At 36.9% G+C, this 144,179-nt stretch overlaps 2 protein-coding genes across 3 annotated transcripts; both read left to right on the top strand.

Moving 5' to 3' along the window:
* The first annotated feature begins 80,949 nt into the window (after window positions 1-80,949).
* rpl38 (ribosomal protein L38) lies at window positions 80,950-84,681 on the top strand. The gene is made up of 5 exons (XM_032574963.1): window positions 80,950-80,998; window positions 81,194-81,220; window positions 81,749-81,809; window positions 82,727-82,849; window positions 84,610-84,681. The coding sequence occupies exons 2-5, from the start codon at window positions 81,218-81,220 to the stop codon at window positions 84,633-84,635; spliced, it is 213 nt and encodes a 70-aa protein (XP_032430854.1). The 5' UTR covers window positions 80,950-80,998; window positions 81,194-81,217; the 3' UTR covers window positions 84,636-84,681.
* Window positions 84,682-86,259: 1,578 nt separating this feature from the next.
* ttyh2 (tweety family member 2) lies at window positions 86,260-142,698 on the top strand. 2 transcript variants are annotated; one of them, XM_032574966.1, is made up of 15 exons: window positions 86,260-86,764; window positions 107,265-107,437; window positions 113,541-113,652; window positions 120,234-120,454; window positions 124,633-124,728; window positions 131,391-131,463; window positions 133,294-133,363; window positions 133,463-133,518; window positions 136,881-136,973; window positions 137,070-137,162; window positions 137,569-137,711; window positions 137,902-138,087; window positions 138,183-138,261; window positions 139,321-139,347; window positions 140,828-142,698. In XM_032574966.1, the coding sequence occupies exons 1-15, from the start codon at window positions 86,636-86,638 to the stop codon at window positions 140,906-140,908; spliced, it is 1,632 nt and encodes a 543-aa protein (XP_032430857.1). In that variant the 5' UTR covers window positions 86,260-86,635; the 3' UTR covers window positions 140,909-142,698. The 2 variants fall into 2 exon arrangements, with proteins under 2 accessions (XP_032430857.1, XP_032430858.1); XM_032574967.1 differs by lacking the exon at window positions 139,321-139,347 and having other exon boundaries at window positions 86,261-86,764.
* Window positions 142,699-144,179: the final 1,481 nt, after the last annotated feature.

Raw genomic sequence — 144,179 nt, 5'->3', positions numbered from 1 at the left:
CTGGCTACAAGACAAAACAATGTTCTTTAGTGTTTGTTTGTGGCTGCATAGTAGTCTATACTCACCCTTTTGTAAGTACACAATTAAAATCCAAAATAAGAAAAATCAAGTCCCTTTAACAAAACCTTGCTTCATCTCAAATGTTTGTGGGTTGCAAGTTTTCTTTGATCACTTAGTGCTTTTAGGTGATCGCCTCCTGGCTGTAATCATGAAGTAACATGTCTAGGGTTTGGTGTTTAATGTTGCTTTTAAACTTTACAGACTACACGTCAGCTGGCAGAGATTTTAGACACAGTATACAAACTGACCAGACGCTACAACATCTAAGTATTTATTATGGAAACAAAGGGCATTTTCTCTTTTATTCATATTTTGGTAATTTGATGGCATTTGGTTTTTCATCCATACCATGCATTTCTCCAATTAATGGTTAACAAAACATTTATCCTGGCCACCACAATGATGCCCTGACTAAGCAGAGTTTACACACAATTTCAAGCCCTGTCATCAAGGCAAGGCATATGCAAATTGACTGGATGAAGTAGTAAGAATTAAATCTTCCACATAATTCATCCAAACTATGTAAATGAACTATAGTTCATCCACATAGAAGTCATGCATCTAGATTCTGTCATTTTATCTGCAGAAAGGCCTCTGCCTGCTCTTCTCCACACCAGGCCTGGATCAAATTATTTTGATGAAGCTTTGTGCAAATTTTTGTGTGATTGAATTTTTTTTGCCATGTTTTTTTTTTTTTTTTTTTGCAAAATGGACTTGGACAGCAATGTTGATATTTTGCTTAAACTAGTCTGCTTCCACCATCTGTTTTTTGTATCCACAGGAGTCATTAATTTTTTTTTAGGAATGTTCATCTGACATGGTGAGAAGGGGTGCGAGAAATAGTGCACTTTTGTATGGTTTTTCTCTTAGTAATTACAAAAACAAATGACTGAAAACTCCTGGATGGAAATCCAGGATCTGCAGAAAGGCGTGGGTTTATCTCTGTGACTGTTTCGTAAAAGCAAAACACAGAACGCAGGCAGAGACTGAACGTTCTGTACCCATGGGACCTGATTGCATTGGATGTTTGGCCTTGAATGTATGTGGGAGTCACTAAGGACTGCCTTGCTGAAATCAAGTCTCATTGTCATCGTTGCGTGACAAAAATCGCGTTGTTTTGTTTTTAGCCTCTTAGCGTCCACTCCTACTTGCCGAACATTTTGCCTCCCTTCTGCATGCAAAACTACTCAGCCATTGGTCAGAATTTTTGTGGAAATGTTTTTTTTAGTGGAGAAGCCCACAGACAACAATGTTATCTGTCATCCATTTGTCACATCGGTTGGACCACAACACTGAACTCCCCCTGCGATGCAGCAGGCGGACATCTCACCGACAAGCTGGGAAAAAATTTGATTTTCCAGCTTGTCAATCATTATTTCCTCCTCTGAACTTGTGAACTCATAATAGTTGTTCCTCTCTGCTATGATCACTGTGTTTACTACACTCTTGTAAACCACACATATGTATTCCAAAACACTGTGGTGTGGACTGCAGGGGGTTCCTGACACACTTTGCCAGGAAAGAACCATTCCTGGCAAAGTGTATCTTGTGGACCTTACAGGCTGTGCCTGAAAACACCAACATGCAAAATTAAAATTAATTGAAAATACTTACAGAAATTACTTAGGTAGCACTGAATAAGATATTTGTAACAATTGATAAACATATTTATTCATTTTGGAGTTATTACTACATACAGTATGCGACTTCACTGGAATGCACCACGGAGTAAAAACTGACATAAAAATCTGTTTATGGTACAGGTAGTCAAGAAATTAGTCTTCACAAAAACCTTCACTCAACTCAACACATTATGTCAGTGACTGATGGCCTTTATACATTTTAAATGATGTTATGTGAGGCTAGGGGTCATGGTTCCAGTGAAGAAGAATTTTGAACTGACTGTACTGAATGCTGGGGTGTCGTTGGCGTGTGTGTGTGTTTTAGCACATTTCTGGAGTCAGAATAAGTCAGATATTCAGGCTTACTTTTTATACTTGAATCTATGAAAATGAAAAATGTTTACATCTAAAAGAAAGTTGTGTCACACATGTTTAAGAAGCCAGAACCTTCAAGACATTCAAACTTAGTTATTATTATTGTTACTTATGTTGTATATTGTGTTGGCCTTGGCTTTGGAAAGCTTTGAAATACTTTTAATTACATGACCAACAGCGTTTTGAGCAGATTTATTTTCTCCTTTGGTTTCTAGCCTAATTATAGTTTGGAGAAACAGCTTCTTTCTCTCTCACTGGAATTAGCAGCAGACACAGATGGGAGACGTGAGCCGGAGCGCCTGTTACACTGAGACTGTAGGAATTTCTGAACTGTACTCTCGTCAATCCACCTGGCAAGTGTCAGCGGACTGAACAACAAGATGGATGGGCTTCGGCTTCTGTGCTGAACAAACACTGATTTTCTCTCCAGATCTGGCTTGGTGTACACATCCTGAACACTTTGCTCCATCTGCTGGGATCTCATATTCTCAGGACACATTGCGAGAGGCAGAGTGGACCAAAGAGGAATCTGCTTCTACATTAGCATAGGTGGGTACACAGCTCGTTATGTCAAATAAGACATGCAGCTCTTACTCAGAGCCCATTTTATATTTGTAGACCGCTACATTCAATGCTAGAGTTTCACTTTCCTAATCTGATTTTTGTCCCCAAGTCCAAGACACGACTGACCGGAACGCTGCTCTGCTGTACTGAAACTACTGAGTCACAACAGCACAATATTTATAAAATGTACTAGTTCTCTCAGAAAGAAGGATGAAGAAAACATGGAAAGGTTACACTCCAAAAATTAAAGATTAGTAAATAGAAAGAGGGCAGGCACACCAGAGGAGGCCAAATAAAAAGAGCCTTTGACAAACAGGGTGGGGGGGGGGGAAACATCCAAATCCAATGAAATCTTTAAACATTGCGAGAAAAGGAAATTAAAGTGACAAAAGAAGAAAGAAAGAAGGACAAACAAATCACAGCAGAAGGCAATCAACTGATTGAGCGCAGACAGGAAAACAAAATGCTGGCAGGAACAACAAAATGAAAACCAAAGGAACAAATGTTTTTTTGTTTTTTTTTCAATAAAATAAGTAGTGATAACCAAAAAAAAAAAAAAAACAATTTCTCCTGAATGAGATTACATTCTTCTGGGTTATTCTGAATTCTGAACTGACAAACAAGAAACTCATAGCAGTAGGCAAAACACTCTGATAAAATGATAAATGTTATAAAAAACAGTTTCAAATGCTGTTTTGAGACCCCACTTTTAATTTATTTCTTTGTGTTTTGAGACAGGTTGAAGGCTAGACCTAAAAATGGACATCTAGAAATTATGACATTGGTTTAACTGTGCATTGTTTTTCTTAAAATCTTACACCTTCTTTCAATTCGTAGGGTTTTTTTTTTGCATCCTTTCAACACATTTAAAAGCAATCTGGAACTTGGCAGGTTGTGAAGTCATTAAAATCTAACAGCGAGCATGAAGTTCGATCCAAAGCAGATTCCATTTTACCTAAAATCTGCAGATGTCATAACACAATGCTAAGTAGGAAGGACAGTAACAAGGTTAGAAAAGCAATTACCACTGACTAAATAGCCTCCCTCACATACGAAGTGAAATAATGACCTAGTACACAACAACTACAAACATAAAAACTATTTAATAATTCCAGTTGGGGGGGCTGCACACCAGCTGTGAAGCAAAATCTCCCTCCCCCCAAAAAGCATGAGATCCTGGCAAATGTAACTAATAAGTTATTTTTGCTTAAGACAGTCTTATGAGCTATATAATTATGAAGTGTATTTATGACTTTGTTTTGGTTGCATTTAATAAATAAAAACAGTGTAGAATCTGTTGCACTAATTTGTAGAAGCTCATGAGTAAAAGATCATTTTTATTAATATGTTGTGAAATTGAAAGAAGTTACACTTTCTTTTTCCAATGACTCTACATACCTGCCCAGTTATGATCGTGTGACATTTTGCAAATTTTTATGAGAACAAAAGCAATTGACCTCGATTGGTCAATTCATCTTTCGCTAACAAAAAGAGCAACATTTCTTTTTATTTTTTTTTACTGCTGTGCAAATACTTTAATTAAAACAATATGCCTCAGTGTATTCATTTACAAAACCTAATTTATTTTTTATGCTCTGACGGCTGTGTGAAAATTAATTCATGCCCTCTTACAAACAAATATTTTGCCATGTCAGTGTCATAAAACACAAACGCTTTTATTTCCGACTTCAATGAACAAGCCGCTGGACTGTGTTATCCTCTTTTTTGGACTATTTTCTCAGCTTTAACTCGATCGATTAACATTGTTTCAGAGTCGGACCGAGCTGGTAATGATGTATGTTTATGTATTGGTTTTAGGCAACACAGGCTGCTCTTGGTACAAATTTTAGGTCCCTGTCCAAGCTCTGCTGAGGTTTTTCCTCCCACTCTTTGCCCTCTACAGAGAGGGTCCAACCTGTCATTGCCTATCCGGAAAACTCTGCCATAATTGCACAAATCAGAACCTGCTGTTTCTGGCAAGTTAACAGTGAAACACTTGGCGTATCACGTCATTCTGTCAGTCCACATCTCAGCCTGTCCCATTTCACTCCAGCTTCCCACTCCTTACTCTCCCCTCCCTTCCTGTGTCATTATCCCTGCCTCTGCTATAATACTGCAGGGTCTATAGCGCTCCTTTAATATCCAAGTATAGTTTTGGAGGCGGATGGGGTGGCGGGGATAGTCACAAAGCTGTACAGAAAAAAAAAAAAAGAATTCATTATTTAGACCCCTCTGCTGCCTGCTTCCAGCTTACCAGCTTGCTCATTCCATTTCTGAGGCTTTGGAGCAGAGACCCCGTCTGTCCTGCACATCCACTGTGACCCCATTACACTGCCACAAATATAAAACCCTCTGATGAGAGCCGCTTCTCTTGCTCTCCCATTCCAAACAGAGAGGAAAAAAAAAATAAAACTCGTGTTGCAATTTACCACACACCCACACAATGATTCATACACATACAGAACAAAGCCACCTGGTTACCTATCTATTCTTTGTGTGAGACCTCATTGCTCATGTTGCTGTGTGTGTCCCCCACACACACCTCTGTTGGAAAACTCTACACTCAAGTGGAGACAGAAAGAGGTAGGAAGTGCATAGAATGAGATCTTTACTCCATATGGATATGTTTACAGTTCATGCAGATTACACTCTTAGGTCACCAAACTGCGTATAAAACCAAAGTAAAGGACAAAGTTAGATTGGTGATATGTCATGTATTTTCCACAAAGACTGGAAGCTCAACATGTGGGGACAGCAGCCCACAGTTTTATCTTCTCTACTGACAGCAGGAGCTAAATCGATAAAGAACTCTACCTAGGACAGCCCTTTTCTCTATTTTCTCATCCGAAACGAACAAACAAAAATGACAAAAACCTGAAAGAAAAAAAAAACATCTCAGTACAGTGCATACATTCCCAGTATTGTTTTGCACCCATTAACAAGCTTATTGTTAATATATTGTTAAAATATTCAACTTTTGGTTGAACATTTTAATACTTGTGTCAGATTGTGTCAGTTCTTTAAAACTGTGTGGCTTCCTGACAGAGACTCAACTTAATCCACACATTTTGAAAAGGGTTTAGATCAGCACCATTACAAAAGTCTAAAAGTTTTCTTCTTTATTCATTACAAAAACCGGCTTTTATGCATCTCTGGCATTATCATGCTGTTGAAATATTCAACTATACCCCAATTTCACTTGTTTAGCAGTTTTGCTTTGCCAATTTTTGTCATGTCTTATATTTTGTGAAGTGAAAGCCGTGAAATAAAACCTCAGCATAATCATGTCACTGCCATGCTTTAGCTGTGTTTTTAGGTTTAAAAGCTTTTTGGAAACATTTGGAATGTTAACGTTTACCTACAGATCTAATCGATAATATGAGTGATATAGTTTTCTGATTTTTTTTTTTTATCTGATGGTGAAACGTCAAGCAGTTATGCAAGTTAATACCAGATTGCTTAATTGCTGTTGAATTTGAGTATATAGCAGCTTGTGTTTACTTTGTGGACTATTTTTTGGCAATGAGTCCAAAAAAAGAAATAAAGAAATGTCCTGAAACAGGCACAATGCCCTGATGAACTCAGGCTGTGGGAGCTGGAATTTGATAAATGAGCAAGCTGGCGTTCTGGATAGGGTTCAGTGAAGCAAAGCCAGCACAGGTAAGATTTTCTTAGCCCTTAACTCGAATTTTTTTTTTACACTCCTTTATACCTTGTTTGAAAGAAGGATTTTTGGGGAATTACACCGCTAAAAGATGCCTCTTGGACAGTCATTTGAGAAGAGCTTTACTGCCCTGTGTCCCAGGGGCATAAACATGCTATTCAGCCGGTGTCCGTTCTTTTTCCACTGGTTTGCTGTGTGATCTGCTTCAGTTTTGTTAGTTAGGCCCACAAATAAGATGGTGTCCGTGACTGCAATGAAGAAGAGGGAATAGGTGATAAATGTACTCAAGTTGTTTTGGAGCCTACACAGTAAAGGGTGTTGGGTCTTCACCAAGAAATGTACACAGCTAGTGCTCAAATCTGATATTTGCAAAGTGGAAATATTAAGAGCTTTCAGAACTTTTGTAAGGTTGTTATGGTGTCTTACTGACCCCAGAAGCGAGAGCATTTTCAGAAAATTCAGTGTGGGTGCTCTGAAGATATAAAAGAGTCACTTGTATTTCAGAAAACCAGATGAGTTTATTTATAAAACATATGTCAAACTAACATGAGATTATCCCTTATTCCCATGATAAAGATTCTAGTTTAGCAGTTAAAAAATATATATATATATATATAAATATATATATATACGCAGTATATATGTAGCACCCTTTTCCATTCTATTCGAGAAAACTAAAATGGAGGGTGCTTGGGTTCGACATCAGTCCGGTACCCCAATCGGTCTGCGGCACCAGTGACCTACCTTACGACAAATACGACCCAGAGAAATGTCGAAATTTTAGGTAAAATGATTCAGCCTAACTTTACTAAACTAAAATGACAGAAAACCTATTACTTGGTCACCACCGTAGCTTGTAGTTGAAAGACTACAAACATAAACCTCTATACATAAGGCAGGATAAATAAAATATTAACGGCCACCCTTTTTGTTTTTCCACAGCACCAGGACAGAACAAGAAATGTCCAATTATATCAATATACAGTTCTAAACAAAATATAACCCAGTCAGTTTGTTACTCACGACCTCCAGGAAAGTGTGAAAACGTTGCAGGCCTGTTAGAGAAACAATGAGTCGAAATTCACTTGCAAAACATTGAGAGCGTTGCAATTCACTTGCAAAACATTGAGAACGTTGCAATTCACTTGCAAAACATTGAGAACGTTGCAGTTCACTCATCCTCTCCTCGACTTCCGGTGAACGTAGCTGAACAAGTGGTGGTGAAGCGGCTAGCTCACGTAGCTTAGCTCAAAACTCATCAGGACTACTTGTGTCCACCTCCTCTGGTTCCGTCCCTCTCGCGGCGACCAAGCTCTTCTAACGTCTCCTGAATTTCGTCCTCTTCCGTACTTTTGTCCAGTTTTTCTCTCCCTTGAGTGTGTTTTCTTCACTTCTTGTCCGCTCGTCTCACCCCGTTCTCTACCATCACGGTTCTCCTGTCCTTCTTCCTCCCGCCCCCTCTTCTCTCAACCAATCACGAGTCACGCACCGGACGGACTGTCTCAGTGACCAATCAAATGGTAAAGCCAAATAAAATACACAGTGCATCTTACATCACACTAATACTTCTTTCAATTGCAATATTTACATAAAATAATACCCTTAGTTGATTTACAAATAATACAGTTTTAATTACTAAGTAAGCAAAGTACTTAATAGCTACCTTTACCCTTTAAATTATTGAAATATTAAAGTAAAGGAAAATACTGCTGTATTTCTTCCAGAGACAAGAATATGAAATCCATAGTTATCACCAATGTTATGCATTAGTAAATAAACGTTCACTTTTAATATATTTGGGTCTTGTCTTGAACTATGTAAGATTTCTATTAACCTCAACATATGTCATTACAGTAACCCCAGTTTACCACAGGACTACATATATATATATAAATAAACAATGTTGTATTTAAAACTTTGTTCCTGCTCATAGGCTCCACAGTCAAAGGCTAATTTGCAGAACCAGTCCCTAATTAGTGTTTTAGAAGCTAACATTTAAAATTAATAATTAATAATACAAACAAACACCCAATACTAACAGTACAAGAGTTCAATACAATCTGTAGTAGAGTACATGTGTTGAATCTTATTGTTGATGTTCTTGTTGACTTCCTGTTGTGGGCGGAGATTTACACAGGTGGGTGCAATCTGCTAATAAAAGGCCACAGGTTGCTCTGGTGAGCATTGCACTCAGGCCAAACGAAACTGAAGGCTATGTTGTTTTTCCTTCGTCACGACCCGGCATTTTCAGCCCTTTAAAGATGGCAGCGTCAACAACATGTGCTGCTTATTTCATATGCAAGGATCACTTGATAGCATCTGAACACTATCTTTAAATCCTTTGACCTTTGACCAGGACCTGCTGGTTGCGCCATGTTTAAGATAAAAAAAAATAAAGATGAAAGAGCATTTTAACTCAACCCCAAACTCTGGAACACTTTCCTACTCACTTTGAGAATTGAATACTGTTTTACAGATGTTTCCTTCTGTACACCTTGATATAATTTTTACTTACTCACATACTTAAAAGTAATCTTGGCCTTATCAGCTATCTTGGTCCCTTCGATGAGTTGCTTTAATCAGTTTTTTTTTTCTTTGTTTTTGTGTTATGTTATAAATGATCAAGAAATCTTTGAAGTCAGAAGAAGATCAGAAGAAGTTAAAAGCAAGGAAACTCGACCATGCAGTTAGCGTTACTGATGACAATAAAAAAAAAACCTTCCAAAAAATTATCAAAAAAATTGAAGAATTAAAATCATACGCCACAGTTTTGTTCCAGGTGCCACTAAGAAAATTAAAATACCCATTGTAGCAAACTTAATTTCTAAGTGAAAATTAAGTCTTCTGTAATAGTATATCACTGCCAAATGAGCATGAATGATTTTAAAGCAAGTGAAATGCAATATGTTTATGTGTTGTAAGACACTGTTGGGTTTAGTTGTGCCTTTCAGTCACCACAGACATTTCTAGTGTCATGCAAGCCACCCAGGAAGTTGAACATCCCCCATTCTGGACTTTTAGATACATAAGAGCTCACTAGTGGTTGGCGAGGAGAGACTTTTCCTGCATTTTGATGCCAACACCTTTGATCTCTCCTCATTTGGTGTGTTCCAACCAGTGCAGATGGTATGTGTAAAACCAAACGACACTGTTTGCTTCCCGTGGCTTAATCTGTTGAGCTGTCAAAATGAAGGAGTGCAGAGAAAATTGAAGCCACACATATAATCACATCAGCGCATCTTACTGTTGCCACACACACACCCCTACACGCGCACACACACATTTAGAAACTACTCTTGTACAAGCATGTTGGTAAGCAGGCACTGAGGAATGGCAAGAGGAAGTAGTCCATATTTCTGCTCCCTTAGTCATTTCTAAGTTGTGCAGCAGGAATACTAAGAAGGACATTAGCAAGAAACATGCACTACGTTGGTTTTAACAAAGCAACCATAAAGCATTATGGTAGAATAAAACTTTAAAACTAGAAAATTTCGGAAGAAATTTAGCCGGGGCCTGCCAAGGCGCGCCCGTCGGGCATGGGCCCGGCGTCGTCACGCTACAAATCGGCGTCGACGCTAAAGAACGCCGCAACGTAATCAGTGGCACGCGGAGAATCGCAAGAACGTTAAGTAAGGCGGACGTGCACCATTCAGTATTATAAAGTAAGTATATCAGCTAAAATCAGCAGAAACGCTAATGTTAGCGTCATTGCTTTCATCAGTATGTGGGAAATCACTAGGATATTTTCTGTAATTGATTTACTCCATTCAGTATACTAAACATTGCTAAAAAGTAAAATAAATAGCTAATAGCTTATTGAAGCTAAAATGCTAACGCTAATGAACCTTGCATTGAACTGTTTAGTAACAGTTCAATGCTCATAAACTGCAGGAAGGCAGTTCATTAGCATTTACCTAATGATTGTCACAAATATAAATTTTCAATAACGCACACACACAACATATCACAGTTTAAAAATATATATTGACCTTATGTTAAAGATTTCTACAAACTTTTTACAGGTAAAGTTTACAATGAACCAAAATTACAACATTTAAAGAATACCATAAATTTAAGAATCTAATGTCTCTGCAATAAAAAGAAATTGCTATCTTTTTTATTTTTAAACAACACCTCATATTGTTAAATAACTGATTTTATGTATTCAAGTTTTAAATATTACATTTGAGTTTGCATGGATGTAAAATTACTGCTCAGTTTAAAAATTACAGTATTTTTAAACTGAGCAGTTTAAAAATATGCTCAGTATTTTTAAACTGCTCAGCTAAACTTCGCTCTTTAGCTTGTTAGCTTGTCGATGTTTCAGTTTTATTCGCTGGGAAAATTATTCTTTGTCTGCTTTGAAGATAAGCAGACAAATAATAAAAAACAAGTTTTGATATTAACTCTCAACTTCATTCACAAAACTTTTTCGTTATTTATTACACAACGAACATGCATTTCACATAAGAACAAAACAATGAGGTGACGTTGCCTGTCCTTGAACACAACGCTGATCCCTCTTCACCCTGTCACCAACTCACACACATCCTCATTGTGTTGTGTTCTGTAAATAAACAAAACACAAGCAAAATCAATAAACTATATGCATATTCCAGTATACTGAGTTTTGGTTTTACATTCATTCTATTTAAATGTAGTTTGTTCGTGCTTACCAATGTTTTCTGGCCGGATGTCAGGCACCGTTTTCCCCTGGTCAGTTCGTCGATGTCTGGTTTGAGTTCTATTCTGTGGCAATCCGCAAAACGGCGTGTAGGTTTTCGTCAGTAATGCGCGATCTGTGCTTGGTCTTGTTTAAAGTCATTATTGAAAACATCTGTTCGCACAGATAGGTGCTTCCAAACGTGGACAAAACACGAGCTGCATGGAGTCGAAGCTGTGGCATCAAATCAGGGGGCAGGAGACGGTAAAAGTCCTCGATTGAAACATCACGGGACTTCGCTCTTTAGCTTGTTAGCTTGTCGATGTTTCAGTTTTATTCGCTGGGAAAATTAATAATCAGCTTGAGGTGACTCTGCTGCACTCTAGTGGCGAGAAGCCGTAATGTTGGTTGGTAAGAATCGGAAGGCATTATGGGATATGTAGTTTGTAGTCAATTCGTGCTCAAAACCTATTTTAAGTCAATCAATGGGGCTGTAAAACGGTGGTAGGGGGGAGAGGGCCACATAAAATGACGTAGCGGGCCACATGTGGCCCGCGGGCCTTGAGTTTGACACATGTGCAATAGAGGATCTATCTGCTGCTCATGCAAAACAGTCTATTTTAATCCCATGTGTAATAGTCATTGGGTTAAATCAGTTATATAATGCTGAAAACGCAAGTAGTTGATGTAAAAATATTCAAGGCTTTTATTTTGAAATTTTCAGTATGCTTCATTTCAAAGGGCCAAACTAATACCATGTGTAACAGTGCTTTGGATGAAAAAGTCAAATAAAGCCAAAAAGAGCAATTACATGATGTAAAAATATTCAAGGCTTTTATTGTGAAATTTTTGTTAAGCTTCATTTTAAAGTTCAAAACTAATCCCATGTGTAACAGTTACTGAGTTAAATCAGTTATATACAGCCCATAGCAGCAATTAGTTCTAAAGGCCAGTTCAGTCCTGATCTGTTTCAACTGAGGATAGATAGAACTACAGCGATGCGTATTTGTAGTCCTAATCAGCAGCCAATAGCCTCTTGAGATCCGTTGCTATGTTAAATAAGTTTCACACCAAGGTGTGAAGTGTTAGTGAAAGAGCCTGAGAGCCTCAGAAAATCCTGTCGCATGACTTTGCTCTGAAGCACCGTGACAGAAAACCGTACGGTCTAGATAAATTTCGAAAACATTTTACCGGAGCAGACAGGCGTATCAATGTCAGGACCGATTTTGATACAAATCGTGCGATATTTGTGGCCGTGATGGCGATTTCAAAATTATTTTGGGCTCAAAAAACCTCTTCATTTCTCACTCTAGCCGAGATGGGCTGTCACTCTAATTTTAGAAAAAATGAGAAACTTTGGGTCGCTTAGAGGCAAATTGTGGACAAACCATAACTGGTATCGACGAGCCGTCTTCACTTTCGAAGAGATCACAGACGTATCTACAAAATGAAATTTGAATGGCATTTCTAGGTGAATGTGTGACGACACAGAAAATCCTCAAAAATAGGGTATTTCTAGGATTTTTCCCATTGACTTATAATGGGGTTTTTTTCGTAGTTTTTTGCGAATTATGTCGCCATGTTAAGCCCAAATCCCACCAAAAATAATAGCTCCAATGGCGTGAATTTTCTGCACGTTTTGATACCTCATTTGTAGGTGTGCACCCAGCGGTATGAGCCGCATTAACGGTTACGGAAGAAAAATAAAGAACTATAATAACTAGAAAATTTCGGAAGAAATTTAGCCGGGGCCTGCCAAGGCGCGCCCGTTGGGCTTGGGCCCGGCGTCGTCACGCCACAAATTGGCGTCGACGCTAAAGAACGCCGCAACGTAATCAGTGGCACGCGGAGAACCGCAAGAACGTTAAGCGAGGCGGACGTGCACCATTCAGTATGATTTAAAATGTTGTCAAGGCTTTTATTTTGGAAGTTTTGTTAAACTTCATTTCAAAGGGCCAAACTAATCCCATGCGTAACAGTCATTGGGTTAAAATAGTTATATAATGCTCAAAACACAAGTAGCTGATGTAAAAATATTCAAGGCTTTTATTTTGAAATGTTTGTTAAGCTTCATTTCAAAGCGCCAAACTAATCCCATGTGTAACAGTGCTTTGGATGAAAAAGTCAAATAAAGCCAAAAAGAGCATTACATGATGTAAAAATATTCAAGGCTTTTATTTTGAAATTTTCAGTATGCTTCATTTCAAAGGGACAAACTAATACCATGTGTAACAGTGCTTTAGATGAAAAAGTCAAATAAAGCCAAAAAGAGCAATTACGTCATGTAAAAATATTCAAGGCTTTTATTTTGAAATTTTCAGTATGCTTCATTTCAAAGTTCCGAACTAATACCACGTGTAACAGTGCTTTGGATGAAAAAGTCAAATAAAGCCAAAAAGAGCAATTACTTCATGTAAAAAATATTCAAGGCTTTTATTTTGAAATTTTCAGTATGCTTCATTTCAAAGGGCCAAACTAATACCATGTGTAACAGTGCTTTGGATGAAAAAGTCAAATAAAGCCAAAAAGAGCAATTACATGATGTAAAAATATTCAAGGCTTTTATTTTGAAATTATTATTATGCTCCATTTTAAAGTTCCGAACTAATCCCATGTGTAACAGTGCGTTGGATGAAAAAGTCATACAAAGCCAAAAACAGCAATTACATGATGTAAAAAATATTCAAGGCTTTTATTTTGAAATTATTATTATGCTCCATTTTAAAGTTCCAAACTAATCCCATGTGTAACAGTGCTTTGGATGAAAAAGTCACATACGGCCAAAAAAAGCAATTACATGATGTAAAAATATTCAAGGCTTTTATTTTGAAATTTTCAGTATGCTTCATTTCAGAGGGCCAAACTAATCCCATGTGTAACAGTGCTTTGGATGGAAAAGTCAAATAAAGCCAAAAAGAGCAATTACGTCATGTAAAAATATTCAGGGCTTTTATTTTGAAATTTTCAATATGCTTAATTTTAAAGTTCCAAACTAATCCCATGTGTAACAGTTACTGAGTTAAATCAGTTATATACAGCCCATAGCAGCAATTAGTTCTAAAGGCCAGTTCAGTCCTGATCTGTTTCAACTGAGGATAGATAGAACTACAGCGATGCGTATTTGTAGTCCAAACCAGCAGCCAATAGCCTCTTGAGATCCGTTGCTATGGCAAATAATGGTCTCAGCAGGGTGTGAGCTCTGAGCTCTGAGCTGTCAAACACACAATTGTGTGTTTGAGCAAACACGTTTTACTGACAAAAAGCATTGGAAACAAATCCTTCCTGTTCGGGAACCGTAATACATATTCGAAAAGCGTTTGGAGCGTATGACAGGTCAATGTGTCTTCTGCGATAGTCCCGAGATTCATATCTGTACCTCACTCAGAACATTTACAGCGATGAGAGAAAGAAATGTTGTGCCCAGATCTGAACCGAGATCGGCTCTCACTCTAATTTGAGCAAAAATGAGAAACTTTGGGTCGCTTAGAGGCAAATTGTGGACAAACCGTAACTGGTATCGACGAGCCGTCTTCACTTTCGAAGAGATCACAGACGTATCTACAAAATGAAATTTGAATGGCATTTCTAGGTGAATTTGTGACGACACAGAAAATCCTCAAAAATAGGGTATTTCTAGGATTTTTCCCATTGACTTATAATGGGTTTTTTTTCGTAGTTTTTTGCGAATTATGTCGCCACGTTAAGCCCAAATCTCACCAAAAATAATAGCTCCAATGGCGTGAATTTTCTGCACGTTTTGATACCTCATTTGTAGGTGTGCACCCAGCGGTATGAGCCGCATTAACGGTTACGGAAGAAAAATAAAGAATACTAGAAAATTTCGGAAGAAATTTAGACGGGGCCTGCCAAGGCGCGCCCGTGGGTCTGGGCCCGGCGTTGTCACGCTACAAATCGGCGTCGACGCTAAAGAACGCCGTGACGTAATCAGTGGCACGCGGAGAATCGCAAGAACGTTAAGTAAGGCGGACGTGCACCATTCAGTATTATAAAGTAAGTATATCAGCTAAAATCAGCAGAAACGCTAATGTTAGCGTCATTGCTTTCATCAGTATGTGGGAAATCACTAGGATATTTTCTATAATTGATTTACTCCATTCAGTATACTAAACATTGCTAAAAAGTAAAAGAAATAGCTAATAGCTTATTGAAGCTAAAATGCTAACGCTAATGAACCTTGCATTGAACTGTTTAGTAACAGTTCAATGCTCATAAACTGCAGGAAGGCAGTTCATTAGCATTTACCTAATGATTGTCACAAATATAAATTTTCAATAACGCACACACAACATATTACAGTTTAAAAATATATATTGACCTTATGTTAAAGATTTCTACAAACTTTTTACAGGTAAAGTTTACAATGAACCAAAATTACAACATTTAAAGAATACCATAAATTTAAGAATCTAATGTCTCTGCAATAAAAAGAAATTGCTATCTTTTTTATTTTTAAACAACACCTCATATTGTTAAATAACTGATTTTATGTATTCAAGTTTTAAATATTACATTTGAGTTTGCATGGATGTAAAATTACTGCTCAGTTTAAAAATTACAGTATTTTTAAACTGAGCAGTTTAAAAATATGCTCAGTATTTTTAAACTGCTCAGCTAAACTTCGCTCTTTAGCTCGTTAGCTTGTCGATGTTTCAGTTTTATTCGCTGGGAAAATTATTCTTTGTCTGCTTTGAAGATAAGCAGACAAATAATAAAAAACAAGTTTTGATATTAACTCTCAACTTCATTCACAAAACTTTTTTGTTATTTATTACACAACGAACATGCATTTCACATAAGAACAAAACAATGAGGTGACGTTGCCTGTCCTTGAACACAACGCTGATCCCTCTTCACCCTGTCACCAACTCACACACATCCTCATTGTGTTGTGTTCTGTAAATAAACAAAACACAAGCAAAATCAATAAACTATATGCATATTCCAGTATATTGAGTTTTGGTTTTACATTCATTCTATTTAAATGTAGTTTGTTTGTGCTTACCAATGTTTTCTGGCCGGATGTCTGGCACCGTTTTCCCCTGGTCAGTTCGTCGATGTCTGGTTTTAGTTCTATTCTGTGGCAATCCGCAAAACGGCGTTTAGGTTTTCGTCAGTAATGCGCGATCTGTGCTTGGTCTTGTTTAAAGTCATTATTGAAAACATCTGTTCGCACAGATAGGTGCTTCCAAACATGGACAAAACACGAGCTGCATGGAGTCGAAGCTGTGGCATCAAATCAGGGGGCAGTAGACGGTAAAAGTCCTCGATTGAAACATCACGGGACTTCGCTCTTTAGCTTGTTAGCTTGTCGATGTTTCAGTTTTATTCGCTGGGAAAATTAATAATCAGCTTGAGGTGACTCTGCTGCACTCTAGTGGCGAGAAGCCGTAATGTTGGTTGGTAAGAATCGGAAGGCATTATGGGATATGTAGTTTGTAGTCAATTCGTGCTCAAAACCTATTTTAAGTCAATCAATGGGGCTGTAAAACGGTGGTAGGGGGGAGAGGGCCACATAAAATGACGTAGCCGGCCACATGTGGCCCGCGGGCCTTGAGTTTGACACATGTGCAATAGAGGATCTATCTGCTGCTCATGCAAAACAGTCTATTTTAATCCCATGTGTAATAGTCATTGGGTTAAATCACTTATATAATGCTGAAAACGCAAGTAGTTGATGTAAAAATATTCAAGGCTTTTATTTTGAAATTTTCAGTATGCTTCATTTCAAAGGGCCAAACTAATACCATGTGTAACAGTGCTTTGGATGAAAAAGTCAAATAAAGCCAAAAAGAGCAATTACATGATGTAAAAATATTCAAGGCTTTTATTTTGAAATTTTTGTTAAGCTTCATTTCAAAGGGCCAAACTAATACCATGTGTAACAGTGCTTTGGATGAAAAAGTCAAATAAAGCCAAAAACAGCAATTACCTGATGTAAAAATATTCAAGGCTTTTATTTTGAAATTTTCATCAAGCTTAATTTTAAATTGCCACACTAATCCCATGTGTAACAATTGCTGGGTTAAATCAGTTATATAAAGCTCAAAAGAGCAATTTTCTGACGTAAAAATATTCAAGGCTTTTATTTTGAAATTTTTGTTAAGCTTCATTTCAAAGGGCCAAACTAATCCCATGTGTAACAGTGCTTTGGATGAAAAAGTCAAATAAAGCCAAAAAGAGCAATTACATGATGTAAAAATATTCAAGGCTTTTATTGTGAAATTTTTGTTAAGCTTCATTTTAAAGTTCAAAACTAATCCCATGTGTAACAGTTACTAAGTTAAATCAGTTATATACAGCCCATAGCAGCACGTAGTTCTAAAGGCCAGTTCTCAGTCCTGATCTGTTTCAACTGAGGATAGATAGAACTACAATGATGCGTATTTGTAGTCCAAATCAGCAGCCAATAGCCTCTTGAGATCCGTTGCTATGTTAAATAAGTTTCACACCAAGGTGTGAAGTGTCAGTGAGACAGCCTGAGAGCCTCAGAAAATCCTGTCGCATGACTTTGCTCTGAAGCACCGTGACAGAAAACCGTACGGTCTAGATAAATTTCGAAAACATTTTACCGGAGCAGACAGGCGTATCAATGTCAGGACCGATTTTGATACAAATCGTGCGATATTTGTGGGCATGATGGCGATTTCAAAAATGATTTGGGTGGAAAAAGTTGTCTTGATCTCTCACTCTAAGCAGTGAGAGAAGCACTCTAACTTTAGGAAAAATGAGAAACTTTGGGTCGCTTAGAGGCAAATTGTGGACAAACAGTAACTGGTATCGACGAGCCGTCTTCACTTTCGAAGAGATCACAGACGTATCTACAAAATGAAATTTGAATGGCATTTCTAGGTGAATTTGTGACGACACAGAAAATCCTCAAAAATAGGGTATTTCTAGGATTTTTCCCATTGACTTATAATGGGTTTTTTTTCGCAGTTTTTTGCGAATTATGTCGCCACGTTAAGCCCAAATCCCACCAAAAATAATAGCTCCAATGGCGTGAATTTTCTGCACGTTTTGATACCTCATTTGTAGGTGTGCACCCAGCGGTATGAGCCGCATTAACGGTTACGGAAGAAAAATAAAGAATAAAGAGACACCTTGTTGGGTGTAGAGTAATAGGTTCCTGCCATTGCTTTGCATGGCAGGCCCCAATTAAAGAGACGCTTCTCTCCGACAATAGTAATAGGTTCCTGCCATTGCTTTGCATGGCAGGCCCCAATAAAGAGACGCTTGTTGGGTGTAGAGTAATAGGTTCCTGCCATTGCTTTGCATGGCAGGCCCCAACAATACACAATTCATACCAGAAAGACAGGTGTACTTGCTTGTTAAAGTAAGCAAACAAACAAAAAAAACTATACTACAATAATGCTAAGTTAGTAACTTACAGCTTCTTCTATGAATTGCCAAAGAGCTGAATCAACAGTCGTAGTTGTTTTGATGAGTGTTTTTTCCCCTTTGTTTAGTTTTGTCAATGTTTTTTTTTCTGAAAATCACTCAACTAACTTGATTCACAGATGGATCCTTACACAGACTGGATAGTCTAACGCACTGTTGTGTCATGTTTTGTTTTGTTTTCTTTCTTTTTTTTCAGCTTTTAAAGCTAGTGCACATTATTGCATTTTTCCAAGGCAGAAATGTATCAAGTTTTGTTACAGAAAATACTAGAAAAAGGAAACCACATACAGCAGAGCACACCGGCTGTCATTCATGTTCTTTGATTTAATTTGACAACACTCAAAAAATGTATTAAAAAAGTAATGGAAATAAAACAAAAGTACAAAAGCCTACAACACAAACAAAGAGACTTTGACAGAACTGTGAAATCTGGAGTTAAATTATACTGCTACAGGGTCTCACAAAAACTATTCCCACTTCTTGAACTTTTCACAACTGGGAGTAGTTTGCAGAAGACAGAGTGCAATTCAAATTTATATTTGTAATTTTATTTTTACAGTTCACTTCTTGAGGAGGATCTTTGGTTAGCTTTCCTTCTCTTACTTTGATTTCTATTATTATACCTTTTCTTCTACGATTTCTGATTTTCCCTCACAGTCGGTCCTGGTGTGGTCCAAACCGCCTGCATCCGGTCAGTCGCTATCATCCCCATGATAAAAACTTCAGATTTTTCTTTGTTCGCTGCTGTTTCTAACATGCCTATCTTAAGCACCTATTTGATTTTGTGGAGTTTTGACACCTGGTTTTAACTTGCTTGGAACACAGTGCACTCATTTTAAATTTTTGAGCAGAAGTTTATTCATTTGCATGTAGATCGCCTCTAGACATCAAACCTGCACTTAACGTCATACGTATCACACATTCCCTTCCCCTTAACAAAATTGTTCTTATTCTCTGCAGTAATCGCTACTTTTGCCCTGATATCAATACAAGATGCCGAGAATTTGCACCCACATGTTCCTGAACTTGTATCCTGTGTGGAGGTGTTTAAATACAATCTTTAAGCCAGCAGCAGTTTGTGGATGGAGCCAAACAAATACAGATTTTTGCCTGTGGATTGTAAACACAAACTATCAACTTAATAAGAGCACTTTCTGCTTACAGTTATACAATTTTATTAAGAACTTTTTTTTTAAATGGCAGAAAAACTGATCAAGTTGCTGTACAATAAAACCAAATGTGAGAAAATTGCAGTCAAATACATACACAAGTATAAGCTAATAAGAAAAGGGATATTGAAAGCCATGACTTTTTGGTTCGGTCGTCCCAGTTACATGATCTAAAAACACTCACACACTCTCTGGTTTCAACAGGTGGACTGGATTGATGTGAAAGGATGAAATGATTCATTAAAGTTTGACCTGAAAGAGGTGGCAGAGATAGATTCAGCTTGCACTTTAAAACGCCTTTCAGAAGACACTTTGACTTGTATTATGTAAAGACATATGGAAAGGGTTTTTAAGCTTACCCGCTGAAGTCCTTCAAGAGAGGTACTCAGCCTACTCTTGAGTCCAAGGCTCATATTAACACTGCTGAGTTGTACACAACGCCCCCTTTGGAGCCACTAGGTCAATTGTGCGTTGTCTGAGCACAGCAGGCACACACCTCTGCAGGGTGTCCACTGTTTGATTGGAGTGTTGGGAACAAATTGAGGATCCATAAAAAGGTTCTGTATTTCTGAAAGGGGCCATATAAAGGAATAAAGAAGACAACCCATCAGAGATAGAAAACAAACACAAGCGTACGACTTCTTAGTGTGATCTAAATGCAACTGTAAGTCTGAGCATAGCTCAAAACAAAACAAGAAAGAAATATTTGAACTTCTTCTCACTGTCAGCTGTTGTTCACAGTAGGCTTCTTTACAGGAATGGATTTCAGGACACCTTCATCTTCATTAGCTGTGATTTTATGCAGAAGGTAAACTCTGTAAATAAACAGGCTAATTTCAGGATCATTTTACATTCAGAACTCATCCTGCATTTCTGCAGTGTTTGTGTGTTTAGAATAGACCATTCCTTATGTCCCTAGGAGAAAAAAATTGGACAATGAATATAGGTATGAAAAGATAGTTTAAAAAAGATGTATATACTAGAAAGAATTATGTTATTTTCGTCTAAGTATAATTAAGAAACCAGCAGTTCACAAAAAAAAAATGTAATCAGCTTCTTGTTCCTTTAAAGACTTTCAGAGCTCAAACTGGAGGTCATGAAAGAGCAGTGAACAATTTGAATATCAGTAAATTAAACTGGCATTTCGGAAGATGGTAATAATCCCAACCTGAGTGAGGTTTGGAAGGTTTAATGTGCAAGCAGCAAAGCACCTTAATTACAAGACCCCAGTGCATCAAATCAGTCTCCCCACAAAATGCCAAGTAAGTCTGGTAATTTGTAATAAATCTGGTGGGTTAGATTTGCTGGGTTCTGCTGAACTTTAGTCGTTTTTTTCTTTTTCTTTTTTTTGATAGATTCTCTTTTTACTTTTTACCAATGTATAACACATTATTCTTCCTGTTTTTGTTTTGTTCCATTTGTGTATTCATTCTTATTTTTCCACATTTTAAACACAAATGAGGTTGGTGTAACTACCAACCACTTTATTAGGTAAACCTGTGTAATTGCTTGTAAATGCTAAAATAGTTGAAAAGGGAAGGGGAAAGAAGAAATTGACTTCATGCTAAGCATCAGAATGGGGAAGTTACATTTCCACTGGCGCCAGCAGCACAGCTCAATTCTACAAAGTTTGAGTGGCATTCCTTTACAATTTAGCAACAGCTCTAGTCCAAGGGATCTTAGTGACCAAAAATTAGCGTATGATAAAACAACAATGCGGACCTGGAGACTATGTTGAACAGTCTGCTTAGTCCGTGTCACTTTGCCTGATAATGAAGAGAAATGAAGAGAGACAGAAAAAGTCGTGGGTGGAGCTATTTCAGTTAATTTTGCAGAATAAATGTCACATATGTGAGCAATGCTTTGAAGTACTTTATTTTAGACCCATTTAAAATGGCAAAAAAAAAAAAAAAGATTTAACTGAGGTGTTGAAACTCTGCCAAACTTGCTTGTCCCTGCTAAAAAAAAAGAAAACATCCCCACAGAATTATGCTGTCACCATGTGTTATTGTGAGACTGATGGTACTGTGCAGTGTTAGTTTTCCTGCACATATATACCCTCTCTTTCTCATGCTTGCCTTGTACCTTATGTGACTTGTGGAAAAATACAAACAGGATTTATGTGACACTTTTTAAAGTTATATCTCATACAATCCCATGATTGCATTTTTTTTGCAACAGCAATTTTTTAGGGGTTATGATTCCATAAAATGTGAAAAAGTTAAGCCTATATTAATACTTTTACAAGTGACTGTATAGGGAAGAATGTTTACCTTTCCTCAGTTGAGTGACAGCACACAATGATTTCATGTTTACAGAATCTGCCTCACTCTGGCTGTACATCCAGTGGGACACCCCATGTGAGCCGTATTGCTTTCATTATGACTTAGTAGCAGGAAAAGATTTAATAAATTAAATCTAAACTCTCAGGATCTTCGCTGAATTTATCTTACGGAAGCGTTCCCTGTTGATTGGATCAATTAAGCAAACATACAGTATATTGCCAGAAAATCAAAGCTAGAACGCAAAATAAAATCTTTCAGGGAGGCAGTATATGCCACCTCAACAGCTCCTCTGTTAGACCTTAGAGACATGAATAAAAATTGTCATAAAATCAAATTGCTGGTTAATGAGTTTTGTATTTCAAAACTCGCTGCTATAAAGTGGATTTATTGTATTATTTTATTCATGCTGCAGTAACATCTCTCAGGGAGACCTACACCTTCTTGTATTATTTAGTTTTCCTTAAACACACACCCACACGCACACACACACACACACACACAGAAAACTGCAGGTACATTTCTGAAGTTATTTTACTTCTCAAATCTCCTAACCCAGCATGTGGCAGTTAGTTCATGCAGGTATGAAACAGCTCTTTTTTCAGGGCTAATAGCTGGTGTTTGTAAGCTTTGGTGCAACTGAAATCCCTTTTGAAGAGTGAGTCATTATCATACTGTGTGCCTGTATGTACACAGTAATAAAGTCTTTCAGCCTTCCAGCATTTTCAGTCCAACTTCTTGTTTTCACCTTTTCCAACCAGTGCTCGACCTTTTCCCAAATCTGAGTAATGATCAGAGTTATGATCTCATGTGCATCGATGAACTGATAACTTAGCTGCAAGAACAATGGGCAGCTAACAATGTAGTCATATTCATTGCAGTTGGATTTGGTTCTTGGCCAGCAGTTATTCACCTTCTTTCTATTACAGGCCCCATGTTGATTCCCAGGTACTCTTAAAACCAAGTAATCCCTAGATCCATCATTGCTTTAACATTCATCCAAGATTGGGTTTCAGCAGAGGGGGTTACAAGTGAGTCTTAGTCAAATATCTCTTTCCAGTCACACTCGTAGGCTTCACATGGGGATTCCCACAATGACCTGGAGAAAAAGGTGTTCCCTCCAATGGGTTCTAAGTCTGCTATAGGGTCTCTTTTCATTGCCTGGAAAACCAGGAGAGTCCTTAAGGAGGGCTGACATAATATCAAATGTCAGCCCTCATAGGACATCGCTCTGCATGTTTTATATGTCCCCTGATTTAACACATTTGCAAGAAATGAATGGTTTACTAGAAGGCCTTCAATTAGCCTCTAAAACTTGTAGTACATGTTCTTCTTGGAGTTGCATAGCCCCATCTCAGCTGATTGGTTTAATTTGGAGAAGTAGCAGCTCTACTCTAGACTCCATAGTTGAAGAAGCTCATTTTCTCATCTCTTTAGGAGAGCCCAAGCAATATATACAGGAAGCTTACTGATGCTCCTTGAATCCAGGATCATGTTCTTTTCTTCATGATCTATAGAGCACACCCATGTTTAAATTGAGAAAGAAACTTGAACTTTTTGATTACAGTTCAAGTTCAAGTATTAGTACCTGATCAGATAAAAAGACAACAATAAAGTAGTGTTTAATTCAGGGTGTTGCTTTGAAAATTAATCCTAAGACCAGGGCCGGCCCAAGGCATAACCAAACTAAGAATCCCAGGTTATTTTATATATATATATAATATTATATTAATAATTTTCTTTTTCTTTTTTTATTAATAATTTCTGTCATTATAATATCAAAAGCACACAATTTCACTATGAACTGATTTGCTTTTACAATAATATATATTTGATAATGTGTGTAGAAATCATTATTTTATGGATAAAAAGAATAAAAATAAATTGCTCTTGGGGACCCCTGGTGACCGCGGCAGGTACTGCATGCTTCGCCGGTAAAAAGGAAGAATAGAAAAAAAGCCAAGATAAAGGTTTGTTTTAATGTGCTTTGGTAATGTAATGCAATGTAAAAGATTTGTACAGCTGCTAGCTTGATAGCGACCTGGAATGGTCCAGTTCAACAGCCAAACATTTATGCTAGGGTCTTTGTGTTTGTGTGAAAATTAGCTTAAACTTTAAATGAGTTGATTTTCATGGTTGGCTCTGTATATTTCTGAGGTATTTTTGGCTTCAAAACGCCGTGTTTGACAACATTTGATAACAATAATTAAAACTTCTCAATGTTTCACATTGTGTAGCAAAATGTTTTTACATCAGGCTACATAGCTGCTACATCGATGAGCTACTCTGTGTTGTAGTTGGTGCTAAGGAAAATGCTTATTTTAGTGCTAAAAATACAGTTAGTCTTGCGACATGTGTAAAGGGATGGCCAACGCTCTTGTTTGGAACAGTTTTCTGTTGAGCATGGGGAAGCAGGGCCTTTTTTCCTCCCCCGCTGACACACAGAGCAATAAAATTTACAGTCCGAAAGGGGTCAGAGACTTCTTGGCGCCTCTCGGCCCGTGTCGGACGGAGATGGGCTCGAAGTGGTCCGCCTTTTCTTAGATAAAAACCAGACATCGGAGCTGTAATGAGGGGAGTTTCCGGGGTTCTTTGGGGGGCCGAACAAGGTCTCTAATTGGTCAAAGAACGGAACGCCTTCTTTGCATATATTAAATAGGGAAACGCCTCTTTGATTTAAAATGCCAGGACAGCAAACAGAGAGAGAGTTTTTTTTACCATCTTTTTCTCTCCACGTTGGGCGCCTTTGTCTGTCTGTTGTGTTTCGTGTTGTCTGTTTCCCCTTGTCTGTATAAAATGTATATCTCTGTACCTCTGCAGCTCTGTTAACGGATTCATGCGGTGCTTTGTATGAATTAAACTCTGTGATCTGTGACGTCATTGTGCCTCGCCGTCGTCTTGCAGCCGTGACGACATCCGATCGGGACCCGGGCTAACAGGAGGGAAAGAGAGCCATGCTTTTTCCAAAATTTAAGCTAACCTAATAACTTTCCTCTTTAACATTGGGGATATGCTGTTTGCTTCTGAGCACAATCATTTTGTGGCTAAAACAAACATTATTTTTACATCAACTTCTAAGTTATGTGAAAAGTCTGTTAAAATCATTTGAAGGCTCAGAATCAGTCCAGTACCAGTACCGGTCCACATTCTCAGGGGAGAAAAACTCACCTTGTGTAAATTCAATTTTAGATATTGGAGTAACGCTTAAGAGAAATTTATTTAATCAAAGAATGTCATGAATATGTGTGTAGGGCTGCACCGATTGCAGTTTTCTGGCCAATCCCTGGTTACCGATCTTTAAAAAGTCTGACCTGCCAATTTTGATTTTGGCTGATATGAATTTTTTTGTCTGAAATGTTGCTAAATATAGAAAGAAAGTTGCTGAGTTGTCAACAGTGGAGTGGATATTGTTAACTGTTGTTAAGGAAAAATGATTATTTTAGTACTTAATACAGTTAATCTTACGCATGTGTAAAAAGGGTATGTTTGATACTCTTGTTTTGAACTGGACAGACAGGGGTTAGAATGCAGATCACTAAATGGGGCCTCTTGCGGCCCGGCCAGAACACAGAACCATAAATTAGCACTCCTGCAGGCAGTTGGGGGGAGACCTGCTTGAGGCCAGCATCTGCGATGGTGTGAAACTAATGCAAAATAGAAGATTGAAACCCCTTAACATTTAATTTCTAAGTATTAATACCATGTTTTAAAAATAGAAGATTGAAACCCCTTAACATTTAATTTCTAAGTATTAATACCATGTTTTTAAATGTTAAGGGGTTTCAATCTTCTATTTTGCATTAGTTTCACACCATCGCAGATGCTGGCCTCAAGCAGGTCTCCCCCCAACTGCCTGCAGGAGTGCTAATTTATGGTTCTGTGTTCTGGCCGGGCCGCAAGAGGCCCCATTTAGTGATCTGCATTCTAACCCCTGTCTGTCCAGTTCAAAACAAGAGTATCAAACATACCCTTTTTACACATGTGTAAGATTAACTGTATTAAGTACTAAAATAATCATTTTTCCTTAACACTGTAAACGTGCAGACCTGATCTGGTGGGCCGGTCTGTCAGTCAAACCTCTCACTGTAGAGCAGAAGAGGACAGAGACTGATTTTTAAACCTTTGCTGACGAAGATACGATTAGGGGATAAGATGGGCTTCACATGTAAGTATCAGCAGATCACGATCCCCCAAAATAAAGGAAATCGGCACCCAGAAATCAACTGGTCGATAAATCAGTTGGCCAATAAATGTATCTTATTATACATGTACTGTATATAATGTAAACAGCACTGCCAGAGATGCAATAAATTTGTAGCAGGTGTGTGACTGATCTAATGATCGGACTGCTGATTGCAGCCAGTCCACATTGTTAGCAGAACTAGAGGGCCCCAAAACCAAATTTTTCTTAGGGCCCCATGGAGGTTTAGGCCGGCCCTGCCTAAGGCCTGATAGACGAAGACATTTTTCCTTGTGTTTGTTAGTTTCTTCTGCATACAAAGCATCTCTCCCTTTGTCTACATCACTTTCGCTCCTCTGTCATACTGGATCCACAGCCATTGTTCCATTTTTCTCATCTCCTTAAGAGTTGACCAGGCTCCACAGGTAGAAGGCCCACCTTAATGAGCAGCCATGTCGTCTCTCTGAAAAGGTGAAGGCTGATTTAATGAGCCCTTACCATCTCTTCCACCCATAAAAAAAAGTCTCATGCTGACACATTTTTACATGAATACATATCGGTCTCCAGACTGTATGCAAGAGCTCTTTTATTCAGAACAGAATTCTGTTGAAAACACTTGTTTGATCAATACCACTCCAATTACTTTACTTTAAGGTTCTTGAATTTTGATTTCAAGAAAAGCTGTGGATTGGTGCATTGTATTCTGTACAGTGGTTCCTATTTTCCAGTTTGAACATTGTGAAATGCAACCTGTTCGGCCATTTTTTGTAGTTCGATAGCAGTTAATACTAATGTCACTGAGTGCATTTGGATTATGTGTTCCTGAAAACAAAAACAGCAAAAACAATGCGAAGCTGCTCTTGTAATAATACTATTCAAAACACAGCATGGTTATGTCGTCAAGTAGCTGAAAGTGAGCACAATACTAGCGTAAGCAAAAGTCATGATGCTACTACTATCAAAAAAATATTTTAAAAAATATATATTTCATTGTAGTTTTGAAATGGCTGAAAAGAACCAAAACGTGTTTGTTTTTTTTCGTTTTTTAATTGCTGTGTTTCTATTAAGCAAATGTATTTTTTGTAATTTCAATTTGCGCAATTTTATGGTCAATAAAATCATAGCTAGTTACATATGAGCAGAGCTAAACTGGCTGGACTGAGCAGGAGAGGAACACATGGCAAAGGCCTTCTGGAAGAGTATGTAGTAATATTATGTTAATGTTCATAAATCTATGAGTTCCATAATGTACCACAAAACAAATGTAATAATGTATGTTTTAAATGTTAAATTTCAGTCTTATCTGACCAGAATACCTTATGTCAAACTGCAGCTGAGACTTTTGATGGGTTTCTGGAAATGGTTTCTTTCTACCACTTTTCTTTAAAGTCCAAATTTGTGGTGTGTACAGTATTCATGATATTTTTCCTGTTAACAGATCCCTCACCGGACCCATGGTTCTCAGTAGCAACTCTGAGGTTAGCATGGGATTTTTGGCTGCATCTCTGATTACAGTTCAAATTGTCTGACCTGTCAGGTAACTGATTGTCTAAATAGGTTTGCAGTTGTGTGGTGTGTCAATGTAGCCTGCCCTGGATTTTATCCACAAAACAATGCATTAAACCATTATAAGAAATAAACAAAACCTTACAAGAAGAGAAATATCACTGTAATAGATAACAATCTTAGATGATAGAGTTAATTATGACAAATAATTACAAAAGAAGTTAGACATTTATTTATTTTGTTGTATCTTCAATCGCTTGCTTCATGTTAATTTCCCAGACGGCAGCTTTTAAATCAGATAATGCAGGCAGCCAGAAGCCAATCCTATTACAGAAAAATATAGAGATTACTCACAGGCAAACACAAATTGAGGCAATTACCATTGCAAGAAGCTCACAGAAGGTCACTTAAACTGTTGTTGAAAGATTGGTCTGTGCAGAGAGTAGCCTTGTTAATTACCTGCAGCATTACATGTTTTGGTTGTATTCATTTTTGAGTGCAAAGAATAAAGGTTTCACGTTGCCTCTAAATATACACAGGATGACACAGAACAGCTGGTTTGCTTGTTGTAATTTTGACAAGTTTGTTATTGTATCTCTTTGTCCTCTGCTTGCATTTCCTAAACCCACGAAGCAAAGAGAAGACAGCATGTGAGTTATGCATGGTCTTAACCCTAAAAGAAACAACTTTTAAGAAAAAAATGTCTTCAGAATTAATTCTATGCTATAAGAGGAAATTGGATCTGGTTTATTTTTCAAAACGAAAACATTATCCGTCACGCTCTACTCGTTATTCCAACTCTTGACTTGCCATCAGGTGGGCAGTGCTGTGTGTCTGAGCGAGATGATTTTATACTCAACCGTGACAAAGTTTTAACTAGCTTTACTGCTGCAACCAATAGGGAAATTCAACTGCTTAGGCACCGTTCAACCGAAGGAGGCCAGCACTGCGATGGTTTCAGGTAAAATATTGCAGAACTAAACAAATTTGCATAAAAATTACCAAATTTTCACAGAAACATAAAGATAGAACCCTAGATAACATATTTAGACAGATTATCAGCATAAAAAAAGTTGATTTGAGGGTTAGTTACACTTTAACCAGTAACTATCAGCATCAGCATCTCATCTGTGTTCCTTCACCCTCTATGTGTATCTGTACATGAAAATAGTAACTCAGACTGGACAATGAAATTATCATAGACCACCAGAATTCAGTACCTGCTCCAACATGACCCATCAAGCTTTTACTGCATTAAGAAGAATTCTGAGGAGTTGAAAGCAGGGGTCTTCAAAGTCCTTGAGATCTACTGTCCTTCAGGTTTTAGATGCATCCCTGCTCCAACACTGCTGAATAAAATATTGAATTATACCGTAGGCATGCCATCAAGTTTGGCAAAGACGTGATAACGAGCCATTGATTGGATTCAGGTGTATAAGACCAGAGTTGCATCTATAGAACATTAGACCTTGAGAATTAGTGTTGAAGGCGGTTTAAAGCTTGGAGTTTGAAGTTGGCTCAAAACTCTAAATGGAGACACATTGTATGCTAAGAAATTTACAGGCATGTCCAATTAAATTTATTATGTATTTTATTATTGTAGTTTAAGTGACACACTGAAGGTGGTGTGTCGGAAAAGGAACTTCTTAAAAGAGAGAGGCCCAATTTTTAGACTTCAAATTCTTTGTTAAATACAGCATTTTTATAACAACTGAAAGTAACAAGGTTACTTGTTTGTTCTATAAAATGATGTAGTGTTTGGAAAATACATACCACCTCTTTAAAATATTACTGAGAAGTTAATTTATTTCAGAAATTTGTTTCACCTTGTATACATTAAGAACCCAGAATGACATTTTCAAGCCTTTATTTCTAATAATTATGACAATTTTCTTCTTACAGCTAATGAAAACACAGCATGTAAGATTAGAATATCACACCAAAAAAAAAAAACAAGTTACAGTAATGCATAAATATAGGCTTAATGAAAAATCTGTTATTTGGTTTAAGGTTGTTACTTTCAAAATGTACTTTTCAGCTGACAAACAAGCTTCATCGGAGCAGATATTCCAATTTCTGCCTGTATATCTGCAAACAGTACTTCATAAAAATAGATTTTTATAATGATTTTGTTCTACAGCATCACTTCTTGTTTTGTTGCCCTCAATGTCTTCATTCCACTAGCTCCTCATCCCCATTTATTATTTATTTTTAATCAATCTTGAGCTCCTACATCAATTCAAATCTTCAACAGAAAGGTTTCATAAATAGGAAAGTTATAGAAAACATAAGAGTAAACCAGGTGACATGAAATTGTTACATTAGTTGAGACCATGACAATGCCAAACAGAAAAATCCTTTTATATGTCTTAATACCCGTTTAATCCCAAATGTTCCCCTGCAAAATAATCCTTGGACCTCCCTGACACATATTTATGAATTATTAAATTTTATGTTTGTTATGTTAGTGAAAATGTAGGTTTTATACTCTGCAGCAATTGTTGCTGGTGGGAAACTGCACAGTCTGAATTACACAAATATGGCCTATTTATACATAGAATTTTTCGTATTTTTTATGACATGCATAACCTATTATAACAAAGAATGGTTACAAGAGTTTTCAGAAATATTTCAGACACATAAAGATTCAATGACACATCCTGCAGATGTCATTGTCTCAATGTGCCAAGCGGCCTTTGACCTCATTTAGTCATTTCATCAATGAGGCAAAGTCAGGTGAAAATGTTAGTATGAACAAATATGCATCTGGGAGGAAACTCTCCCTGTTCCAGGCACTACACCTTGGTCCTTTCCTAAACTAGTTTAAGGCATGGCGTCATCTTGTAGTTGTCATTCAGTGCATAGCCCACACTTTGTGGAAAGGATCGCCTTTTGGTGGGGACGAAGGGTGAGGGGTTCAACTGTGAGAATGACAGTGATGTAGGAGACATCATTTTGAGGTTCCTTCAGGTCTAAAAGATCTAAAACATCTTATAGTTTAAGCAGCGTGGGAACAGCAGGACATATAGAATAAACAGCAAAGCTATGGACACATAGCATAGTGCTGTCTATGTATTATGCTAGCGGCAACCATTGTTGCCATGTTTGCATTCACTCTCTTTATGATCAACAGATGAATGAAGGGATTCAATTTTCTTCATATATAAGTAGAAGACAATTGAAAGAGCATGTGTTCAAAATATTTTATTTATATTTGTTTATTAATGTATTTTACTGACTTCCTCTTGTACAGGTTTGGGACAGACATTTACCTCCAGTGTTACAGGCGGGAGGTAAAGAGGTCTGGTCATGATAGATGAAATTGGTACTCTTTAGAGTAGACACACTATTATTTTATTTTAAAACTTCAATTAGCTGCCAAAAGTCAAAACAATTCTTTTAGAGCTTCCAGAAGTTAGAAAAAATGTCTGGCAGCAATTGTTGCCGGTGGGATTTGGCATGTTGCAATTATTTTTCATGGTACAGTGAAAACTATAGAGCCATTAGAGGCAAATGTGAGGATGTCTGAATTTAAGCCTGTGGTTAATCTTGTTGCCACAGTGGGCTGTAATGTGAGAAGAAGATGTAGGTGGAAGTATGTCAATGAGAGCAAAGCCAGTGTCATATATAATTCCAAATAAGGGTAAAACTCAACCATATAGTCCCCAGTTTTCCACATTTCCCGAGGCTATAACTCCACAGAGAGGTAAAATTAGGGGAATAGCTTCGACTAAGGGGCAGAGTAGCAGCTCCACCTCAAATGGCCCAGCAGAAACTCAATTACCACACATGTGCACCCCTGCAACCAGCCTCAGCAATCCCAAGAGGCACTAAGGCAGAGGGCCAAAAAAAGAGAAACACAAAAAAGGGAAGCTTTATCTTAGTCTGCTCAAGTGGCAGAACACCTAAGGGTGTGAGTCAGAGCAGAGGGACCGAGGACTGCAAATGAGGTCTGTCACATCAGCATTTGCAGGTTTTCATAGCTCTAACATGTCCGAAATCCGGGGAGAACGGAGGATATGCAAGCCTGATTTGAAAGGGAGATCCAGAATAAGCCTGGAAACATGAACCCAGCAGGGCACTGAAGAGCTACAATATTCCCTCAACATCCAGGCTTGAAAATAGAAAGTGGAGTACTCCATCAAATAAGAACACTGTTTTGTTTTACTGAAAGACCTGACCTTTCTTCTTACTACAAAGGGAATCTACAGGCACTGTTAAGAATCTGCGATATTAATTAAAAAAATAAAATATTCCCTTGTTAAATGAATATAAACCCCTTACACCAAGGGAGACATCTTCTATTAAATCACAATTGCTTTCCAGCATCTTTTGAATTCAAATGAATGAAGAAGCACTAATTGGGTTTCCTTTTCATGAAGTGGCATTTGTGTCAATATTCCTTTAGTAATACAGTCAACAAGTGTTTGGGCACAGTGCGCCCCAATGCCTCCTATGAAAGTTGTAGCATTCTGGAGGCGGCCATGGCATTGTTTAATTACCTCTTCTCTTTCTGCACCATTGATTTATATTGTGAACCCTTTAATTATACAATTCATCACCTTTCAAACATGAAAAACGGTGTAAATGAATGCTAATTAAACCTTATCAAAAGGGTTTTCTGTAACGGTTCAGTAACTCTCGCAAATGGCTGCGTGAACAGCATGTACGTATGTTGCTGCGGTGTACTCTTTTTCCCTCTTTCATGCATTGCAATCAATTCTACTGAATCCTGATGGAGGCTATGTGTCTTTGGCAGCAGGTGTTGGTAAATTAATTTATGGCCTCTGTCTTTTGTTCTTCTTGGGTGTCATAATGAGGGGAACCCAAAGAGGAGAGCTCCCCTAGTTCAGTGCTGGGGTAAAACAAGGATTTATGGCTGCAACAAAGGCTTTATTTTGGTCCATTTTTTTTCATTACTTCATGGGGGATCATAGGATGAAGAACATCAACCAAAAGAAATCTTCTCTACTTTTGTCATTAGTTTTTTTATGCCATTCTATCAACCATTTCCAAAATAAGCAATGAACTCAAACTCCATTCGACATATCGCCATACACATACTCAAAATCCATGCAGATTAGGTTTTACTTCTTAAATTTTTTTAAATTTAAACCAAAACTGGTATAAAAAAATTCCGTTACACTGCTCTTAAACTATTGTATTAAGAGACAAAAAAACATTTTTTATGTGACTGTGTGAAACCACTTGTTGCTGCACAATGTTCATCTGCTAAATAACAAAATGTCACTACATTCTTTTTGTACTGAAAAGAAAAAATACATCAGTTTGAAAAAAAAAAATAAAAAACCTCTATTCTCAGAAACCCACACTATTTTTAAGAACAGGACAATATTCAAATATGTACAGTATGTATGCTCAACATTTTTACAAGCTAACACTATAGATGTGGTACTCCACAAAGAGAAGAATGGCAAAAAAAATTGAATTGGTAAATTCATATTTTGACCTGAATGTCAACTATCGACATAGAAAACTTTGCATCATTGCCCATCGTTTTTGTCTGGAGAGCAGAAGATGAACTACTCTGTCCAATTCACCTTCTTTTCATGGCTTCAAACCTTAATCAGCTTGTTAGGAGTATGGCTTATTCATAGTCATCATTTGGAAAGGCCAGGTGATGCAAATTTCAAGGCTTTATTAATATTCTGACTCCTAAAACCTTGTCCCATCAATCAGCAACCAACGGCCACCTCTATGCAGCTTGGTGGCAAGGTGAAAATTCAAATGAGATATTCCCAACAAGCAGAAAGAAGCATTGCCAAGGTAGGAAATCATTTTCAGGAAGATTTAACTTTTCATAGTTCAGAATGAAACTTTAGAGGGAGATTTCAGCTTAGGGAAGCTGTGGGGAATTTAGAAAAAATAAAAATTTTTTGCAACCATTATGCGCATTAATTTTTATGCTTTTTTACATGTTCTGGGGAATGTTCACATCAACAAAAGACAACCCATCTGGCATTGAAAGTTTCTATCTTAGAAGTCATCAGTATTTTTCAACTTAAATAGTTGCAACACACTTAAAAAAAATAATTAAAATTGTTTGTACATGACTCATTGCCTACAGAAGCGGCCTAAGACTCCCCTTTCGACAGTCACTGTACTGCAAATTGAAGATGCAAACCTGACTCAGACAGCTGAATGTCTGCGGAGTCATAGGAATGAGTCATGTATTCTCATAGCCACATCCCCAATCAAAGAGCTGAAACAGTTTGTTAGCTACTTTTAGCAGGATGACTAGTCAAGTTGCAGAAGTCACCTGCTCAGAAAAAAATTAATTGACAATATAACGTAGGAAAATTAAACGGTGACAGGGAACAAACAAGAGCCAAAGACTAAAAGTTCATCTTATTTTGCCAATATTTTCTTTAACATGAGACTGTAGCTTGTGTGTGTGCACGTGAGAGACGACGCTTCTCTCAGTTTTGACATTGAGATACAGAGGTCAGCAGTTCATCCGAGAGCATGTCCCCTATGAAATGGCCATTTTCATATTCATTCTTTCTCAGGTGGTTGAAAATTGATTCTATAATGTCTTTGCTGTGACTGAATACACTATTTAGTGTAGGTGAGAGGTCTGAGCTCAGTGTACAGAGAATGGCAATCAAGTTGCAGAGCCATTCCACAAGGGCATTTACATTCACACCCTTGGATACTGCGCTATTATTTTAAAGTCATTAGCAAAAGAAGGACAAGAGCAGTCAATTGTGCCTTTGCTTAACCTTGCCCAGTGAATAATTCCATGAAATTAGCTGCATTGTTTTGTTGCACAGCTTGTTTCCAACGGCAAATCATCAGTGAGTTCATTTGAGCAACTGGCAAAATATTTGGTGCTGACGGAGAACCGGGGGCTTTTTAAATGTCACCTTCTCAATATTCCGGGGATGCCGAGGCTTTTTAAATGGCACTGCATTAATGATCTCAGATTAAATGCTCAGTATCAAATAGAGACAGCTCCAATTACAGTTTGTTCAGTTTGACTGTGGTGTGGCCTTCAGCCTCCCTCCATGACAAGCAGCTCATAAGAGTCACGATGGGGTGGCATGCGTTGACTGCTGCGAAAGTTTCCCAAGATAATATTCGCCATTTCCAACGAGCTCCTTGCTGGCACAAAAGACTTCTTTTGTGCTTTTCTGCTCTTGATCCAACATCAGTGACCAAATTGAAATCCTCTCCTCTGCAGTGACCTGCAAATATCTGGGGACATGAGATAGGAGTGCTCACTGCCTCAAACAATGCCACAGAGTTCAGCTGTGATTCATGCTGAAAACGGATTAATTTCTCCACAAATTAACTGCTAATTCTTCTCTTATCTTTGCCCCAGACTCTCATTGAGTGAGCTGCTTTGTCTCCTCTGTGCTCTGATTTTTTCTGACTTTGCTGGGCATGGCTACAGGCGGTGACTGGTGCTATCCTTCGATGGTTTTTCCCATGAGTCTGCTCCACAGAGCTCTAAAACATCTCCCCTCTGTCCTGATTTCCCCCTCTGAAAGACTTTTGCTGGCTAAATTGCCCCCTTTGGCTGCCTGAGTGTTTAACAACACCATCTAATTCAATTAGATACAGGAGGTTTATCCCTGTTATTCCCAAAATACTGGTACGGTAAATCTAAATAAGGAAATCTTCAGACAATAACAAAGCAATTTAAAACAAAATGTAAAAAAATGTAGGAGACTGACCTTTCTTGTGGTTAGTCAACAGCAACCCTGATTATCAAAATATTTCACCAAGGGTGGGGGTAAACATTCAATATAGACTAAGCAACCAGAGATTAAGAAGAAACTGGACTTCAAGGATACAAAAGTGTTAATATGTCATGGTTAACAGGGTTGCTACATGCTAAACTGAGGTCCAAATGTACCCGCTCCTTTTGATAAGGGCTTTTGGCAAATTGTAAACAAGTATTTAATGGTTTTCTTTCATGTGTTTGTTCTTCCATAAAGGTCAAATACGTTATGTTGATACATTCTCCCACCTCAGCAACACATTTCTGTAGTTTTTACAGAGTTAACAAACTACCTTAAGGTTTGTAGTTATATAATTTGTCTGGCAGTTTCCTCCATAATGTGCTATGACATGTAAGACCAACTTGATGAATTTCCTCATTTGCAGAAGTGATAGGTGGCAAATCTTTTATCTCAAAACTTTGTTTTTCAGAACTTTTCAGTGTCTGTCAGTCCTCACAGACAGTAAGTTATGTCATCAAATACAAATTACATCATAATTACAAAAATGATTATGCAAGGAGTTTTGAAGCTGAAAGAACAAGTTCTTTTTACTGAGCTAAGTCAAATATACTGAATCCTACAGAGGAGCTGTACATTTCTACCAAGGTGATGTCGTTAAGAATTTGCCCAGATAAATTTTCCACCTTCAACTTTACAGTACCTATACGGTGATGTACTGCTGTGTCTGCTATTTAGCAAACTTTTGAAAGGACACCTAAAAAGGACATGAATTCATTCAAATGTGGCTTATCATTTATTCATCAAACGTGTGCAGGGAATTCAAAGGGTTTTCTTTTCTTCAGAACGTTTTAAACAGAAAGGTATATCTCTGTTGAACCAATCAGTCTTTATCTAGCTACTGCACCTCATTTTAGATTAATAAGCTAACAAGCGAGTGCGCATACAGAGTCTTATTTATGTTTGTATTCTTGAACCATTCATACACACGTTCACCCACACACGGGCAAAATGTTAGCAGATTCAAGTCCAAGCGTCAGCCACGAGCATCAGTATCCGCTCACACACTTTGATCTGAGCTGAGAGTAAATGGGTTCATTATGTGCAGCAGGTCTTGAGGTTTCAAAGCACACTGACCAAATTCTTGAGAAAAATCTCTGCCTGTCTCACATGATGATCCCTTCGGGATTCCGATGTCTCTATAAATACTAAGGCAAGACATGGGTGAAATCTTCTTTGAAGTTAAAAGTGACTCATGGTGAGATTGACAGCGACATTTGGCTTCACTTGGCAGTTTCTCACCCTTTCATACCTTTATTAATAAGCCAAACTTATTATTCGCTCAAACTCCCTTAATATTGAGATAATGTGTCACATCAAGTTTTTTCAGGAGTCATTTTTCTTAATCATTATGATAGCCCGTCTTGAAAGGGGTGGCAGGGTGCACAGAGAGCGAGGGTCGGCGAGGCAGAAGCCAGGGACAGCTGTAGAACTCTATAAATGAGTATGCTAATGCTGACTGACATTTCCTTAAATGGTAATGGAGAAAAAACTTGCTCCTTGGTCCAAAAATAGAGGATAGGTGTAAAGTAGAAGTGCAAATCCATATGGGGACAAATTGTAAAAACAAAATTCTGTACAGAAATTTTGCCAAAGGTTCATAAATATTCAATTGGCTTGCTAGAAAATTACATTGGTAAGCTAAAGTATTGAGTATTATCTGTGATGGCCGTTACATATGCAATAAGTCACTTTTTCAGCATGAGGGCAACTCATGTAGACCATTGTTGACGTTACAGTGATATGTGATGTGACATGCATGACCGATTTGATTCTTTTGAACGGCTTTTAACTATGGGACTCAAGTCAGTGTGAGTCATTACTTAACTATTGTTCAGGGCTTCCAACCTCCAGTGTCAAGCAGACCTACATCACAGCACCTTAATGCTCATTAAATTATTGCTTCTCGCTTTTCAATTTGCGTTTTTTATTAATCAAGTGCAATTTAACTTTTAATGATTACATCACAATAATTTCATTGATTTTAAGTTAATTCAAATAGCCGGCCAAACTTGTGACAATGTATTCAATGGCTTTTGAGTAAATTTGAACATGGGGCATCATTCTTTCACATTCTAAGCTTCTGTTAAGCTATGATCTTACAGAGAATGGAGGTAAATCAGTAAATCATATTGTGTAACTGACACCATCAATACCTTTCGGATGTATTTTATTCAGTTTGTGTGAGGAGGCAATTAGCTTCAGTAAGACTGACCTTCAGTGATTGAATTTTTGCAGATGTATTTTCTTTGAGCAGAATTGCTTTGGTTGGAGAAAAACGGTTGTGTATTCTATCTACTCTCGTGTAAGCTGTTGGAAATGGGCAGAGAGCATTTAGACGTTTTGATGGGTGCAAACAACTTTCCTATACACTTTTTTTTATAAAGCGCTTTAAATCACCAACAGGATGCTTAACCAACAAATACATTTTCTTTACAAGTGCGGCACCATAAAAGGAGAAATAAACAAGTAACGTAAAGGACTTCTCACAAAGAAAATTGTCACAATCAAGAAATAATCAAACACAAATTTTGGTAATCCTCACTGACCTAAAAGAAGAAAAGTTTAGTTTGACATAAAGTTAAACAATAATAACAAAAGTTAAATATGTATTTTTATGCATTTATGTTCCATTTACAGTATGGGTGGAGTTTATGGTAATTAGTTACCATAAACTACACACACACTTAAATGTCACCATTGTTTTTAAATGGGGACATTTAAAAACAAACATACTAACTACTAACATAGTTAGTATGTTTGTTCAAACAGATTTATCAACCCCGAATGCTGGTGCCATAAAAATATAATTATATGTTGATGAGACATGCAAAATGTTGACTAATATTACACATTAACTGTAAACACAAAGTTGGACCTTTTTGTCCTCTAGGGAACTGAAGAAAGCATTTTTTGTCCTCCATCACCCCTTATGATTAAAAAGCTTCTCATATATTGTTTCATTTGTCTGATAAAATGCTGTGCATATTCCACATAAGGCAAGATATTAATCCACATGTCATGTTTTTAGATTAGGGTCTGCGTTTGGCAAGTGAAACAAGAAACGGAGAAAGTGTGAGACCTGCAGGAAAAGATTAAATCTTCCATGGTCACATATCTCGGAACACTCACATCCACACATAAATTCACAAAGATGCCGTCTTGCATATAGGAATATATCCTCTATGGCCATTATTTGCTACATAAAATACAGATGTTGGGTCATTTATTGCTCAGATGCATGTTAAAGCAATCTATAGCTCTCAAAGGCAAAAAGTTAATGGACAATTCATTGTAGTTAATGTATATTTTATGTACTGAGTGGAATTATTCATTTTACCTTTTACATTGCCTTTTCTTAAAATCTTTGAAAATATGTATGTCATATGTTCAGCAACACTCGCTTTCTTTTACATGTGGAGGTTTCCAAAGAAGACTATTTTAAATGTGAACATAATCTGAAGCCAACAGTTTCAGCAGCTTAACATCAGATCCCCTCAGTTCACTGACAGTAAAGAGGCTAAGTGAGATCTAAAAGGGAAGCAATGTCATCCTGTTGCTCTTTACCTACAAGAAAGACTGTAAAACAGAGCAGACTTCACACCTGATTAAACAAGACAAGAGGAGTTAATTCCCTGATGTGACGGAAAGCTGCAGCCCTGCAGGGTTTGCTTCCTTCTGGTGTATCTTTGCTCTGATAATGTAAGCAAGCAAGCTGTGGAGAAGGTCATTAAATAATTTTGCTTTCAGTAGCAAGGAAAAAGTTATGTTTCACGATAAAAGTTTTAACCTAGCTTCAGTGTTGTTTTTATTTTATTATTATTTTTAACATAATGCCTTTCAGCAGTGTGGTCAACCTGTTATAAGGATTCTTATTTAATAATGTTTTACTTCAATTTATTCTTTTTAAATGGGCAAAAATAAATGAAGGAAATTAAATACGTATAACAAAACTCTGCACAGTGGATTGTTAGTGGTGAAAAAGAAGCTGAAACATTTAGGAGCAACATCAATTTAGCCATGAAGTGATTCACCTTAAATTTAAAGAGCAGGGACAGTGCATGCGTGGAAAAGGAATAAAATCTTCCTAATATTCATGTGTGGGTAAAGGAAAGTGTCTCAACAATTTTGGCCATACAGTGCATTGTGTCAGCTCCAGGATGTTTCCAAATGATTCATTATTTTTGAGAGTTCTGACCCTGAGCCATGAGTGTCAGCTTTATTGTGGAAAAGGACATGGTATCAGTAGTTTCACCATCTTATCGCATTAGATGATGCAGGTGAACGTGCTGACCATGCAGAGTGCTGGACACCACAGAACATGTTTTTCTACACAATGATTTCTTTCCTGGTGCTATGCTATGTGAGGATATCCTGGAGGCTGTCATCAGAAGGAGTCATAAGCATAACTGAATCTCTTTTTTTTTTACTGAATTATCTAAGACAGATACAAAGAGGATGAAAAGTGTCAACAGATTTTTGTGAGTGTCACAGATGATTTTAAAATAATGTTATAAAACCCTGTAAGCACTTTCCATGTTCTGTTTAGTGGCAGACACACACTTGCCTTCAAACTGCAAAACACTCCAGCACGTCTTTCCTCGGGCCACTCAGTACACTACCATGGAGCCCAACGCCTACCGTTTGTTTATGCAACAGGCCTGAGGGTGTAGCATTTATTTATTGAAATGGAGAGCAAGGATTGTCTACTTCAGATGCAGCGTTTTGGTTGAACCAAGAGAAGAAGCAATATTTTATTGCTTCTGACAACCATCAGATTTAATTCGCAATACCAACAGGCCTTTTCTAAATGACCTGAAGTGCAGCCATCTATTTAGGCGGGGTTGTGATCAGGTTGTAGCTCTTGCACAAAGCTAATTGGGCCAGTCCTGCTTTAAGAAAAATGCTGGAATAAAGAGAAACATTTTTCTTTAGTCTGATTTAACTGTGAGCCCTCTGACATCTTAATATTCAATATTCTGTCTGATGTTCATCCAGTGTAGAGAAGCCATAACTGGGGATAAAGTATAAGAGTTTTGGGTTTCATAAGGAATCAATACAGTGTATCAAGACACCATACATGGGATCTTGCTGATGATTCAAGATAAGTGGATGTTTGCTTGAGAAGATTAAATTACAGAAATAAACACAGGTCTGCTGTTCACTGCCCACTCTATTGGGTTATATATTGAACCCATGGCTCCTTCAATTCAACAGAATACAAATATCAGAGGGGTCAAAGTGAAAATGAAAAATATGAGACAGATCTGTTTGCAAATGATGTAATATGTTTTCTTCGCCAACAAAATCAACTTCTCTCAACTCTGATGGAATTATTTTCAAACACGAGTATAAGGCATAGACATAAAATAAAACATTTTGGCAAGAGATTACATCACAGTTGAGTTATTTGGTGGTTACATTCCAAAAAATATTATTTTTGATTTAATCTGTTGATTTTTTTTTTTTTTCCACAGGTGATTGTCTGAGGTAGTAAGCTAACAGTCTGCAATCAGGGTGCACTGCAATTTGGGAATGCAAAAGAGCAAAGAGGAATTTTCAAGAAACATGTTTTTCCACCTTTGCTTAAATCTGTATATTTGATGGAGCGGAGGTAGGAGGAGATGTGTGAAGCAGAGCGGACTGGGCCAGCAGATGGGTTTTAAGGGAGAGACAAATGGGGATGAGGAATGGGCCGTCGAGCACTGGGCTCAGCTAATGGATCATACAGCTTTCCCTGGAGTGGTCTGCTCGCCTTTTACTGACCGCTGCTGCACCGTAATTACCTGCAGTAAGAGGATAGGGATGAAAAAGAAAGTAGATATTAGTTGCAGCAAAAGCTCCTTCAATTGTTTTGTATAAAAGACCTACAGGGTTGAACCCAGAAAGACAGGATAAAGTATATCAACTATAGAGAGAGAACTTGAAGTTATTGGCTGCAGTAGTTCCGTCCCCTCTAGGAAGGTGTCACAGCTAATCAGGATCACATTTATAGCTTCTATGAGGATAAAAAACAAACAGAAAAAACTAAACAAAAAACTGAAATTACTTTAAAACACTGGACATAGATAAGGATCATTTACATGTGGAGAGTCCTTGGATTTAAATGCTGTTTTCATAGAGTCTCCCACCTATTATCTTCTGCTTGAACAAAATAAAAACCATTTCAAGCAGACAACTCACATATAAAAGTTTGATCTTCTCCAATGTTCATTATAAAACCTCCACACAATTGACACAGTTTAGCTTTTTAGTTCTTCAACCTATACATACTGTATATTTTTTCAATTCTACATGTTTACTAGTTTTTATTTGTAGACTTGAACTGCCCACATAAATTCAGCCCACATGCATGCAGAAGTCATTTTAATGCCAATTCGTCAGTCTGTTGCTGCACTTTGATTGATTACATTTATGTCAGAAAAGGTAGATTCAGACAGACATGTCTGAACTGTCCAGCTCTACCAAACCCCAGAAAATGGGAATGCGGCTGGGACTTTAGCTGGGCATCATTTTGGAGGTTCATGACCTCCATTACCACAGTATCAACACAGAAAAGTTCTGACAACTCACTGTCCACAACCAGGAAGGGATTACCCAGAAATGTCACGCAGGGTTCCAGTTTCTTAAAAGTCCCATGATCAGTTTGACATCTCCTCTCCTAACTAACTGGCTTTCCACCATCTTTCCAACTACAGGAAAGTGCTGAAAATCCTGGTTGTTAATTTTTTTCATACTCATCTCCCAGGACAGCTAGATTCAACAGCTGCTCAGCATAACTCTGCTCTGTAACGTAGTTTCCATGAAAATCCTAATGTCACCGAGCAGAGAGAGAAACCTTTGCATTTTTCCTTCCATCTTACTTCAGTGAGAAAGGGGAAATAACCATACTCTGGAGAATATTCTTAAAGGAAAAACTTGAAGCTCCAGTATTTCTTTGCTATTGCATGAATGGCGTTGATGATATTAGCTTTATGACAGGATGAAATTCCACAACCAGGTCCGCAGTGAGCAATAAATCCCAGTGATGTCCTTTCATAGCTGATAACATTTTCCTATTCAAAAATTACCCCTCAACAGCTTCGTAGCTATAAACTCCCTTAGTGGCTGATTTCAGTAGAGGAAAGGTAAATAACAATTCTGCCACTCTTGCCATCAGCGATGGCTTTTTTTGTTTCACCTGAATGTGAACTTTAATATTCCTCAGCTGATGGGCTAGTCTTTTTTTAAAATCTTTTTTGCTTGGTGAACATAAAATGTTGTTTTTGGATTGCAGATCTGCAATCTCCAAATAATTACATAAAACATTAATTTTAAATATAACAGCCACTCAAAAGTTTCTTGGTATCACGTAAGATCTGTTCCTTCAAGTAAGAATTTCCACCACCACACAATTAAATTGCAAATCAGTTTTAATGTATGGGGTTTATCAATAAATTTTTTATAAATTACGATGAAAAGAGAAATGCCTGATGGGTAAGCTCATTATATAAAGAGAATCATGCATCAATCTAATGGTGCCAGTTTTTCAAATAGCAATCAAAATGTCAAAAGGAAGTCCAATTTACATTTTTTTTTTTTGTATAAGCAGACTTTTCATTGTACAATTAAACAACAGAGAATTGAATAACATGAAGGCAGTGGCAACGGAAATACTGGAGCAGATGCGAGTGGTGTGGGTGAGTGCCAAGCTGATCACACTGTCGTTCTGGGGCACAAGCTCAAGACCAGTAGTGATGAATAGCCTGACCACATTTTTCTAAGTGTGGCCGGAAAGTTAGAGCAGCATTTGTTGTTCGACGCAGCAAAGTGCGGAGCAGAGAAATAGATAACACGCACCTGACCACAGTGGAGCAAGTAATCAAGAAACATGAATCAGCTTAATATTTTGACATTTGAACGCCTAGGCATGGTGTTTTGTGTGTGTCCAGTGTCGGTGTTGACCCCAGTTAGCCCTTTGTGTTCTGGTATCGTTTGATTTACAAATCAAGCACTGGTAGTGAGGTCATCCCTTATATCAGAGGTCTTCAAATCCAGGCCACCAGGGCCTTTGTCTTGCAGCTTTTAGATGTGTTTCTGCTTTAATACACCTGAGTCAAATAATGAGGTCATTAGCAGGACTCTGGAGAACTTGGCTGCAAACCGAGCAGGTGATTCAGCCATTTGACAAAACTATGCACTTAGCAAAAAACACTTGGCGAAACAAGGCAGCTAAACTAGGAGTGCAGCTGATTTTTAAAGTTGCTTAATCAAGAAACTCCTTTTTAAAGAATAATATCTATAACATGAACTTGAGTTTGCCAGCGAGTTTAATGAAATGGCCAACTTGGAGTGACAAGTGAGGACTGTTCCTGGGTAATTAGCATGAGGAAAATAAATCTACATAATTTTCTGTTGAGGCGGAAAATGCCACTAATTTTCGTTAATTTATAAAAGAGACAGATATTTATTTCACTCGCTGACCCTCATGCGTCCACGCCATCTGTGCTGTGTAACCAGTAAACAAGGGGTTTGATCTGCGACGTGCCATAAAAGGGGACAAAATTTATATTAGCCATATTTCTGCTCTTGCTGAATTTTTCTGTCACGGTTACAGTTCAAGTTTGAATGTTGCATTTTTCAGCATTAGTAAAGTAATTAGCTAATTAGACAACGCTGGGTCTGGGGCTGATTCAGAGTCAGTGGTAAAGTATGCTGCACAACTTAGTTTCGAAGTGAACTCATTTGACAAAGCTAGGATGCCGTTCACTTCTAAACACATGTTTTGTTTGTCACAATATAATTAGCAATAAATTGCATGTGCTTGAGAGACTCCTGTTTAGGAGACAGCAGTTGTGAACAGAACAGCACCAGCCTAATTTAAATATATATTTTGCACAAATAAAAAGAAGGAAGACAGATTTAGATGTCAAATAGACATTTCATGCAAGCGTAGTGTTTAGAGAAAAATAATTAAGTTGCAGATATATGCTAAAAACTCAACCTCTGAAGGAAAGAGAAAACTAGTATTTAAAAACAAGTGGGCATGTGCACAAGGCCATTGTGACTGTACTGTACTTGCAGAACTAATGAACTGCTCTACCCAGCAAATGTAATGTTGTGTACTTCAGGTGATTTCCTGCTGTGTCCTTGGCTGTGCTTTATTCACATTCCTACAGTTTCCTCTGGTCTCTCTTCCCATGTGCATTCTTGTTGTAGGTCCCCTGCTTGAACCCTTGCGTTCAAGCAGGGGACCTCGGTTGTGTTTGTGTGCGTGCGTCTCTGTAGGAAAAAGAAAAGTCAGTTGCCATCTCTGCAACAAATTGATTTGCACAAGCAAAAGGCGTACATTGGTTAAGTCTATCGTTTATAAACCCCAACTCTGCTCTCTTTCCTTTGTGAAAGATTGTTCAATTCAGCTACTTTGTAGAAATGCCATCTAACCTTAGTTAAATCTGTCCTTGTGTTTTTGACCTCCAGAGTAATTCCTTGTCTCCCTGAGCTTCTGGTTTAATGCTTTCCTGAGTCTGCAACCTCTCCGACTTGCCCAGATTCAACCTTTTGTTCCTGCTCAGCTCTGGCTCCCATTCTCACCTCCCCTATACTCTTGTGCAAACTGCTCTCCAACTTGCAACATAGCTCCACTCACTGTTGACTTACACATGCAATCCTCTCAGACAGCCACAGCCAGCCTGCTAAATGGTCTCCAGCCACTCTCATTACCTGCTAGCCACAATTAGTAGAAGCCAAGGTAACCCCTGTAGCAACAATCACTTTTTAGTTTGCAAAACTGCAATAAGAAAACTATTCCTGTTTCAGTAAGCTCAAGAAAGCTCCTGGTTTTTAAAAGCAACATCATTGCTTACTGTACATTACAGCTAATTAATGGATGCATAGCTTGACAAAATTGAACAGTTTGGTCCAAATTTCTGTTATATATGTCTGTGTGAATCGCTATATGAATGTTTCATATTGATTAGAACATGATTTGTTGTTTCTTGGAATTTTTTGGCTTAACTTTTTACTTAATTTTTTTTGTTTTCAAATCACATTGAATTCATGATTTAAGAATAATTACTTTTTCACATGGATCTTGCTGATTTAGTTTTTTTCCCCTCTTGTTAACTGAAAAAAACAGCTTTTTTATTTGCTATTTTAGTCTGAAATTTAATTTTGACTGATAATCTAAACCATGTGCATGTGACAAACAGGTAAAAACTGAAAAAAAAAATATTGTGAGGGTTTAAATACCTTTTCATAGCATTAAATAATTGAGGGTAATGCTGTAACACTATTCTGTTTAACATACATACATAAGAGCTAAGGGTGGTTGCTGGTGTGGTTGAAACAATTTATCTGCTCACAGCATTATCAGAGCATGCATGATCAGCTTTTTGAGTTTGGATTTCTTTTATTTTTTGCTCCTCTGTAAGCAGCAGTTTCAATTGTTAATAGTACAGTAAGGTGATATCAGTTTGCTGAACCTTAAGGTTTCCTAATACTGACAAGCAAAAGCAATTCAATTTCTCCTTTAGTATATGGGAACAATTTGACCTTGTGGGCACCATTATGTCTAAAAGGAAGAAAATTGGATCCTGAATGATGATTTGCTATTTTCCTTTTTTGTACGAATAGCTGTGAACTGTAGGTCATCCATTCTGTCAAAAAAAGGTCAAAGAGATGATGCTTTGACCCAGCCACCTTTTTTGCTTTTTATGACCTCTTGACTGTACACTGTTTTTCTTCAGGGCATGGAGTTGATCCTTAACTCTTGTTCTAAAATATCCAACAATCTCATACTCTCTGAAAGTGGGAATCATTCTATTTTTTTATTTTTTTCCCCACAAGTAAATTATAAATACAACTGTCTCTTATTATGTTAATTGATGACTTTCTTTTTCAATAAGTACAACTAAAAAGAAAAGAAAAGCACAAATAAGTATGAAAAATCTAATCATTACAACTTCCCTTCTATCACTTTCTTCCTGCTATTAATGAGGTTAAAATGGCTTCTTGGTAGTCATTGAGGAAGAAGAATGGCTTAAGGTTAGTGCAATTAAACAGCTGTCTCATTGGATTATTGTGAGGGTTGCCTGGTCACAGTTAATGGCAGCATGTCCATTTGCACTGCCTGATTTTTCCCAGTTCTCCCCACGCAGGGTCAAAGTTGGCTGAGTGTCCAGGGTTGCAGCACGGAGGGCAGAAAGAGAAGAGCAAGAGATGGAGAGCTGTGAGACAAAAGTAAGAAAGCCTCTTGAATCCACTCATTTTCACTCTAAATAACAAGATCATCTTTAGTAGCAATTTGTCAAATCTTAAATTTATTTTTCATCACCTTGTGTCACATTTTGAGTTCAGAGATATGTTGTCTTATCCTCGGTTAAGGACCCAAATCTTGCCTGCAAATCCAGCAGATTCTTGACAAAAGACTAAAATGCTGCTCAGCCAAAGATAAACACAGGAGCTTCGACGCAGGAAACACAGATGTGAAATTGGGATGAAGTTCCTCCCAAGAAACAGGAAAAGAGCTAACATGATATCTGCTAAACAGGCAAGCTGTTCACAGATGCGCTCACTCACAAAAATTACAACGAATCAAACTGAAAACTAAATCCATGAAAGACTGTAGCAAAAGCATGGACTCAGAATTCATGATTACCTTTACAAAACCAGTCTCAGAAAACATAGCCTCTGGCAATTTTCATTCTGTTCATGGTTGAAATGAGAAAATTCACCCAAACTAGGTGCTGCACTTAGTTCATTCTTACGAAGAAAATAGAAGCCGGAAGATGAAACGTCTCTGATTGTATTGTGGGAGCAGAGTAACCTTAGAGAACTAACATATGCACGGAAAGAAAAAGAACAATCAGAGGCGTAAGAAACTGTCAGCAGCATGTATATATATTTGCATACTTTTTAAAACAAGAACCAAACGTTTTTAGCGCCATTTGATCTTAAATCAGACTAGACCTTTCTTCTTTTGTCTATTTGTATTTGCTAAATACTCAAAAAAAATTTCAGAACTTTCTTTAAAACTGTGTAGCACAGGAGTGCTGTGCAGTTTTTTGTTGTTGTTTTTTTTTGCAGGAGGGACTTCTGCACTTTAAAAAAAAAGACTGCTTGTTACTACCTAAACATTTACTATTTTTTGTTTTTGTTTATATTTAAACAAACAATGCACTATTTTTTAATTCCATCTAAGAGAAAATTGCATACCACAACAAACTGAACACCAGTTTAATGTTGCTTAAAAAAAGTAAGCAACATTGTTTTAAAATTGATTAAGGGCACATTAATAAGAGTAATATATGACCAAAATAAAACTGATTTCATGGTGGTGTCTATAGGTGTGAATTCTCATGCAGTGTTATTGGTATTTCAAAGACCAAATCTATCCTACTTCATTCTCTCTGTAGTGTAGTTGAAGGACTAAGGCTCTACACATACAGTATAGTAAGTATTTTTTCTCTATATTTTTTTTAGCTTAACAAATGTCAATCTTTTTGGATTTTCTATAAAAAACAAATAATATCTAATATTTTCCCATTAGTGGTAAAAGATGGCGATTCATATCTGATTTCACTAGTCACGTATTTTTGCTCAAATATATATTTACGTTGGTTTGCTGAGGTTCTCATATGGAATGCATGTGGTCCTTTCCTAAGAGAATAAGTGAAAGCTTCAACAAAGCTTGGCAGCGTAAATTATTAAGTTCTTTCTCTCCGCTTGGTAACATAGTCCAACATAACAGACATAAACTTCTTGATGATTAATTTTCCCATTTTGATGGAAAGCCTGCATGATGAAACGCTGATAAATTTTTCATGGGTTTTTCTGTGTTTTCTCTGACTTTTGATGTCTTCAGAGGCTCATTATTGGCTCTGAATTTGTTCTTAACTCACATTCCATTTCCACAGACTCGCTGAATTTTTTACAAGGGCGCCAGATTTTCAGGTTGAACCAATATCTGTAAATCCAGCGAGTATGCATCACCCCGTATCTCTGGTTTAGTAAGTTGAACCAGACAAAGAATGGCATGTGCTGCAGCAGTGTTGACATACCCATTGTAGTGCAGTAAAAATAAGCATTTTGGTAATGATAAAAAAACATCGAATGATGGGTTTATTCTATTCAAAAATGCCAGTTAGAGAGCTATAATTATTTTAGTGAAAGATTAAAATACCCAAATTGAAATGTACATATATATATATTATATATGAGTATATTTTCTTCACAAATAGTGCTGTAGTAAATATTAATAATGGTTTGTAGACGTAAATCACATCTCTCTCACATTCCAAAAACCCATAATTCTAACATGCTCTATGAGAATGGTTATTTTTTTCAAGTGTCTGTCAGAAGTTCTCTCTACTCTGTGTGTTTACACTCTTAAAGCTCAGGCAGAAAGCCATCAAGCCAGAGACGACTCACGTTCAAGGACTGGAAAGGCCACTGCAGGAGTGGTGCTGTGGTCAGACTATGCCCCCATTAGACATGAGCTCTTACACCTCTCTGTTTACTTCTTGAGTTTAGTATCTAACAAGCCATGAAATTATATTTCCACTGTGTGAAAAGAGGTCTCCCTCTTCAGTGCTTCGCCCAAAGATAGCAACCCGATACGGAGTCAAACTGTCATTTTAATTAGTGTCTACTACTTCTTAGTAGAATGTCTACCTTGATCCCCTCGCTAGTGAGCTTAAGAAGAGATGGGAGTGGAAACAACTTACAAAAAGAGAAAGGAGAAAGACTGGCAAATAATTGGGGGCAGAACTATATAGTGTTGTAAAAAGTTTGGATCCCTTTAAACACTTTCAGATCGAATGCATTTCAATATAAGTCAAAGATAACATGAGAAAATACAAAATGCTAATTCTCTCATATTAGCATTTTGTAATGGATTGAGAAGATCCTGAGTTAAATTCAGGTCTGGAGATTTTCGTTAAGGAGTTTGCCTTTTTCGCCGTGGATTCATATATTCTCTCCATGTGGTCCAGCTTGCTCCCATCCAAAACATGACTGGTAGATTAATTAGTCATTGTAAACTGCCCTTGGGTATAAGTATTGTTTCTCCTGTGTGTCACTGTGTAGCCCTGTGTGAGACTGTACAGAGGTTACTCTGCCTCTCCACAAGCGACAGCTGGAGATGGGCACCAGGCCCCCTGTGTTGGTAACATTCCAGCTCTACATGATGTGCACTGACAGTAAGACGTCAACTCAGTATCATCAGAGATAAAGTTCAGTTTGTTTTTTTAAAGAGAAATGTCAGCCAGAATCTGAATTTCTAATGAGAAAGAAGCACGAACATAGAGCTGACAGAATGTCGTGGAGGCAGTGAGGAGAAATATGTTGGTAAAATTAAAACGCTTTTTTAAAAGCTAATTCTGCCAGGGGTACAAACAATTTGACTATAAATGAAACAACCCAGTAAAATCAAATTTTACCAAAATATGCATCTTCATTAAATATTGATTCTCAATCTTCAAGTTCTTGTTTTTCCAACATCCATTTACAGTGGGGATTTTTTTCACTACTACTGTGCTGCAATAAATGCAGTAAAAATGAAACCAATAAATGTCACAAGAAGAAATACCTCCACCTGTTTTGCTGTTTCAAATGTTGAACTATATTATTCAGATACATACCAGTGACAGAATAAAGTACGTTTTATTTTCAGATTTTCAGATTACAATTTTCTTTTTTACTGCACTTGTCAAACACAGCACTTTCTTGTAAGCCGTGCATGTCTTTTCAAAGATACTGTTTTTTGCACCAAGACAAATATTTACAATGGTAGGCTAAGAAGAACAGTGCAATTTCATTGCTCAGAACAACAATGTCAACAAAAATATGTGTTCTGGAAGATGAAAACAAAAATGCCTATGCAAGAGAGCAAAGTACATATTCTGTATATTGCTCTAGGCAGAGATGAAAATGGGAGCAGCCTGCGCAGGAGCCTCATTTCTGAAACGATTCTAACAAGATGTGTTCAGAAAGTGCGAAGCGGGTTAGCGCTTGAACTGAAAGTCAAAGAAAAGCTCAATACCCACCCTAATGAGCACAGTCAGTAGCCTCATATGAGTTCTGTTTCAGATTTTCTTTTCACCAAACTGTATGTTCTAATAGATATATGGAAATGTTATTTATTCAGTGAAGCTGTCATGTAGTCATTACATATCTATCATATTGAAATTATTATTTTTTTTCTCATCCAACATTTGAGTACAAGTAACTTCTCCCTTCTTCCTGCTGCTAGTGCCACTTTTTATCTAAAAAAAACCTTTGTTCTTTTTTTATCCTCAGCCTTGCTTACTTAAGAACTACTAAACAAGTTTTTGCTACAGTGGTTCTCGCTAACCAGTTATTAAGAAAGGATTCTTAGCAACACCAATGTTAATGATTTATTTTGCCTTTGCTTCCAAGAGGAAAATAATGTATGACACACTATACATTAGCAAATGTAAAGAAGCACAATGACACAATAAATGCTTCCAGCATACAGATTTTTATATACATAATTTTTTCCCACAGTCAAATACTAATATCGCAAGCTTTAAATAATTCGGTGATACCCAGATGATGACTCGATCAAGGAAAATTTAAATAAATCAGTCAAAGTGTCAGGAAGGGAAGGATGGACCTCCACGTATTTAGTTAATTCTTGGGGAAAAAAATCCTAGACGTTTAAAGGTGCCATCTTTCCTGAATCTGTTTAAAACATATATTAAACTACAATGTGAAATCTGCATATCAGTCTCAGAACAAAATCAAAAGATCTTGTGAAGATGCTTGGCTGAAGCTGGTAAAAACATTGGTTATAAAGGGCCAAGGCTAGAGCAGGAACCCATTACCTCAAATACAACATAAAATCCGCGGTTACAAATTTCAAATGCACTCAATGACAAACTTCAACCTTAATACTTAGAGGCATCTCCTGTATTACTGGCAAGCTGAATACATGCTCTGTGGTCTGATGAAACTAACATTGAAGTCTTAACAATGTGACCGTTGTTGCATTTGGAGGAGAGCTTGCAAAGCCTGAAAACTCCATCCTAAAGCAAAGCTAAAAAAAAAAAAAGTTGCAAGCCAGGCAACTTATAAACATAACTTAGTTAAACCAATTTTCTCAGAATGAAAGAACCAAAAATTCCAGCTTGTGTAAGGTTATCCAAAAGTGTTTGGCTTAAATCATACAATATATACAGGAATTCTATGAATTCCTGTTCATCTAGAAATGAACAGGAAACATCTGTTCATTTCTAGATGATTTATATATACAGTGGTTGTTCATTGACATATTTCTAAGTGAGGGTCTATGTCATTTCTGCACGTTTTCTTTTGTTGTGCTGCGCCTTCTTCTGGCTTCAAGTTTCAGTAGAGAAACAACAGTACTCATGTGTTAGATGTCTGGGCTGTTAAAAGAAACTAGCAAAAGAAAAATCTGATCTCTGCTAATAATGTTTTCGGGTATTTGTGTGAAATATTCATTGATTGGTTTCACAGTCATACAGACGTGTTATGTCCATTTCCTTATGTGTGCAATCTGTTTCCGACCCAAGTTGCCTTTGCTATTCAGAACAAGGTGCAGGGACCTGTGCTGCTTAAATATTTTCGTCGACATCCTTCAAACTGCCAGATGCTAATGGAATGCACATACTGTAATATTCAACACCTGTGTTTCAACTCCCCTGGTGGGTCTCACATTCTTCTTTCATATTCAAGTTTTGGGAAAATGGCAATATTCACCTCTGAAGATTAGAGAAGGTCATTTTGAGTTGAGGTGAAATAAGATGGAATAAAAATAAGGAGAGGCACCTCTTAAAAATTCACACTGTGTTTATGCCCAACGTGATTTTGCCCTATCACAATGGAAGACAAGACAATGCACAGGCGATATGATCTGTTGAGTTTATTTTCACTGCCTCGAACCTATCCAATCTCCTGCATGCCCTCAGTCACGACCTTCTCATAACTTGGACCAGAACTTTTCACCCTTCTTGGGTTTTTTTTTTCATTTAACATTTGCATAATATTATATCTTGTGTGAATGTAACCACCAAATTTTCACTGTGGTACAAAATGCAACTGAATTCAAGTCATACAGTAAGTTTCAGCTTTGTGATCTTGTCACTTTGCAAAGCAATCAAGGCGGGGCAATTAGAGACGCTCCAAACATGTGCTCCAAAGACAAATTAAATGCTTACTGAGAAATTCCGTAATTTTCAGAAAAGCATCAGCTATACATTTCCTCATATTTTTTTAAGCAAAGATCTTCGTTTTAGTCAGGCCAAGTTGCGTCTTAGCATATGTATTTCGGCAATTAATTGAAAGTGTAGCCAAGTGAAACTTCAGCCACCATTAGAACTGCAGTTTAGAACTGCCTGGGAATAATTACCATCCTGAAATATCCCAGCTGCTTTTATGTTGTCTGTCTGCTGAAACTGCAATCAAAAACCTTTCCTTGAGTGTTTGACTGAACATGGTTGTAAATTTGGGAGTCAGACAAATTGAGACTTTGTGTTCCATCATTTAAGCTCTTAAATATATGTGGAATAACTGTGCCTCAGTGAGACCAAACAGAAAATACTTGTTCAGGAAAGAAAAATCAAATATTAGCCAAGGGGTTTTAAGATAATTTATATATGTGGATTACATGGTATTATCATATTTGCAGCAACTAAAGACAGTTGCTTTTTGCCCCAGGATAAATTTTGTAGCTGACATTTTGCTTAGAGGATAAATTATAATATTTCTAAAGTCTGAGCTGTGAATAAGTTTTGACTTTTACATAATTTCTACTTGTGGTTGGGCCAAGGTGTAACAAGGATTTAAAAAGTTACAGTTCAAAATGTATAAAACGTTCACTCATACCACTCCAAGAGCTGAAAGTCTTTGTAAAAGATGCCAAAGTGCTCTAGAGACTGGAAACGGTGCTACCCCTTCCACATTCATTGTTTGGTACTGCTGGTCAGCTGCCTATAAGAAGGCTTCTACACTTATCTGTCTTCTGCTTCACTTAAACATTTGCTAACATCTATTTCTGTGGCAAGGTAAAAAAAAAAAAAGCAATGCAAAATAGGTTTCTGTAATGTAAAAATTATTTGTGAACATTAAGTCAATGCAAACTTGCAACACAAAAATTGAAGCAGTAAAGACTATGTCTCAAAATATGTCTCCAGGACCATTCATTTTTCATTTTCCACTTTCCACTTTGAACTGTATAGCAGTTATTGTAGTGTAAGCACTTCAGCAGAACTGTTTCTCCTGTCAGCCCCATTTTAACCTCCCGGTGTTGTTCCTTATGCAAATTACTGGTCATTATCACATTTTCAGTTCAGTTTTCATGCCCAGTGTTATGTACTGAGTGCACACTTGGTGTAAAACAGAGACCTGCTTCTAATTAACAGTTCTGCAGAAAAAGCTCCTGACTAGAGCTTCTTTCACTCCTGTTAGTGAGACATTTTTTTGTTTCAGTCAGCTGTCTGTCCAAACTAATCAGAATTTCATATTTTCCATTTACTTTCAATTATTACAGGAGAAAATGAAATTGATATTCAGACCCAATTTTTCTCATGATGATTTTCAGGGCACAGTTTACATTTAAGTACAATATTAAAATACACTAATTAAATACATTTTAAATGGATTACACAGCTGCCTGTGTCCCTGGGCAAAGTCTGTCTTTTTACCGATGAATCACATATGTTAGAAGGTTTTACTGCATTTGTCATCAAAGGTCCCAATTAAACACTGGCAACTCTTTTTGGATTTAATGTTTGAAGTAAAGGAGACACACAACATCTGTGTATATGGTTATTGCTCTTTTCAGACATGTCGCCCGGCATTTAATCTTTATAAATTAATGAATTAAAAAATTTTTTTCAAGTTTTGAAACATCATTATCAACACGTTCTTGCTGAAATATTCGTTCTGATGGAAAGATTTCAGAATATAAGCGCACAAACCACTGAGTTCGCTCATGCTGAGCCCCAGTTCACTCCTGAAAATTTTATAAAATGGGTCCATATAGAATCCGAATTGAACCATGGAGGAAGTTGGCCTGGTCATGTTATTTATTTTTTTACTACACATGGATGTACTCTGTGTGCATCATTTATCTGAAGAACACCTCAAACCAGAATAACGTTTGGTACTATGGCAAGCTGACAGAGGCAATGTGAGGCTCTGGGCAAAGTTCTGCCAAGAAACCTTGGGTCATGCCATCCATGTCTAAGCTAGTGTGACACCTATTCCAATTACCAAGCATCGTAACTATGTAATTCTTTTCATGGAAACCATATTAAACCTTTTCATGGAAACCGTATTCCCTGGTGGTTGTGGGCTCTTTCAGAAGGACAATACATTCTGCCACAATGCCAAAGTGGTCCAGGAAAGGTCTTAGGAGCAGAACAAAGAGGTTAAGGTGTTGAGGTGGATTGAGGTCCTCATACTGAAATTAGTTGCTCAAATGTGGGATGAGGTGAAAAAAGAAGTTTGATCCACAGAAACTAAAATGTGCAACTTACAGGACTTACCAGAGTAGCTCCTAATATCTTGGCATCAGATTCCACAGCACACCTTTACAGGTCTAGTAGAACCAACATGTCATTAAGGGGGCGGTCAAAATATTAATTGTTAGATGTGTATAAAATAACACAAATTACCTCTTAATTAAGATCTTTAACTTCTAATTAAATACATTTGATTTCAAATGTGTTGATCTGTCTCTCTTTAAAATACTGTTCAATTCTGTGGAGAAAGAAAAAACACCTTCAGTTGATGTTTCCCCTCCTCCCCCCAAATATTTCCAGTTATTCCCCAAATGCCTGCTTTCTAAAAACCCTTACACTGGTTGATCATTTCTGGGCTATTCAGTTTATGGTTTTTGTGATACCTGCACCACATGTAAGGGAGGGAGTTGAGCTTTAACTTGAACCTATATACTTTCAAAAAATATATACCTTTTCAAATGAAAAAGATAGAACAATTCTTTAAGCGAGTTTTAATGCTTTATTGGTTTCCACACATAGAGATGGTCAGTACTAATTGCTTGATAAATGCAAATTAGTTCAGACAAAGATACTGAAGCAAAGGGTCAATGAAGCTTAAGTAAATGTGTGAACTCTCACTGAGTTCCTAAACTACAGATCATGAATCATTAAGTTTTCATTTTCTATAGAAAACTTTTAACTGCCAACTATTTAGAGCTGCAATTAGCAAGTTGGGCAGGGTGCAGTTCATTGGGCTTAATGGACAGATTTAAGAAGCTCCAAAAATCAGGGAAAAAAAAAAATTGTTAGAATTTCATTTTTCAACATATGGCCTTGCATATTGATGGTTTTTACAAGAGATTTAACAAATTAAGCTTGGATCTGATTGCAGTTTCAATATTTTAGGGAGGAAAACAATATTTTAAAAAAACAGGTTTAATTCAAAGTAAAACTGTGAAAAAAAAGTACTAAGTGTGATGAATATTTCCATCCTTAATTTGGCAATAAAATAATATAACATAAACCAGCTCTTGGTTGAAGCTGTGTTCAGTGTCTTGCACTTTGTGTGTGCTTCCTGCTATCAGAAGGATCACATTGAGATTATTTTTGACATGTTTCTTATTGCAGTAGTAATCCACGCCTTCCTGTTATTTCCAAGCTGACTTCAAGACTAAAGCAGAGCTAATTGAGGATGAAAACAATACGCCAAGTACGGAGTTCAAGCAAAAAAAAAATTTACAATTAAAATTCAACTCTATCCACATTATAAGATATAAACATTTGACCACTCTTTCTTTTGTAATTTGGCTTCTTTGCAGGTAAATTAAAAGAGTTGATTCCTTACCCTGACACAGTTTGCTCTTATCTACGTATATCCAAGGTTAATTTTCAAGAAACAATACAGATTTTTCCACAAAACATCAAGTTGCATTTTTACTGCAGTTCCTTTTTCCCTTTCTATTTTTCTCCTTTTTAATAATATTGGAGTATTGGTTGACATCTTGTCTTCCTGCCCCTAATAAAATAAAACAGCAATATTAAATAAGGATAGTCCATTTCTGTGTACCAGAGCAAACTAACAAAATAAACAGGAGTTCAATTTATTGTTTCTCCCTTTTTATATGTAACGTGAAAATATGCAGAAAAAACAGCATACCATAGCTGTTAACTGTGTTCAAAGAGCTTGAGAAGTGTTAACATGTTCCTCGAATATGAAGTGTTCTTGTTGGAGATGGGGATTGGAATAAATTTGGTTTTTAGAAAAATTTAAGGACATGAGCTGAAACTGTTGCCATTGTGATCCGCTCTCTGAACAAAAATGACTAATTTTGGGCCATAAGAGATAGCACCAGAGTGATTCCCTCCAGACTCTAAGGCTTTATTAAACATCACACTGCAGGATTTCTCTAAGGGATGCATGACCGAAGACAAGCCCTTACTTTCATCTTCCACTTAAATGAGAATAGGCCAGATAACCGTTGAGCCCCTCCAGGTCTCATCAGAGATATGAAGTCCTAGTTCTTGTTGTAATCTCCTAACATAAAGCTTCATGCCTCACTGCCTCAGGATCAAGGACCACTTTAATAAGTCAATATGTACACTTTTAAACATCGTGAACAAGTTGAATGTTATTCTTGTGGAAAATTTTGTGTCAAAGAGGACATAACTTTTGAAGGAGGATTGTGAACTTCATCCTCTGAGCTGTGTTTCATCGTAGTCTGTTTGAAGTGCTGCTGCTGAAGGAGACAGGTTAATTGTGGGAAATAACCTCTTTCCATGCAGAAGGCTGGTGGAGGACTTTTACAAGATTTTAAAGCTGTGCTAAGTGGTGAAAAGAGTGATGTACGGAACATTTTTTGCACAAAACAAGCTCAGATGAGTTTATTCTTACTGAAGTGGTGGTATTAACTTCTGTGGAGATCTTTTGTTCAACAAAGCTGTTTTTTACATGAAGAACTTGAACTCATCCCTGGCATCATTAAGCATCTCTCGTCTGCAATCAATCAACCAAAGCTGTAACTGGAAATTATTTTTACAAGAAACCTTAGCGTCATTATGTGGAAAACAATTGTAACAATTTTCCCAAAGAACTGTTTTACACCTTTACACCGATTTGAATCTTGTATTATTATTTTTATTATTTTGAAATAAAACATACCCAGTAAGGGTTATAATATCTTTATACTATACAAATTGTAGTTTTGTACAGCAAGTGTTTGTTCGGAGTACACTTACCTTTTTACATCTTTATTATATTATGCCTGCTAAATCAAATGATACTTTCCAATTACACTTAATACCTTTGGATTTTACTGTCTGGCTTGTTTCACGTTCACACAAAAAACAATTGTATAAAGATTAAATTAATAATGGAGTTAAGAAGCTTTGTGAGTCAATAACTGGTCCTAACACCTTCATCAAGAATAACTGCACTCCATCGTCCGACTTAAAGAGATAAATAAACTGCTGGTTGATAAGAGGCTCAGCTGTTTAAGCATAAGGCCTTGCGTTTCTTTTTAAAACTCAATAAGCCTCTTTTATCAGTGTATCAAAGATGCATTAACACTGAATCCCTTTTAATCTAATCTGGATTGCTTTTTGAAACGTTGACATCCAGCTTCGAACAATGCAGAATCACTCACACTATTAGACACTTGTCTGTAACTATAGAATCAAATTGAAAATAAAACATTAATTCTAATTCTTAGTACTATTGTTACGCCCCCCAAGGTCTAGGGGTTCAGGGGCGGTAACATAAAAATGTGTCCAGAGAAAAAGTGGAATGAAAAAATGATTTATTACAAAAAGAAGGTTTTCACAGAACCAAAACACAATACAACTTAACCCAATTAAACAAAAGTAAAGGACCAACAAATGCAGAAATCACTGAGTGCAAATTAAATAAGATGTTCAAACATCTAAAGTAACTCAGTCTAAAGTAACTCAAAACAACCAAAAAGAAAGGACAAAAGGGAGCACCAAAACCTCCCAAACACAAGCCTCTAGCTTGTTCAAGATTTATCTAAAGCAGATTCACCACTTAGCAAAAGAAGCAAGAACAAAATTGTTCAAACTGTCCAAAAACAGTCACCAAACACAGAAGGTGGGGGTCAGCTTTACACAACCTCTTCCTGCTAGCTGCTCCCCTGGAGGAATGAATTCAGATGTCTTTTATATGGTGCAGGTGGGCCTCATCAACATCTGATTGGCATTGCTGATCCAATGGGGTGGCTGCTCTCCTGCAGCCTCTAGAGCAGGGGTGGGCAACTCCAGGCCTCGAGGGCCGGTCTCCTGCAACTTTTAGATGCATCTCTACTTCAACACACCTGAGTCACATAATGAGGTCATTAGCAGGACTCTGGAAAACCTGACTGCACTTGGGAGGTGATTCAGCTGTTGAATTCAAGTGTTTTGAACCAGGGAGACATTTAATAGTTGCAGGACACCGGCCCTCGAGGACCAGGATTGCCCACCCCTGCTCTAGAGCCTGCACAGCCTCAAGAGGCCAGGGGCCGTAACAACTATGAATGGACCATTATTCTACAGTTGATTTATCGTAACAACAATTAACTCTACAAGTTTACAAAGCCCAAAAATTAAAAGTATTGTTGGAATTGTTATTGCTGTTTTTATAAGGCAATTTTCAAACAATATTTTAAAAAATATGTGATTAAATGTTGTTGTGTGCTACATTATGGTAAAATTACACAACTTAATGTAATACCCATGGGTCCTGACATAGCCCATTAAATAATTGGTAAGCTGTTCTTTGATTGCAGTAACATGCAGTTCCATGCAAACTAATGCCAAAAAAAGTTTTGAGTTTGCAATAATTACTACAGAATAATATAACAAATAGCAATAGAAAATACGTTTATTTTTTAAATCCATTTCACCCATTCCTACTCACTCCAAAGTAGAAGAAACTTCCATTTGGAATTGGTTGAATAAGTTAAGCTCCTTTAAGTTAACACTTTCTGCTGAAAAACCAAGGCTGCTTTTGAAAACAAATTGATACGTTTTCCCTCAATTGAAAAAATAAAAACTAAAGAGTTCCATAATTTGGGTGATCATTTTTAAATATTTCAACCTTTTGGACGCCTGTCTTAGAAAGAGGAGTGTGTGCTCTATAAATAACAGATCTTCTACATTGCTGGGATGTGCATATTGCTTTGTTGTGATCCTTGCATCATGAATTAATCTTCTGACAACAGAACTGTAAGAAAAGTCTAATGCCAATGGTCATCAGTGGACTTTCCAACAGAATGCAATCACAGCGATAACAGAAATGGTAAAGAAAAAAACAGTGTGAACAATCTGAAATCCTGTCAGAAAGAGATCATTTAAAGCTACGGATCACTTGAAGAAAAGCCATAATATAGTCAGTGTTGTGCACTATTATTTTAATAATTACTGAATTTATCTCATTTATTTGTTCAACTTAAATTAAGTGTTCAAATAAATCTATAAAAATGTAAAAATTCTTACAGGTTTTGTGCATAAGTGTACATAATATGAAAGTGGGAAAAGCAGTAAAGGTTTTGATCAGGTAATTAAAAGCAGAACAAACTTCTAGAGCTGCTGTAGAAAACTAACCATGACTCCAGCGTTTCATCATGATGTAGGTTGTCTTAAGACCACAGTGCCGAACCTGTGAGAATCCCTCGATGTGTTTTGCTGTACCCACAGACATCTCAAAGTTCCAATTGGATTAGGTTCACTGAACTATTGGAATTGAAAAGGCCGGAATTGAGCAGCAATAAAAAGGGTTGTATTTCTCAGAAGGCATCATCCAGGCCCACTGGAGACAGAGAGTGCTGCCGGCATGCGGAAGAGATCAGAGCGCAAGGGGGATCCTTCCCTGCGTCTCCATTGTCGTTCAGGTAAGGCAGATCAAACAGAGCAATCCCCACAGAGCTCCCTGGAAAGTGCTTACCGGGAGGCAATCGTAGGCAGGCCCAAAAGAGAAGCATGGCATATGGCCTTTTGAAGATAGTGATTTGAGATTAGAGCATATCCCAAATCAGAAGGCATTGAGAGGCGTTGAACGGTGAATGTGTTGGTAAGGGACAGACTGACAGATAGCAGAAATGCACAAAATCCTCACGCAGCAGTTTCAAAGTAAACAGAATAAAGGTGAATAGATGTGATTAGATATGAATCTTCAGCATCATTGGGGGCATGAAGCACAGACGTGCTAAAGGAGTTTGATAAAGCCGATCCTTGTGTTTACTGTGAAATTAAATTAGATTTAAATTTGTGACACATATTTTTACCAACTTTGAGCAGACATTCCTCCACCCAATCTGCCCCAAGTAAAATGCAATTAAACGTTTGTTTAAATTACATTAATTCATTTCGAATTTTCCACAGTGGCGCCTGTGCTCTTAGCGTATTACAGAGGAGTGTTTCTGACAGCTGCCGCCTACATTAGGGAATCCTGAAAACGTTGGTGAAACAGAAAAAAGACGTTGCTGTATGCTGGTGGGCCTAATTTAAAGACACTTCACTTGACCCAGACTCATTACCACTTGCTCTTCTTTTTAAATCATGTCTGGGCGATATTTTGTCTGATAAGATGGCAATTTAAATAAGAGGCTTACCAGGCCTACGGTCCCTCGTGGGCTTTAGATTGAGTAGGAAGCAAGGGATGTATCTCACAGCAGAATGCTTGATTAAATAAGTGGGAAGCATTTGTAAAAGTGAGATAATGACTACGTTTTTTTGTCTTGTAGATCATTTTCCCTAAAGAACCATTTGCAGGAATGGAGAAACTATAAAAAAAACATGCTTGAGATTTGTTTCATTTTCCATTCTGATGAGCGTGGAACAGAAAAGAGTACCCGTGTTGGTGTATGGCTATGCGAGTTTAATTTGTGGTTTTCACAAAGCCCAAAATTAAGATGACAGCAGTGACAAGGCTTGATGGCGAACCAATCTATCCCACCGATGGCACCCATCAGCTTTACAACCGGGATCCTTCTCTGTGTGACACGTGTGTGCGCATGTGAATGAGTCGGTGCATCCGTGTGTATGATGCGACTTGTCATACGTGTGGCTGTTGACATGATCATGGAGACTCAGCGTCAAATCAGACAGTTGATTGCATGCTGGAGTGAACACCTGAATTCACTCTTGTTAACAGCCAAGGTGAGTCGTTGCACACGTATGTCAGAATGACGGCCTGAAAAATACCAGCAGTGAAGAAACAGGGTTTAAAATCTGAGCATGATGAGTTAGTCAAATAGAAAGATTAAAGGATTTTCTGAAATCCAAAAGTTTTCATGTAGTTTATTACATTAATGCTGTCCCCTTCTTCTGAGCATTGTTGATTTCTCTGCTATTTTTTTATTACTACATATTGCTACATATAATCTCCAATAGTGCACAAAGCTTTTAGCAGTGACCAAATGTCTTCCAGAATTTCCTTTTGACAATTGATTGTTTTTAGAGTGATCAAATGCATAAAAAAAAATTCTTTTAGAAAGTTATTTTGGCTTAAAATGTTTAGGTTTTGATAAAAGCACATGTTCACAGTATTTGTGAGCTGGTCTTTCAAAATTATTTGCTAAGTTAATGTGTCTCACTATGTTCATAGGAGAAATTAAGTGCACGCCATTTTCTGTAGCATCACCTTTAATACCAATAATCCTCACTAAACATTTCTGTGTGACTTCATCTCTCTCCTCCACAACAATATGAAAACTGTAGCCCACTTTTCTCTTCTACTTTATTGCTTTCATAATTTTACTTGCTCTACAGCTCTGCCCTCCTATCAGTGGCTTCAAAATGGACTCTATAATACATTACTATACAGAGAAGTCTGTACTCGACTCAATTACTGAAGTTCAGGTGCTGTGGATCCAATCCAAGTCCAAATCGTCATCCTTCCGCAACCATGCTTTTGATAACTAGTATTTGTGCTGACAGGATGTTTTTGATTTTTTTTTTACCAGAGCATGATGGTGGACATAATATGGCCAATATTTTTGCTTTGGTTTCATCTATTAAATGCATTAAGTTCAAATTAGAATGTATTCAAATTGAACCTTTTTTGTTGGATTGCTCTAGTTATATGTTTGGCACATAAATTGGATCTGTTTGTTCTGTAAAATGTGTTTAGAAGACAGTTCTTGTGAATTGGTGCTGTGTAATTAAACTAAATTGAATTGTTGTAGTTCATTCAGATGAAACCTAAGTAATACTGACATATTGTTTTTGGAGCGAAAGAACTTTCTTCTTTAACATTTTCACACAAGTCATGTTTATTAAATCTATCTTATTGCCCTGTCATGAACTTTAACCTTTGACCAGGCACCGGATGAAGCTCTTGAATTATTTGTAGTTTCTCTGAAAACTTCATGCTCTGACCTTAGGGTGAATTTTCTGGAACATCCATGGCAAGCAACTATTTTAAATGTTTTCCTACATTTTTAATATTTATTTCTCTTTACATAATGATGGCACTTCCAATTGTTGAAAAATTGCCCTATTGTCCTTGAAAGACTGATGAGGAGCAAACTCCTCATCAGTCGCTGCTTCTCTAAAGCCACTGAGGGCGCCTTTTCTTTTTAGCATTTTATGATTTACATCAGCAAATGTCCAAAGGTCTTTTTTTTTCATGGAGGTCTTCACATCAACCAGTTGCTGGGTGATACTTTCTCTTTTAAATCAGACCCAAATTTGATATAACTTTCAGCAACATTAAGACAACTAATTGCACTGCAGCCAAAATGTGACCCTTATATGAAATCTCACGCTTTAATGGTTTGGTGGTAATGCTGTGTTGAATGTCTATGTTTCATCTTCAACTTTCTCCAGAGAAACCAAGGAATTAAAGTTAAACAGCAAATTTTCCTCTTTAATGAGATGTAGAAGAACTGGCAAGCGCGATTTATGTCTAATTACATTTTTAGTAGTAAAAGTAAAAGGTTATATATATATATATATATATATATATGCACAGATACTATTTACATATGTGCATATTTGTGATTTTCCTTAATGAAATTACTGATTCAATACATGGCAATTGTGTGTTTGTTCTTTGCTTTTATGTTTTTATGCATATTAATTGTTATGTTTTCAGTGATTGTGTTTATTTTTGTGCTACATTAATGTACCTAAATTGCCATTCAAGTGAATTTATTGATTTGAGTTCAATTGAATTAAACTGAATTGAATTGAATCAAACTGAACTGAATTAAAACTATGGCTTAGCTAATGCAGTCAAATGTCAGGACAGCGGGACATTGTGCCCTCCAGACCAGACTTGTGAAACACTGGTTGAAGTGTCAGTTTTAGTTATATACTCTAAAAGTCATAAGAAGTTCATTGAAATTTTCGTAGTATGTTGCTGTAGAACACAAGTGTTCTAACTTTCCCTGCATCATATTCGACACGGCCCAACAAGGTAAGAGGCAACAGTTGCATATTGCACTGTGAGGTCCTCACAGCTGATCTGACTATCAAGTAATTTATGTTCAGAGCAGTTCAGTGACATACGCGTGGCAAAAATACATTATAGAAATCATTAAGGAACTTCATTTGTCACAGTTTCTCCAGCTAAAAAGCTCCGACAGCTCACAAAAGACACTCACTGTTTGGGAAAAAGAGGTATTTGTAGGAGAAAAAAAAGTTCATTTTTGAAAATATATTTTGACAGTGACAAAGGTATGGCCATGCAGCACAAGATTAGAGGAAGACTTTTTACTTTTTCAGCTGAACCACATCGCTGTGTTTATCTTTGTTGTGCATTGTACATTCTTGTAGATGTTTTGTTTGCTTTTCTTGATGACATGAGTAAGAATAAATGATCACAACATAAATTATCATGGAAGTGGTGTATGCACATCATAAAAATAGAATCTGAGGTTACAGTACGTGACCAACTCCTTTTATTTTAGGGGGAAAACCATTTAAACAAAATCATATCCAGGGTAATATATCAAGATTGTTGTCTGAAATTTAGAAGTGCAACTTCTGTTATTAAGGTCACCTCAACAGCTGATAAAACAAATGAAATCAAGGAGTTGTCACATGGAAGACGGTTTTCTGGTTAGATAAGACAAAGCTAAAAGTTCTTATGTAGATGTTTCTCATAAATTTGTCAATAAAAGCTTGTCTTAGCAGCAAGCCATTTAGTTCTAAACAGAACATTGATTATTACTGCAATGCAAAGTTTGAATCCATGAGGCAAAGCATTGCCATGCAATGTTCAAAGTCCATGGGTACTTTTAACACCATTGTAAAAGTAATTCAAAACAGAGAAACCAATTAAAGAAAAGACTTTGTCGGTTGTTCAACCAGCAGTGTTTTTAGTTAAAGAAAGAAACTGCTAAAAAATCATTTGATCTTTGCAGGCTAACTTCACAGTCCTTTGTTGAATCTGGTGGACAAATCAGCTGGTGAGGTCCTATCATCAAATACAAAGAGGCAATCTTCTTCAAAATAATGGAGTATGGAATGAATGATGGGAGCCAATAAGCCATGAAAGGAAATAGATTTACATCATGATTATAATTTAAAATGGAAGCTGAGTTTGTGGTCAATGTAGAGTACAAATATACATTAGAAAATCAGACTCTGTGTGCAGCTCAGCGAGCACTCCTCAATATCACCAAAATAATGGGATCCCAGAGTTTGGTAATAGTTTTTGCACAGTGAGAATTCTTTTGTTTTCTTCTTCTTCTTCTTCAAAAATATGCTTATAAAAGAATGGTCATTTGCCCTCTTGGAAATTCTCCACCAGCTGGTTTTCTCCATCATATTTGTTTAACGCCACAGTCGTAGACGCTGACAGATGACATATGACTTAATTAGTGATTTTTAATCCTTTAAATTTCCTGTCAAAAAAATTAAGCACTTGTAAGGATCCCATTATTTGATGAGAAAATGCCAGGAGAAATGAAAACCTATCTTTCCAAATGATAGTGATTGAGTTCATAGTCAGGAGATTGTGGAAGAGCATTCTCACGTGGGCAATTTGTTATAATATCTTCATCTGATAACAGTCATTTTTTAATCGTTTTTCCCCTACAGTCTCTCCTGGTTCCAAACTGGGTGTTGAATGAGAATCTTGTGAATTTCCTGAGAGAGTCGTTCCACTAATGGCTTTTTAATCACCCTGAAAATCACTAGATTCACCGTAGCGCCCACTCTCCTTTTACTTGTAATGCACTACGTTATTGTTTCTTTGTCAACAGGTTGACGAATTCAATGTTTTCACCACTTCAAAAGTTTATTTACTTCATACTTATGTCACACTTTATGACACAACAACAAAATGACATTGGCATAAAATATAAAATGTTGGAGGAGCCAAAAATCATGATGCTAGTTAAAAATACCATCATTTTGTTACATTTTATGATTAAAATGAACAACAAAAGAAGCATGAAAAATAAACTGTGAGCTGAAGGCAGTCAAGAATCTTAGTGAAAGTCTCCAAAAAGTAATAAAGTCTAATTTGGAATCCCAAATACTCAATGAGTATCCAGCACATGAGCTTTCAGGTGATAGGACAAAACAAAATAGTGCATAACTACAAAGTTCAAAGAAAATCATATATCGGCATCCTTACTCTGACACCCTTAAGTAAAATACAGTGCCACCAAATGTCTTCAGATGTCACCTGATTAATAAACACACTTTATGTGTGTTTAATCCCAGTACTAATAGAGCTGTTTCATAGGTTTAAAAAGGAACTAGATGTCAAGTTTGCTGATGGCAACACAGTGATTGGATGCATTTCAAAGGGTGACAAGTTAAATCTTTCTCAAGATTTAACTTGAAGGAAAGGTTGTGAATGCTATTGAAATGAACTGTTCAACTATCATTGCGGGTTTTTGCAAAGAAATTAAACAACTCACTTTGTCTGGGTGACCTTAACGTATTTCATATTACATTGTTAATGGGTAGAGGCAAACAAAATGTGGTTGACAATACAAATAACCTCTAACATGTTACACAATTTCTCCTGCACCTAGCACATTTTTTAATTCTGTTGACTTTTACAGAGAACCTTTGCTAAATACCCTGGGAATGAGGATGAAAGTAAGCATAGCAAGATTCCAAGAAGACTTTTTAAACTCGACTTCAACACAATATGAAGACTGTGGCCTTAAGTTTGGCTTATGAAGGACAATCTGGAATTAGTTCAGGAAGTGAATTTTTATGGAGTAAGCGATGTTACACAGGTCTACCAGCTTTATGGCCCAGTGTTTGTCCTGTAAGATCATCCATAATTCATCCAGCAGGCTTGCACTTCCCCCAGTGCCTTTAAAGAGTAAGTTCGGCTCAAAGGGTGTGGGTGAATGGCATAAACAGTTTAATAGCATCTGTCCAACCTTTTTTGGTTACTTTTGCACTATGATAAGTTGTTGTTCTATTTGTGCTACACAACTACTCTGGGGAAAGGGGCTTCCAGACATCCCACTGCAGTCAGTGGAAAAGCCATGTACAACCTTGCTGCTTCCATAGGATATAAGAAGGACAACAGTTGCCAATTACTGCTACATTAATGCAAATAATTAATCGATAAACAGCAGCTTACAGTTTCCTGATCTAAATTGTGCTCTGTGCGCTATCACAATGGAAATTTAGAACAAGAAAAGCAATTACTTTCATGAAGTAATTATTACTAGGATTTTACGGCCAGCTCAACCCAAAAATTAAGTCCATCATTTAGCAGTGAGAAAGAATATTCTCCAGTGGAAGCAACCTCTCACACCAAACATCAACAACAGTGGCAGATGGGTGATGGTTTGGGATTGTTGTGCAGGAGATTCCCATATAAATGCGTTTTTGTTAAGATCTTTTTAAATACTATTGTGCATTTGCTTTTAATTGTCTGCATAAACTAATGTAAATGTATCTTTTTATCTTTTTTTACTATGCTTTGATCTAAAGTTGTCTTGTTATGCTATTAAGGCTTTCTTTGTTAAGAACGTTGATTGTTCTCTGTAAAATGGGCTACATTATAAATGTACTGAAGTTTGTAGGATCTGGGCATCTTATAGCTATTTAGTTTACCTTAAACTCTTATGTAAATCAATATATTCTGCAGTCAAATATAAGCCTAGCTGAGATTGGCCCATGCACACAATAAAGAAAAATAAAACATATTCTCAATACACAATTTAGCAGTGGAAGTGACTTGTGATCCTGACACCAGGCTGAGTTTAAAAGCATGGCCACTAAGTCGATCAAATTAAAGTGCAGAAATGAAACAAACCACATTATTGCAATGCAATAAATGCAATCAAAAACAACCATTAATCATCATGAATGATGTATGTGAGAATGTGGCTATTCTTATTTATTAGTTTTTGTGGGGTTTTTTTACCAGTTATTTGTTATTTCTTACATTGTGTGTGAATTGTGAGACAGTTATTTTTTGTTTTTAAGCATATGCACTGACTGATGGCACTTTTTAAATTTCGTTGTTCTTGTGACAATGACAATAAAGATTTATCTTATCTTATCTCTTATCTTATTTGTCAATGTATTGTTTTTATCTACTTGTATCTTTATGATGGTAAAGCATAAATATGTATATGTTTTCCAAGGGTATTGACATTGATCTTAAACAAACTATGTCAAGATACCCAGTGGGGTTCTTAACTTCAGGGGCCACTAATATAAAAAGCCTCTTCAACTTATTGCTATTAAGACAGTTAGTTTTCAAATGACTAAGAGCATTCATGGAAGCTTTTTTCCCTATAAAACTGGATAACATAATAACATTAAGACCCAAACATCTGAAATTGTGCTACCCGGAAAGAACCCACATATGCACAGGGAGAACATCCAAACTCCATGCAAAAAGACGCCGGGCCGGGATTCAAACCCGGGACTTTCAGGCTACTAAATGTGCCACTGTCCAGCCCAACCTAAAGTCTATCTATATGTAAAGAATGTCAAATAAAAATAAAAAGTATTGCACAAAAAGAAAAGTTGGCAGAAGGGCCTTGGTGGAATATGCTGTATAAATAAGTTTGATTAACATGTGAGAAAACGATTTGTTCAATTCCTTCTAAATTCATAACCACTGTGTAGCGCTGAATGGGTATCAGCGAATCATTAACTGGCTTCTTTGCCACCGACTGACAAATGATGTCCAATCAGGGTCTCACGCCTGGACTAATCACAGGCACAGGCTGCAGCTTCAACCATCAATTCAAATTTATCCATATGAGCCAGAGTGGCAGAATGTAATGCTCATGTTCATGTTTAAGGACAGTCTTGTTAGAATATTTAAGTTCTTGCTGAAAAGAAATATCTTCCTTTGATGGATAAAACAATTTCTCAGCATCACTGTCGTAATAAATGAGATTTTCTGTGAACTTAAACATCAAGAAGACATTAGTAATTATTTTTCTTTTTGGAACTAAAGCATTTAAAATTAAAAGCAATATTTGAGGCTGCTTTTTCCTATCAGATTCCATGAAACATGTTGGTATGAAGTGACCTAATTTTCCCTCAGAGACCCTTAATATTTCTTTTCATTAATATTCTTTTTGATCTCAACCCGAGCAGCTATTTTTACACAGCTCCACTCCTCCCCGGGACAAAATTTTTGTTATCACTGTTTTGCACTTTAAAAAAGGTCCTGCAAAAGGTTTTAATGTGTCCATGACCTTCGGGGAATTCATTGACTAAAATTTACCTATAGGTTTTAAATTTGTAATCTCCAGGTGCACAAAACTGGATTTCAGAGCACAGTTTTTAAGGAACTGAATACAATTTTTTTTCTTCAGTGGTGGTCAGCTGAAAAGATGACAATTTGTTTAAGAAAATGCTATATTAAAATCTTTAGTTTGCTCATTGAGGTGATTTATTCAGTTAACTTCATTATTCGTGTATCGGGATTGACTTGTTTGTGGAACTACACAATAGAGGGATGAATTGAATCATTGAATTTTTGTCCTCTGATCTTATTATTGTTCACTGACTGTTGCACTAATCTGCTTTTGTAGAGCTCACTCAATGACCCCCCACAATATTTCCATCACGTTTGGATTTTGAATGGCCAGTTAAAACAGCTTGATTCATTTCTTTTTTGGCTATTGTGCTGTTGATTAGCTGCTGTGATTGGCATCATTGTTTGGACCTCGCTTCAGTTGTTGGAAAGATGGCCTCGTATTTGACTGTAGAATGCTTTGGCGTAGACAGATCCTGTCTTCAGTTTTTGTTACAGCACTTTCATTCAATGACTTCCAAGTAAATGGTAATTTACCAGAATTTGAAGAAATAGGCAACACACTTTTAACCATTGCTCTATTTTACCTCACAAAATTCCTCGGCAAAGCATCTCACATTACAATTTTACTTTATGTTCTGATCCCTCCCAGTTTCCAAAAATCAGAAGTAAATGGAAAACAGAGATGGTAACTCAGTTAGATGAAAAGACGTTCAATTTTTTTTTTCCTATGTGCATGCCTCAGCATGATATAATATTATAAACATTATTCCAAACATGGAATCTCACAAATCACCATTCAATGCATCATAAGGAAATGGAAACAGTATTGTTTCCATTTTCAAAACTATCAAGAAATCAGTCCCCTCTACATTGGCAGGCCAGACAAGGAGAGCAAGAAGAAGAATGCCAGGTGGTAACTCTGGAGGAGTTGCAGGGGATCACAGGTCAGATGGGCAAAATTCTTCACAGAACAATTAATTGCCATTCACTTTACCAATCTGGGATTTTGAAAGAGTGGAAAAAAGAAGATTGTTGAATGAAAGCCATAAAAAAGTATTGCACTTTACCACAAGCCATAGACAGCAGAGGAAACATATGCTCTAATTAGGCTCCTCATTTTGTTATTATCTATGTTTGGAGATGTGCAGTACTGGTTACATTTAGTTGAGTAACGTTTTTGGGGAAAACATTTTGTAAGACTAGTTTTACTGCACTGTACATTTTACTGTTATTTTAGTAATATAGGAACTATTGCTACTGTTACTTGAGTAGATTGGTTTTGCATTTAAAGAAATAGACTTCAGAGACTGGAAACATTGGATTTAGTTTTTTGCAACCGTTTTATTTTATTTTTCACAAACATTTTATTCAAAGTTTATGTCATTATTTTTTTCACATAACATGGGTATTTTATTTGAAAGCTAAATGTTTGCTTATGTATTTATATTAAATTAAAAGCCCATTTACTGTCCCCCTTCTGCCCCCAAAGTAAACCATTGCCCCCCAGTTAAATTATACTGGAGTGAGTCTGAGGCAAAATACCCTTTTGAAATATTTATTACATGAAATTTGAACATTGTAATGTGATGAAATGTAAACATTTTCAACAGTGGTATTTCAGTTAGAGTTTAATAACTAATAGGATTTTTTACTGAAGTGCTTAGTAGGAGAGATTAATTAAATCAACATGGTGACTGTTTCATGCAGTGTAACAAGGTGACCTTTTGCGGCTGGGTTTTACAGAGGATGAACAGTTGAGGCAGAATCAGGTGGGACAGCAGTTTATTTTTCTCACAGCATCAATAATCATTTCACAGGTCAAACTTCAGCCTTAAATAGTCCCAGCTGTGACAGACCAAACCACCTTTAATTCACAGGGGACACAGAAAAGACAGGTGAGTCACTTCATATTAGCACTCCACACTTAACAGATTATGCACAAACATTTGCTCAGTTTTACCCACCAGCAGCTCATTGCTCTGAGTAACAATTATCCTCCCTTCACAGGCAACAACCACCTCACTTCTCAATGAGGAGCAGCTGTGCAGAGCCCAGAACAAAAGGCTACATGCTAATCACTAAAATACTCAATAAATACAAATAAATCTTCTTGTGTGCAAATTGTTATTTATGTGCAAATCTATGCTTAAAGTGCAGAGCTAAATAAAGTGCTTGTTAATAAAGTGCAAAAAGTGCTTTTAAAAGTGCTATACAGTGATTTAAGTAAAAATAGTCCCAGTAATGAAGATCTCTTCATAACATGCAGGGAGAGCACATCAAAATATTATAAGATGTAAATATATCTGAGGGTTTTTTCTAATAAATTATCTCTGGTGCAGATGACATTATTAACACATGGTGTTTGCACCTTATCTGGATTGGTGGAGAAAATTATGTCATTTCTTACACCAATCCAGGTGTATTCTTACACAATAGGTGCTATGTATTTACCGTTTAATACATATACAAGAAACAAGAAAAAAGGAATGGTGATTTCTTTGTGCTTTATAATAAGGCTGGTTATAAATGCAAGAAATATGCACATGTGAAGGTGTCAGAAATTACTGTAGTGGTATATTTTTAGACTCCCTTTTTCAGATGTTTCACAGTCAGTGCAGCACAGTTGCAGAAAAGATAAATAGACCCATTTTCAGATTATGAATATCTCAACTCACTATATCAATATAACGGTGGAGAGATTCAATGAATATTCAGATATGCAACAGGAGTAGGTGGAAAGTGAGAGATTTCAAAATACCATCTTATAGCAGTAGAAATGCAACAGTAATAGAGGCACAAAAGGTACCGTGCTGCTGAAGTGATTTTGGCATTTGAACATAGATTTTGAGCCCCATCTTCCCAAAGTGCCCTCTAGCTATTTTATAGTTTAATCGGGGTGTTTGAAGATGGCCTTATCTCATTCTGTAATAACTCCCATTGCCCTCAGAATTCATATTAATATTTTTTTGGGTACAGATCATCATCTAATTACCAGTAGCAAAGAACAGCTGGAAGGTACATCCATTAGAAGAGCTAATGAGCCAATGGTAATAAAAGCAGTGAGTAAGATATAGACATCATGCAGACATGGGATATTCCTTATTAGCATAATAGAATCGGTCCTATTTGACTGTCTGTCCCCCCAACTCTCTATTCCCTGAAAAAAAGAAAGAAAACCATGGAACAATTAAAAAATGAAACAATTCTACAATGTATTGTTTTAAATGTATATGTACATTTGAAACAAAAGCCTAATGTGCATATACTAATGTAAATGTACATTAGGCTTCCCCCTCTTTATAGACAAACTACTTTTTCATTTAGCAAGTTGCAGAGAAACCATATACATTCCAGCCATCTACTGTCTGAACAGCTTGAGAATAAATGAACTCCTTAAAACCTTCTTCTTAGTCCTGAGTGGTTTTTCTTATTATGACAACATAATCACAGTTCTATTGTCACAGCTCATGACAATAGAATATTTTATTTATCATTTAGTGGTTGCCAAGGACGTTTTAGTTGGATATTCCTCTTCATTAAACTCCTACAGGAAAGAATCAGCACATTGTCCTAAAGTCTGCTGAAAAATATAACTACTTGAGATGTATTAGGTGGAATAGCTTTTGATCAGTTTTGATTTTTACTGCTGCAGACCAGGCCCAGCGGCATTGGGGGGCACTGCAGAGTCAAATATGCCTGCCCTGGATGGGAAGTTATTGTTTTGGGGGAGTGTTTTTTTTTTTTTACTTCAGAGTGGCCACCTTTTATTTTTTCTTTCTCCATTTTTCAGTCATATAATTCAACCTATCACTGAGCGATGGCAACATGCTAGCCAACTGCAGGTAAAGAGGAGTGGGTCAGGTCACTGATTCATAAAGACCTAGTTCTTTTAAGTACAAACTTTTTTCCTTATCCCTTTGAGACTGACAAACAAGGGAAGAAAAGCCCTTTATCACACAATAAAAATGTTTTCTTTTAACTATTTGACTGAATCAATAACGATGGTATTAAAATGCAGCGTTAAACCTGTGTAAACACTTGCAATGATGACACTAATCCACTAAACAGATCTTACTGAAATTAATTCAACTGTTCTAACTTTGTGGAAATGATCCAAATGTTTCTGAATCCCCACAATAAGATTAAAGTTATGAGTTAACAATAGCTTCAATGTGGTGACATTTACATTTAGATTAAAGTTATGTACTATAATTAGATATACCAGCTATAATCCCCTTATCCATTTAATTATTCAGGCTTACTCGAAGCTTATTTAACATTTGACAGTTATTAAATCAAATAAACTTTTGATCTTGAATAGCTCCTGATTGTGAACTTCTGTTCAGAATGGAAGGTTTACAGTATATCCACTTAAAATGGATGAGTTAGAGAACAATTTTATTTTTAAAAATTTACTTTTTTGGCTATTGATATCTTTGGTGTCCAATCACTTCACCTGAAATATCTGAGAGATAAAGGACAACTTTTTAATGACAAATTATGTCTTGTTTTTCTCTTTTAGACTGTAGTTTTGATTTAAGAGTAGCTAGTGATGAGTTTGTAACGAAGCAGTGCGTAACTGAAGAATCAGACAGAAACCAACAAAAAACAACATCTCTGCAAGTTTTTTTTTTCAAATAAGCATTTTCATCTCTCCCTAAAGACAGAACCTAAACCATAATAAATATTAAAAACAATGTATTTGTAGGTTGAGAAGCACAGTTGAGTATATGGGCTACACCCATGAAAAACTTGCCAAATACTTTCTACCAAAGCCAAACATTTTATTCGCTACTCACTCTTATTTGGAGATGGTGATGGACGAGTGGCCAAAATGTACTAAATTTGTATTAATCCAACAAACAGGGGCCTCTTCAACAAGCCTTTGCCACACATCTGCCAATGTGGTTGTGTTGGTTCAGTCTGGCAGGAACAGCATTCTCCAGCTGATCAAACAATTGTTTAGGCTATGTTCACACTGCAGCCTGAAGTGACCCAATTCTGTTTTATGCCTTAATACTACCTTTACCTGATCTTTTTATGACAGTCTGAACAACACAAATCAGATTTTCTTTTTATGCAACCCAGGTCACTTGGATATCCGATATCTGATCTTTTCAAATGTGACCTGAATTTGATCGACTCGGTCGCTTTTATCTGACCTGAATGTTATTGATACATTCAGGTATCAATGCTTTCTTATACGGGCAAGCGGGAAGAAAAACAACAACCATGGCGGACTATAATGAGAATTAAGCTGATAAACTGCTGGCTGCGGTCTGCCAGCAACTTCAAAATCGTAAGATATGCTCCACCATTAGCTTTCACATTTATGGCAGTTGGCAAAACACTGAGCACCCTCTCTCTGTGTGCCGTTATTGTGCCCTAAACATCTAAAGCTAAAATTGAAGAGCATAGATGACCAACACAGAATTGGTGACTGCTTGACACTTTATTCTTATCTTATAGTTTTTTTCCTCATCATTTACTTGGGTGTTTTTTTCCCCAAAACAAAAATTTGTTTCTCCAAGCTAATACGTTACTTAATTTCTGTCTAAGGCAGGTGAAACACTGACATCCAAAGAAAAGCTGAACAATTGTTTTAGGGTGCAAATGTAAGATCAGTCTCCAATTAGGTGCAATTATGGTCTTAATGACTCTACCTGTGGGTTGAATTTGTATGAAGAGATGAGACATGCACATGGCGCTGAACAAACAGAGGCCAGGAAATAATAACTGGCTTATCAGGACCTGCTGCTCGCCAAGGCTTACACTGTGTGTGCTGAGTAGTTCAGGCAAGAGCAATAAGGTCGAGGGGATGAGAGACAGCAGACATGCTGGCATTGCCACTGCTTGCTGCCAGTTCTATGTGTGTGTGTGTGTGTGTGTTAACATTTCTCACCTTGTAAGGCCCCTTTTTCTAACAAACACTACTTTGTGATGACACACTGCTTCTTATGGGGCCCAAACCCCATGCTTAGACATAAATGCAGTTTTTAAAATGAATAGAAGTCAACACAATGTCTTCAGTATAACTATACATAACATAACTATACTATAACATGATAAACTAGAATGATTTACTGTAGAGAGACAGACTTAAATATATAGACTTAATAAAGTTACTCTAAGTAAGAGATGGACCAGATTGTTATTAATGCACCAAAATGAATTGCAAAATTAGTACCATTTTTTTCTACTGCAATAAATGCTGCCTTTATTACAAATATAGTTGGATATTTTGAAAGGCAATGTTTAAATAAAGTTTAACTTAGCATATTATATATATTTTTTATCTTGGTTTTTCATTATTTTTGTTATATTTTATTAACAAAAACTAAACTTTTTTACAAAATAAAAAACTTTAAGAAACTTAAAAACAAAAGAATATAGGGGTATAAAAGTCATCTTCCTTTTTGGGGGTATTTTATTACTTCTTTTTTGTTTTCTTCTCATCTTTCGTCCCTTTAAAAGAGTAGATTTATAAAATATTACTTCTGTAGTGATAGGGTTATTTGGTTTAAGAAACACTAAATTCAATTCTAAATTTTGGTATTCATTTGCATCTCAAAATGAGGGTTTTTCATTAATCACATTATTAAGACGCACTAAAAAAATGTATCCATGAAGTTATCGTTCATGCACTCCATAAAGTCTTTCTTTCTTCCTTAACTTTTTGTCTTTTGTGAAATCCTCTGTTGCTGGTCTGAAGCCTTCAGTGGATCTTCATTCTACGGCACAGAGATTAACTGTCACAAAGTCAGAATAAGGGATGGATGGTCCTGTCCAGAAGCCTTTAGGCTGAGATTGGTGGGAAAGGTGAAAGAAACACCTGGGAGCAACAAGTAGAACAAATGACAGCATGGTCAGAGTAGAACAGGTGTCATAGTGTCTGGAGCTTTAATGAGTACTGAGTATCCACCCTGCAGTAAATAGCATTCAGAACAATCTTGGTTTGGGGAATCAGGTAGTCACCTTTATTTGGGTGGAAACTATTTAGAGCAGGGACTGATTCAAGCAGTTTAATTTCAATTATGTTCCATTATTTTCATTTTCACCTTTCATTATTTTAATATAAAATTGTCTTCATTTTGCATGAGACATATTTATGTCTGTGTTGCTGCACTAAATGTATATGCATGGTGGCTGCTGAACATATCCATTTCTCAAGCATAAGCAGCTTGAAAGCGCTCTGTAAAAGAGACAAAAGTGAAGTGTTAAAGAGAACAAACATAAGCTCTGCTCAGAATAAGTTAGCTTGACTCTCCCGTAACAGTTTCTCTTCATCTTTCCGAACTAAAATCCTCCTAATGCGCTCCATTAAAGCCAACTAGATAAATAGAAAGATAGACATTTATTGTCATTGTATGCCAAGGAAATACAATGACTTTTTTGTTAGCAGTCGAGTGTCAGACAACAAAAGCACAATGCAAAATTGCTCAAAGTGTAACAATTACTATTCACAGTTACGCCACAAATCTCTGCCACAGACTTCGAATGTTTTAAAGGCAACATTTGCATGTGTAGAAATCTCTTCTTTCTCCTCAATTTTTCTCCCTTCAGTGTCCTTGTTTTCTGATTGAGCAGGTCTGACCAGTGGGGGAGTTGTGACAAAAAACACCTCTGATTTCTCAGACAAGCCGTTTGCAGCTCTGCACAAGTCTTTGAATGTGATAAACGAGAACCTCACAGTAAATTTCCTCAACAGTTTACTTGGCCACACTGACAAATCCAAGTACATTCGCAATTGATATTCAGTCAGTGTAAACTTGCAGTCGTTCTAATAATCTCTTCTCATCCACACATGTACTTGAGGTTTGCCTCTGATAAGGCAGCTGAAAAAGGAATCAATATTTGACTGATCAAGCTGTTCAATAACCAGGGAGAGATAAGGGTAAGCAACCCAGAAGAGAGGATTTTGAAGTACCCTCCTACTGCTTTTCTAATGAAACTTAGACATAGCTTCAATTACGCTCACATTAATTTTATTGCTCATTATCACAGTAAGAGGTTTTCTGCAATAACAACTTTTCTATATGCCTTAAATGAAAAAAACACCAACTCATATTCTCTATATCCGTTAATTCATGTTAAATGTGGATTTAGAAAAAAAATCTCTTGATGGTGACAGCACATTTAATAAAGATGGAAAGGTAAGACATTTTAAGTGATCTTTGATCAATTCTCACCCATATAATAGATAAAACGATAATTAATAATTGGGCCACCTCCTGAATTAATCACTAGATCTCAGATAGGGCTGTGGTTGTTATCACCTTTGCAGGCCTAAAGGCAGAAATGATGTGCATCATTACCTACAACTTCTGTGGGGAAGCTACTGAAATTCCATCAACTTCACTTCATGCGTCCACTAAAACTCAAAAAGGATCCCCAAGTTAACATGATTTTTGTTCCCTGTATGCCTTTTTAATAAGCCCGAGCACAGCTATAGAGTGCTATCATCCTTCAGCCCGAGGCAGTGCATTTTTATTCCAATTACTTCTTTCACACGAAAAAGGGAATCATGGTTTTAGGGAACTATTTTAACACCAGGTGTGTTCCCATAAAAAGAGGACCTCAAATGAGATTTTGGTGCTGTATGAATTTACCAACACTCTGAAGCTGCATAAATGAATCAACGCTGCCTGGGGCAGCGCTCATTGAATCCAGCTCTCTTCAGAGGTGAGTGTAATGTGAAATTACACATGTTAGCAGGCAACAGAAAGTTTACTTTAGTAGGGAGTTTAAATTAAAATAGAATAAATGTGCATTCCTTTGTGAATTTTTAGTTGAAGTGACTTTGACAGAGTCTGGTGCTAAATTTTATGATGGTTAATTATATTTATGACAAAATGCAAAATCCAAGGCATTCCTGTGAGCACCCAAAAAAGAGAGCAGCTCTGCGAACATCCTGCTTTCCCAACGGATAATGGATACCGATAGATTTGATTCCTTTGCACACAGCGTCTCCCAACGTTGCAAGTGAGAATGAGTCGCCAAATTGGCGGCATTTTGCTTCCCTCTACTGTAGGAAAATAAGAACAGCAACAAAACGAACATTTCAGGTCAGGCTGGGCTTCAACAAAGGTGCATAATGCAAGTCCCAATAGGAGGAAATAAAGGAAGCATACAGATGTTCATAAATAAATAGTGTAAGTGATACTTTTAATCATATTCTGTAAAAATCTATCTGATCACAATAGATACTTTATGATTGAAAATATATTTTACACTGAATATCATTCATCTATCCAGATGGAGCCAAACTCCAGCAGTCAACGAACGAGAGGCGGGGTACACCCAGGACAGGTCGCCAGACCATCACAGATATTTAGCATTATTTATACAATTAAAACTTTTAACAATGTGAAATGTATGTATTCATAGTGAAATAGTTGGAAATGCAGGACAGCTGCATTGAGGACAAGCCTCTGTATATGGGGCACTTGCTCTACCTCTATACCAAGCAGCTCCCCTATTTACCTTTAATTCTTACAGAAAAGAGCTTATGATGTAGCATTGATCCACATCAGAGGCATTCCTTCCCTTTACAGTTCTCAAACCTTTTTCTGTTAATCCTCTCAGTTAATATAATTCCTAAAATTTTGATCCATCTGTCCATCTAATTCATTCTCCAGATTCATTTAACTGACAAGTTATGAGACTGAAATGAAAAAAGCTCTGTATACTAATATGTTGTAAGGTAGTTGAGATTCACTGCACAAAGTGGATGTGAAATACTTCCTCATCTTCCGCCTTGATTGACATGAAACTTGTGAAATTTTAAAACCTTGAGCAAAACATGTCCAGGAGGTACGAGCACAGAGAGGTTTGGTCTGTGAGCATTGACAGACAGGCACTAAGTATCCGTTAATTAGAACACCTGGGATGAGTCTAACTGGGCCTAAATGATATCAGATATGTTTCTCAAGTTCCATGTACTTTCACTGTTAAACATCATAAAAAACTAACTGAAAAAAAAAAACAGAACAGGGAAAAACAGCAATGGGTCTCTTTATTATATTGCTATTTTCTGAGCCACAAAAATCCTCTAAAATAAAATCTATGTGCACAAAATTACAAAGCCAAACATCCCCCTAAACACGACACGATATAATAAATTTAGCTCCATTGAGCTTACCAGACAATATCGCAGAACTGGCTCATTAACTACACTATACTGCTAGAGAAGTGCACTTTTTCCTTTCAGTTTTTGGAGATAATAAATGAGAGTACCCTTAGAGTGAAAATGTATATACCCAAAGGCATTTTACTGCAGCAGCATTTAGATTTATCTATTTGGACCGGAAGGTGTAATTGAACTCATAAGTCAACAAGACTGTGATAATGTGATCAGTATAGGAGGTATATGTTGGATTTTCTTTTTCTCTCTTTCCGAAAACATATTTGCTGTTCATCTTTATCTTAAAAAATACAATTCAGATTATAAATCACAGAAAAAACTTTCATGTACACATTCAGTCATTTTTTTAATCTTGATGATGCCTTCACTGCAAACGTTATTGCTATTGTGGTTCTCTTGCTACTGCAATATTAGTCTGGAAAGACTATTTTAACACCTATTAAAAGAAAGTACATCCTATGTCAGTTTTTTGGATTTTACGTATGCAAAACATATAACAAATTATTGGATATTTATCAAGTTCCAAACTATTTCAAATTGAACTGCAGCAACCAATGCATTGGCATTTTTAACAAAATGCTTCTGTTTGAAGATATTTAAGAGTCAAAGGAGAGACTATATGTTTGTCAACTGAAGGTTGGCCCAGACTGCCTCATCATCAACATCTTCTAAATGAGAATTTGCTCCTAATGTTTTGATAAAACCAACAGTTGAATCATGAGATGTACTTAAAGTTTTACAAGTGGCTTTTTTTTACTAGTTAAATATTGACAGCATGCAATGTGTTCTTTAAATTTGTTCTTGATGTTAAATTTAAGCCCTGAACTCTGCTGTAATATTTTTCCATCACTTTATCCCTGACTTGCCTGCTGTTTTTTGACTTTATGATGCTCTTTGTTCTTTAATGAACTTCTGAGGCTGCTTTTTTGTTGAGATAAAATTACACATAAGTGCATAGATGGACTCTATTTACCAGCATGACTTACTTCTAAAGACACTTGTGTGCTGGATTTTTTCACAGTATGAAGGCAAGTTAAATCAAATAGATGTCTTACTTTTCAGATGTTTTTCGGATATTATATATTAGAAAAGAAGAACCACATTCGTTACACCTCACAATTCTGCATTAGTTTATGTTTATCTATCACAAAAATGGCAATAAAAACATCAATTATTTAATTTATGTTTGAGATTGATAAAGCATATTTCAATTTTAATGTAACCGAAATACTTTTGCTAGGCTCTGTCCTATATTTCTGTTCAGAGAATTGAAAAGCAATGGATGAAATGAAGAATAAAGAACCACAACCGTTTTTATAATGACCTTATGAAATACATTCTTTACATATACAGGAATCTGCATAAATTTCCATATGATTGCTGTATGAGGAGTGCCTTGCTAAAAAATCAACAAATGGAATTGCAGTTTAATAATTGAATATATCAACTCTTCAGGGTTCTATTTTAAAACAATCTTACCCAATTTCAGTCATCAGTGTAACCAGATAAAGTGCTTTAGTTCTTTTATAGTAACAATCTGTCACAAAAGGGAAATTTATGTTAACTAATCTCTAATTTCAGTTTTAAGCTTATTGATCAAAAGGCTGTGTAAACTCTATGTTGGTCTTTTTCAGGCTTCTGGACCAAGAAAACACAAATTGTCACTTGAATTGTTTGAGTAAATAAATAAATAAATAAAGTGTTCAACATAAATGCTGTAGTTTGTTGTGCCGTGGTAGTCACTGTGGGTAAAAATAAAACACTTTGCGTTTTATTTTTTAACAGAAGCGATTCATCGTAATTGTTAGTTCGCTATTCAATATTTTTGGTGTCTGGCGCTTGCCGTAGGGAAATATAAAACCTTGTTGAACCGGAAGTCCCGCCCCTTTTCGTCCCCTTGCTGGCTGATTGAGTAAGTTTTACGTTCACACACGGACAAATTTACCGAATAAATCTTCATCCATCCTCTTTTTCAAGCATATCCTCCAATTTCTAACTTACGGAATTGAACTATATAGCCTTTTATTGTTATCGTGGTGTACACATTTTATTTTTAAGGCTATATTTCTCTGTAATCTGATTGTTGGATTTATCTTTCCTTCCACAGCCTTCAGTCCGCTCACACGGCATCATGGTGAGGACGTTTATTCTATTTAAACGCATAAACAGCATTGCTTATAAGGTTGTTAGCTATATTTTTTACCACCTGTGGGTTCTTTGAATGCTTAAATTTTGGTTTGGTGAGAAAATTACTTGGGCTTGTATGACATTAGCATTGGAAGTTAGCATTAGCAAGACTTAGCTCTTGGATCCACCAATGGGCCGTGCAGCATTTTAGTGACGTTTAAGCCCATTTAAGCGCTTCGTATTAATGTTAATTAGAATATTTATTTAGCAGCTAAAACTTCGAGGTTTGGCCAAAGCTTGAAAGATCAGTTAAAAGTGCTATTTGAACGCAGCAAGAAGTCCAAACATCACAGTCTGAAGTGTCAGTGATGCATTTCACAAACTTGCAAGAATAAAGGATGGACCAAGTGCTGGGTTTTGGATTTAAACAGAAACTTCAGTTCCACCGGTCCACTTACAAATGAACTCAATCAGTTCTCGCCTGTGCTTCCAGTTGTTTTGTTGTTGCTAAATTATTTGTACCATTTGTTTGTAGCCTCGCAAGATCGAAGAAATCAAAGATTTCTTGCTGACAGCCAGGAGGAAGGATGCCAAGTGTAAGTTGACACTGCCAGCAACATGCAGTATATCGAGCTTATTGTTGTCATGGTTTTGTATGACAAAACTTTGCAATAGTTCTATGTCCTAATTTTAGGATTGCAAGACTGCAAGCTAAATGTATCATTATTTCAAGGCAAGATGTTCCCTATTGCTGCTGCTTTTATTTGTAAAAATATAATTTATCAGTAATGCGGCCTCTTCGTTGAATCAAGAGACTGGCTACACAGAACCAACCCAAAAAAGGTGGCAAGTGAATGAAATTGATTATTTTTGATCAGGTCAGCTGCCTTGTCATTCTGTCATTAAAAATGCCTCTTTTTCTAAAGTAGGTTTCTGCAGCGTCGCAAAAACAGCTTTTGTCTTATTGAAGAAAGGCTTTTTTTTCTTCACACGATTCATTACCAGTTTGTTCATCATTAGTGTGCATTTAAAGAGGTTTCACTTGAAATCAGGGGTTTTGATAGTTCTGTAGAAGCCTCATGTTGCCTTTTGATGTGGTTGTCAGTATCTGAATGTTTGAATATGGCTCAAATGTAAAAGTGCTGAGTGAAAGTTGTGATCAGCAACTTGGCTGCACAAGTTTGCATTCTCTTGCTGATTCGTATATAATACTGTTCTTGTGATGCTGAAAAATGAAGTTTATTTCAGCTTTATATAACTGACTCATGAAGGTTTCGGGCCAAAACTGACATTTGGATCTGTGGTTTTTCCATTTTATAGTTTATCAAATAACAATTTCCAGGTATCTATTTCTAAAACATTCCAAGTGTTTCACCTTTTGCTGAGTGCCAGTAGTATGTAATGAAACTGGTAAAGGATTAAGAGTTGAAACCTTGAATATCAAATTCACAAAACCTTTTTGCAACTTTAACCGCAAGATTAATTGAAAAATATTTCCATTTGTGCCGCTCAGCCGTAAAGATCAAGAAGAACAAGGACAACGTGAAGTTCAAGGTGCGCTGCAGCAGATACCTGTACACACTGGTCATCACAGATAAAGAGAAGGCAGAGAAGCTCAAACAGTCCCTGCCCCCAGGTCAGTAGTAATGAAGGTATTTGGCTTCAAGTCCTTGTCTTTTCACAAATAAATCCCAGTTAGAATAAAAAATGAACTCTTGACAGTGTTGCACATTTATTTGTCAGAGATATGTGGAGCGTTTTGGAGAACGTAACCGACTTCTTTGAAGAGGACGTGTTCAGTCAAATGTTTTTCCCCACCAGCTTGTTGAGAAACAATTCTAGAAATAAACATATCTGCTTTCTTACAAATTCTCTTAATACCCAACTAAGTAATGAGTTTTAGAACACAAACAAAAATTCAATGTAAGTGGTATAATGGAAAAACTCATTATGTTCACTGGGCAGGAAAATAACCCAAAGTAAATGTAGCACAATTTGTACCAGATTAAATCAAGTTAATGTGTTGTGGGCAGGTTTTTTCACTAAAAATGCTTTATCTTGTGTTATTGGGTCTGTGTGGTAAAACTAGTGACAAATTCAATTGGGGTAACTGGTGCAGTTGACATGTTACAATAGAATTTCGTGAAACCCTGTCATTTGAGTCAGCTAAGAGTCAAACCAAAACTACCAAAGTTTTCAGAATAAAAGCAAATATGAATAACCTCTGGGACTAACATCATTAATTATTTTAAGGAACACCATTTTTGTAGTAAAAATAGTATTTTTCTTTTTAAGTATTTATTGCCGTCCTTTTGACATTTACATTCCAAAAATGACAAAACTTTGACATTAATTCTAGAATTGGATTTTAAACAGAGCCATACATCAAGAGTCAGTCATTGCTGCGGTAGCTATGCATGCAATGTTTTCAATTACAAAGGAATGCCTGGATTAAATATTTAGTGAGCTGTAATGTTTTTGTCATCCACTAGTACAAAGACATGATTTATGTAAGAAGGCTGGAAGATTCTATAAAGTTTGAGGAATTTGAAAGTCTTTACTTGTACCAAACTACTAAATAGTGGGTTTAAGAGTGCAAAATATGTGGATTAAAAATAAATCTATGAAAATGCAAGTTTCTTGCAGTTTCTTACTGTTCTTACAACAGATAAAATTTAAACTATTTAATGTTTATTTTCATTAAAAAAAAAATTTCCAATCATCATCTTGAAAGGATTTGATGTCTACAATTCAATTAAAATTATACCCAAGGTCTTTCCTTTAGTCACTGAATGCTAAATACGATCTGAACACATTTAGCACAGATATAGGTAATCCACACATTTTTCCAATCTAGGCTTTTATAGTGTTGTAAGAGTTGAAGAGATTGTGGTTTCTTTCTCGCTATCAAAAGTTAGTTTTCTTAGTGGTTATTGGCAAAAATAGGTGAAGACACCATACAGTATTATCCAGAATGTTCAGATAAATCTAGAAACTTAAGACACTGAAAATACTTACAATTTCTCAAAGAGAAGATCATTTTGAGATTTGAAATTACTGAATTTTGATATACCACTGAAAAATCTCACCAAAAGATCTAGCACCACTAAAGCTTGTGCAAAAACAACAATTTGGTCACACTATAGTGACTTTGTGTGAAGATGGAAAGTACATGAAAGATTTCTCCCTAATATGTGTAAACCAATATGTTGGCTTAATCAGGTTTTAAAAGGATTATATTTTTTAGTGTTTATTTGAAATCCCAGTTCAGAATTCATCAGAAGCCCTAGCAGAACCTTATTTTATTCGGACAAACAAAATCATTTTCTGCTGCAGAAATTAGCTTCCCTCTTGACATGATCTAAATATTTTCTAACCTTTTTTTTTCTTTTACAGGTCTGGCTGTCAAGGAGCTGAAGTAAATCCATGATGTACAGATAGTTGTAATAAAAATGGGAAAAAAAGTTACTTTGTGTGTGTTTGTTTTTGTTTTTTGTTTTTTACCTTTTTAGCATACTTTTATGTTAAATATCTCCAGTCACGGTCATGTTAACAAGATTAAGGTGTTGAGTTGTTAATGTTTTCAAAATTTTCCTATTGGTGTTTTTGTTAGACTTGTACAGTAAATATTTGCATTTAAAAGTTGATATTCCTTAAAGGAAGGTGCAGATGTATGCAAAAGACATCTGCATTGTTTTCAGTCTTTACAGTAAATCACATTATTTACAAATTTATCTCAAAGTACACCATGGTCTGAGATGATGCATTTATTCCTGCTGCTGAATTTGAGTTTTAACGTTTCTTACATTTTGATAAAGACTCAACCAAAAATACAGAGTAGACCCCTATGTTTAAAGTAAATGTGATAAATACCAGACTAAGTCTACTTTTCTGATCATAAATGGACTGGTGATAAGTAATTAACTGGTGCATTGGTTTGGCTGGCTGCTTAACCTGCAGTTGACCGTTGAACATACATGCTTGTGGAAACTTGTGAAACGGGTTTTTGCAGCTTTATGCTTCCAAACAGCTTATGTAAAGCACTGTTCACTTTTTCAACAAGCTGGTGCATGGCAACAGGGTCTGGAGGATAAATGTTCCATACAGTCAAAAGGGATATTATTTGGCCCTTTGCACCTTTTTAGAAGAACTTTAAACTGGGATGATGCGATGGAAATATTTTGTCATGTTGATATTGACTCTGATGGAGTCTTGATGCCTTTACAAATTATCAAAGGACTAAAATGTGCAACACGTGTAATCAGAGGTGATGCACAAACTAAGAACAATTGCTATGAAACTAAATTTGTGTTGAACAACATTTCGGTAAAAAGCCTACTTCCTGATGTGTAGTTAGTCTGGTTCTTGGGGTTCTACTAGCAGCTTGTGTTTCTGTAAATATTGCACAACTTTAGAAACAAGTTATTCATTCAGACTTTTTCTACACTTGATTAATTTTCATAAACTGCTAATTTTTGGTATCTGAACAATAAAATATTGGAGAATCATGGGTTTCTGATTCCTGTCACCATGCCACACCACCCCAAAATTTACCAGACCTTCCCTGACCAACAAGTATTTACTGAACTTGTGTCTTTTTATGAATCTACTTAAAAAGAAAAGCTAACAACATGAATGAGTTAATTTTAATTATCTTTATTTAATGTCACTTTTTAATCCATCATTTATTTCTGGCTCAGCAGGATCACAATAAATTGAAAATTTATTTTATATTGGTTTTGGTGTACCACCCCGAAACTTTCTAGACACCCCATCTGGCCACCTTTGCCATCGCCTTCTGGAGGCGCCTCTCCTTGTAAGTATCTCAATTGACCGCTAGATGGCAGTGTAGATATTAAATCCACATGAACAAATAAAGCAACGGTATACCGGCACAAACTAACCCATAATAGTTTAATAACCATTTAGCCGTGGGTTTAATATATAGTTATTTTCTAGAGATCAGGTCATTAACTGCTCTTGCAGAGACTGAGGTCTGCGCGCTCCCGTGTCGCTTCTTGTCCCTCACTATCAGTGCGCGCTCCCGTTGCTGACAGTGCTGTTTGGAGCAGCTGTCGGTCGGATAGTGTGTGAAGATCCTCGGACGCGGAGACATGAGTGCAGAGTGACTGGATTCTTTTGAAAGGAAGATTTAAAAAATCCTCCCCGGGCTTCAGTTTACGTCACCCCTGCCGCCTGAGCTGGATTTGTATTTCAGCCCATGTTTTCTTTATTCCCCTCTCTTTAGGCTGGAGTTGCTGGTTAAACTGAGCATGCTTATATCTTTGTCTTTGTTTCATGTGAGACTTGATTAAGATCTCGGGGCTGCAGACCAGACCGCCCGCTTCAAAGATTGAGAGAGAGGCTAATCATCCAGGCTGCAGCCCAACTTTTTTTTTTTTTATTCCCAGTCCGGTCAGGGATGTCTTTGACTCGAGTGGATTACATTGCGCCCTGGTGGACTTACTGGCTTCACAATTTTCCCCACATCAACCTTAGATTTCAGCCCACTGACAAGAGTTTCCAGCCGGAAGATGAGAACTACCAGCAGGTCAGTAGAGCAAAAATGAGATACAAGTGGGACTCAAAATATCGGTTGTGGGCATATCTTTGGGATTACGCAGTGAGTGGGGTACACAACTCTTGAGTTTATAAGAGATTGTTATTTGATACAGAAAATTCATAGATTTTTCTTACCTCTAACTTTTCTACGTTGTTAACCACAAATTCCTTAGTATTTTATAGGTATTTAATGTGACAGTCTGATACAAAAGAGTGTCTTGATTTAACAATGGAAAGTAATTGATACCTGGTTCTCAGTCTGATAGTTGTGACATTTCCATTCAGTGCCTGTAGACCATCATTTTCAAGTCTTACCTCAGATTATTAGCCTCATTAAGGTCTGAACTTTGACTGGACCATTTTAACACTTGAAATGTCTTTTATTTGAAGCGTTCTGTTTTAACCCTGCCCAGCTTGTTTGTCCCTGTTAAATTCCAGTGTTTCCATGACATGATGCTACTACCATGTCTTGCTGTGGTGGGTTCATTGTGTTGGTTTTCCACCACTCATATAATCCATCATGTAGACTTAAAAGTTAAGTCTTGGTCTACTCTGTCCAGATGACTTTTTTACCTTTGGTGGGTCCCATAACTTATTCCAAATCTCAAACAACATTTCTTGTAGCTATTTGGTTGGTTATGGAGTAATCAATTAACATTTGCCATGTGGACAAATTCTCCCACCTGATAATTGGATGATTAATTGAACAAGTTTGAATGAGAATCCTATTGTGCTCCTGTAGCTCCCTAATGTTCCTTTTTGAGTATGCAAAAAGGAACATTAGGGAATGGTAAGTAGATTAAACTTACCATTAAAAACTGTACAATTTCCCACAAAGTCTCTGAACTTCCAGTATTCACATGAGGTAATCATCAAAGAGGGTGAATAATTTATTTTGTGATATAGAGCTAAAAACTTGTCATAAATTATGAGCTGCAAGCTTTGTGATCTCTCTTAAAGACCTTCTTATGGCATTTTACCACTAAAGAGCATTAAGCCATACTTGTGGGAAATGCTGCCATGGGAGTTAAACTGATTCCCATCTCCACATGCTGTAGCAGGAATATTTCACACGCCCTTTCTGTGGACTGGGATTGATTTTTGGATGACTAAAGCTCAAGCCATGAACATTTTTAGTCCCATGAATATTTAAATATATCTCTCTTTAATTTTCTTAAGGTTACAGCCCAGCTTCCCTTGGTGTGAGTAGTTTCATCCCACTGAGAATAAGTGACATTTAAGGTGATTTCTGCAGCACATTGGCTCGGGAGTCTCCAGAACTTGGGTTTTGTGGCCTTCCAATATTCAGACATGTTCTTTTCAAATAGTTTCAAGGTTCCACATTTTAAATTAAAATGTATTTTCACAGGAATCGAAAAAACAAACTGCACCAGCTTAATTATAGTCTGCATGACAAAGCCACAGGAAATCAGCTCCTTACTCATCAACTTCCTAAACCCACATGTTCTGACACTATCAAGGCAGAACAGACTGCTTATATTTAATCACTGGTGATGTAAAGTGAGCTGTTTGCAGTGTGGGAAACAAATATGTGCATTACATGTTGCACTAGACCAAAAAGTAGAGTGAAAGAGGACTTGTAATTCAGGAAGTGAGTTTGCTTTAATGAACAAAATGTTATACTCATAACTTTCAGAGCTGAGTGAGTGAGCCGAATTGGAAACCCTCTTTATCTACTGGTCATTCTTCTAGTTTCTGTTTGTAATGTATGAACTATGATCTTGAATAGAAGACAACCCAGGCTGACTCCACCAAGCAAAGCCTTTACTGGACATTCCAGTATAGTATCACACGCTGCAATGAATCTCTTACTCTTAACTCAGCGTTGGACATTATGTCTTGGATTTTTTTTTTAACTATAAAACTCAAATTCTTTTCATGGACTCACAATCCTGTGTTGAGTAAGGCTAGGACAGACTGCACAGGATTTGTAAAGTAGACATTTACTTTTGAGTAATATGTACTTCTTACTTATTTAACAAAATCTATACCTAAAACTGATGGGAATTTCAGGCGCTGTACAATAAAGAAGTTTCCCTTTTTGAATTGACTTACTAGATAAATTAACTTTGTCACTGATAACTTTGAGATGAACCTGTATAACTTTGATGTTTGATGTTTTGAATCTTTTCTCTTAAACTGCACTTTGAGTTCTGAATAGGAAACATAATTGTATTGTTTCTCATATTTGGCTGCAGTATAGTTCATTTTAGATTAAAGACTTTAAGTTGTCACAGCTGTTGTTTTAGTATTGTAGTAGGAAGAATTCCCAAATGTTTGCATGCTGAATTTGTGTTTTCCCACAAACTCATCGGGTTTAGTGTCTGTTGCTCAGTAGCTTCGATTAAAAGCACTAAAGTAATGTTTTACCATCAGTTGGGAACATAATATTTATTCTGTCTTATTAGGAATTGCAATGATTTATTTCCTGTTCTTCTCATATAAGCTCATCCAAATTGGATTTTTGTCTCTTTTGGTGTTTAGAAAGTTGCAGAATGAGACAGAGAAAGGAAACATGTTTTTTAACTTCTCTTACTGCTAGTTTCAATTCTCAGATCCTCTGAGACGTGCACTCATGGCCATGGGGTGTAGGTGGGAAGGATGGTGTGTCTCAGCAGGTGAAAATTACTTCTTCTTTGTGTAAAAAAAAATGCCATCCAAGTGCAGTCAGTCACTTGTTTGGTGGGAAACCCCCAACTATTGTCTTTTCGAAGTCTATTTCACTTTCCTTCCCATCAAAGCAAACTGGCTTCATGTATCCATTTACCCATCTACATCTTAACTGTAGTTTCAGCTTTCAACCTCCTTAGGGTTACAATAAAATTTTAGAACAAGGCTATTTATGTACATGGGACATTTTCAGCAACAAGGCAACCCAAAGTGTTTTTCATGATTAAAACAAAAATAAAAAACGCAAATGAGACAAAACAACATCGCAGTGGCAAAGTAAAAGAAAACCATTACAGGTAGAAATGCCCTCTACAGTCTGTGACATTACTGTTGTTATTAATCAAAGGCAACTTTCAAATTCTATTCTCTGAATCACAAGGAGTCAGTGTACAAACTTTAGAACTGGCATTATGTTGCTCTACTTTCCTAGTTTTAGTGAGAACACAAGTAGCAGCGCTCTGGATCAGCTGCCACTGTCTGACCTTTGTGATCCCCACTGTTGTAGGGATCAATTTGACTGAAGATAAACTTACAGATGAGTTTCTCTAGATCTTGCTGGGACATTAGTCGTTTAATAATTGAAATGTTCACTTGGTGACAGAAGGCGGACTTTGTAATTTTCTTTATGTGTCTCTGAAAGTTCAGGTCTTTGTCCAGTTACTTTCTGTTCAGCTGAAGAAAGCTATTGCATGTCCACTCATGGGTTTGTTCTATGCATCTGCTCAGAATTTTAATGTGTTCATATTCACCTGGTGACATTGTAGTCTAGCACTGTGTACCATCTGCATGGTAACTTATCTTATTAGTTACCATGAGATTAGTTATGGTAACTAATTTGAGCTAGCAGGAGGATGTAGATATTAAATAAATGGAGCCCCAGTCGCTTCAATGATATATCATGGACTACAGTGTCAAATGCCGTGCTAAATGTCATGCAGAAGCAACACTGTGGTTCTTTCTCGGTCTGTATTTATGTGAATGTCATTAAACACTTTCACAAGGGCAGTCTACGTACTCTGGTGAGCACAGAAACCAGACTAAAAGACATCAAAACTGTTGATCACTGTTAGAAAGCTTTTTAAAACACACATTTTTTAAACACTTTGCTGATGAATGGATGGTTAGAGATTGACTTGTAATTTTACAATAGTGCTAAATAGAATACTGAGGTTCATATAAATTTCAATAAGGTTAAGGAATGATACAAACCAACCAAATGACAGGCAAATATCCCAAATATTCAATATAAATGAAAAATGTTACTACCATTTGTATTCAGGCCTCTTTCCACTGATACTTGTAAATAAAATCCAGTAGAACAAATTGGCTTAAAGGATCACCTATTTACTGTTTAATATTCTCACTATTGAACATTTATGTAAGTATACATACAGCTGTCCTGAGTAGGCCTCAGAGGTTTGATGAAGTGCAATTCACCCAAGCTGACAAGCTAATCAGAGAAGAAGCAAGGATTCGTGTAGTAACTTTGGAGGAGCATCAAACATCCACAGCTCACAGGGGATTAGTGGACATATGACTGCATATCATGTTCTTTGCAAATTTAGCTTTTATTAACCCCCTATTTCACATCACCTAAACACACCATGCCCCCCCAAAAATTAGTGGAGGCAGCATTGTGTGGTGGGAACATTTAATTAATTTAATTAAAAATAGATGGGGATGAGCTTCAGTGGAATCTACCGCTGCTTACAAATGCTCTTTAAATGTGATTTAGTTTCAACTTTTTGCAAAAGGTAATAGAGATAAAGTGTGTAACACTTATAGCTGTAAGTGAAACAAAAGGTTGTTCTGCAGAGTATTTACTCAATTGGAACTGAATACAAACACATGTCATAGCTTCCAGATCACTATTTACAAAAAAATGTTGAAACCCATGCCTAAATACCTTCTGCCCCACAGTTAAGACCTTCTTTCTGTTGTTTGATCACGAAGAATTCCTGTGCCATACATGTCAAACTGTTTTGTTTTCATGATCTGACTTGTATCTTGTTTTTATCGTGTTCATACCACTTTTCCGTTTTTCCCTGAAGTGACTGACTGTAGCCCAGATGAGTTTCTGCATTGTTTATTGGTAAAGAATTCAGTGTAATGGAGCCACATGTGAGCCTCAACTGACTCGTCTAATGTTGAGCTCATTCTATTGTACAAAAACTGCTGAGTGGAGGTTTGTTTTTTCCTGCCTCCGTGGATCGTATTGAGGAACTTGGCGATGGCTACAACCCAGGACACATGCTCTGTCAGAGGAATTGTAATTGGGCAATTGTAACATTGGCAAAAAGTCCTGTCTTGGCTTCTTTCCATGAAATTTGAAGGAATTTCAGAGGTTGGGGTCCTCTACTGTTCTTTGTCTGAATTTCTGTGTGCATGTGTGTGTGGTAGCTGGTTTTTACTCTTTCAGTCAGTGATGTCAGTAACATCTGCCTGACAATTTTCTCTAATTTCTGTCTTCTGACAATAATCAGGGTATTCCCTTTGTATCTAATAGTTATATATGTAGGGGAATTTCGTCCTGCTGACGTCTGAATAAAAAGCCACTTCTGAATAAAAAGCAGCTTTGTAACCACACCACTCTCATACATCACACTGCTGTATTAAGGGAACTGCTGTATTAAGGGATTACTTATTGTTCTCCAAGTTGTAAGGAAAACCTAAATCCTGTTCCCTGATGGTAATTGTTTAGTGAAAATACCATGTTTTTTTCAGTCTCTCTCCACCAGATCTGTCAGATGTAGAAATATATTTTTTCTGCTCCATCACTCCTAGTGCTGAAGCCTTGAGAATAGATAGAGGACAAAAACTGAAATAAGCTTGTCCAAAATAGGACAGAGGCCTAGTTTATTCTGGATTTATTGTGAGTGTGTTGAGGCAGACATTATGTGTAGGTCAGAAGGTCTGTGTCCATCTGACTTCTCTTTTTTCTCTCCACTTCCTGCTTTGTCAATCTGACATTCACTTCTTGCTAATGACAATGGCCAACACAGACTTTCTATCATGAGTCTCCTTTGTAGTATTCTAGTGTTTTGTAAAACAAACATAATTCGTGATCATAACGTTTAGCTAAAATTTGGAGTCTAGGAGAAAGTAATTAAGTGGACACATAAAACTTGGAAAAACTGCTGATGGGTCACTCAGCATTGTGTATAAAAGTAGTTTCCAGCAATTTTGTGTGAATACAAAGAATTATGACATAAAATGAACTAACTGATTCTGCCTGAAATAATCTTTCATCTTCCGTTGAGTTTGACTTGGAGACTGTAGAGTTTCACATTTATCCAATTCTGATATTTCCTTGTAATATTAATAAATTCACTGTAATGGAAACATTTGACTAAGTGCCGGAGCAGGTCTTCCTTATAGTGTTTTAAGGTTGACGTGTTTAAGACTGCACTATGTAAAGAAAATCGCACTGCCTGTGCACTTGGCCCCGCCCTGCTCCACTTGAGCAGCAGTGACCATAGAATCCCGTCAGTCACACATCCCCAATGATTTACACTAGACTTACCCTCCGGTTACAACAAGCAAAACGATGAAGTCACAACACGCTAAGCAAAAGCTAAAAAACAAGAGAAGTTACACTGATTACTTAAATTGTGGTCTAAAAACAAAAGTAGTGACATCTTAATTAAAGAATATCTTGGGTTTACTTTGGGCTCGGGCCTATAATTAAAGTTAATTAGATCAATCAAATCAATCAATCAAATTTTATTTGTATAGCACATTTCAGCAGCAAGGCATTTCAAAGTGCTTTGCATCATAACAAACACAGAATCACAATGCAATATAGAATCAATCATTAAGTCAAGTTACATCAATAAATTTGTAATTGATTACATTTCAAATACAATTCTAAACAGGTGGGTTTTCAGTTGAGATTTAAAAGAAGTCAGTGTTTCAGCTGTTTTACAGTTTTCTGGAAGTTTGTTCCAAATTCGTGGTGCATAGATGCTGAAAGCTGCTTCTCCTCGTTTGGTTCTGGTTCTGGGGATGCAGAGCAGACCAGAACCGGAAGACCTGAGAGGTCTGGAAGGTTGATACAATAAAAGCATATCTTTAATGTATTGTGGTGCTAAGCCGTTCAGTGATTTATAAACTAACAACAGTATTTTAAAGTCTATTCTTTGAGCTACAGGGAGCCAGTGGAGGGACTTTAAAACTGGTGTTATGTGCTCTATCTTCCTGGTTTTAGTGAGAACGCGAGCAGCAGCATTCTGGATCAGCTGCAGCTGTTTGATTAATTTGTTGGACAGACCTGTGAAGACGCTGTTGCAATAATCAATACGACTGAAGATGAACGCATGGATGAGTTTCTCTAGATCTGGCTGAGACATTAGTCCTTTAATGGGCCAGATCAGGCTTGGACACAATACCAATGGAATCAGACCAGGTTGGGTTGGATTTTTTTAGGCCAAATCTAAACTCTAATGAGAACAACCCCAAAAATACGTACAGCCAGAACTGCAATGTAATGACAAAAATCAAATTGTATTTGTGTGAAAATGACTTAATCAAAGTCCTGGGCTAAATCTAATGTTCACCTCTGACATGTCTCTACAGAATATGTCTCTCTTGTTAGGTAATGTAGCTTATAAGGATGTGAAATAAATGAACAACCCACAGACATAAAGTACTATTCTGTTCACTATGCTGTAACTGCGAAGTAATTTCCCTGCTGGGATGAATAAAGTACTTCTATTCTATTCTATTCTATACTATTCAATTACAGGAGCAAACATTCTCTTTATATGCTTGATTATTCTATCTCATGAGATTTTTCTGTAGTAATTTTCTGAAGAAAGCAGCCCAGTTGAGTGCATCCAGACTGTCTGGATTCCAGACCTTTTGTAATTTTTCCTTCACTTTTGTCTTTTTTTATGTCCAGATCCTCATTCCCTTCACCCTTTCCTTCATCTACCTATTTAAATGGTTTCATCAGAGCCATTGTAGGCCATAAGAAAACTGGCATGAATTTAGAGGGTAATTTCTTTTAAATTATTATTTTAAATCATTATCTTTATTGACGAAATGTAATTCTCAAGATTATAGTTTGATTTAGCAACTAAATGCACTAACCGTCCGGTTGGGGTATTTTTCTTGAGTTTGTGACGGCAAATGAAAATTATTTGTGCCAACAGCTAAAAATCTATTATCTTTTCAGCTATCAGAGCCTCCCTAATTGCATTGGAAATTTACCAACTCTTATAGCGTCCTCCACAAGAAAATCAATCTTAAATCTGTCACTTCTGATTCCCATGCTCCTTGTCCCACCTCAGCCTCCCTCTGCGTGCATTGATGACTATGTAACTCTTTGTTAAATCAGTGATTCACTTCTGCTGAGCTTCTCCAGATCAAATTTTTTTTTCTTCCTCTGCTTCCTGTTCCACTCATACATGCATACAGAATGTATTCATGGTTTTCCCCCTGGCTTTCCAGAAGGTCATTAACTCCTATTTGTCTCGATAGTACTTGAAGCCAGCTAGCACCGCAATTGGCTAGACTGGATAGCTCAATACTAATAAAGGGTTGTGCAACCCTCATGCTGATCTGACAACATTCAGTTAGTCGGTGTTAACACCACTCCATTGTTGTCAACAATAATGGAGATTTTCTTTTAACTTGTTTGGTGCTTTGTAATAGCTCAGGTCATTTAGAAATTAAAGCAGGTCAGATCAACAACATTCACCCATTATTCAAAGCTTCGCAAATTAGGACAAGTGGATTGTATTCAAGCAATCACATTCCCCTCCAGTGTAAACAACAATGAAATATCCTCTTCCCTGGAAACTGGGGGGTTGGGTTTCCTTTGTTGTAGGGGTGTAGCATCAGAATTATGACCCCTTGACTTCCCTGAGGGAAGGGTCTCAGGCTTCAGCGTTAGGGAGGGTGTCAAGGAAAGCAAATTAATGGGTTTTGTGGCACTCCTGAAATGTCAAAGTAAGCATGGCCTTCAAGGAGAAGCAGAAAGGGGGCAAATGTCAACAAGGTTTTTTGGAATAAAAAAAAAATGCAGTTATAGTTGAAGAAATTGAAAATAATACCTTCATAAGGTAAAGTGGTTAAATAACTCCTTTGCTGTTTAGTTTTGTATATATATATATATATACTGTATATTACCACCTAACATCACATTCTATGTGTCAAACCAAGCCATTCTTTACTTTAAACATAAGGTGACTGTTTGTTGTAGACTATTGCTGTCTAGAACAAACATTATCTGTGCAGGGATGTGTGGGTGCTGGTTCCTATCTCCAGTGGTCATTTAGCGAGAGGTGGGATACACCCTGGACAGGTTGCAAGCAACCATGCACAGATTCAACAGTATGACTGAATTCTGACTATAATTGACTAACAGAAGTTCTGCAGCAATATTTGTCCAACAGATTTAATTAAACAAAACAAGCTAGATGAGCCAATCTAAAAAGTAGTTCTCTGCATCTAACATTATGTTTCTTACAGTACATAGGATTGGATTCTTATTCCCAAGTTCCAACTTTAGCAGGAGTAACAATATTTTTACAATAATGCAAAAAGAACACAACCTAAAGCCTGCAAGAAGCTTACTTAACTTGCCAACCTTCTAATAAACAGCTTACTTCTATGCAACTCACAGCCAAATCACTGTTTCACTGTTTTTTTCAGAAAACAACCTTTATAAACTTGTGCTCCAGATGTTTCTTTGAGACTCTCTTGCAGTGTCACAGAGAGCAATTATGCAAGAGCAACTCAAGCAATGTTGTCTTCCATTAATCACTGGGCAAACTTAGTGTATGAATGTCATTCAATTTACTGAATGATGTAATTGAATACAAGTTTTATTGACAACACACCATAGTTTCTAAAGTGTAACTTGTAAAACTGTGTAAATATTCACCTTTAAAATTACTGTTCTGATATGTCTATTTTTAGGTGGCTTATGAGATTCCATTTCAGTCCTTTTTTTTATTATATCACTTTAATCACGTAATTTCTTGGCGCTTGTCTTCAGTTCAGTTCTTGGCGCTTGCTAGCTGGCAAAGTGTTGATGTTCCTCTGAATGTATTCTTCTTAGCTGCAAGCTATTCAGATTCTAAAATCTCATCCTAGATAAAGCTCTGAAAGAGAAAGAAAAACAGAAAGTGTGTCAAGAAAATATCACCAACAAACAAACCACCAACACCTGCATGAGCCATTTATGCAAAACAGGATGGATCCACATTTTTTACATCAACTTCTGACCCTAAAATCTAAATATCCAGTCTGTTTGGCACAAAAACAACGGCACATTCAAAGTCATGTGAATCCCAATTATTCCTTAAGCTGGTTCTCATCCTTGAGAAGCTCCTATGGGAAAGGGTGAGTCACTGTTTACATTCACAAGCAATTGAATAGGTGTACCTAATTAGGTGCTTGGTTAAGGGTTGTATACAGTGGTGAATTTCAAGCTTGAAGTCTATCAGAATGAAATCTGCATTACTAAGGAATGCATAAACATTTTCTTAGAGGATAAATGCTGCATCAGGACATCAAAAAGTAAAATGGCAGGTTTTCTTATATTGGTCAAAAGTACAGTTTATTAATTTAAAAGTATTCAAAGGAGAGTACCAAGCTCCAGCTTTTTCTGTGTTTTAAGGTTTGAGCAGTCATCCACTTGTCAAAGAAGATCATGTTTTAAATCTGTAACAGAAATGAAAGCCCTAGCATGTCGGCTAATGGCCATTTAATACGACTGTTAAACTCCCAACAAACTGTCTGATTGAATTTGTTTCCATCCATCCCTGTTACGGCTTGGCCATTCCTGGAACTCTGTGTTGTGCTGGTTTTTAAATGACCTGGCGTCCATTCACCCCTAAGATTGTGACAAATTCAAAGGAAGTCTTCATAGCATCTTCTGTGTGCCGACCCAGTGGAGTGCACTATTCTGGAAAGGGTCCCGGTCCCTGGGGTATTCAATCAAGTGCAGCAGTGTGACCAAAAGTGGGGAAGCAAAACAGTCAGCACAGGTGGTTTTGTTGAAATGTAGGTAGAAGAGGTTGCCTTGAGATTATTATTTGAAAAAGCCATCAGAAATCTTAATTAAGCCAGAATCTGTGGAGGGAAGTTGATTATACAAACTTTTTGCACGGCATTAAAGAACGAAGAATGTTTGTGAAATCTTATGGGGATGTATTCCTCACAGAGTAAAATGAAAGTTTCTGCAGCCCACTGACTTTGACATTTAAGGTGGGGTTGCCTCATTCCTCCATGTCGTCTTCACTCAGTAACTGACCTGACACCCATTTAACCCCCTTCATGTTGAAGAAATGTCACTGTCCATTCCAGCTACACACAGTCACACACACACAAGATATTTATGCATAAAGCGCCTGGAGACCTTCCCACCTACGCACAGCTGTCTGCCACCTGCTGTTGGAGGAAGACATTTTATGTCACTTAGTTTCCATTTAGCACATCTTTAAGTTTTTGGACTTCCTCTCATAGACAACTTCCTCCTGCGTTGGAGATGTACAGCAACAGATGGATGTACACTCACTATTTATTAATTATGTTTCTGAGTCATTTACTGTATCAGCTTGACACTGAAATTTTTTTCCATCCACACAGTTTTTTGTAGAGATGTACTGAAGAGAGATTTTGGCTAGCTGGCAAAGTGTTTCAATTGAGATTTTAAAATACTTTAATTTCTTTTTGGGAACTATAAATAACAGCCATGTACTTTTTACCACCACTAAACAAGTTAACCCTCATCTATAAAATAATTATAGAAAAGTAAAACTTTTTTTCAGAAAGAATATTCTCTCTCCATTGTTAAAAGTAAAATCCTCCTGTTTACTGACTGATGTATGAACAAAAACAATTAGAGCATATTATTTAGTTCTACATTTTATAGCTTACCAACTTTAATTTTTTGCATTGTTCAAAATTTAAGGGTTCCCCACATCACAAAAATATATTTTCTACCAAATCATTTCAAAATAATCAGCGTCTGTGTTCAGCAAAATATTAGAGATTCAAAAGCTGTTCACTGTCAGATATGTTAAGTTGTTAAACTATTCCTTTTTATATTTTCTTCGTGTAGCTTTATATGAGCCTTAAGAAACCTTTCTGTGATCAGTAATTATGTATTTATATCATGACAAGAGCCCAAGTCATTGTGTGTGAGCCAAAGCAAAAAGGGTGTGTTGCACATATATGTGATTAAACACAATTTAACTGTAATTTTTGAAAAAATAAAAACTGTACAGAGATGACATTTTTAATCATCTGTAGTATATTCTACTAATGATTAGCCTGATTAAAGTGGTTAGCATTATTAACTCTTTGTCTGTATGCTGTAAATAGACCTTCAAATGCCAACATTTCTTTTTCCAGCAAGTGTCATGATAGACATGGTATTGTCAAAAGGATGAAACAGAGCAACTTTGCTTTAAAATGTTCAGCTTCCTCTTATTTGCTGGCTCCCCATAGTTACATTTCTCTTTTAAAAATACTGTATGATTCGTCTTTTGGATTCCTTCTTTTTACAATTTCAGTCACCAATTGATTTTCCTGCTCTTCAGAGTGGCACAGCGATGCAGTCTTCATCAAAAAACACTTATTGAGGTCAATCTTTTAGTCTCTAATGCACAAATATGAAGCATTTTAAAATATTTCTCCACTAAATTCACAGTCCTTGTATCAAGCCAGTCCAGGTTCTTCTGACTTTCACATCTCACCCCTGAGTAATGCATTCCCTGGTTGCTTTCTGGAATCAACAATGAGGCACAATAACTTGTCTTGGAGCTGCTCATATCCTACTCGGCGTTGAATTTTGCATTTTTCTAAGTCTTACTGGTAACCAGAAGATTATATCTTAGTCCATTCTCATACTCTCTGTTATTGAATAACAAGAGTGCCACAGGAAAAAAAAAAAAACTTAATCTGTAAAATGACCACAACTGTTTTCTTGACCAGTAATGATTTATACCTTTTAAAGACTGATTTGCTTATATTGATTCATTTTTTTAGGAAGTATAATTTTCAGGCGTGTCCTATTCAGGAGATTTTGTCTTAATAGTCAGAATAATTGAAGAATCAGGATTTGATGATACAGAACCCCAGTTTGATATTTTATTATAACCAGTTCCAAGTATATGCAGTGAAATAACACCACAGTAGTACTGTGACCATTCCCTGCTAACTTACTAATAACATTACAGGTGCTATTTTATTTAGCTTAATCTCATGGGCTGATGTTTTCAAGTCTTTATTACTAATAATTATGAGGCTTCTGCTCACAGCTAATGAAAAACTTTTTTTCCCCATTTATTTTAGGCTGGTAGTTGGACCAAAATGCAGAAACTGACATTGAACATGGAGGAGGTTTTATTAATGAACACAGAAAACTTACAGGACTTGAATGAGGAGAACAGAATATGGAGCCTGTGGAGAGTAACAGGAGGAACTGGTAAAGAACAAAGAAAATAAGTGAGCTTATATACTGGAGGAAAAGTGGAGGATGACGGGTTATCAGGGTATGTGAAACAGCTGAGGAAGGAGCAAACTGAATAAGAGAGACTGAACGAAAGAGACTAATTAATACAGAGGGAACAGAACTTGACACAAATAGAACAGCAAACCAAGGGAAAAAGACTAAAACTAACATAAGAGAGCAAACCGAAATGCACAGAAAAGAAAGCTCAAGTTTAAAGTAAGAAACAATACACAAAGAAATGGATCAAGTCCAAATAATTATAACGAACACAGAGAAGTGAAGTAATTACGGCAAACTCTTCCAAACATAAACAACAAGAAGAGGAACAAAAAAAAAAAAAAAACTAATGAAAACCAAAGCACCCAAAGATCATGACATTGAAACGTATGCTTAATGGAAAGTATGTTTAATACCAGCTTAAAGCTTTTTTTCAGAAGGTAATTACAATCTCACAGATGAGCCTCATTAGAATGCATATTCCAATTTACTGAGATGTACCTGCAAGTCAGGTTCTGGAATTCTATAAATAATACAGATTACATCTGAACAAAAAATAAATAAATAAGACTAAAAAAAGCATTGTGTTTTCAGGGCAGTACATGGTGTAGCAGAACAGCATGCACCAATAATACAAAGGCACTTACTGTAGGTCTTGATGGAGCCTGGGGTGGTTTGATTCTCAATCTTCCTGAATGTGTTCTCCTTTTATCTTTTTGCCTATTCCCTGTCTGATTATTGTAAATAAAGGACACTCATGCCACAAAATATTTAAAACTCATCATAGCTTCTTGATGACCAGTTTTTTGTTTTTTTGGGGGGTGGGGAGGGGTTGCGAGTCACACATACAGACTCCCTTCCCCATGACTTCCATTCATGGTAAATTACATCTGTAAAGTAATATTTGTGTGAAGCAACACTAATGTCTTCCTTTATGTGCTGAATTGTTTAATCCTCTGTTAATTTTCTTGGATCATTGTAGCGTAATACAATTAGCTTTTTCTGCTGCAAAAGGTCATGCATTATTCATGTTAAATGCAGTGGTGACATTTCATCTGTGTATCTGATGTATGTCTGTGTATAAGAGAGGAATCACTGGTAAAGAGAAAAACAGAGGGAACACAGTATCAGTGGCAGCAATAGCACTGCTCATAACCTAATCCTGGAAAGAAGCGCAACTGAATTCAAGGAGTCGGACCAGAGTATTTTCTATAAGGAAGGAAGACAGAAATCCTACACTTTTCAATTCGAATTGAACACTCAAAAAGATAAAACAGATTTTCTTTTAACTCGATTAGTCTCACTTGTTCCCAAAGCTGAATTTATGATGATATGTGTTTTGAGTGGTAGCCTGCTTTTAACATCAGACATAATTCTGGAGAAAATATTGTTTCCTTTTTTGAATCGTCTCAGATGTTTTATTCATCCTCTGGATTCACATCCTTCTTTAATTTAATGTTAAAATGTCTGTACAGAAGATGTGCAGATGGTAGTGCAAATTTACCACTTAGCTTTGTTTTTAATTGTCTAACTGGTTAATGGTTAAGTTGAAAACATCTAGATAGAAACTATAATACAAATATAAAATAAATATTACATTAAATAAATGTTAGATGAATATTTATAAAGGAAACTTAGTTCAGAATATTTATCAAACAAATAAGTCACATTAATTTATGCTTTATCGTTACCCAAATTTTTCTTTTAGCATATGCATGTAGGACGTTTCAGTAATTCTTGGTGGTTCTGGTACTTTAGGAGAAAATAGATGCTCTCTTGGTTAAGCGCTTCAGATGTGTGTTTATGAATGCATCAGTGTTTGCCATATTTTAAAGATGTCATTGTATTAGGCCATTATAGGATCACTCTCCATTTATCTCACCGTCCCATCTGTGCCATCACTCTCCCTCTGGCTTTCCTCATACCTCTGATGTGCCTTTGGGGATTTTAAATGTCCTCTGGGTTCTTTTCTGACCAGGGTCAGTGTTGCCTCATTATGCCTCAGCCTTTGTCTTGGTGCGTACGTTTTTTGAACGTTTTTCTAGTTTTTTTCCTTTTTTCAGAGTATTTTGCACACTAGTTGGTTTCGCTTCACACACATTAGTTCATACAAACACTGATTTTCCATTCACTTTGACAGACAGCCCAGTGTCAGTGACTAGCTTATGTACATGTTCTGCTTCTAATAAAAACAGCTATTTTAACAAATCATACTAATTCACATATTTTTGACATGAATCTTTTCCTCATTTTCCTTTCAGAAACTTAACATTACTTGAGCTTTTTCCATTTTATTTTTAGTTTGGTCTTATGAGACAGAACACCACAAAATACATAGTTGTGAAGTGGAAGGAAAGTATGATCTTCAAAATGTTTCAAAAAAGGGCTGAGAACTGTGTCGTGCAGTTGGATCCCTCTCATCAGCTCTGATCAACTTCCTTGTTCCTGCTGAAAACAAAATATGATGTCCCCATCTGTTTTTGGTATATAAATACAGTTATTTTGAGTGCTTCCTGTCATACCTATTCCAAAAGCCACTCTTCCATTGAGTCAAGATTCGCGAAGTGTATGACTAATCCTACTCAGATCAACATGTTGTTGCTTGTTGTTGACAGGAGACAACAACATGTTGTCCCCGCTGAACTGCTTATTATCCATAATTGACTTCTTTGATTAGTTCTCTCCTGGCCTGGACGTTTATGGACGCCCATGTGCTGGTAGGTTTGCAGTTTTGCCATTCTCTTTCTATTTTTCGAAAGAGTCGACTCCATTTACTAATTAGGAGACTTCTGAATATTTTACTGAGGGAAGGCATTGTAAGGGGGACTTGTACAAAGGGATGCCACACTTCAGATTTGTGGGTTTTGAAAACTATTTTTCAATTTGATTCCATTTCAAAGAATGGATTAAAGAAAACTTTTGATAACTATACGTCAAGTGTTATTTTTTTTAAAATGAGTCTGTAAGTCATCATTGCGTAAGGTAACATGGTGACCATATCTTGTCATGGGCTTCTGATTTCATGTTTTCAGCGTAATTTTCCTCAGTATTTTAAGAAAATTGTAGTATTATGTAACATTTCATCCTCCGGGCAAAGTGTCTACAACAGGATTGAAATGATAGAGAAACTGGGCCGAGCACTAGGAGAATCAGTGTGTTCGAGGTAGCTATTTAGATGATTTAGCTACGTCTCTTTGCATCATAAATATACATCCCCCATGCACCCTGCCGTGTCTTTGTCCAACTTGCATTGCTGTCTTTTTCTTTTCTTCATTCTATCTTCTGCCTCACCATTCAACCTCATTTTTAGCATGAGTTATACATTTAATCCCTCCCCCAGTAATTATGTCACCACCGCCTTTGTGCTCATCTGTCCCTTCTACTGAGGCTGCCCAGATCTCATAGACCGCTCAGCTAGGTCTTCCTTCCTGTCTTTCCTGTGTTGTTGCCTCCAGCCTTTTGCAATACCCCAACCCCCCTTGTCTGCTGAGACTGCAAAGAGGAAACAAAGAGGAAGAGGACAGTAGGGCCTCTTAAATTAACGGCGTAAACAATAAAAGCAGAGGTGATAATGTCTAAGGCTTCAATGGGACACTACTCAATCCAACTTGATGTAGCAGTTAGTGGTCTGACCTGCAAGTGTCATCTGACCATAGAGGAAATTTATGAAAATTTCTCATTTTCATAAACAAATTTCTTACTTTTCCTGACTCAAATTAACAGAGGTCTCTATTCATTTTGTTACCTTTTTGTGAGCAAATTCTAAAGTTTATTGTTGGATATTTCCATATTTGTGTCAATCTCATGGATGGCTGCAACATTTATACAATGGAAAAGAGAATAGCACTAGAAAATACAAATGTGTTCTCTTTATAAATACTTTTATCTTTCAAATCTTATCCTGTGTTTATCAGAATTCTCTCCTTTCCCAAAACCTTTGAGATTGTGCAGGATCCTCGTTTGCTCTTTGCTCTGTAAAAGATAAATGGTTGGGTTTTTTGTACTTAATGGAACGATAGAGTACTGGTTGGAAGCTATGAAAACACATTTGTATTTTCCAGTGCTTTTGTGTTTAAGTGCATGTGTTTGACCATGTGCAGTCACTATGTGCATCCTGAATGGGCTCTCCATAATTCAGAAGCTATTATTTTAACTCTGGACTACAGAGAAGAAAGATGGAGTGACAAGAAAAATATATGGTTTTGTGCGTTTTATAACTCTTTTAGAGGGAACTGGCTGGACTTGGTTAAGTTTTTTTTTTTTTTTTCCAGAACCTTTGTTAATTACAGTATCCAACAGATTTTGAATTGATTTATATCTCTAAACTTCACAAGACAAAGACCCATGACTCACAAACATGGTTCTTGTCCTATGGTTTATCTTATGCTTTATATTTCTAATCTGGCATATGAACCGCTTTCCTATTCAGTTGCCCTCTGCTCTTTGCACTGTCTGCCTGCAGAAAAATCACAAGCAAAAGCAAGGTAATTTAAACAAGTCAGTCAGATGGTGCCTAATAGAAATAAACAGGGGTAATTCACCATTTCACCCATCATTCCTCCTCAAAGTGAGAGCATCAGTTAACCTGCATGTAATAAAACCAGGGACACCTTTGAGCCTCCCCCCTACTTCTTCTCCCTATTCAAATAATCTGGTTGTCTGTGACCCAACCCCCTCTCCCTGACAATCATATTATCCACATGAGACCGAAATCTTTTTCTCACTTGCTGTGCTCATTTCGCCCACACTCAGGTTATGCTTTCAAATTTCATCATTCCAAACTGAATCCAGACCCAGACAAATGATGAGACGGGGAGCTTCTGTTTTGTTTCTCTCTCACCTTGGTAGACTGTGACATCCACCTGTCTGTCTGAGAATAGTACTTCATTCACTTTCTAATTGCTTAAAAAAGGGACACAACTGAAGCTAATTTGTATAGTTTTTTTATGGGATTCTGCATGGTGCATGGAAATTTAAATCTTCTAAACCCTTTATTCTCTAAGTTACTAAAGAATCAACTAAAATGTCATTAGCAACACTAAAAGTTGATCAGAAAATTCATCCCCACTTTTGCTGTTATTACTATATTAAGGATATAGCCATAGGACAGCTACCTGATGCCCTATTTACAGTACATTTTCAAAAGCGTTTTCCGTTGTGAATCCCAAAAAAATGTGTTTACATAGACGTGGAAAGAGAACGCTCCATGTGAAGATGAAAATAAAATGATCTGGTGCCTAAAGGAGGTGATCAACTGTTAAGGACGGGATAAAACTTTGTGAGCTTACTAGCCTGGCCATTGCCTTCGTGCAACTCTGCTTGAAAAAATTCTTGCTTCCAGCACAGTATGGGCCTTCTCCCCTTAACTCTGATTCTGTTTCTCTGAGTCTCTCCGATGAATTTTCTACCAGACCAATCAGCAAACAGATGGTGAAGTTGTGAACAAAAACCTTGACTTTCTGCTTTCTTTTAGCATTGTAGTCCGCCTGTAGTTTTAGCAATGGCAGCAGAGGACGTGAACAAAGTCATTCAGTCCATGCTGGCCACACTTCCAAATATTGGATTAGAATAACAGCAGTCTCATTCCACTTGGTACTCCTCTCTTCACAAATGTAAGCAGTTAGGTAAAACTTCAACTGAGTCCACACCTCCAGGAAGTAATTGTTTCTCAATAGCCGAGAGCCCAGCCTCTCTGTACGAAGCAAATAGCGTAGGATAAGGGGCTGGTTTTTACCAGGCTATGAGTTTACTAATCCACAAGTGTGTTTTTGTAACAATTTGCTTGTACAGAGGTGCCCATGTGATCTGGCACATGTAATCCATGCATCTTCTCTAGCGTCATAAATATTGCACAATGAACATAATTTTAACACTAAAACAAATCTGAAGAGATACAGAAGCACAGACAGAACACTGAGGTCTGCCATTGTTGTTGTGTTGTGTTTGGGTGAAAACCAGGCCTGCGTGCACAAGCCCAAGATGACGTTTCCAAAACGTGTTCAGTGTTCATTTATTTAGACATGATTCGCATTGTGTTTCTAAAATCTTTCACTCTGGAGCCTGTTATCATAGCTTTGCTTTATTGTCCAGTAAAAATTATGTTGTCTTGTAAAAATAAGACTAAAAACATAACATGCGCATATGTTTTACTGTCCTAGCGTTGTTGTATAAACAGGGCATCTCGTAAATACAGAATTTCATAATATTGCATCCGTTTGCTCTATTCAGCTTCATCTCAAGCTAATACACTAATTTCCTTGCTGTTTAGGGTTTAGCATTTAGAGGGCATTTCTGTGTGGCTTATGGGGGTTTACCTGCCACTTTGTAGAATCTGAAATAATCCAGCAGACTCTTTTATTCATGCATTCTAATCACACCACTTGGGATGCAGGAGACATGACATCACAGACAAAGAGCAGATGGCTCAGCATCACAAAGATTTCAGACAAGCTAAAAAGGAAGGGGAAGCGTTAAAAAAATAATACAAGAGCCTGAGCCTGAAGAAGCCCATCTGCTCACAGATGGATGGTGAATTCATTTGAGGTTGTTACAGTCTTGTTGCTATTTTTGTCGTTACACTGTTTCGCAGAAGGTGGGATGGGGGTTAATGGTGACATGAGGAGAGAAGTGAAAGTAAAGGGGGGGGCTTCTGTTTTCCAGCTGGAGACAGGCAAGCAGAATGCTTTGTTGCCAGCACTGCCACTGACATAATCACAATTTATTGCTTTCATGTGGTTTATTGTTAAATAATGATAGTCACTCTGCAGAGAGAGTGTTTCATTTGAAGCCCTGGAGCACTGGTTCAAATAAACAGTGTAAACCTTTTCTTTTTTTTTTTTTTGGAGGCTGTTGAGTGGCACAGTGCCATTTTCTAAAGTTTGATCTTGAACTGGATACACCTCTGCCCTTCTCAAAGCTAAATTAATTTTTTTAAGTAATCGGGTGAAGTTTTGTTTGTACTTTAGTCAGCGGATGTTTTGCTGTTACAACAAACAAGCAAATTTACCATTTTAAATTCTAAAGAATAATTAACGACTGAAATGTTTTGCTAAACTTCTTTTTTGATGCCTAAAACATTGTAAGCTTCAAATCAGACATAAGTACTCTAACTATAGAAATATCTTTACACATATTTGGGACTTTGTGAGCAATAAATACATATGATGGGCTGTATAATGTTGTTACATCATGACATTCCATACATAAAATATGATTTCTCTGGGGAAAATTGCTCAAATAAACACATGAAAGGTTCCCTGAATTGCATAATGACTCTCTCTGTTTACTTTTGATTGTAAAGCAAACAATCTCCTCCCTCTTTTGTCCCCTTTAGTCCCTCATATTCCTGGGCTGCGTGGCAGCGGCAGGACTCGGCCTTAACCTCCTGTGTTTGGCCGTCTACCTGAGCTTTCTGTGCTGCTGTCGCAAAGATGAAGAAGAGGAGACCAAGAAGCCCAATTCCTGCTGCGTCACCTGGTCAGCTGTGGCTGCAGGTCTTATCACATGGTGAGAAAATCTGAGTGTGTTTGCATTTCTCGATTTATGTCAGTTTATTTGCTTTATTCAAATGCTTAATTTTCTGTTTTTAATTGTGCAAGAACTCAAAATTTAGGCCTACAATAAGGCAGTCAGCATCTTTTTTTCTTTTGATGAATTCAGTCTTTGATCTGCTTCTGCAAGTTCTCTTTGATCTGTAAGAAATGGTGAGATAAAATTTCTCTGATAACCCTTACTCTTTGAACATTTTCATAGGACTTGGTTTTAACTTTTTAAAGTTTTGTGTATTCACACAGAGTACACAAAAGAATGGAAGAATGTGTTTGTGTTTCATGGCATTTATAGATTAACAGACTCGAGTATTAGGGCTAAAGTATGGCCCCATTCATCTTTTATCAAACCTAGTGATTCCTTGGCATGAAACATATCCCACAGACCTGCTGACCATTTATTTTAATAAAAGTTGTAGAAGAAACTGATGTATTGTTTGTAGTGTGGGGATGTGGACATTTGTGCTTTCCATCCAGCAAAACAATAATCTTCACCTATTTTCTAAATTATATGGAATAAATAGTGCAGACTACAACTAAAATATGTCTAGAAAAATGCTTTGAATTCTTTTAAAAAGATCTTGTGTAGAGCATAACACAATAAAAATAACACACATTTCATATGCAAACATAAAGACAACAATAAACTATACTTTCTTTGTTATGCATGGATGGACACTGGTAATGGCTTCTTTTTAGTCTCTAAAAGCTGCCAGTGAAATATTTCAATAAGTTCAATGCATTTATCCTGTAGAAATCAGGGATAATCTTGTCTGAAAAAGTTTGAGATTTAAACTACTTTCTAGATCTGGATAGGTATGAAAAATGAAAATAGTTCAGAATAATATTTATTCCTCTGAATACCACAATTTCCCAACTATAAGCTGCTATCCTTTCACACGGTTTGAACACTGTGATGCGGGTTTCGAAATGCTGGATTTCCATGTGTTGAAGAGGATAGTACAAGCAAGACAGCGGTGTTATTGTGAGCGACGATGGAAGAGAAACCGAGGAAGTGTGTGTGTGTGTGTGAGGCCAGGGATGCCTACGGGATATTTTCAGAGGATACGAACAAAAACCATCACCGCACCTGACCCACACGAACACAACCACATCCCCAACGTGCATCATTGGCATGGCACACTAAACCAGCACAATGCACATGACCCCTTACAAATCCATTCCACATGCGCGCTATACACAAGGCACTTAGAAACAGCAACATTGCACCACTCACCTGACGGTCACTTTCTGACCTACACGAATAGGTCACCTAAGAACATCTGACCCGCATAAGGTCTAATGTACATAATGCAATGCAGGTACACACGCATGTATACAGACCCATTCAATAAATTAGAATGTTATTAAAAAACCCATTTATTTTAGGAACTTTGTCACTGAGTGAAACACATTATACTGATTAATTACACGGAGATGGATGTTTGAAAGCCTTTATGTTAATTATGAAGATTTTCCACTTAAAAGGAAAAATGACATTTAAAATAAAAAATGTGGGCATTATGAAAAGTGTGTGATTTCAGCAAATCGAGCTGATTTGCTCGATTTGCTGCTCTAGATTTCAGCTCTAGATTTGCTGAAATCTAGAGCTAATAGCTTAGCTGGACTTTCCCCACCAAGTTCAAGGAAATCGGGATGGCCAACATCATTGGCGTGATGTTGAGTAGGCCACTGGATCCAACTTCAGATTTTTGTTCTTATATTTGGAGCATAGATTAGCGTTTAGGTTTCTCTTAACTGTAATGTAATGCTGATGATAAAGTTTAAGAAACATGTGGACTGATTCAGCACCAGCATCAGTAGACCGGCTGTGTTGGTAAGATGGGAGTTCTCAAAGTAGATAATTGAATTTATTACCAGGACTGAACCATGTGACGCTCATCAGCTGGTTGGAGATATTAAATTAAAATCCAAGAATTACGAGCACTGTGGGTTTTTAAGCTCATTGACAAACACAGTGGTGTGTGGCTGTGCAAAATATACTAAAACTCTCATCAGTGCTGGCTAAAGAGAGAAATATTGGGGAATTATGGTTTTTTGGTTTACATATTTACCGATGTAAAGTTAAATATTTGAATTTTAAAAAATGCTCTTTAATATTTTGTAAACCGAATATGAAGAATCCAGACCACCCAGACATAATTGTTTGATATGCTGTATACTGTATTTGTATAAAAACACGATTAATACACTTAACTGAGAGACACAATTTTTTTTCAGTGATTTCTGCCTTTAACAATTTCATAGTGGCTGCAGCTCATGCAAAGTGAATAAACTTTCAATATGTGCATTTTATTTATTTCTGTTTGTTACTTAAAGTGTCCTAAATGTGTCACTCTCCTACTCTTCAGAGATGCATATTCTAAAAATCTAAATGAGAACAGTAAAAACAAATCCCAGAGTAAATCAGGACAAAATAAGTTGCTTGGAGACAAAATTCATGTTATTGACTTGTAGTCTTAATTCATTGCCCCATGGTGTCAGATTGTGTTGAAAGAACCGAGTTCTTGGCAAACTATGAATGTTTTCCCATGTTCTTGTGTTACTACATAACACTTTTATGTCGTTCTTTGGGATTTTATATTACAGAACTATAGAAAATGGTGCATTTTGTGAATTTCAAGAAAGTTAATACATGGTTTTGAAAGAAAAATACTTGTAAAAATCTAAAAATTGATGAAGTCCATTGTGACAAAAATACCTCAGAATACACCGGATAATATTGCCCACCATAGTTTAATTAAACATGTACTGATCAAAGTAATGAATAATAATGCTCATGGTAAACAACACATCCTCCACTGTTTTGTAGCATCTTTTCCTAACTGGGTGCTACGTCATGCTGATCAGATTTCTTACTGAAGAATTTAAGGACATTTTTATGAAAAACCACAGTCTAAGGCAGCTAAAATAAGTAGACAATGAAACAATAGACCAAAACATTAAACCAAGGTGGGGTAGCTAAAACAAAGAGGCAAAGCTCACTGTGAAGCTCTGTAGGGCCGAGATAAGCTCCACATTTAAGCAATGATTCCTTGTAGCTCTTATTCAAACTGGCACATTGCTTTTCCTCAGGGGATTTAGGATAGTTTCTAATGGTACGTTTATCTTGTAGTGAAAATGAATGCATGTCTCTGCACCTCCAAACCTGAATTTGATTGATCATAGTATCAGCATAATTAAAAACGAACCCCCTGGAATTTGATGCAGATCTCAACAACTTGATTAAAACGGGAATGCCTCATCTGTCTTGGTTGAGGAACCTTGTGTGTACAATTATTATTAAAAACTGCTGAGGTGTTGACCTTAATTACCATGTCCTCTCCGCAGACGGAATATTTTTGAGGATTTTACTGAAAGAATACAGCTTTTATTATGTTTGAGGTGCTTTTGCTAATCTGTACATACAGAAACTTGCAAATGTTGAGGTTTAAATCTAATCGGCGCTTGTTGGTATCAAGAACCAGTAAACAACCTCGTGATTGAGGTTGCATCAGTAAAATATTTTAAATCTGGTTTCAGATTTATTAGAATATTAGAAATCTTTATCTGTTTCACAACTATTGCATAATGTAGCTATAAAAAGTTGCACTCGCTTTTCTATCACAGATAGAAACTTCAATTACTATTTATTGTTATTTAAAAGGTGTTTTCTTGGCAAGACTTCATTTTACAAATTACGGTACTTAAAGTCTGAGACCAACGATGTTGGAAATCAACAATCCTTCATCTAAATCCCAACTCTCTCAATTAGAGGCAGCCCATGATGGATGTTGCTGCCAATTGTACTGGACACCAAGCTTGACAGAAATTGTCTTCATGTAAATCCTATTAGTCCAGATGGTTCCTCTCTTTTTTGCCTTTATTTAATTCTTGACAGCTATTTTCTAATGATATGTTGAGATAAACAGTATTTGGAGAAAGTTTATTTACCACTGAAATTTTACCTTTGGTAAATATAAACAATTACTGGTATTTTATTTCCCATTCAGTTATAAAAATATGTCACACTTCAATAGCAGCATCCTTCAAGGGCACATTTGAAGACTGATCACATAGAGGACTCATCCAAATGCAGCTTTCACATTTGTTCTTTTATTGTTAAAAAAAACCCCTAAATACTCACAGTGTGTCCTTTGGCGCCTCACACACCCCTAATTCCTTGTGCGACTGCATGAGTTTGGCTGACAGTTGACAAGGGCACAGAGAGGACTGTAGTGTGTCTTACTAAAGTACTTTATCACATTGCAGTACAGACTTCAGTGCATTTTCCTGTCATTTTATGTCATAAATAACACATAAAATGCATAATGTCGCATGACCTTCACTTGGTGGGTCTGATTTTCATGTTCAGTAGAAGGTGTTTATTGGCAGAAGATAAAAGTTATGTTTATTGTAGTTTATATTTCTTGCATGACTCAGCAACATTTCATATTCAATCGGCCAGAAAACTACAATCGCTGCTCCCCTAGTATTTACTAATATTGAACACCTTGAATGGACTAGCTTGTCAACAAATGAGCAATTTTCCCTTGAGGACCATTCTATTCTATTCTATTCTAATCTATATTTAAAGACTTTCAAATAATGCAAAAATAATATTTTATTTTGAAACATCTCTGTATTGATGTTTTAACTGTGGAAGAGTTCACAAAGTAATATTGAGTGCAAAAGGCCTGATTTTCAGTCCGACCTTTCATGTATCTTGGCATACTCTCCACCACTCCATGACTGCAGTTGGGTTCCAGCGATCACCTGATCAGTGTGATCTAGTGAGCTAGTGCTGGAATTTAACAGACTTTTACAAATCTCTCTTAAATTTTCTAAACTTTTACATGACAAGATTGTTCATTAATAATTTTTATTATTATTATTATTAAGTCCACACCTGAAAGCACTGATGGTGCATTTGTTGTAATGAATAGGATTATTTTAGAATATCACAATCACAAGTTAACTGCAGTAAGACACCTTTTTGGTGTGTGTCAGAGACTGACTCAGCTCGTTCCTCTTAAAAGTAGTAATCCCTACAATCTGCACTTTGTCGGTTTGCTGTTTTTCCTACTTATTTCCCTAATAGTTTGGACAAAACCTTCAAATTGGGTGGTTTATCTGCAGGAGGTCAGTTAATGAGAGAATGTCTTTGCCTCAGTAATTAGGAAAATAGCTGCTGTTTTTCTGCTTAATCCAAACATAGCTTCCAGTACAATTATTATCAATTCTGCAGGATCAGTGGCTTCAGGTGATTTTTACACTGAGTCTAAGTGTTCAGAAGGCTTACCTAAGGTTCTCCCTTTAGTACTGACCTGACCCAATCTTGGCCTCTATCTGGAGCATGTTCCCATATGGGATAATTATGGATTTCTACAAGATGAGTTCTGTTTGTGTTATCTGACAAGGTAAGCTAGTAGATCCAAAACCTCTGTAACTACATAAAAGAATATCAAAACCCTGGGAGTGTTTTTGTTTTTTTTCCCAGTAAAAATGATCTTTTCCTTATCATTTTCTGCTCTCCGGCTGAACAAATCCAACCTATGGATTGTTGCGTCTGCTGACGTGGTTTAAAATCATGCAAACAAATTGTGTCATTTGGGGAGAGGGTATTGTTAACAGATTTCACATTTTTGTAGGTCTTAAATGAAATGCATTACATAATGGTTTACATTTGTATATTTTCTTGAAAACTGTCAGTAAATGAGTAGATTTTTGTAGGTAGAACAAATCAAAATATTCTTAAGGTTCATCACTGTGCAATATTTGTACTTTGTACAGGTATTGCACACACCCACACATACACCCAAGGGAATTTAGACAGGCCAGTTAACATAACATGCATGGTACTGGGAGGAAGATGGAATAATTGGACATCAAAGTCCTTGCAGAAGGTCCCAGGCCAGGAATTGTAACCAGGACCTTCTGACTGTAGCCTATATCCACAGGCAAGGGTCCTGTGGATATAGAAGACATCAGCAACTGTAGAACTCTGCTCAACTCATTAACTTATCAAAGACTTACCTGTCCTTCCCCTCTTTTCTCTGCAGCATCTCTGTGGGTGTGGGTTTCTATGGCAACAGTGAGACCAATGATGGTGTTTATCAGCTGACCTACTCCCTGTACAATGCTAACCACACCCTGGGTGGTGTAGACAGCCTGGTAAGTTCGACACTGAATCACTTGTATTGATGCCACACAATAAATAGCTGAAATTGCTTCACAACAGAGCTAGAATAGACAGAAAACTCTTGAGTAGTTTTAAACTGCATTTGAGGTAATTTTGATTCGCTCAGACACACTTCAGCACAAACGCCTGAGCAAGGATGAAATCTCAAAAGACTCAACTTACTATGTATTTAAATGTTTTCTGGTGTTTTTTATAGCTTTGATCTACTGTGCGAAAATTGACAGCCTGTCAACACACAAAAAGCTCACCTCCGGCCACTGTAGCCTCAGCGGAAAACAAAGCGTTGCACTCACTCCTGTTTGTCTTGTGTGCACATGATGCTATTTTTACCCAGCCATCACTCAGATGTCTAAATGAAGGTTACAGCTTCAAAATTTCCTATTATAGTCAAATCAGCTTTTGACTAAGAAATATTTTCCCACAAAGCTATGTCCCACAAATATGGCTAAAATTTATATTTGTAATATAAGGTCTTCTGAGTTGTTATTAAACAGAGCTCTTAGAACTGTCTCCTGTTGTCTGGAGAGTAAAGTATAACGTGGTAAAAATAAATAGAAAGTATGATTTTTTTTAATGTTAAATATATGAATCCAGTCCAAATACTTTGGAATCACAATCTGAAATGCATTCTACAGTTGATACACACATTCACACACGCTCGCACGCCTTCATATCAAGTGGTCCATTAAAATCAAAACCAAAATACTTCAGATTTGGAAGTAAATCTGCAAGGCTTCTCATTGGGACACAGACAATGGGGAAATAAAAGTTAAAATCTTTGAGAACCATGTATTTCTATTTATCCACCTAAGGATTAGACACTGATTTGTGACAGATAATACCATTAAAACAAATAGAAGTTTGCATTGGGGGTCTGAAAACTTTTGCTGTTTATTCTGTTTTGTAGTGGGGGAAAGTAACTTTAATAGTGCTTTCCTTCTTTTGGTAGTTTATAACCAGCAACTATTCTGCAAAAGTGTCTTCCCAGGCATTGACCCGGGGCCCTCTGGCTGTCGAAGAGCGGGGATTAAGTCTCCATCTGTGTTAATGGAGATTAATGTGCTTCTGTGAGAGCTACTCAGTGCTACGACTCAAAGCGGCCTTGGTGGTAAACACTTTGCAGCGAGAGTGAAGAGCCTACAGCACTCTTATTTTGTAGCTATTTTGTGTCATGTTAGGACATTTAACTGCAAGGGCGAGGAAAAGTGAGCTGAGATTTTATTAGAGTTTCAGTCCCATCTTCCTGCCTATTCATAAAAAATGAAAACTGAAAATATGTTTGACAAGTTGAGCTGATGCCTTTGGGATTAGTTCCCACTTTATGAGCATTAACCAGTAGAAGCCACTGATTTACCCCACTTCTGTTTTTCATATGACTGCATCCTAAGCTTGCATTAGACAGAGGCATGGATCTCTTGCATCTCCAAATTGCATCCATTGATACTAAATATCGCCATTGAAATTTCTAGACTCTTCCCCCATTTTGTCCTCAGTGCCACTTAAGCAAGACACGATAATCGTTACCACATAGACTGTTTGGGATTTGTGAACTTGTGCAAACATATGAAAGGCCAAGGTGGCCTTTATTTCTCACGTGCACACATAAGAGCTTAGTCCCGTGTGTGTGTGTGCATGAGTGAATTTGTTGCATGCAGCTATAGACTGTTAAGGAGTCTAATTCTTGAGTTATACAAAGAGCCCAGTGTGCCGCACACAGCTCCCGGTCTCCCCCCACCTAATCAACCATGATCCCAGGAGACAAAGCCCTTTGATTTGGAAGAACAAGAAGCAATGCTAGGATGCCTGATTGGCAGAGTCGGGAACTGAAATCAGTATTGAAATCTTTTGACAATGAGGTCCAAACTCCTTTCTGGCCCACACAAATGCCTTTTAGCCCAACTCCAAGAGAATTTAGAAGAGAGTTAGCTCAGAGAAGGACAGAATAAGGAAGAAAGACTGTTGACTGTTTGAGTTGAGACGGTGATTAGTTACGGTCTGGAATATATGCTTATCATGTGTCTATCTGAGAGTGATTTAAAGAAATCCCCAGCTTACATCATCTTAAACAGGAATGTTAGATCTGGAAAAGCCATGATTCTTTCTATTCACTGTTAAAGGATTGATGTGACATTAGAGGAGTTTGGCCATGTTCATAATAACTCTTTTGTTTGAAGATGGGTGTAAGTAATCGCCCAGTGGACTGGGTTGATGTCTGGGTCATTCACTGAGTATTTAGCTGGAATGCAAATACAAGCTATATGTTCCTTCACACTGTTTTTTAGCAATTGCATAAAATAGAGTATGTATATTTGTTAGGATTAAAAGACATTTCCTGCTCAAGAGATCAAACTTTCCCTTGTCCATCATGGATGATCGACCATTAAAGTAAAGACAGAGCCAATCAGTATAGAGAGGATGGTGAAACTGAATTTTCAAGATGCTAACTGGAGGCCTGCTATAATTACCAACAGCCTTGGCTTTGATATACAGCTCAGTCTGCAATGTATTTTTCCTGCTTATGTCACCACCTTGACTAGCTAACTGAACTGTACCACAAGGTGCAGCTTCTTTATGTGTAACCCATAGTGGAAGGATAACTTCTCTTTTTGAATTCAGGACTAAAAAATTTATTTACATTGGGTTTTCAGCTTTGAGTAAAAGGAGGGATCATGATCAGGAGAGGCTTTGCTTTCTGTATGTGGCATATAAATAGATCTTGATAAAACTCAATTCTGAACTAGTGAATCTAAGCTTTTTTCTAAGTTGAGGGTCATCTTGGACATACCTATGTTCAAAACCTAGAGTAAAGCTTAACTGAGCTGCTCATATATTTGCCTGACCTTATTTTCAATAAGAGCAACTGCATCCTCTTTCTATTTTGTATACTTTAAGTACATAAATAGTGGGATGGATTTAAAATAATAATTGTTCCCAAGTGGTAGGTGCGTTTAATGAAACAGTGTACCCACTGAAAAGAATCAGGTGTTAAAATAAACTAAGATGTATATACACCCAAATTATTTTTTTGCATAAATGTGTCCCAGTGTCTTCTGCAGAGATACACAATATATGATAGATGTGCATTTATGAACTCTGTGTTATTACATGAAATAGTGTAAGAAAATTGATTTACAGTGGGCAGTGGTGTTATAAAGCTCATAAATCACGTACAACAAATTCTGGTAATTTTTTACACGAAAACATCATTTGGGAAAACTCAAAAACGATTGACTTAAAGCATAATAGTTTTTCTTCAAGAAACCCTAACCACCCGTTATGCTAATTGAAAAATAACCTCTAAAACTCTCATCGATAAGTTTCAGGCAAAAATAAAACATAGATTTTTAGAAAGATGCACTGCAAGCCAATGAGACTGGTCTATCTTCATATAGGACTAAGCTGCCCAAGTACTTCCAACCCATGTTCCATTTCATGCTCCAACTCTCACATTCAATATTGAATGAGGAAGCTTGGCAGTAAAGCCAACACAATAAATTAAAGCTGAAGAGAAGTATCAAGCTGTTTCTCGATTTCAGATTCAATGACGCTGAGAGGAAAAAAAATATCTTAAAAAATCTAGTTTCAGTTCAAATGTCTCATTAAATTGTGTTTCTCATTACACTTTATCATCATTCTTTTCTTTGGCAAGAGTAACAAGAGTTTGTTCATCATTAGTTTGTCCAACATTTGACCTTATGTAGAAATGTACCCTTATACACGGTGTCAAAAAATCCTTTGTGTCCACATTTGCCTATCAGATATATAATAACAAATTAAATACATACTTAAGGTATCATGGTTTTTACACAAAACAACATTTTATCACATATTAGGGAACAAAATATAAATAAATGTGACACAATGACTCCACGTGAAAAGCAAAACTTTAAATAAAACCCATTTATCCATCTTTCTCAAATGACCTTCAGCCAATATCTGAATTCATAATGTTGAAATACACTTTTTTTCCAGCCTGAGGTAATGTGTCATTTATCCACGTTTTGTCATCTTGATCTTTTTCTCCCTTTGGCAAATAAGCATCCTCCAGCAAAAAAACAAAAAGCCTTAAACTAAACTGCAAAATGTTTGCATAGAAAATATGACAGGAAAAGAGGGCTTCTCTGTGCCCTATAAACATCAGAGTGAGATAAAAACCGGGCTAAGAATCCTATCTTTAAGATTGGTGCACATCACTTACACACTGAGGATTAGACCCAGACAGAGAGTAGAGATTAGTCAGATTGGCTAGTTCCCTAAGGGTTTCAGATAAAATTCTCATTCTCACACAAGCAGCAAGGATCAGATACATTCCTACATTTCTGCATCTGCAATTTTCATCTCCCCGGTCTGCAGAGGGAAACGTATCTGGGAATGATCAAATAAACTACAAAACACTACAACCTTGAATATAGCAGCTGCACTTTGGGTTGTCTTGTTATTTATTTGTTCAGTGGTCAAAGGATGAAATGGAAACAGAAAAATAAATGTTTGATACGAAAATTGATTCCCTGTTGTACTGCATCACATCTCTGCTTAACATTAGCCTATATGGAGAGAAGAATTAGAAACTGTATAACAGTGGCATAGCCATTAGTCACCCCACTGTGTTTTATTTGAGCAAATTTTCTTCATCCATCCATTAATCTGGTTTATTTGGGGTTGGGTTGTGGGGGAACCAGTGTGAGTAGTGAGATCCAGACTTCCCTCTTTCCAGCCACTTGGGCTCGCTCCTCTGGAGGAATGCTAAGGCATTCCCAGGCCAACTGAGAAACATAGTCCCTCCAACGTGTCCTGGATCTTTCTCTAGGTTTAAGCCTAGTGGGGCGTGACCGAGCTTCTCACCCTCTTGAGAGCCCAGATAACACATCAACTTCTTGTATCCATGATCTTGCTTATCACAGCGATAAGCAAATTGCAGTGGGTCCTGATATCTACTTACTTGCATAAGGTGGGCGAATATGACACCCAGAGGAGGGTGGGATGTCTGTTTGGTTGGGGGTAGTGAAGAGGAGGGTGATTAGTTTGTTCCTGAACTAAATCTGTTAAAGACTGTGTTCAATTCATCGGCTCTGTCCAGAATCCCATGTATCTGATCCTCCTTTTGCTTGGAGGCTGTGATCTTCTTCACCCCTGACCAAACATCTGACCAAACATCTCTGACATTGTTCTTTTGGTCTCTTTTAAAATTACATTCACCAATAAGGACTTGTGAAGTCATATTTGTGGAAGCTTATTGGTCACTAGCCAGCCAGCTCATTTCCTTCCTCTTTATTTTAAGCTTCAGATTTTCTTTTTTTTTTTTGTTTTTTGTTTTTATTTTTATAAAGTGTGGTTCATGTTGAAGACAAACCCAGTTAATTACTTCCGACCAACCTGTCCTTGTTTCAGCTTCAGCAAACAATATCCCCGACAAACACAAAAACAATATACGTTGGCACCCGGAGCTGAATGGAGGCATGTATTACCCTTTTTAATTATCAAATAGCAGGATGTCTCAGTGACTGCTATTTCTCTACAAACAGCTTCTCCCCCTGAGCAAAACATATAGCAATTAACTACCAAATTGATGGGTAGTGTTCATAGAGTATATGTTTACACCCATATGTGGGATAATGATGTCCTTGGCAACGGATTACAATAGTGTAATTCATCACATTAAATGCCTGAGCTTTTGTTGTTGGTTGACTTAGAAGACCATACTTTCACCTCATCGAATGAATCAGATGCTGTATGGTTACAGGCTTAAATAAATATACAAAACAAATGGCTTTGTAACAATAAATTTTTTTAATTCTTTGATTGCAAAAACATCAAAACCACTATTTCACCTTTAAACTCTCTAAAAGGTGTTTATTTAAAATAGACACCTACACTTGGTGTTACATCTCTCCCACACTGTGCCTTCCCTTCAGTCTCGTCCACTCTTTAACACAGAACCATCTCATTTTTAAGATCATTCTGCCTTTATCCTTTTTCAATATTTCTAAGGCTGAAGGAAGTAGTCAATAATAAATGACAGCTTGCACCCCCAGCATCTCTTATAAACTTGAAGAAATGTTTGCACAGCTTAAAAATACATTAGATGTGGCAAAATTATGTTTTCATTTGATGTTATCTGAGATGCTATAAAATTTTGTAGAAGTGTACACATGCCAAAGAGCACATTAATAATGATATTTACTTTGATGTTCATTTTTATTCTGACTATTGAAATTAAAAATATGCTCAGAGGCATCACAGTGGCCTGAAAAACCCCCCCTGCTCAAATACAGATAGTTTTATCCTGAAGGGTCTTTCAAGTGTAACAAGGGAATGACCCCACAGGAGCAGCTATTCATCGGGTGGTTGAGTGCACTGCTACAAGCAACAGAAAAATCTATATTTAGACTTTTGTCCTCTCTGCAAGGGAACAATGTACAGCAGAACAGTTCAGTAAGAGCAAGAAATAAAACTATTAGAGCTTTGAGTTTGTATGGTTTAGGATTGAATCTTCCTAAATAATATTCTATTTTGTTCAGCAATTTTTTTTTTTTTTTGCTCTTCTTTTCTCCAGGTGACAGGCACAATGGGCAACATGAGGACTGGCCTCCACCAGCACCTAGCAAGGCTGGATGAGATCTTTGCCACAAGGGGCGACTATGTGCAGACCTTGCAGTTCATGCAGCAGATGGCGGACAACGTGATCAAACAGCTGCTGGGGCTGCCCGACTGGGACCAGGCCAAAGTGGACCTGGCGACCATCGCTGATCAGACTGCAAATATAGAGTACTACAGGTGAAGACAAAGCCAAAAATACATGTCTGGCTCATTAAGTGGAGGGAGGGGAGCTTGGGTTGTTACAGTGGCTTGCAATTGTTGCTAAACCCTGTGACATTTTCTACATTTAGGTATTTTCTTGGAATTTTATGCAATTTACTAATATTAAGCAGTGGATAATTGTAAACTGGAGGGAAAATGATATTTGATTTTCAATACTTGCTTTTCAATTCTACTTTGCTTTGTGTTGCTTTATCACATAAAATCCTAGTAAGATACATTAACATTGCTGGTTCTAAGATAAAATGTGAAAACCTTGTTTATGTTTATCATGGTAAGGCACTGTATATGACAAAATGTCACCTTTTCACACCTGAGAGGACATATTCAGAGTGTGTATCTTCCTTCAAATTTAAAATTCTGACTCTATCCATGAATATTACACAAAGTTGCTGTATAGGCAAATTTATGCTGAGGGCAAAAGTTGAGCATGCATTTTGAAAATGCAGGTCCATTACAGAACTTTTTCAGGATGCAGCTATTTGTGTCCAGGGAGTGAGCTGCATCTTCATACTCTGATGTCCAAGCTAGGTGAGCTGTGAGGAATTTATGTGAGGAGACTTCCAAGCATCAGTCAAAGTCCCTGCAGACCAGGAATGAAGCATTACATGTTTATGAACATTAAATCTAGATATAGTCCTTTGGTTCTTAGAGAAGCAAATATGATTCACCATATGATATCAAGTTTATTTTTATGGCTGCAATCCCTGAGCAATTCAACCACACAATTATATATCTAATTTATGGGTTGGGAGTGAAATCCAGCATGTTATGACCCGGATATATCACTTTGTATTGCATAATGCATGATTTTACATGGATGCATCACCCACTTATTTAAAAAGTGGCTCTAACATGGAAACTAACTTACCAAGCACAATGTGTGGACTCTAATTATTTTAGATTATTGGCCATTCTGACATCAGTCAAAAATATTAACAGTTTTCAGAATATTTGAACCTCGTTATAGGATGTGACTATTTTACAATACAATAGTTCAATATTACTTGGACCCTTGCACGTATCTTGTGTTATTGCTTTTTGTCACAGACATTTTAGACCATCTAATTTTAATATCATATAACAAAAGTTTGAATAAACTTAAAAAGCAGCTTTAAAATGATTTTTTAGGTTAAAAAAAGGCATCCTAACTAATCGCATCCAGGCTTGAATACTGCCAGAACTTAAGAATCATAAAATAGGGTGCGGTGGTGAAGCAGGGGATGAGCACGACCCACATAAGGAGACCTTAGTCCTCAACGCGGCTGATGCAGGTTCGATTTCCGGCCTGATGACCTTTGCCGCATGTCTTTCCTCTCTTTCAATACCCTACGTTCCTGTCTGAGCACTTTCAAATAAAAAAGGCCACTCGAGCCAAACAAAGAATCATAAAAAAGCTCAAACAGGAACTGTCTGACAGCATGAGGTAGGCTGAAGAATTTTAAGAAGTAGCTTAAGTAGAAGGTTTGTTGTATACACAGAGGAAAGCAGCTGCTATTACCTTTTCATTATCTCTACAGGTCATGGACCTTAAATATTCTGTCTGTTCTGAGAGCATTTTTAGTCACAGGCCCAGTGACCTTTCAGCATTTACAGACATGCTGTATGTTTGTATTGATCTCTAAGGTGACTCCTCTGCTTTGCAGATAAAGTAGTCCCATGCTAATACAGTGGGCTATCTTGGTGGACTGACACTACAGCTCTCATTAGGCTTGTTTTTAACACTTCATCCAGATAAATAGTTCCTGGAAGGTTTTATGTGTTTACATGAATGTGTAAATGGACGCACTGGTACCCAGCAGCAGCATTTCCAGAAATCGTTTCGTAATGCTTCAAAACAATTTAGATTGACTTACAGCGCTGGTGTAAAATTTTTCGAATCCACTGAACCTTTTCACGTTTTATGATGTTACAACCAAAAACTTTTATGTATTTTATTGGGACTTTATATGTTGGACCAATGTAAAGCTGTTCATATTCATAAAGTGAAAGGGGGTTGATGCAAATAAAGATCTTAAAGTGTGGCTTTCATTTGTATTAAGCTCTCCTGAATCAATACTTTGTGCAACCTATGGGAGTTTGTCCCTCCTAGTGCCACACATTTAAAGAATGGTCTCAAACTCCAGTCCTCAAGGGCCAGTGTCTTGCAACTTTTAGATTTCACTCTGCTTCAGCAAACCTGGCTCCAGTATTAGCTCATTAGCAGAACTCTGAAGAACTTGAGTGGATGCTCTTGAGGCAGTTTAGCCATTTAATTCAAGTGTGCAGGACCAGGCAAACGTCTAAGAGTTCCAGGATTGAGGACTGCAGTTTGAGACCATAGCCTTAAGGCACTTGGTTGGACTGGATTCTACGTATTTAGGGCTATCTATCAATAAAAACCCTTGAAAATGCATAAACATTTGTAACAGGACAAAACTTTTTTGTTTGCAGCTTTCTGTAATAAAGCTTTCACATTTTCCTCCCTCTAACCAAAAGTTCCTTAGAAAACACTTTTTTTGTGATGCTTACATGAACTCTCTCCACCCCCTCATGCATCTGTGCTTTCCCAGTCTGACTAATTGGATTAAGGATGACAGAGGCAAACACGGTGGCACCGCAGTGCCTCCCATGTCGATGCATCAGCTTCTCATGCTTTACGCCATCAGTGAAGGAAAAGATTAGACAAGGGCGAATCAGTGGAAAGGTGGAGGTGAGGGAGAAATGAAAGGCTAAGAAAGATAGGGGAGGCTGGGATAACATGAAGATGGGGAAAAAGATTAAACAGAGAGGGGGAGGAATAAATAAAAAAAGTACGTACATGAGAAAATCTGAGGTTTTGTTGAGTAATGAGAATGCGGGGTGGTGGGAAGTAAGTCAAAAATGGAAGAGAATATCAACACACTGCTGAAGAAGGATCAGAGCAGTGGAGCAAAATAAACCCTGATGGGAATAAATAGACAACAGCGGCTGACAGGTAGGATAGATTGATAGATCTTAGTGCAGGAGTGAAAAGTGTTTTCTTTCTTATTTTCATCAGAACATTCAGCCATATGGATTCAAAGGGCTTCATAATTAACCAGCTGGACAGATTCTGTTGTGTACATCTGCAACTTGATTACTATTCACAGAACAGATGGTTTTACTAAGGAAGACAAAGCTGGTTCTCAAACACACACATTCACAGACCCCCGCTATGTTATACATGTCTACTAATGTGAATGTTCACATTCACATCACATGCCCTCTTTCGTTTATCTTCCACATCTTACTATCTAACAGACCCAATAGAAAATGTCAGTTTTTTTCCAGTTTAGACTTTTTTTTTGTATCTTTGTAATTATTCTGGCAGATTGTGTTTGAAAGTTTAATCAGACATGGGTAACTGCATGGTTTGAAAACATTTTGGTTTCTACATCTGCTCAAGAAGAATCGAAATCCATTTGTTCAAATAACTGTTTCTGCTGCTCTCTATGGAAACCTGAAATCAGCATGTTGTCTTGTGTTTGAGCAGGAGCATAAGCTTAATATTGAGGTTGTTATTGTATTTTATCCCTTTTATTTGTATTTTCATCTATTCATTTTACTGACTTTACCAATATATGTTATTATTCCACATATTCACTAAAACCTGCTATTTATTTCTCCTTAAATTTCACAAGGTTATTGTTTTGTTATGCACTATTCTGACTCTAACAAATTTGAATACCTATGCTAACTTTTTTAATGCTGTCATTTTTAAATGGTTATGGATACTATAGATGTCCTTTGTGAACATATATTTCCTTAATATGCCCATTCAATAGGTAATAGATAATCAATCAATCAAACTTTATTCATAGAGCAGTTTAATGCAGTCAGGTATAACACAAAGTGGTCTACAGAAGGCAAAATCAATCTGCAAAGCACTGATGAGCACCAATGGCTTTGATTTCAAGGGGAGGCTACTGTTCTAACAATGTTTTAGCATATTAACTCTCCATTTCTTGTAAATGTGCTTTTATTTTGAGCCACACATACCATGACATTTTGGGGGATGGAGAAACAATAACCTTTAAAGACTTGGAGTGTCTCTTTAAGAAATTCCCATTGTATATTTCTACTGACATCCATTCACTGGCAGAAGTTTAATTGTTTTCTTCCGCTTGTGTCTCAAGATGGCTAACCTACCTGTTGCTCCTCATCCTGGACCTGATCATCTGCCTGCTAGCCTGTCTGGGCCTGGCCAAGCAGTCACGCTGGCTACTCACCACGTAAGTCTACATGCACCTTAAAACGGCTACTTTTACATGGTCCATCTTTTTTTTTTTTTGTCGTGTGTGCTGTTTTCTGTTTTAAATGGTAAACCACAATCAGTGAGATAGTATGAAAAGCTCACTATTTAAGCTACATAGCAAAATGTGAGACTACATAACTAGTTAAACAGAAGCCAAATAAAAGGGAAAATTGTTCTCAGCTGTAATTGCAGTGCAAGTTTAATTTGCTGAAATGTTAGAATGTCAGTACACAAAGTTAACTTTGAAAACAATCTCTTACAGATTTTAAATTTTATAGTTATATGTAGCTGCAATATAATATCTACATTTCATAATCAGTGGAAAGTCAACCTGATTGACAACTACTGTTTTTTTATGTTGAGGGAGTTGATGGTCAACATACCAAAACAATTGTTATCTTTATGGGGCATTTACTTTTTCACAAATGATGATTTGAATAGAGTTTTTCCTGTAAAAATTTAAATAAGATCTGAGGGCTACCGGCTGTTAGCACTGTGGTCTCGCAGCAACAAGGGCCTGGGTTCAAATCGCAGTCTGGTCTTTCTGCATTGAGTTTGCATGTTTATAACGTAGGGTATGGTGCAGAAAAAAAAGGCTAATGAAAATGCATTTAATGTAGCTGGATCTTGAAAGGATATTCAGTGCATCTCTAGATGGAAAGAAAGAAAGAAAGAAAGGAAGGCAGAAAGAAACTTATCTCTTGTAGTAGTTAAACACACTACTATCGTGATAAAGTTGCTTAATTACATATAATATGCAGCAGAGGAAGAAGAGATAAAAAGAGGTTTGTAATGATTCATTTTAAACTGGGGCAGATCACAGGAGCGGGTGTGGGGTTTCTATATCTTCCCATGGGAAATATTCTGTGTACAAGGCAGCTAAGCCCTGGATCATATCCATGTACAAACACGGCTCAGCTTGCCCCGTCTTATTTGACCGTTTGCCTTTCAGTGCTGCCAGCAGGAGGCTGAACTATCTCAGAGTGTTGCCGTCTCAGTGGCTTTGCTCTACAAATTGAACCGGAGAGCTGTGAGGAGATGGGAGCTAGGCCATTTGATGTTATCTACAATATAACTTCCTGAGAATTGTTATTCCACTTAAACACTTGACCTGCTTTAGACATGAATTAGAAAATGTCTGACAGAAGCAAACATGGCAGATGTTTGAAGTGTCATATGGTAGACGATTAATTATTTAGCTTGGTCTTGTAAAATGTTTTTCACATTAATATTTAATGGATTTGATCATGTAGAAGTGACAGGAAAACAAATAGATTTCTGACACACATAAATCTATGTATGTCTTCTCTGTGTGTTAAGGCACAGAGTAGCCTTAACATGCTTCTCTGTGCATATTAAGGCTTGCCCTATAGGTTATTATTGCACTGGAATTATGTGCTAGATATCAAGTTTGATTTTTATTCTTGGCGTCTATTGTTCATTCTGTTCTCAAGAAGGCGTTTTCAAGAAGACAGTAAATCCATTGTGGTCTAAAATGATTTGACTGAATGTTCCTCTGTCTTTTTTAGGCAAAGTGGGCTGAAGTAAACTTGCCCTACTAACCACAAAGACCCCTATCCCTCCTCCCACTTTACCCTTTAACCCCAACACAAACACAAGGCGAGTTAGTGTCAAGAGTGCCTGCCGTCCCAGTGGAGGCTCTCCTCCAGTGGAGTGGAAGTGGTTGGAGCCAAATTACACTCTAGAGGGCTACTAGCTCCTTGTGGTGCTTTGAACCGCCTGATTGGGTGTTGCTGAGACATAGAGAATAACAGCTTTGACAAGACTTTCAACTCACATGTGAAACAGGGAGGGACAACCGTAAACTTTGCTGTAAACTTTATCTTTTTTTTTTTAAGGTTGAGCCTTGTTCTTGGAGGTGTAGTAATGATTAAACACTGACATAAAACTGACATGTCAACATGTGAGCACATAAGAAACCTGTTGGTAAAATTATATCTTACCCATTTTATAACCTGAAATTTATGGATCGAAAGTGCATCCCTGAACAGAAGAACATCGTTAGACCGGTTATGATCAACGACATACAGGAAGGCTCTTTGGGAAGAGTAATAAGCAGCTTTACAGGGGAAGCGAGCTCTCTATCAGTGACCTTGAGTGTCCATTCCGTGAGCCATCTTGCACTTTATAAGTTTGATTAAAAGCAACAGAACTAAAGCAAAGCAGACAGACCATTTTAGCATCTCTTTGTTCATCTCTCAGGAACGTCTCTCTGTTCCTGTGACTCACCCTTTTAGTCACGAATGCCTATTAAAACCTCTTTGCTTAGTATAAACTTTAGTACTTGTAAAACAAAACACAAATTGTACATATCAAGATGCTTCTAAAGAGAGTATCTGCTGAATATGTGCTGAAAACATTTATTTTTCATTGCACTGTAAGCGCAGATCCAGGGCTTAGGATTTTTGTTTTTCTAATTTAGCCCTACTTTGAACTCCACAGATTTAAAGGGTTAAATTGATGGAGGAAAATGTCCAGAGTTACTTTTTAATTAAGTTTCTAGCCATCCAGCTGAAGTTTTGGTTGAAAGGTTTGAGCTTCCATATGCTACTAAGCTAACATTTGCAAGCAAACCTTAATACTGTGTTGTAAATTGCATTTTTTTTTTTTTTTTTGGTATGGCTACGTCAGGTTTTGTATGCATTGGTTGAAGAAAATGCTCTGTACTTTGTAGTCTTTATGATTGCCATCTTGGGTTTGTAATTTTGGAAAGGAGAACAGGTTCAAACCGCAACTGTTAAGAAAAAACTGTTCTTTTAGCTACATGAAAGCTACGATATTCTTCATTTTGCCACAACTTTAAATATTCACACATTTGGAATTGGTAACGTTAAAAAAATGCAACTTTTGAAACATAAATGGACTTTCCTTTTAGAGGCAACATGCATAGGCCATTCCAGAAAAAAAATTATAAAATAAATGTATATATTCGCCTCTCATGCATGTGTTTGCATTTTTCATCCTTTCCAGTTGTCTTTTCAACCAGTACATGTCCATGATGCTTCACAGAGATGTAATTTTGGCCTATTGTATACAATAATAATGACCTTTTCTAAGTCGTGTGTCTAAGTGCAGACTGGAGGAACGGCAGTTCTTTAATATTCAACGAGTCACCGAAAGATCTAGCTGTGTTCCAACAGCAAAAAAAATCAGGTCACAGGTGACAGGTTTTGAGATGGTGCTTAGAAGGATAAAGAGCGAGAAAGATGCCATGCAGCTTTGGAATATTGGTTAATCAAAGAACACCAAAACATTAACCTTTAAGCAAATTTCCAGATTTTAAGTTTTTCTCACCAAATTCAGATTTTAGATGCTTAAAATACCTGTTGGTTTATGTAATATTAAAAGCATAAGATGCCAATCCCATTCCATCTTCACAGGGATTGCAGTTTAAGAAGGGAAACTCTGACATTCCTCTCCCAAGCGACACTGCAGCTTCATTCAGGGAGATCCCAAGATATTCCCAGGTCAGAAGGAAAATATGTCCTTGCAGCAACTTTTGGGTCTGCCCCAGGGTCTCCTCTCAGTGGATTGTGCCTGGAAAACATCCATAGGGAAGTCCCCTCGAGGCATCCTGTTCAGAAGCCCGAACCAAAATTTCATTTTGAGCTTTAGTGCATGTTCCCTTACAGATGACTGAGCTTGTCTTTCTTTTTCTAATGCTGTGTCCCGCCGCAAACAGTGGAAGCTCATTTCAAAATTTCAATTCAGTTCAGTTTAATATGACTTTTTTTTATTTCAACGGGGAATTAAGTGTTGCTGTCATATCGATCAAGTATCTTCAGAGTCATTGTGGATGCTGATGCTGTGGTAGAACCAGAGGCTCAACATCTGGTCTGGGTTTCCTTTATAGCATCTAGAGTCTAGAGTGAGCTTTACTGGGGAGGTTGAGGAGTCTAAAAGTACTTTCTTACCAAACAGAATTAACTCAGTAAAAACATAATTACTAGCAGCATAAACAGACGTTTCAGACCTCTACAACCCAATTAATGCTTTCCAGCAGTTTCATTTTTTTATTCCAAAAATTAAAAGCATCTCTAGAGTTCTTAAATATACGTTTATGTAGAAAAAGATCAAAGGAGAAATACAATGAGACATTTTATTTAGGGGTATCAATTATTTATTGCACGACTCACTGAAAAGTAATTTCAGACATTGGTATGTGGAGTGTTACAAGCAACCCTGTGATTATAAATATCTGAAAGTGCATTTTGGATATGTATTGAGAATTCTAAGAATTAAATCAAAAATATTTATCAAGTCTACCTACTAGAATTTGAAATGGAGATTTGAACTTGTGTTCCTTGAAACTCCCTCATGTACAAGTTTATAGTGATCTCTAATTTTAATTCCAAGAATAATTCCTTGTTATTAGAGTAGTAAAATAATAATAATGAAAAAAATGTAATTGGAGATCGGAGCGTGGTCTGATTACATGTGATAATGACCTTCCATACAAACAAGTCCTGTGTTTCTGCTTTGAAGGTTACTTTGTTCTTTTTTCACCTCACCAAAATAATTATTTATCCATTAATGATAAAGGTTTATTCAATTCTGGTATGAACAGTTGTCAAGTATTTCTTTTTCTTTTTAGGATAGAGGAAAACCTATTTTCTAATGTGATTTAATTCATAGTGACTGGTGTGCATCCACCATTGCATCATTTGCCTTGCTCCATGGGCTTTTGTGACTATTTCACTGAATCTGCTTTGCTTGAGGTTTATACCCCATTTAATGCTTTTCTGTTGAATTCAGGGAAGCCGTTTGACTACCAGAGCACAGGATTCAGTTACACAGCATCGCTCCCTCGCTCGGTTAGAACTTGACCTGCTGGCACTGAAAGGGCAATCTGAGGACATTTTTTCTCTTGTCCACCCATTCAGTGTAACACTTGTTTAAAGCCGGTCTCATACTTCAGTAAAGTCAAATGTTAATGGTTAGATCGATAAATCCCGGCCATTTGTTCATAGAACTATTGAAAACAAAGCTGCAGTCATTTTTCGTCCACTGTTGATCTTTTAGTTGATGCAACAAATAACCATTTTATGTAAATTTAGGATGTCTTAGGAGCGTCTCCCCACAGATTTATCAGCACCCCTTGAAATAATTTGCAAAAAGCATTAAAGCAAATCAATAATTAAAATATTTTTTTGTGAAATGCTAGATAAAGTGCTGTGATTTTTATTTATTTTTTTATTACTTTAAGCTCCAACTCTGTGGAACGTAGTTGTGTATTTTTGCCCACTGCCGGTCAGCTGACTTTTCCTCACTTACAAGAAAGAATAAATTCAGTTGTTTGAAAATATCATCAGGGTTTTAGTTCACTGAAATGAAACAAAATTTGAGCATCCGCACGGGTGATGAAAGTCCCATCCACTTACAGGGCCATAATCAAATGCGGGTCAACGGAGCGGAGAAGGACTACTGACAGCTTAGTCGTGATGCTGCAGTTACAACTTCAGAGACATTCATGTGGACGCCAATGTGTTTTCCAATGTGTAGGATAGTTATCTCACTTCTTTTCTTTTCTTCATGGCCCAAACAATTACTATCTAATGGAAAATGGTGATAATAAATTTAAAGTTAGTCACTACTACCTGTTAAATGAGTTGCTAAATGTCTTCTGACATAATAAATCAGAATACTGTATACAAGAGCCAATCTTGGGCCCAATGACAACAAATTAAATTGGGCCCCCCCTTCACAGCTGCTTTTACAGTTTTTTGAGTCTATCTGACCCATCAAAAGCATTATAATTTTAAAGGCTTGCAACTGCCTTGCTTTCGTTGGTCCAATGCTGAGACTAGCACAATATTCATTGCTAGTGAATTTTACATGCAACAGTCCACATACTGCATGCAAATAGGTTGCTTACATATTTTATTGTTAGTTTTACCTTATTGAAATGTCTCCCCCTACCAGCAACAGTCACAGGCAATGTGCAAAATATACCTGAAGCTATCCAGACTTCTCAAAAAATGCTATGTTGTTGTATTTTGTTCAAACGGCAGAATATAACTCTATGAAAAAATATGTTTTCTCCATATTTGTTAAATCTGTCACCATATTGTGACAGTTTGTTATGAAACAGATAATCTGTGAAAAGATCAATTTTCTCCAACTCCTCCCTGAGCTGCTATTGCTGGCTAAAGTAATGCACCGTTCTGGCCAAAAACAACCAATCAGATCCAGGAGTATGCTTTTAGCATTGTCCATCTACTGTACATCATTCAGTCACTGATAAGTGTGCTAATGGAAGATTTTATAAAGATTGTTTGACTTTCTGTGAGTAGTAAATAAATACTTTTGTTGTGTAATTGTAAAAAGAGCAGAGAGGCAGGAAAAATCCACACAGATTGAACACAGTGTTACTCACCTTTTTCACTGGGACAGGGAGGAGAGGTTATGCTGGTATTGCCACTGCTAGTTTACATCACTTTGTGTTCCTTTGTGGTGTAAACTAAGGATTGAGCATACTGTTTATAGAAATGCACTTTAAAAGAGCCACTCGGTCATTGTTCACTGAGGTTGTTGGCTTATCTGCCTTTGATTTATACAGGTACATCAGTTCATCTGTGGCGTTGCGCCGCGTCATGCTGCTGCTTTGTGTCCCTGCAGGATGATGGTGTTTGGCGTGCTGACACTGATCCTGAGCTGGACTTCTCTGGGCGCTGACCTTGCTGCTGCTGTGGTAAGATGATTCACTTCCTTCCTATCTGACTCACAAGCCGTACAATGAACTGGTCATTACTTCCAATACCAAGGACAAAGTATAATGAATGGTGTTATCTGAATTTCTGCATTTGCATTTGCATTTGCCCTTTAGTGTTTAAGTGTGTAAATTTAACAACACATGTGCACTCCTTCCAATCTCACAGAGCTTGAGGTATTTTAGAAGAATAGTAGTTTAACTCTCTACATGTGCAAAGCTGGGAGAGACGTACCTAGAAAAACTTGCAGCTGTAGTTGCTGTGAAAGTTAGCGCTACAGTATATTGACTCAGGGGATTGAATTCAAATACAGGACCAATTTTTTAGTTTCATTAAACCTAGAGAACAACCAACAAAGAAGGCCAGACTGCAAATGTAACATTAAAACCCAGCAAAGCAAATGAAACAGCACAAAAATACAGAGCAAAAAGTAGAGGTACTACCCTGACAATGATGCTTTAAAAAATAAGCATGGTAAATAATGACTAAAACTGATCGATGCATTCAGCGATAAGAAGCATAAGATTGTTGCAGTCAGTATAATGAGTTGGCTCTTAGTATTGATAGTAGAAAGATCAGATTTTTCATTTCTGATCAACCTGCTATTGGCCAGGACTGATCAATCTAAAAATCTGAAAATTATGGTCATCAGACAACCTGTCTTTGCATCTGTGTTTTATACAAAGTGAAATTTCTTATATGCCCATTTCCTGCTGGTAAGAGCCTGACTGACCATATCTTAGGCAAAAATAATGCTTCAAATACCTCAAACTGTGCATTTAAGATGGTCTTACACTTATACAACGAACTGAAAAATCTGCTTCTGTTGAGGAAAACATATTTCTTTACCACTTTTAAAACATCTAACCAAAAGCAAGCTGAACTTTTACACTCAGAGTCTTCTGTCACTCAAATAAGAATGACTTTTGTTGCTTCACTTTGATTATCCCACACCACCTGATCTACATTGAGGAGAAGTAAAATCCTGCTGTGTTCATTGTGGAGACTCTGCCTTCGTTTGCATTTCTGAGGATCTTTGCGGGTGGTCGCATGCTGTTTGACAGCATGCATGTTTATCTGGTTGGGAATATTCAGATTGTAGGCCTTATGTAGTCTACAGTTGGATTATTGCTGAAACGGATTAAAAATATATGCACAAGGAATAAACCCCTTTAGAGAATGTCTTATTATAGGCTGTGTGTAGACAGAACTTTGCATTCTCAGAGTTTCCCGTCTGTCTTCTTGGGAATTCTCACACTCTTGCCCCGCTGTTGGAAAGCTCCTTGGTATCCCTTGGTTCCACCAAATGGGCTGCGTTTTTTTTTTTTTGTTTTGTTTTGTTTTGTTTTTTCAGAGATTCAGCTCGCTTTATCTCATCTGAGTGTTTGGGGCTCATTAGTATAACCCCCAGAGAAGGGTAAGCTATTCGCAGCATGTTTGTCCTGAGCCCTTGGGACATTTAGCATTCAGATAGCAGAGCTGAGATGAGACTGCCGCTCATCACTTTTATTATTCTTGCCAGTGCAGGTTTCTTGTTTCGCACTCTGTGTAGTAATAGTTGTTGTGACTGACAGAACTAAAAAGCGGTGCTGTCAAGATGTGGCAGTTTGAACCGCATCATGGTTATTTTCTTGTTGGTGTCAGGTAGATTGCCTTGTATTCAACATCATTGCTTTATTCTTGTGGTGGTTCTTCAGAAAACTACGTGTTAGCAAATCAACACAAAAATAATTCCTTGCTTTAAATTTGTGGTTTTGTTTGCTGTTCACATCTGTCAAACATGTTTTTGTTTGTTTTTGTCCTTTTTTTAGGGCACGAGTGATTTCTGTGTGTCACCCGACAAGTACGTCATGGGTCAGACAAAGGGTATCATCACTGCAGGTCAGGCTGTGTATAAATAAATTAATAATAATATAGTGAAAAATTTAATTGTAATCGAGTTGTGTTTACCAGGATAACAAATGTTAATGTTTTCTACAGATATCGTCCATTACTATATTTACTGCAACCAGACTCTTTCCAACCCTTTTCAGCAGGTAGGAAATATGCTACAATATGAAGCAAAATACAACTTTATTAGAGTACTTTGCAGACATGAGTTTCAACTTAGCACCTTGAGTACACCCCCTCTAATGATTTGGGAGGGTTTTTTTTAGGTTTGTCTTTACCCAAACAGAGTGAATAATAAAATCTTATGTATACAACCATAAAATAAAGTAATGACACCATAATTTAATAGCTTTCAGAACCAGTACCAGTGCCTCTCAGTAGACTTTATCAGTTTCGTACATCCAGTGAAGTAATCCTGCCCAGTCCCCTGTAAAATGTTCGCGGCTATCCAAAGGGCATTTGTTGAGTAGTATTTGGTATTTTTAGATACAATTTTGGAACTCAGTGTTGTGTTACCATATTCTTGAAGAGAAGAAGGTCAATGGTCTGGTAAAAAACAAGGTGTGTTTTTTTTTCTGAGAACTAGAGAACATTTGTTGGGACATCTCCTACTAGGAACAATGGCAGCTAAATGTTTTCCACCTCAGACTGGAGATTCATTGGTTGAAATTTTATGGCCAATTTCCTGAGTCTGATTACACCCAGACTTGTATAATTAAGTAATAACTCAAGCAGAACCTGTTAGAGAAAATAAACTTGGCTAAAAGATCTCAAACAATAAAACATTACATCCTAAACTGAAAAGCAGAGGAGAAACAAAGTCACTATCAATCTATAAACAATTACAAACCCTAAGACTTTTGAGTACCATTATCCATAAATCAGAAAATATCGAATAGTGATTTACTCCGGAAGGCTGACCTACAAAAGTACACCAAGAGCATGGAGAGAAATTGTCCCGAAGGTCATAAAAGAACTCAGAGACGTTTAAAGCTATGGTGACATAGGCTGTTGTTTGGTTCAGGGGACGGTTCCTCTGTCACACAACCCCAGATTGGTTAGGATAAATAAATTAATTCATGATTTAAAATCAGTTTTCTGTAATTAGAAAAACAGTTATCTCAGGCGTTAGAGTTTAATTGGTTTTTTGGAACATATAAATGTGGCATTTTTGAGGCATTTTTTCATGGCAGTAGACAAAAATATACATTAAAAACAATTTATTACACCACAAACACTTGCTATACTCAAACAAAAATTACAGTTCTATTAAAATAAAATGTACATACTCATTCAGTTCTGTTCTTTTAGTTTGCTGCTCTCTTCGAACTTCATTTCTCTGCCCCTCAAGCCTCATCTTTGTCAGCCTCTTTTTTTCCCGTTCCGTCCTGTCTGCCTGAATCACGTCCTGACCTCGGCTCACAATCGCAAGACATCCATCTCTTTCTCCTAGATTGTCCCTCTTTCTTTTGTTTCTTGTTTGCCAAAGCATGCCTAAGTGACTCAAAGCAGCCAAGAAAATGAGTATGAAATTGCTTACTTGATGAAACAATTTGATGGAGCAGAGTCATGATTAACTTAACCTCCTGAGCCTATTTCTGCAAAATCTGGCCCAACATAGCTCAGAGCTTATTATCTGGCTCTTGACGTGCCCCTCAGAGTAGCAGTACAGGGCAGACAAGCGTTGCACACCTGGTAAACAAGCTCTCTTCGCTGCCACACAGATTGCAACCACGCATAGAGCTCATAAGCAACCTGGCAGCGGAATGGCCATAACACAAGCATTTCCTGATTTGTTTAGTTTTTATTCCCCTTTTTTGTAACCCCAGTCAGAATTACAACAGCAGCTCTCCGTGAATCTATTCGTCCTGATACATCTTTGCTTTGGGCATCACTCCTATGCTCATATCCTCTTTTTATGTTTCCCCCCTCTGTCTCTAAACTTTCATCATCCTGTTTTTTCTTTCATTTTTTCTCAGATCAGTTTCATATCACCTAAAATAAAGACAAATCCATTTCACCGAATGTAATTTTCAGCTGGGGGAAGTTGAACCACAGACCATCATGTTTTATGGATGTATACTAAAGGCAAAAAAAAAAATCAGACAAAAACAATTACATTTATGGATACCTTTGGTAATTGACCGCATCCTGTTTCAATTTAACATTGTGCATCCTGCCTGGGGGTTTCCAGACTTCCTGTGTAGTTTGACTGATTGTAGAGATAATGTTTTACTTTAAAGAAAGATAATATATCACTAATTTATGGTTATGCTTAGATATTAATTTAAAAAAAGGAAGTAAGGGTGCAGTATTTGAAGAAAGATGAGAACTGAAGGGTTTTGTGCTTAATGTGGAGGTTTGTTCTGCCCTCTGTTGGTAAAAATATAAACCCACATTCCTGCTGTTGAGGTCGTCATATTGCCTTTCTGACAGGCATCTTACAGTAGCTCAGAGAGCAAATTATTCATTCACAGTCAAAGGTTTACCAATCTACTTTAGTAAACTGAAGCCATATAATCTGCTCCATAAATTGGTCATAACTCATCCACACTTTATTTATTTGCCATTACATAAAGAACACCCAAATATGCCCAAGTTTTAAACATTTTTACACTCAACACCCATATTTTCATACATATTTTATTAAAATTGTATGTAATAGGCTACACAAAGTAGTACATTGGGGTGAAGTGTCGAGAAAATGTTAAATGATTTTTTATAAATATCTTACAAATATAATCTGGAAACGGGTGTTTGCATTTATATTTCTACATAAATAAAAACTTTAATTTTTTCCCCTTGTTTCTTGTTTTCAACGAAAGAAAAATAAAACTGGTTCAGTCAAATTGGATGAGGAACATCTGTGATTAGCAGTTTCTAAGTTTGCCCCACTAATTTGTTGTTAGACGTAAGTCCGAACTTTGACTGGACCATACTAACAAATGGAAATACTTTGACTAAAGCCATTCTATTGCATCTCTGGCCAATAGAAAGGTAAAATTAACCTTAGCTTTGCTTGGTGTAATTTAAAGTTTATTTTCAACAAAATGTTTTTGTTTGTTTTTTGTTATAAAAAAATAATGCTAAGTTAAAATTTATTTACGTTGTTTTGGTTTCCCCACTTAAACAGACAGTTGATACTTCAGCTTAGCATGAATGGTATATTATTCCAAACCAGCAGCTGAAAGCTAAATTGTCTATGTTATGGTGCTAGCTTAATTTCGATTTGACTGCTGGAGTTTGTGTTAATGCTGTTAACCTGTTTGGATGATTCATTTTTAACACATTAGCACACATGAGGTCACAAAATAATGAGCTCATAAATTGCTAGTGTCTGCAATTACTGAAGTGTAAACATATTTGACTTTGTGCAACATGTTATCAATTCTAACATGTTGCAATTCTAACATAGTGACAGCATCATGCAGCTTATCTTTTTTCCTTTATGCTGTGGTAATCAGATTGCCTCTCTGACTTGCAGTTAAATGTCTTTTATCCTTTTCAGCCTCTGACCATCTTCCAGCGATCCCTCACCACTATGCAGATCCAGATCCAGGGTCTTCTACAGTTTGCGGTGCCCCTGTTTCCCACCGCTGAGGTACTGCTGTTAAATTGCTTGATCTGTTTTATCAGAGACTTGTTCCTATTTAAATGACTGTGTTGACATTTTCAACAACATTGTCTCTCCATACAGAGGGATTTACTAGGTATCCAGCATTTGCTCAACTCCTCTGAGGCAAGCCTGCACCAGCTAACGGCTCTGCTGGACTGCAGGGGGCTCAACAAGGTTTGTTCACCACAGTCTAATTGGCAACACAGTATTACAAAGTAGGCCAGCTTAGAAATAAGTGGCAAAACAGGATTTGAGCATAGAATGAATGTGAACCCTGAATAGCACAGAGAACAACAAAAAAAAAAAATCTCTGTATTTTTTCTTTTAAGATAATGTTCTTGAAACTTTTTAAAGTTCTTTTTATTTCCTTTTGTGTTTTATTTAAAACTATGACTGTTTAGGACTGTGATTTACAGCCATAAAGATAAGCTTTATCATTACTATGTTATGCAGTGATATGTTTTCCCTGAGACAAGCGAGCACATTGACTGTGATTGTTTTTCTGCTGGGAATTCAAACATGGTCATGGGAAACTGCTCGTCATTGGCTGATCTTCCTGCTCTCTATTTGACCTCTTTAGGACTACCTGGATGCAATGGTGGGGGTGTGCTATGATGGCGTGGAGGGTGTGCTATACCTCTGCCTCTTCTCTATCCTTGCTGCCTGTGCCTTTACTGTCATGCTTTGCGCCATTCCCAGGGCACTGAGACAAATCGCCAGCAGGTCAGTTTGTTCTCAGGCTCACCTCACTGCCATGAATGCCCCTTGTCTGAACGTTCAGCACATATTTCTGTGGCATTGAACATTTATTTTTTGCTCAGATAAGAGGATATTTTACAGCAGTTGCAAATTCTGCTATTAAGCCGGAAGGTTTGTTTCTCTGTTTTCCTTTTTTGTTTGTTTTGATGTGTAGAGAACGAGATTATGATGACATAGACGAGGAGGACCCTTTCAATCCACGGGCCAGGAGGATAGGCTCTCAGAACCCCAACCACCCTAACATGCACAGCTTCTGCAGCTTTAGCAGCAGCATGGGCAGCCAGAACAGCCTGCACCCGCCCGCACCGACCGTCTCCAACCCCCCCATGTCTGAATACATGTGAGTGGGAGAAAATGTAGCTTTGTTTGTTGCAGGAGTACACTTCTTTAATCATCTTAGTTGTTTTATGCAATCTTTCTTTGTTGTTTTTGCAGGAACCAGGCAGCTCTCTTTGGTGGAAATCCGCGGTATGAGAATGTGCCTCTGATTGGACGAGGCTCCCCACCTCCCTCGGTGTGTTGGGTCCCAGAGACCAAGTCTTTTATATAATGTTATATCCCTAGAAGCACATCACTCACTGACTCAGACTTTATTTGTAAAATTGTCTTTCACAACATTAAAATGACAAAGAACATATAATTTAATTTCTTCATGTAATATTTAAGGCCTCTGCATTTATTTTATCCCTGGTTAAAACATGGAAAAAAATCTCCATTAAAATGAATTTCTTTTTTCAGCAATAGAAGCTATTATTTTAGCTAGTTTACTCTTTAATTGAGTTGTACAATATAATTAAAGGTGTAAAGAAACTCTGTGATTTATTACTTATCTTAGTTTATTTATTTATTTATTTTTTGCACCTCAACAACCTGGTAGTTTAACAGCAGTGTGTAGACCTTTTACATCCAGCGTAATTGTATGTGGTGAGATACCGAACCTTTCCATGTTGTCAACAACTTACAGTTTTGCTGACTTACAGGGAGGAGAATGAATATAGTTAATATTTAATGTGAACATACCACCATTTAACCTCTCTCAGGACCTTTTTTCAAGAGAAAGTGATGCAGGACTTAATTCTTTAGTTGTCTCTGAACATTTTCCTCCTCACCGATTTATTTCACACACTGCTGGGCTAGTTTTCCCCTGTTACATCAAAGGGATAAAAATAGGAACGTTTTGAATTAAAGTTTCATTAGGCGTTGCCTCCTTAAAAACATCCTGAAGCCAGGTTTACTTGGCTACAATCATAAGTGCATTTTAGATCAACTTCCATTAAAAACAAATACATTTTCACACAACAATCATACTATTTATATGCTTTTTTACATTATATTTTCAGCAAGACATCAAACGGAATATGCAATGTTCTCTGCCTAATTATTTGTTTCCTAATTAACACCAGTAAATAATACACTTTTAGATTTTCCCCCATGACTATAACTGTGCAGAACCATGCAGTCGTCTTCAGCTAACTGCTTCTTTTATATATTTTTTTTCTGCGTTTGTTTGTCATATGTGTGTGTTTGTATTTTTCATTTCTATATCCCCTCTTTCTTTTATCAACTTTTGGAGATTTACTCTCAGCCGTATAGAAATCCAGTAAGTCTTTTTCTTCTTCTCCTCAGGATTACCTCCTTCCCACTTCCTTTGTTGTACAGTGTCTTCACTTCTGTATCACTTCATACCACTTTGGCTCCCTGTGCAGTTTTTCCTGTTTGGCATGGCTTTCAAACCTCACTACTTGTCCTCATTCCAGATGACTTCTCCTTTCACCTAGAGCAGCGTTATGTCTCCCCCTGGTGTTCGCAGGGTGGTAGCTTCAACACTGCATGAAGTCTTGATTCAGTCACTGTACTCTGCAACTTGAGATGGGCAAGCAGGCAGATGCATCTCAATAAATTAGTATATCGGCAAAAAGGTTATTTATTTTAATAATATAATTAAAAATCTTGAACTCATTTAGATTTATTACATAGAGAGATGAAAAATAAAATATATACACTAAAAAATGTTTTCGTAAAATATAAAAATGAGCATACTATAAACTGATTCTGCATTGTACAAGAAATGTACTAAATGCAAAGTCTGTTTTGTTCTTGTTTCTCACAGTGATACTGTTGTTAATAAACCAGATATTGGCACTTTTAGAGTGAAATACTACTGAAAAGGTGGAAACCAGCATCCTCATAAAGCTTGCCAGCAGAGCCCAGCATGAAGTGTTGTAATATTTCCTGGTAGATGATGGCACTGATGTTGGGGTAGATAAAATACAATGAACCAAAAGCAGCAGATGGCAACACAAATCATCACCAGCATTAATCTGTATCTCAAGTAACTTGGATTCTGTGGCTCTTTGCTTTTCCTCGCAATTCTGCTGTATTGTATTCCAAGTGAAGTGCAAAATCTACTTTAATCGGAAAATACATTTTTCCTCCCACTCAACTTTTCATTAATATTTTTAGTTCCACTACTTTGACAACAGCCAACTTCATCATCAATTAAAGTTTGTGGCTTCCCCTTATTGTTCGGGGAACCAAACAACTATTGAACAACTGTAAAGTCATCAGTCATCACCATGATTGTGTCAGGCATAACATAAATCTTTATGAGTTTTACTTTTTTAAATTAAAAACTAAAATTTAGTAACTTTTTGAAGCTAATCAAATTTATTGAGAAGCACCTGGACAAACATAATTTATTTATTTTAATGAGTATTTTCATTGAGCAGAAATTAGGTTTGTTGGAGTATCTAATAGGAATGAGTCAAAGGCATATTCCACTGAAAATGCTATCTATTGCTGACTTTGTGGATATAAAGTTTCTTTTGTTGAGGATAGCAGCTGGTAAACTGTTGCTATTTGCTGCCTAGAAGAATTAAAGGTTATGTTCTAGCAGAGACAAATATACAATTGCTAGGAAACATTTGCAAAGGACTAAGCATTGCAAAAGATAAATTTTCAGTGGACCACTTCTTCATGTCTCTTTCCTTCGTTATTTGTTCCTCTCTGATGACTTGCCCTGCTCTGAGCGTTCATGTAAAATATTTCTGTATATGTCTGTGTTTGTCTTTCCTCCACAGTACTCACCTACGATGAGGGCCACTTATCTCTCCATGACTGAAGAGCAGAGCAGACACTTTGGAAGCGACTTCCAAGCCTAGGCTTCTATCTGACATCTGCGAGGAGGGAGCCCGCAAAAGAGCAGGAAGCAGCTGTTGGATGCATCACAGAGGACAAACTTCAATGTCTCTTCAGTCCAGAACTCCGGGCGACCTGTGAGGTTTCAGGCCAAAAGAAAAAAAATAATAAAAGCCAGTGCTGTTCTTCACTACAGTGCCTTTCAAAAGTCGTCATGCCACTTGATCTTTTGCATGTACGTTTTGCACTACAAACAAAAGATTTAATATATCTCATTGGGATTTTGTTTTGTAATAGACCAACACAAATTGTGACTCATTGGGAAGTAGAGTAAAAATGATACAAGATTGTTAGGATTTTTTTCAAATACAAAATGTGCAAAGTGTGGCTTGCACTTGCATTCAACCCACTAAGGTAACTTTTTCCTGCAATTATAGTTGCAAGTTTTTGGTTTGTGAAGAAGATTCAACTCTTACAGATTTCTTCAACAATGGCTTCCTCTCCCCACTCTTCCATAAAGACTCATTTATGAGGTTCATAAATCTTAGGTGACATGTTAACAGTTTCTTGAACCCAAGCTGTGGATGTCTGCAACTCAGAGTGATGCTCTTCTAGATCGGTTTGTAGTTGCGTGATATTCCTTTCCTTTTCACACGGCTGCAGGTGACTTTTAAAAGCAACTGATTGCGCTAGGTTTTATTTAGGGGTATCAAAAACAAACAAGGCTAAAAACTGATGCACACCAAACTTATTTATGTTTTCTTTATTCATTTATTTTTATTTTATTTCAACTTCTAAAATTGTGTATCAATTTGCCTCCCATTTCTTGACAACACAGTATTGGTCTATGACATTAAAAAAAAACAATCATTACATTGAAGCTTTTGGTTGTAACAAGATTTGCAGAAGTTCAGTCAGTATGAGGACATTTGCTAGGCACTGTATTTCAAGGTCCAAACTGACACCCTTTCACATGTTTGAAGATCTTTCTTAACATTGCATTACCTGTTCTGTAATTGTTCTTTGGTTTACTTGATATCTAACGAAAAGTTCAGAAACATCTTGAAAGACCAGATTAGATACTTTTCAAATGAAGATTCTTCTGCTTGTCGCTCTGTGAAGCTTTTTTTCTGACTTCTCACAGCTAACATCTGGATATTTAAAGATTAACTCATGAAAGTAAAATCTGAAAAAACGAAAGATTTTATCTCCTGATATGCCACAGAGTTGAAAGTTGTTAAGCACAAACCCAGCACTGAAGGCACACTGCAGGAGGTAATGGTGAAGAGCATTTTTTTTTTTACATTCTTACACAAACAAGCTTTACGTTCCAGAAACCGAAAAACTACCTTGAGACCTTCGCTTTTGTATATAATGTGTAAAATAACATGCTATTCTTTTTTTATTTAGAGTTCTTTAAATTGTGTGCCATTTTTATATATTTTTTCTAGTTTTTGTGGCAATATCACACAAGATCACCTTTTTTTCTGTGGTCTAAAACGTCATTAATTTTTATTGTGCATATCTAATCCAACCAATGCAGATCATAGTCAGGTAAGCAGTGCTGTTCTGACTATGGTTATTAAAAAAACTGTTTTTGTCCCCCTTTAAATCCAGTCATTCAAACAGCACAATTTTATTGACTAATTTTTTGTAAGAATTTAATACAGGCAGTGTTGATTAATAGTATTTTTTGTAGCATGTTACACTGTAAAGGCACTGAGTGCGGTGCTTAATTTTGTGTCCCAAAAATTTTGTGTCCCAAAACATGAAGTCTAATTGTGAGTTGAATAAACCAGTTTGAGTACAATGAGTGATGAGTCTTTGTTTTGCTGTTGGATGAATAAAAACAAAAACAAAAATAAAACACAAGTAGAAACAGAAATATATTGCAATGTAAACAAAATATCTAAGAATTAAGGAGAATAGGTCAACCAACAGAAATCTCTCCTGGACTTTCATGGTCTAGGATGTCAGAACATCGGGGACTGATGAATGAGATTTATTATATACTAGAGCGAAACAATATGTCTCTCATTGTACTGGAAACGTCGCCTAGGTCAGACTGACATTGCATATGTATGGTAGGGACCCAGGCAGATGATTCACACAGGTATGTAGGGCTCTGAGGCTAACATCATTTGGTCCTGCAGCCTTGCTGTGATTCAGTCTCTGCATCTGACTTCACCTGACTGAGTTTGCTCTTCAGCTTTTTCCTGGTGAATATTCAGTATTTAACATAGACTAACAACTAGTTGCTTATGTTTTATGAAGTTAATTTAAAAGGAGTCCAAAATAATTTGAGTAAATGTTTTTTTCATGGGTCATATATTTTTTACTTGGACTGGCCGTCTGTTAGGTTGAAACTAATCTGCACTGTGCATTTTCTTCCATCCAGCAGATGTCAGTGTAGTGTTGCTACAGTATTACTGACTATTAATCTTACCAGGTGTGGAACCCTCCTTTTATCATAGCACAATAAAACCCTGAAATAGTCGGATGTTGGGGAAAAAAAACAAACTTCTTCATCAGGTGGGGCTCTATTTTTGTTTCGCTTTGTTGGTTAAACATTAAATTCTGAATTAATTAATTCAACAAGTTATATTATGATATTATAATGTAATGTTATTCTACACATTCTTCAGACATTTATGGCAAAGCTTTTGGGTGAAGAGTTGCATAATCGGCAAATTGTGGGTTGATTCCAACTTTCACCATGCACTGATGTGACCCTGGGGAAAGCAGGGTCACATCAGTGACCCTGTGTGTGTATGTGAATGAGAGTCAAGAGTGAAAGCTCTTTGAGTGGTCAGTAAACTAAGAAATCGTTGCATAAGTTCAGCCCATTTAAACACTATTCCGGCAGGAACAGTAACAGTTATAATTGAATCATGAACACCATGCGGCCGGCAGTGCTGTAGATGTTGTGTCACCTCCTGGATAAGTTGTTGTTGATGCACACTTACAGTAATTTTAGTAGGCACAAAGTTCAACAACGTTCTCATGTTTTCTCCATTTGTGGAAAATGGCACTTACTGTGATTCACTGGAGTCCCATAGCCTAAGAAATTGCTTTGTAATCCTCTCCAGAATTCATTTATTTTTGTCCATCTTGAGGTTAGAATAATATTTATTTTTTTCTTCAATAAGTCTACTTCCATTTGTCAGGCATGCTCCATTTACTGTAGATGGTTTTTTTTTTGATTCAGGTCTACTTGTGGCTATTGCAGGAGTTTGCAACCATTTTAATCCAAAAAAAAAGAGTAGTTTTCCCTTCACATTCTCTCTTATAATT

The sequence above is a fragment of the Xiphophorus hellerii genome, chromosome 10 (assembly GCF_003331165.1).
Source record: "Xiphophorus hellerii strain 12219 chromosome 10, Xiphophorus_hellerii-4.1, whole genome shotgun sequence".
Classification (NCBI taxonomy): Eukaryota; Metazoa; Chordata; class Actinopteri; order Cyprinodontiformes; family Poeciliidae; genus Xiphophorus; species Xiphophorus hellerii.
The sequence above is the reverse complement of the archived record's forward strand: the minus strand, read 5'-3'. Positions and strand labels throughout refer to the sequence as shown.

Bases quoted from the DNA above. Each gene is read 5' to 3' on its own strand.
- rpl38 (XM_032574963.1), top strand. The intron at 81,810-82,726 runs GTAAGTTGACAC...TGTGCCGCTCAG, and splicing joins CAGGAGGAAGGATGCCAAGT to CCGTAAAGATCAAGAAGAAC. The intron at 82,850-84,609 runs GTCAGTAGTAAT...TTTCTTTTACAG, and splicing joins CAAACAGTCCCTGCCCCCAG to GTCTGGCTGTCAAGGAGCTG.
- ttyh2 (XM_032574966.1), top strand. From the start codon at position 86,636: ATGTCTTTGACTCGAGTGGATTACATTGCGCCCTGGTGGACTTACTGG. The intron at 86,765-107,264 runs GTCAGTAGAGCA...TGTCCCCTTTAG, and splicing joins AAGATGAGAACTACCAGCAG to TCCCTCATATTCCTGGGCTG. The intron at 131,464-133,293 runs GTAAGATGATTC...TCCTTTTTTTAG, and splicing joins CTGACCTTGCTGCTGCTGTG to GGCACGAGTGATTTCTGTGT.